At 38.6% G+C, this 115,092-nt stretch overlaps 7 protein-coding genes and 1 pseudogene across 8 annotated transcripts; 4 read left to right on the forward strand and 4 right to left on the reverse strand.

Moving 5' to 3' along the window:
• Positions 1-18,624: 18,624 nt before the first annotated feature.
• On the reverse strand, positions 18,625-22,771 carry LOC121989741 (uncharacterized membrane protein YjcL-like). The gene is made up of 6 exons (XM_042543958.1): positions 22,432-22,771; positions 22,106-22,332; positions 21,570-21,680; positions 20,601-20,756; positions 19,913-20,154; positions 18,625-19,257 (listed from the first exon to the last, which is right to left on the reverse strand). The coding sequence occupies exons 1-6, from the start codon at positions 22,728-22,730 to the stop codon at positions 18,934-18,936; spliced, it is 1,359 nt and encodes a 452-aa protein (XP_042399892.1). The 5' UTR covers positions 22,731-22,771; the 3' UTR covers positions 18,625-18,933.
• Positions 22,772-24,192: 1,421 nt separating this feature from the next.
• On the forward strand, positions 24,193-30,003 carry LOC121989743 (protein REVEILLE 6-like). Its single transcript, XM_042543959.1, has 7 exons — positions 24,193-24,604; positions 25,928-25,985; positions 27,271-27,394; positions 27,465-27,638; positions 27,704-27,823; positions 28,290-28,399; positions 29,540-30,003. Exons 1-7 carry the CDS (start codon positions 24,375-24,377, stop codon positions 29,657-29,659), a joined length of 936 nt encoding a protein of 311 aa, XP_042399893.1. The 5' UTR covers positions 24,193-24,374; the 3' UTR covers positions 29,660-30,003.
• A 14,564-nt stretch (positions 30,004-44,567) lies between these two features.
• LOC121991610 (protein LYK5-like) lies at positions 44,568-46,031 on the forward strand. Its single transcript, XM_042545595.1, has one exon. It carries the CDS (start codon positions 44,568-44,570, stop codon positions 46,029-46,031), a length of 1,464 nt encoding a protein of 487 aa, XP_042401529.1.
• Positions 46,032-46,107: 76 nt separating this feature from the next.
• On the reverse strand, positions 46,108-49,420 carry LOC121989744 (deoxyhypusine hydroxylase-B-like). Its single transcript, XM_042543960.1, has 7 exons — positions 49,176-49,420; positions 47,769-47,902; positions 47,447-47,682; positions 47,229-47,367; positions 46,707-46,833; positions 46,436-46,554; positions 46,108-46,339 (listed from the first exon to the last, which is right to left on the reverse strand). The coding sequence occupies exons 1-7, from the start codon at positions 49,330-49,332 to the stop codon at positions 46,307-46,309; spliced, it is 945 nt and encodes a 314-aa protein (XP_042399894.1). The 5' UTR covers positions 49,333-49,420; the 3' UTR covers positions 46,108-46,306.
• Positions 49,421-57,483: 8,063 nt separating this feature from the next.
• LOC121989745 lies at positions 57,484-70,405 on the reverse strand (annotated as a pseudogene).
• A 1,275-nt stretch (positions 70,406-71,680) lies between these two features.
• LOC121989747 lies at positions 71,681-74,109 on the forward strand. 2 transcript variants are annotated; one of them, XM_042543963.1, is made up of 3 exons: positions 71,681-71,825; positions 72,908-73,142; positions 73,370-74,109. In XM_042543963.1, exons 1-3 carry the CDS (start codon positions 71,810-71,812, stop codon positions 73,983-73,985), a joined length of 867 nt encoding a protein of 288 aa, XP_042399897.1. In that variant the 5' UTR covers positions 71,681-71,809; the 3' UTR covers positions 73,986-74,109. The 2 variants fall into 2 exon arrangements, with proteins under 2 accessions (XP_042399897.1, XP_042399898.1); XM_042543964.1 differs by having other exon boundaries at positions 71,696-71,825; positions 72,913-73,142.
• Positions 74,110-74,364: 255 nt separating this feature from the next.
• On the reverse strand, positions 74,365-76,365 carry LOC121989746 (pentatricopeptide repeat-containing protein At3g29230-like). Its single transcript, XM_042543962.1, has one exon. It carries the CDS (start codon positions 76,218-76,220, stop codon positions 74,523-74,525), a length of 1,698 nt encoding a protein of 565 aa, XP_042399896.1. The 5' UTR covers positions 76,221-76,365; the 3' UTR covers positions 74,365-74,522.
• A 13,876-nt stretch (positions 76,366-90,241) lies between these two features.
• LOC121989748 (pre-mRNA-splicing factor SLU7-like) lies at positions 90,242-95,250 on the forward strand. The gene is made up of 10 exons (XM_042543965.1): positions 90,242-90,391; positions 91,053-91,216; positions 91,307-91,419; positions 91,838-92,251; positions 92,483-92,618; positions 92,717-93,016; positions 93,294-93,510; positions 94,667-94,770; positions 94,851-94,919; positions 95,003-95,250. The coding sequence occupies exons 1-10, from the start codon at positions 90,376-90,378 to the stop codon at positions 95,078-95,080; spliced, it is 1,611 nt and encodes a 536-aa protein (XP_042399899.1). The 5' UTR covers positions 90,242-90,375; the 3' UTR covers positions 95,081-95,250.
• Positions 95,251-115,092: the final 19,842 nt, after the last annotated feature.

The following is a 115,092-nucleotide window of genomic DNA, read 5'->3' on the forward strand; positions in this document are numbered from 1 at the left end:
AATGCTTAATCTTAAGCATTAACTATAATGAAAGTTTATAACCTTCCATTGTTTCGTTATATATAAAAAACTAATACATGTTTTTAAAGAGCAGTTCCACCTCAAAACATGCTCCAATCTTCTACCATTGCACCAACAATTACTTGAAATTTTTAAACCTTTAAAATCCCAAAATTTAAAGTTTTGAGATTTAAAATTCAACTTTAAAACTAAACATTATCTTAAACTTCAAGTTAGTCTTTTTTAGCCATTCCATTCTTATTTTTATTAAAAAAAAATCATCCTTAAATGTTCATAAATGAATTTCTTAGGGCTAAGGATGATTAATACGACTAAATGTGGCTTAATGGACTGAAATCAAATCATTTCATCCAAAAGCAACTTTTCCAACCGATTGAAGTTGAGATTCAATCGATCAAAGCCATTTAATCGATCAACTGATCGATTCCACGAGTTTCTATTCATTGAAAAAGCACTTGAATCGATCAATTTATCGATCAAGTCAGGTCAATCGATCAACTGATTGATTCCGTGAGCCTCTACTCATGAAAACCCCAGTTCAATCGATAACTGATCGATTCAACATGCCCAATCAATTGGATTTATGATATTTTTGAAATTAACTTTCAACTGAATTTCAGAAATTCCTAAATAATTCTATGTTTATCAAAAATTCATGAAATCTTACGTAGACCAATGTGGTTCCTATTATTTATGTCACATACTATCATGGAAAAATAGTTTTCTAAGAAAATAATTCTTATTTTTAAAGATTGACACAAAACTTGAAACTATTAAAAACTTCAATGTCTTGCTCTAGTTCGTGTCTAACTATACAATGATGATTCTTATTAAAAGATAACGTTCACCAAGATTTTTCAAAAGTACTTTGAAATGATTTTCAAAACCAATTTTCAATTATATTACTTGGGCTAAATGCACATGACTTATATACTATCTTTCCAATGTTTGGATAACACATAATCTATGTGTCTTGATGAAATTAAAACTCAAAAAGATACACTAAATCAATATTTTGAATTTTGCTCATCCTCCTAGAATCTAACTTATATTTAATATGCACTAAAATATATACAAGTCAACTTATGATCTTTGTAAGATGTAGATATTGGATTTACCCTAATCTAAGGGATCATACATATTTATCTAAGCATTTAAATTGTAATCATCTACTTAGGATGTCATTTGATAATTAATGTCATTGTCCTTAATTACAACGATTTAAAATAATGCATGATGATTTATGACATATATCAAAGATGAATAATTTTTAAAAGAATATATATATATATATATATATATAACATGATATATGATATCTTCATTAAAAATATAAATGCATAATATAATATCATGGTATATGATGGGCAAACAAACATTACAATTTAGCATAAAGAAGATACCTAGATTTTTATCTAAGTTTTTCTATCCTTAAACCATTTGTTAAGCTAAAAATAATCCTAGATTGCCCTTTCTTTCTAAGAAAATGTCAAAACCTCAACTTGACATTTCTTTTGCTTCTATCCTTATTGTGCAAATTTAATTAAGCTCAAATCTTTAAATTTTTGCATGTTTCACTCTTCCAAAGAGTAACCATTTAAACTTGCATTTTCAAGGTGTAAGACTACTTTAAAAATATCCTAAAGTGTCAACTTCACTAAGATTGAGTTAACTATCCTTCTAGTTATAGTTGACACTCTCTAAACCCATCTAGGGTATAAAGAACACACTCTTAAGAATTCGAAATATATTGGTGCTCCTTGGGTGCTCTAGGTACTCACTAGGGATAACTTTTCTAGTTATCTTCCTAATGACCTTCCTAGGCTTCTTAGAAGCCTTAGTCACTTTTGACTCCTTTAGATCAACTCTAGGGGCAACTTCCCTTGTGACATTCTTAGTGACTTTCTTAAGGTTTTTAAAAGCCTTAGTCACATTGGTCTTTTCAAGGTTAACTCTCGGGATGACTTCCCTTGTAACCTTGACTTGACCTCTAGACCTAAGGTTAGTTTCATAACTATATGAGACTCTATGATAAGAAGAGATACCCTTCTTAGTTTGAGGTTTGTATCTCAAACCTCTCCTACCATTGGATGGTTCTTGCCTTCCTAACTCTAGGCTATGTAAATACTCTCCATTTTTTTTAGGATCTTTTCCAATTTATCAAGCCTTGACCTCAAGGCTTGGTTTTCTATCTTTAAATCCTTGAATGTCGATTTTTCTAGATTGCCTGTGGCATTTTTATCTTTGGACCTATATCTAAAATCTTTAGAATTCTTACCCAAGTCATTCTCTACTTTCCTATCCTTAGGAACTGTGGTTTTGGAAACGCTACATGTTTTTCTTTAATCCTATCATGCTTCTTATTTTCATGATAAATAGCATTAAAGTGATAAAAATTACTTCTAGCATGCTCTTTATCATGACTTAAAGGAATTGTTCAATAAATAATACCTTGGGCTTGTTCTTAAGAGCTCCCCCTTAAATTGAGTTTTCTTCTTGAGTCTTGGTCGATCTCCTCCTCCTTGGATATTGACTTCGATAATGTCCCTTTTGACCATACAAGAAGTACATAATGTGCTCCTTGCCCTTCTGTATCACGGGGTCGACCTTCCCTAGATTTTCCTTAACCTTTGGTGTCAATTGACCCTTCTTCTTGGTCAATTTTGGACACTTACTTTTTGTAGTGTCCTCTTTCCCTACAGTCAAAGCATATGATTTTTTATTAATACCTTCGTATGTAGGGATGCCATTTGATCCTCCATTAAAATTTTCTTGACTTGTGGAGGTGGCACCATCTTCTTCTGCATTTGACCTGGAAGTGGAAGCTTCTTCTTGCTCCGGTGTCAATGATGGCCCCCCTTAATCCTTTGTTGGGACACTTCAGAACTAGACGAGGGGGGTGTGAATAGCTCGCTCGTTTCGTCGATGATAATCTTTTACAATGGAATACTCGAAGCAATCTCCTCAAGTTAACACAAGGATTTACTTAGTATTCACTTCAAAGAAGAGATGACTAATCTAAGGATCTATACCAAGCACACTCTCCACTATCAAAAACACTTATTCTTGAAAATAATCTGGAAGTGGAGAAACCTCATACAACTCCCACAAGCGTACAACTCAAAACAAGAAGTAAATACACAAATATAAATGAAAAACCTTCTGGATTGATCTCTTATTGCTTGTTGATACCTCTTGTAAGCTTGGAAATGCAACAACACATTGGCCTTAAGTTCTAAAGAACTGGCGAAGAAGATGGAGTGAAGAGTTGCTTGCAACGGTCATGAAAAACCATTTTTCTAGGCTTACCATTGGCGCCTTAATCGATTAAGCTTTTCCCTTTAGCGCTTACGCCTCTGCAACCTACTCAGAATGGCTAGTTTTCTGAAGCTTAATCGACTACCCTAGTTGATTAAGTCTTCCTAATCGATTAGGAAGCTTTCTATTTCCCACAAAATGCTTCTTAAGCAATTGCCCTAATCGCTTAAGATGTGCCTAATCGATTGACTTGATCGATTAGGCATCTCTTTGTGTATTCGCGAAAGCTAGATTAAATGATTACCTTAATAGATTAAGTATGTAGTAATCGATTACCCTAATCGATTACGACCCCTTTTTGTTTTCTCATAGAGAGGTTCTTAAGCGATTAGAGTAATTGCTTAAGGCCTTCTGAATCGTTTACCCTAAGTAATTCAGTAACCCTAGCTCCTAAACTCGAGTCCTAAGGTTCTTTGTTCAATATCTGGTCAACCGTGACCTATTAGGACTCCTCATTACCTAGCATTTGGTCAATCATGACCTACTAGGACTTCATCACCAAGTATTCGGTCAATCCTTTGATTCACTTGGACTGTTCTCCTAGTACCAAGTGTCTGGTTAACCTAACCCACTTGGTCTTATCATCTCGTGCTAAGTGTCCAATCAACCTTGACCCACTTGAACTTCCAATCACCAGGTGTTCGATCAACCTTTGACCCACCTTATTTTCATCTGTCTGGTTTCACTCACCAGGGCTTTCTTAACTGCCTAGCTTCACTTACTTGAACTTTTCACTTGACTTCACTCATCAAAATTTTCCTAACTACCTAGTTTCACTCACTAGGATTTTTCACCTAGCTTTACTCATCAGGATTTTCCATCTGCTAGCTTTACTCACTAGGGTTTTCACTTGGCTTTACTCACTAGGATTTTCACTTGGCTTTACTCACCAAGATTTTTCACTTGCATGACTCCACTCACTAGGACTTTCCATCATCTAACTTCTCTCACTAAGATTTTTCACTGTCCAAGTTCACTCACCGGGACTTTTCATCATCTACCTTCACTCACTAGAATTTTTCCATTGTCCAAATTCACTCACAGGACTTTTTCATTATCTAGTTTCACTACTAAGATTTTTCCCAAACTGCATGACTTCACTCACCAGGACTTTCTACATCAAGTGTCAGGTCAACACTACCCTACTTGGATTTTCTTCTTCTGTCAACCTTCCCGTTGGTCTTTCCCTTGCCTAACTGCATGACCTCCAGTTAGGACTTTCCTAGTCAAGTATCCGATCATCCTTGACATACTTAACTTTCTTTCACATCAAACTCGTCAAACTTTGATCAGAGAGGAATTACACTAACAATCTCTTCAAATGAATAATTGTACCTGCAATCTCCATATATTATCAAATATCAAAATTCAAAATCAAGACTCGAGTTTGAGTCAACTCAAGTTTAAGTCAACTCAAGTTTAATCAAATTGGTCAACCTTGACCTAGAGAAATTGTACTAACTGTTGGAACCCCAAGGTGTTTTGATGTGATCAAACAAGCTAAGTTAGGTCCTGCGTTTGTTTAACCCTTGTATCTAAGTATGCAGGAGCTTAGGAACACAGGAAGTCGAGCGGAAGACGCGGCTAGCGAGAAGGACGGCACGGGAGAGAGCCGACGGGCTCGGTGCGTCCGAGGGACGAGGTGACCGCGGAAGAGTACACTGGTGGACGAGAAGAACGTGCACGACGTTCGAGAGACGAGAAACCAGGAAGGAAGGCTGCTCGAGGAGAAGGCTGGAACATGGGTTCGGGTGAGCCCTATTCCGGATGGCCGAGATCACCCAAGCTAGTGGAGCCGGAACAGAAGACCCGGACCGAGACGAGTTGAACCGAAGCGGAGCGACCGGACGGAAAAAGTCAACCAGAGTTGACTTTTGGGGTCCGGGGCGCCCGGACCGAAGTTTTTGACCAGATCGAGTCAAACTCGATCTGAACGTTGGGGGATAAAGTTTTATCCCCCCAGGGCACCCGGAACCCCTTCGGGGCGCCCCGACCAGTGCTATAAATATAGCACTGGTTTGCACAGATCATTTAACTCACTTGTAATCAATTCTTTCTGTGCTTTCAGTTGTGTTCTTTTCATTTGTGCTGTCAACGTTGTAAAGAGGCTTCTCCGCCCAGAGGAGATCATAGTGCGCTTACTTTCCTTGGATTAACAATCCTCTGATTGCAAATCAAGTAAATCTCTGGTGTATGATTTCTTTACTTAGTCTCTACTTTTTATTACAAGTGTTTATGATATAGTTGAAATCCGAGAAAGGTTCGAGTTTTATTTTGTAGGACAATTCACCCCTCCTCTCTTGCCGGCCTCCAAAGGGACCAACACTAACATCCTTGAGGTGGAGGCCTCTTCAATTTTTTCATCCTCGGATGTTGAGCATCCCTCAACCTTCGAATCCTCATGCACATCAAACAAAGGGTACAGCCTTTTGCCTTTGTCATTGCACTCTCTTGAAGACGAATCTTTTTCAATCTCATCTTCTTTGGATGTTGAACATCTCTCAACTTCCGAATCCTCTTCCTCTTGATCTAATAAATCTCCCTCTTTGGATTCTTTTTGATTTAGTACAGTAGAGGGATCTTCATGAACTTTTGTCAATTTTTTCCATAGCTCTTTGACATCTTATATTCTCTAATTTTGCATACAATAGAATTCGGCAATAAATTAACCAAGATTTTAGTTACCTTATCATTTGCCTCATATTTTTAGTTTGTTCTTTGCTCCAATTGCTTCTCTTGATGATTTTTCCTTTGCTATCCCTTGGAACATCAGAGTCTTCTCTTAGAGCAAATCATTACTCTATCTCTATCATTAAAAAATTTTCGATCTTTGATTTCCAAGAATCGAAGCTTGTTGACATGAATGGTGGAGGCACTTTAATATCACATCCGAGTTCATCTCAGAAATCCATCTTGAAGTTTGGCTCTTTTGATGATAGTCTTTAACTTGTTGAAATTGGGGTTTCAACTTCTTCTTCTTCTTCCTATAGCCCGTTGCCCTTTCCAATGATGAGTTCAATGAAGAACGACCTTGCTCTTATATCACTTGTTGGGACACTCCGTGAGCTAGAGGGGGCGTGAACAGCTTGTCTTGCTTCATTGATGATGATTTGTAGCAGAAAACAAAAAAAGAAGTTCCACCAATGATAATACTAAGATTTACTTGGTATCCACCTCAAGATGAGGTGACTAATCCAAGGATTCACACTTGAGCACACTCTCCACTATGAAAATAACTCCTTCTCGAAACAATTTGAAGGTGGATAAACCTCATACAAGCTCACATACAACAAGAAGAAAAGAAGAAGTTAATACAAATGAAATTTTACAAGATTTGAAACAATAAACCCTAGCTTGCTCTTTTCTTGTTTGGAAGCACCTCTTGATGTTTGGAAATGCAGCTGCATTTTACTCTAAGAACCTTCAAGAACCGGCTATGAGTGTTGGAGAAGGATCGGTGAAGAGTTATTGTGTTTGAATCTTGTCGTCGCTTGTATACTTCGCGATCTAGGAGTTCCAATCGATTGAGCTTACTCTCAATCAATTGCCATGTCAGATTCAGGCGATCCCAACCATTCAAAGCTCACAACCTACGCACCAATAATATCCCAATCGATCGGCTGATTGATTGGGGCAGTTGGATTAATCAACTGATCTATCTAAATGTCTTCTGTGCTCTCGCAGAAGTCCTCAGAATCGATTGACTAATTGATTCCGCCTTCCTTTCAACATCGTAAGAAAATTAGCTCCAATCGATCAATTGATCAATTATAGTAGCCCAATTGATTAATTGATCGATTGAGAATCCTTCTGTGCTGATGCGATTTCCTCTCAATCGATCATTTGATCAATTGAGCTCCTCATGTCAAAAAGCACTGCCCAATCGATCTACTGATCGATTGTGCTATGGCTTAATCGATCACCTGATTGATTGACCAACCCAAACTTGCTCAACTCAAGTCTAGAGTTCCCATGTCCAATATTTGGTCAACCGTAACCTAGTGGAACTCCTCATTGCCTAGCATCTAGCCAACCTTAATCTGCTGGGACTTTGTCACCAAGTGTCCGGTTAATCATTTAACCCACTTGGACTTTTCTCTCTTCATGCCAAGTGTCTGGTTAACCTTGACCCACTTGGACTAACCGTCTCATACCAAGTGTCCTGTCCTCAATTACTCACTTAGACTTCCAAACACCAGGTTTTTGATCAACCTTGACCCACTTGGATTTCCACATGTTTGGTTTCACTCACCAGGGCTTTTTACCACTTAGCTTCACTCACCAGGATTCCCCTCTACGTAGCTTCACTGACTAGGACTTTTACCTGACTTCACTCATCAGGACTTTTCCCACTGCCTAGCTTCACTCGCTAAGGCTTTTCATCTGACTTTACTCACTAGGACTTTTCTCACTGCCTAACTTCATTCGCTAGGGCTTTCCTGTTGGTACAACATCCCTCAGGTCAAGGTTGACCTGGTTGACCAAGCTTGAGTCTTGGTTTGAGTTTCAATGTTTGACAATACAAGGTTGATTGAAGAAGAGTCAAGTAGGTCAAGGATGACCGGATACTTGACTGAGAAGTCCTAACTAGGATGTTAGGCAGAAGGAAAATCCTGGTGAGTGAAGCCAGGTGAAAGACCTAGTGAGTGAAGCTAGGTGAAAGTCCTGGTGAGTGAAGCCAGGCAAAGGAAAATCCTGGTGAGTGAAGCCAGGTGAAAATCCTAGTGAGTGAAGCTAGGTGAAAGTCCTGGTGAGTGAAGCCAGGCAAAGGAAAATCCTGGTGAGTGAAGCCAGATGAAAATCCTAGTGAGTGAAGCTAGGTGAAAGACCTGGTGAGTGAAGCCAGGCAGAAGAGAAGTCCTAGTGAGTGAAGCTAGGCAGAAGGGAAGTCCTGGTGAGTGAAGCCAGACACGGGGAAATCCAGATGGGTCAAGGTTGACCAGACATCTGGTGAAAGTCCAAGTAGGTGAAAGATATTGACCGGATACTTGGCACGAGGAAGAAAAGTCCAAGTAGGTCAAAGGGATTGACCGGATGCTTGGCAAGAGGAGAAAAGTCCAAGTGGGTCAAAGGGATTGACCGGACACTTGGTGAGAGAGTCCTAGATGGTCAAGGGTGACCGGATGCTAGGTTTTATGTACCAACAAGTCATGGTTGACTGGATGTTGGTTTAGGGGGCTTTGGACTTGCTTTTGGGCAAAAACCAAGATCTGGATTGATCAGCAGATTGATCCAGCAGATCTGGATTGATCAGCGGATTGATCCAGCAGATCTGGATCGATCAGCCGATCGATTGGATCATGCCCAATCGATCAGTTGATCGATCGGGTGAGTCCCCGCGAACAGAACCTCTTTGGATCGATCCGTGGATCGATCCAGAGGTCCCAATCGATCAGTGGATCGATTGGGAGCTGCTGTTTATGCGCGATAAGCCCTGGATCGATCAGCCGATCGATCCAGGCTATTCCAGAGAGCACAGAGGCGCTCTGGATCGATCGGTTGATCGATCCAAAGCCTCCCCGATCGATTGGGAGCAATCCAATCGATCGGGATCCGACCGTTGACGTCATATTTAGCTGCAGGCGAGCGTTTCCTTCAGTAGAACTTCACCGATTCATCTCAGATCACCACAGTGCTCCTACAGCTTCTCCACAAAGTTCTGATCGCCAGTTCTGGAAGGTTCTTGGAGGTTTTCCAAGTCAAGAGGTGGATCTACAGCTGAAGAAGAAAGCTAGGGTTAGGGTTTCGTGTAAGCTTGTGCTGTATTTTGTTTCCCTTTCCTTTTCTTCTTGTAGTGTGAACTTGTAGGGCTTCTCCGCCTTTGGTAGTTACTATAAATGAGTGTTTCATAGTGGAGGGTGTGTGAGTGTGTGGATCCTTGGACTAGTCACCTCCTTTGGAGGTGGATACCAAGTAAATCTACTTGTTAGCGTTGTGTGTGTTGTTTCTTATATATTTCCGCTGCACATCTTTGAAGAAACAAGCAACGCCGACCACGAGCACGCGAATACTATTCACCCCCCCTCTAGCTACTTTTCGGTCCCAACAAGTGGTATCAGAGCGAGGTCGTTCTTCACCGGAATCATCGCCGGAAGGGACAAACAAAACAAGCAAAACTAGAGGGTGAAGAACTTGAAGAAATTCTACAAGTCGAAGACTTCATCAAAATGCTCAACTTCAAGATGCAATTCCAAGATGGACTTGGATTTGACACAAGGGTGGCTCCATCGTACACATCCACAAGCTTCGATTCTTGGAGATCAAGAATCGAAAATTTCTTGATGATGGAGATAGAGCAATGGTTTCTCTCATGGAAGGATTTGAAGCTCCAACAAACTCCAAGGGCAAGCCTCTCAAGAAAAGCAAATGGAGTCAAGAGCAAGTTCAAAGGAGCAAGGCAAACGATAAAGTGACCAAGCTTTTGGTCAACTTATTGCCAAGCAATATTTTGGCTCAAGTTGGAAAATTCAAGGATGCCAAGGAGCTTTGGAGTAAGTTGACATCAATTCATGAGATCCTTTCCACTGTACCGAATCAAGAGGAATCCAAAGAGGGTGACTCATTGGAGCAAGATCAAGAGGAGGACTCTGAAGTTGAGAGATACTCAACTTCCGAAGAAGAAGTTCAAGAAGAAGCTTCATCTTCGAGGGAATGCAATGAAGGGAACAAGAAGGGAGCATACTCCTTGTTCCATGTACAAGATGATGAAGTCTCCACCTCTAGGATTGAGGGGGAGCAATCTTTGGTAACACCGGATCAAGAAGAAGGAGAAGCTTCTATATCCGGGTCAAAAGAAGAAGAGGATGATGAAGCTTCCACCTCCACAAGTCAAGCAAAATCAAATGGAGGAGTATCATCTTCGGATCAAGAGGAAACTTCTACCTCCGGATCAAAAGGAGAAGATGCCACCCTTACAAACAAAGGTATAACAATTTCAATTAATAATAAAAACCATATTATATGCTTTGAATGTAGGGAAAAAGGGCATTACAAAAGTAAATGCCCTAAATTGGCCAAGAAGAAGGGTCAAGTGGCACAAAAGAGCAAGGAGAAGCCCAAGGAGACCATCCCCGGAACAAAGAAGAGCAAGGAGCACATTGTGTGCTTCTTGTGCAATCAAAAGGGGCATTATCGAAGTCAATGCCCTAAAGGGAAGAAGGTGGTCAATGCTCATGGAGGAAGCTCAAGTCAAGGGGGAGCCTCCAAGGTAAAAAGAAAGGTAACTTTCATTGAGCCTACCCCTTTAAATTATGGTAAAAAACATGATAGTTCTAACTTATATCATTTTAATGTTATTTACCATGAAAATATGAAGCATGATAGCGTTAAGGAAAAACATATAGTTTTTCATGCTAAAACCACTACACCTAGGGCTAGGAATGTAGGTAAAAGTCTAGACAAGAACTCTAAGGATTTTAGCTACAAGCCTAGAAACAAAAATGCTCATGGATTTAATGGAAAATCAAAAACTAAGGACTTAGTGATGGAAAATCAAGTCTTGAGGTCAAGACTTGACAAACTAGAAAAGACCCTAAAAAGGATAGAAAATATCCTTAAAGGGCAAAATGAGCAAAATCTAGGTTTAGGACAACAAGGGTCATCCAAGGGCTATAGAGGTTTGGGATACAAACCTAAAATCAAAAAGGATGTACCTACTTACCATAGGGTTCCATATAGCTATGGAACCAACCCTAAGTCTAGAAGTCAAGTCAAGGATACAAGGGAAGTCATCCCTAGAAGTATCTTTGCAACAACAAATGTGACTAAGACTTCTAATAAGTCTAAGAAAGTCACTAACAAGGTCACAAGGGAGGTTATCCCTAGAGTTGACCTAGAAAAAGTGACCAAGGCTTCTAAGAAGCCAAACAAGGTCACTAGGAAGGTATCTAGGGAAGTTATCCCTAGTGAATACCTAGAGCATCCAAGGAGAACCAATAGGTTTTGGGTTCCTAGGAGCATCTTCTCTACCCCATAGATGGGTTAGAGAGTGTCAACTCTAAGAAGAAGGGTAGTTAACCCAACTTTGAAGAAATTGACACTCAAGGAGCATTTTCAAGGTTATTATTAACCTTTGAAAATGAAGTGGATTTATGTTTACTCTTAGGAAGAGTAAAATGTGTCAAAATTTGATAAATTGGATAATATTTTAAGTGACACAAATTGGGAAAATCATAAGAACTACCAAGTTGGGATTTTGGTATGTTCTTAGGAAATTTAAGGCCAATCTAAGCCTTAATTTAAAGTGCTACCCTTGTGGAAGAACGAAATATGCCAACATTTGAGGAATAAGCTTAATTTCAATTGGCATAAGTTAATCAAGAGAACTAGAAATGTCAATTTAGGTTTTGGCACCTTCTTGAAACACTTTGGGCAATCTAGGGTTTAAGTTTTAGGATTAACTAAGGTTAAGAATACTTAGATAGATAATCTAGGTATATGTTATTTATGCTAAACCTTGCCATGATTGTTTGCCCATTATATGCCATGACATCATGATTATTGTTGCACTCATGCCTTATTGTGAAAACACAAAAATATCATGTCATGACATACATACATCATGTAGTTATAGGAATCTTTCTTTTGAAAATTATTTCATTTTGATGTATGCCATAACATTATCATGCATTATTTTTAATTCCTTAAAATTAAGGACAAATGACATTTATCAACAAGTACCAACAAGTGCTACCAACAAGTGGTACAAGTGTATCAACAAGTGACATCCTAGGTGGATGTCCAATATCTACAAAATGCCTAGATACATATGCATGATCCCTAGATTAGGGCAAAAACCAAACTTTACATCTCACAAAGACCTATAAGATGACTTGTATGTGTTTTGTGCACTTTAGATACAAGTGAGATGTTAGGATGATGAACAAAACTCAAGATGTTAATTTAGTGCATTCTTTTGAGTTTTGAGTTCATCAAAACACATAGTTATGTGTTTTCCCATCATTGGGAAAGCTAATGTACAAGTCATGTGCATTAAGCCCAAGGAACATGATGGGATATTGGTTTTAAAAATGTTTTAAAATAATTTTGGAAAACCTTGGTGAAGGCTATCTTTTGATAGTAATCACCATTGAATAGTTAGACACAAACTTGAAGAAAATACTAAAGTTTTTGCAAGTTCTCAAGTTTGTGTCAATCTTTGAAAATATGATGTATTTTCATAGAAAACTATTTTTCCATGATAAAGTATACCCTAAATAATGTCTACACAAATTTTCACGATTTTTGGAATTTTGTAGAATTTTCTATGGGTTTCTGAAGTTGACTGAAATGGAATTTCAGCAACTATCAGAACTCCAATCTATCAGTGGATTGATTGGAGTGTCTCAATCGATCAGCCGATCGATTGAGAATGCATTTCTCGCGAGCAGAAGCTCGCTGGATCGATCAGTCGATCGATCCAAGAAGACTAAATCGATCAGTGGATCGATTCAGAAGGGTTCAATCGATTGGAACCCAACTCCAATCGATCCAAGATGCTGATTTTGGCTGGGAAAGCTTATTTTCAGCATTTTGAACCTATTTTAGTCTAGGTAACTATTCCAAACTCATAAAAATACATTTGTATACATAAAAAGGGTGTTTTCATGTTGAAAACAAGGATGTATTGGTTAAGGAAGACTAAATAGAAGTTAAGGTTGAGGTTTGCTTAAAAGTTTGAACTTTTGAACCTCAAAACTTCTTAATTTGGGTTTCCTAAAGGTTTAGGGATTCCAAGTCATTGTTGGTGCAATGACAGAAGTTACCACCATGTCTTTAGAGGGAGGGACTCTTTAAAGACATGAAAATTATTTTTCATGAACCTTGGAAGGTGGTTAACCTTTTTTTCAGAATATGCTCAAGGTTGAGCGTTTGAACTTTAAAGGGGGGAGTGGATATCCTCATTGTTCAAGTGGTTTTAAGTGGATAATGCTCAAGGATGAGCATTTGCCTACATTGGGGGAGAATGTCGGGTTAAGGATACTAAAGGGTATGAGACCTTCATTATCGTGTTGATCACAACGAGTGAAGTTGTGAACAACGATGAGCAACTCTTCAAAGGGAGAGTTTTCAACAAGTAAATTTGTTGATGTGTGTCCAAAAATGGGGCATGGTTTGATGTGTGCCAATAGGGGGAGAATGAAAGGGAGTAAGTTAGGCCTTCATTACCTAGAGGGAGTTTGCTCTCTTAGAGGGAGAATGAAGGACTTAACTGATGTATTCATTACCTAGTGGCATGAAGAAGGTTTAGGCTATGGGATTAGCCTAACTTACATGTGGTATTGTAAGTGATAGTGTTGGTATTGTTAAACATCAAAAAGGGGGAGATTGTTGGTACAACATCCCTCAGGTCAAGGTTGACCTGGTTGACCAAGCTTGAGTCTTGGTTTGAGTTTCGATGTTTGACAATACAAGGTTGATTGAAGAAGAGTCAAGTAGGTCAAGGATGACCGGATACTTGACTGAGAAGTCCTAACTAGGATGTTAGACAGAAGGAAAATCCTGGTGAGTGAAGCCAGGTGAAAGACCTAGTGAGTGAAGCTAGGTGAAAGTCCTGGTGAGTGAAGCCAGGCAAAGGAAAATCCTGGTGAGTGAAGCCAGGTGAAAATCCTAGTGAGTGAAGCTAGGTGAAAGTCCTGGTGAGTGAAGCCAGGCAAAGGAAAATCCTGGTGAGTGAAGCCAGATGAAAATCCTAGTGAGTGAAGCTAGGTGAAAGACCTGGTGAGTGAAGCCAGGCAGAAGAGAAGTCCTAGTGAGTGAAGCTAGGCAGAAGGGAAGTCCTGGTGAGTGAAGCCAGACACGGGGAAATCCAGATGGGTCAAGGTTGACCAGACATCTGGTGAAAGTCCAAGTAGGTCAAAGGGATTGACCGGATACTTGGCACGAGGAAGAAAAGTCCAAGTAGGTCAAAGGGATTGACCGGATGCTTGGCAAGAGGAGAAAAGTCCAAGTGGGTCAAAGGGATTGACCGGACACTTGGTGAGAGAGTCCTAGATGGTCAAGGGTGACCGGATGCTAGGTTTTATGTACCAACAAGTCATGGTTGACTGGATGTTGGTTTAGGGGGCTTTGGACTTGCTTTTGGGCAAAAACCAAGATCTGGATTGATCAGCGGATTGATCCAGCAGATCTGGATCGATCAGCCGATCGATTGGATCATGCCCAATCGATCAGTTGATCGATCGGGTGAGTCCCCGCGAACAGAACCTCTTTGGATCGATCCGTGGATCGATCCAGAGGTCCCAATCGATCAGTGGATCGATTAGGAGCTGCTGTTTATGCGCGATAAGCCCTGGATCGATCAGCCGATCGATCCAGGCTATTCCAGAGAGCACAGAGGCGCTCTGGATCGATCGGTTGATCGATCCAAAGCCTCCCCGATCGATTGGGAGCAATCCAATCGATCGGGATCCGACCGTTGACGTCGTATTTAGCTGCAGGCGAGCGTTTCCTTCAGTAGAACTTCACCGATTCATCTCAGATCACCACAGTGCTCCTACAGCTTCTCCACAAAGTTCAGATCGCCAGTTCTTGAAGGTTCTTGGAGGTTTTCCAAGTCAAGAGGCGGATCTACAGCTGAAGAAGAAAGCTAGGGTTAGGGTTTCGTGTAAGTAGGGCTTCTCCGCCTTTGGTAGTTACCATAAATGAGTGTTTCATAGTGGAGGGTGTGTGAGTGTGTGGATCCTTGGACTAGTCACCTCCTTTGGAGGTGGATACCAAGTAAATCTACTTGTTAGCGTTGTGTGTGTTGTTTCTTGTATATTTCCGCTGCACATCTTTGAAGAAACAAGCAACGCCGACCACGAGCACGCGACGAGCTATTCACCCCCCCCTCTAGCTACTTTTCGGTCCCAACATTTCCAACTATTTGACTTCACTCACCAGGACTTTCTAATTGTCTGATTTCACTCACCAGGACTTTCCAATCTGCTTGCATTCACTCACGAAGACTTTCCACAACAAGTATCTAGTCAACATTGACCCACTTGGATTTTCTTCTTCTTCCAACCTTCCTATTGATCTTGTTATTATCTAACCTCCAGTTAGGACTTGCTAGTCAAGTATCCGGTCAACCTTGTCCTCTTGACTCTTCTGGTCAACTTTTGACCATCAATATCTATGGACAATTGCACGTGAAATTTTCATACATTGTGAAATATTAAAACTCAAATATCAAGACTCAAGTTTGAGCCAACTTAAGCTTAGTCAACCTGATCAACCTTGATCCAAGGAAATTACACCAACGCACTAAACCTAGGACGATTAGTCCCACCCTATAGAAATTTTCCATCAGCTGCTAGGATAAATCGAAAAGGAAAAATTTCTATAAATACGTTGTATCTAAGAATCAAACTATGAATGTCTGAGTGACAACTTAATGTCCTTCCGTTGCATCGTAGTCCCGGGGGCATGCATATCACCGGTACATAATACTCAGAGCCGGCCCTGGGCCAGGGCAACCAGGGCCCCTGCCCAGGGCCCAAAATTAGCAAGGGCCCATTTTTTTATATATATATATATATATATATATATATATATATATATATATATATATATATATATATATATATAAGTTTTTTTTTAAAAAAATCAACTATGTTTTTTTTCACTATAATCAGTTATGTTTTTTTAATCTAGAATTATGTACGTTTTTTTCCTCATTTCCTCGCCGATGCCCTAGCTCTCTCGCTGATTCCCCTCTTGATTCTCCTCTCCGAAGGCCCGAAGCCCTCCCTCGCCGCCTTCCCTCCCTCGCCGCGACAACTACGAACCCTCTCTCAAAGGTGCCCTACATCGGCAAGACGAGCACTCTTTGGCTCTCTCTTCCCCTATTAATTTTCCCTTAGCACATGAATCTGCCTGTACGCGCATGAATCTGTCTGTACTCTGTGCTTCCGAGTAGTTGCTTTCATCCGCCGTAGAAGACATCCTCTCGACTTCCCTCAGAGGTCTCTCTCATACTTGACTTTAGATTACTTCCCCCACTCATTCCCTTTCTTTCTCCTTCCCATGGGCCCTTCTTCATCAATATGAAATGGCCATAGTCCTGCGAATAGGTTGTGAAAACGAGTTCTTCCATAGCTCTCAATAGAATAATCAGTCTCCCGGTGTATGGGGGCCGGAATTGATGATGATCGGGCCTTAGCAAGTAGATTCAGAAAGGTCCTTCTGGCAAAGAGTGTCAACTACTCTCTCTCTCTTGGATTTTCAAGAAAGGTAATTTCCCTGGTTTACTAAGATTACATTACTTATCTTCTGGCTGGCTAAGACCTGGTTGTCACTCACCCATGTCCGTGTTTATGCAATGGAGGCAATAATGGCTTGCTAGGAGCTTGAACAATCACTACAGAGCCTTACAAGTCAACTTCATCGCCTTTGTTTTTTTTAAAGATTTGCCACTAACTTGTCTTAGCTTATTTAAGATGTTAAACTTTAGATTCTAAGAAAATATGTTCATAGTCACAAAAAAAAAATATTAGAACAAAGATCTCTAATTGTCATTCATGAAGGTAGATGTCTTTTCATAGGTTCTCATAGACATTTGTTTGTAGACTGCTTTGTTTTTAATAATATTGCAAAGCTTAATATCAATTTGTTCTACACTACTTCCTAATGATCTCATAAGCAGAGTTTTTTTTTTTATATTTCATCATAGGTTTAGAGTAGTTGACCCACTTAATTCCTACTTTATACCTCAGTTTTGTTTCCTTTTCCCTTGAGTAAATGGGAAGCAATGTCATAACTCAAGCCTCGATGAAAGGTTGACAATTGATTCAAATCTTAATACATAACAAAGAGAGTGTCTAACCCCTATCATTTGTATAAGCATTAATTTAACCACTAATTAATTATATAGTTAAATAAGTTGAATTAATTAAATTTTAAAAAATTATAAAATTTTAATTAATATAATTAAAGGTGATTAAAGATGTTTTGATATTATTTCTAATACAATTATTATAAAATCAGATAACTATTTTCAGGGGCAACCATAGACTCAAATGCTTAAGCTCAAGCCACTCATCTTTATTTATGAACCCTATTTAATATTTCATCTCTCTTGGTACCAATTGACACACTCGATTCAGATGAGAAAATAATTTTTAAACTCAACTATTAACTAAAAATTCTTGTACACAAGTTAACTTTAGTTCACTTGTCTAAGCTCACAAACTCTCTTTATTTCTTAATTCATCGCATTGAGACTAAATTAAGGTATCATAACATTATCTTGCATAGAGGTTTAGAAGAGAATAAGATTCATGTATAGATAATTGATACTAAAATAACTTATCTTGTTAATGAAAAATAAATTAGTATGTTATTTGACTTGTTGTTAACTGCTTAGCGCAACAATTCTAATGTGACTATTAATTATGTGCCTAGGCCTAATAAAATCATGTGTGATTTAGGGCCATAAATAAACCTTATTTTCTAATTTTGCACACCAATAAATCCTGCTTTATGATTTACAAGGGATATTGATTTGAAGTTGATAAGATTTAGGCTTTCTATTCACTGGAGCTTAGAGAACACGTTGAGGTGCTTTGGAGGATGTAGGATATTAGATTTGTTTTGGAGAGGAAGATTTGCTTCTTGAAGAATTTACTCTTGGTGTTGGGGGCACTCAAAGGTAAAAAGGTTAAGGATGAAGGGTAAGAGGGCTTTAATGTAAGGTGCAGACATCAACATATCTAACATTTATTATAGATTTCTTTTGGAATATTAAATTTTGATTCATGTGGTGAAGTAGGATGTAATATTAAATTTTGTATATATTTTATGATGTATGATGTAAAAGTTTTTTTAAAAAAAGAAGCAGTGCTCGTAAGAAAAAATTGGGGCATAATTTATAGTTTTGCTCAGGACCTTTAAACAACGAGGACCGGCTCTGATAATACTTCAAGTTATATGTAGTGAAAGAACTTTAAATGACTCAATATTGATGATGTTCTACCAAACTAATAAAAGGGCGGCAACAATTAGGGCAATGGTGCAACAATATGTCCTCTTTTTTAATTTCTTAGATATCTAAAAATCGAATCTCATTTTAAGAATTAACGGATGAATGAATTTTTCTTAATTAATGATTGACCTAAGAATAATAAACTAATGGACCATCTATTATAAATCGCTTTCCGATTTACTCTAATGGCCGAATGACCGATGGAAATTTTTAGTAAAATCAAATCGATCATCCCAAGAGTAGTCTCCAGATACATACGATGTCAACTAATAAAAAAAACAGGGTGGCAGCAAAAGTCATTTTAGAAGGGTACTTTGATATAACAAAGAACAATTTTTAATGAAGTTTTACAAAGAACAATTTAGGAAATGAAGCAGGAGAAATAACAGAGAGAAACCAACCAGACGAGGAAAGGAAACCGAAAGAATGCTGCATTTCGACTAGTTATGGCAGCATCGAATGCCAACTTGCCGAGTCGTTTTGATGCTCGTGTTTATCTGGAAATTCGACTAGTTATGGCAGCATCGAATGTCAACTTGTCGAGTCGTTTTGATGCTCGTGTTTATCTGGAAATTCAATGCTGAAGAATGGCTTAGCCTTTTGCCACTGTGGCATTCGATTTGGAAGTGCTACATCTTCTGGAGGACGTAGGCCCCAAACCCAATGCCAAGAAAGGTTGCTATTGCAATCCCAAAGATGCCTGCAAGGATCCCAGGAACAACTAAAGAGCTCCAACCCTTGGCGGTCGCCATACCACAGGCTGTAGTAGGACCTCCGACATTGGCATTTGAGGCTATCAGCAGCAACTTCTTCTCGAGGCCGAGCAATCGTCCGATTCCAAGAATTATGACAAGATGCACAGCTATTTGGATAGAAGCAAATGCAAAGATGCTAGGCGTTGTGTAAATCACATTCCAAATACTGCCATTGGCTCCGATAACAACAAAGAAGACCTATTACCAGAAAATGCAGTTTTAGCATTGCAATTTGACGATTAACGAAATTAAAAACTATTGAAAGTGTAATTTTGACTGCCAAGAAATAAATTATATTGTTACTTCACAGGAAACTAGGTTTGACTGAGTCTACATCTGGCTAACTTAAAAAAACTAGCTTGTCTACATGAATACAGCTAGGAGGGTAGAACTGACAAAAGCTTTATCAATTGTGTCTACAGATTGAATAATGCAACAGAAACAGAATACTATGACAAGTAATGAGAAACATTGGGCTGTTGACATTTTTCATTTTTAGCTCCTAGTTACATCACCATGACCTCAAAATAATTAGCTTCAGCTCATGATCGAAGAGATTGATAGTAATCTAGGAAATGCCGTTCTTTATGAATTTTTTTAAATCTAATTTTGAGATTATAAGAGTAATTCTGTTCATGCTATCCAGCCTACAGGTGAAACTACCATAATCATTGCATGCATAAGATATACAACGAAGAGGAACCATGAACATTGTTGCTTGTTGATATGTGAGTAAATCATCGAGTATTGCAGATCACAGGACAAATGATAAAGAGACCTATTATCATCTCCAAAAATCATGCAAATATTTAGCAAAGGCAGATTTATGTATGTTTGCAGACCAGAATTTTACCTGCATCAGAATCAGAGCCATTGCTTGACCTGCAGGAGATAGGCTACCCAGTTGTGATGGGAACAAGGTTGCCAAGGCCACAACTATTGCTGTTATGCAAGGTAGATTTCCTCCTTGAATGCCAAAATACTTTGTTATAGATGTAGCTGCTTTGCAGATTGCAAACGAAACAAACAATGCTGTAGCACTTTGCAAGACAGGTAGCTTATTTCCTTCTTTATTCTCAGAGTGGAGTTGAACATCTGCAAAGTTAAAAACTCTATTATTGACAAAACCAAATTTTGCTTCTCTTGACATCCTATAAACTTTGATTCTTGCAATTATTAATGATTTTATTTAACGACATACTCTGAACTAAAAATAATATACCGATAGTAGACATTTAAGTACCATGTAGTTACTTGCTTATTATCAGATGGTTCACGGAGGCCATAAGGAACAACCATTCATAGTTTGCAACTGATTTGTTCGTAGTATATTGCATTTCGCTAAAATGTTGTTCAATCACATGCAGCAACTAGAAACTAATTTTGTCAAGTGCCATTCTTTCCCATTCATATCTCAAAGAAATCAATTCTCTCAGTAAATATTAATGGTTTATTAAATAAACCTATTAATAATAGCCCTGTTTCGAAATTGTGGAGGGCAAAAGATAAAATATCATGAGAATGTGTGTAAAAGAACATACCATTAGTAGAGAAAGTAGCTTCAGCAGGTATTTTAGAGGCTAATGCAAAAAGAGATGTAAAATATACTGCACATATAACGTTGTCTGCAGCTAATCCTGCTGTTAAAACTGAAGGAGAAACACCAAAGTACTCTGAAACAGCAACATAATTGACAGCTGCAATCAAATTGAGACATTGGATTTAGTGAATCCCACATGTAATTTCACAAGCCAAATGAAAATGACAATTTTGAATTTGGTGACAAATACAAAAATGTTGTGGTTAAAAGTAAATAAAAATAAGAGTAAATTATCTAGTACTAACAGGCCCCTCACCCACTAACCATTCCACTGTTTTTGTGTAAGTATGATATGTACAAACTGTAAATGCTGACTCCCTAGCCCCAAACCATCAAAGATTATTAATCAAGGAACAAAATCAGGTAGGTAGATAGGTTACACTTGGTATATGATTGTGATGATGGAAATGATGTGTCTTAACAAACACCTTTCACAAGCTGTTTAATTGAATGAGCAAACATTATTTAAGTTAATGTACCTGTTTAATTTGGCATTTTAAGATTGTTTATCTAAACTTCATCTCATAGGAAATGATACAAAATATAGAAACTGAATCATAATGGACAATCAGGTTAATTGAAACAATGTAAAGAAGCTTGGTGCAACAAAGCTAATCAATTATTTGAACTACAAGATTGCTATCTAGTCTAAACACACTGAGTCATTTACTCCACTAGTTGTATGCTCGGACTGATGGAGTATGAATAACTGATAGATATTCTAAGTAGGTCAATTTATTCATCTCAGACCAAAGACACCTAATTTGCACCAAAATTCAAACAGTGTCCAGAAAGCTGTGCCACTTTTATCTTCCTAACGATGCCAAATGAGTATTGATCTTTACTTTGTTGAATACTTGAGCTGACAAAAAATGTATATGATAACCTTGCAATTGTTCCCAAATCATACCTCCACCAATATGTCTGCTCATCAAAGCGGCTGCAATCTTCCAACTATCTGGTCCAAGTGATCGCATGGGAACTAATAGATATGCTACTATGGTGCCAATTGTTGTGGCAACTGCATACAGCGATATGAATAGAATTAGAAACTTTAATCAGATGTGTAAGAAACAATTCGAAGACAATAAAGAAATAAGAAATTCAACAAACTATATAAACCCAATTAGCATACTAAATTCAGGGAATAAGTATGATAAGAAAGTGTATATATGCGTCTGAGAGAGTTAAGTAGAACACAATTATGGAGATGGCTAGTTGATCTAACCGATTACCTGTCTCTTCAAATGTTGTCATTTGAAATATGCTGATGTACTTTCATTCGACGAGTTGCTACAAGTGCACTAATCGAAAACATAGCATTTGTAATTTCTTATAGAAGATCTAAACAACAAGCTAAAGACGAAATGAGAATGAGACCAAACTAAGATCGATACCGAAACAAGTTTTAAAAAAAAAAAAAGTCATCAGGAAAACGCAACGTGCCAGATCCCACCAAGAAAGCCAGAAGGAGAGTTCCAGTCGACTTGAGCACGCGACGAAGGTCGGCGTTGAAGAGAAGCAGCGGCACAGCTACGGGGAGCAGGAACTCGAGCACCACACGGTAGGCGGGCGCATCTGGGGCGACAATCCCTGCGCTACTCGCCGCCAGGCCGACCAAAGTGCTCACCAGCGCGCCGCTCAGAGCGCTGCCAATCTTGGTCTTCTCCGACCTATCAATGTCCCCAAATAGGAATTCCAGTCAAACAAAAAAAAAACCCAGCAATTTTAGGTGTCAACTCTCTGGATCGAGGAAGGAATCGAGGAGGAACCAGATTCCGAAGGCCCCAGCGGCGAACAGAGCCGTCCAGTTCCCCCATTCATCGCTAGGAGATATGATGGGGGCGGAAAAGTTATGAACAGCGGCGATCGTCGGCCTACTGCGGAGGACGAAAGGTCGACCGCCATAACCGCGAGAAGATAGCAACGACGAGGAGGAGGAGGAGGAGGAGGATCGCCTCGGTGTGACGGAGGGATGAAGCCGGGAGAAGTGGATCTGGGAATGGGTTAGTGTAGTCGAAGGGAGAGAGGAAGACGAAGGGAGGAGAGAGAGGAAGACAGAAGACGCCATTGCCCACGATGCCAAGCGACAAACACAGTGGCCAAAACTTCGAGGAGGAGCTCACTTTAATAAGCAAGTGGGGCTTCGTTCGTGGGTTAGCCGCCTGATTCAGTTCCAACGACTCATGGACGTTGTAATGCGAGTGGGAGTGAGTGTCACTTTCTAGATACAAACTTTTTGAAAAAAATTAACAAATAAATTAATGTATAAAAATCAACTTTTTAAAAAATAATAATAATAAAATAACACTTAACTCATTTTTTATTTTTTATTTAAAATATAAATATTCTTATTTCAATATCATAAGTAGACCCATTTCACTTATCAAATAAATTTAGAGCATATTTTTTTCAAAAATATTCTTATGGAACAGATACAATATAATTATTATAATATATTAAAATAAATTTACATTAATATTTTTTAATGTAGTAATTTTAATTAATTGGAGCAAATTTGCTTTATATATTAAGTGTGCTTTTTTATGTTAAAAAATCAGTAAATTAGAGAAAAATCTCCAATCATAATGTTAACTTTACATGTAATTTTCATGTCCAAAAATTTTTTTTCCCACTCCCTGCATGTAAAGTATTACTTGTTTAACTCCCTCATGCAAATATTGATACCTAAATTGCCCCTCAGATTTTTTAGGTACACAAATTCTAAAATTGAGCATGAAAAGTCCAAAAATGAGTATAATTATTCTTAAAGTCAGTACTTTATATTAAAAATCGAGTATATTTTCTATCAAAATTATCCCTTTTATTTTTTAGGTATAAAAAGTCTAAAAATAAGTATAATTCATGTTAAATTCAGTATTTTACACTATAATGTAGTACTATATACTATGATCGAGTATATTTTCTATCGAAATTAACCCTCATATTTTTCGGTACAAATAGTCTAAAAATGAGTATAATTCCTATTAAATTCAGCACATTAAACTAAAATCGAGTATATTTTGAGGTGAAAAAAGAATCTTACTCAATTTGATAGAAAATATACTAGATTTTAAGTTAACATACTCAATTTAAGAGGATTTATACTGATTTTTAGATTTTTTGTACCTAAAAATATCATGGGCAATTAGATAAAGATGTTTGACTGGGGAGTGAAAACAAAGATTTTCATGGATGGGGACTGCATGTAAAGATTTGTTTATCAATATGGACTGTATGTAAAATTACCCCTAAAAATTACTTTTAAAATAAAATATGTTTTTTCTAAAAAAATAATTATAATTCGAATTTATTTATTTTACAACGTGTGTTATTGTGTAAACATAAATAAACTCATAAGACACACAGAAGGCGCAGCACCGCATGGTACTGAGTGTCGAGTTTGTATGCGTCCGTCCGCAGCAGGTCCACTTTTCTGTTGAAAAAACACACACGCATAATTCATTAATTCATTTTTTCTTTCGCATTGTGCCTCTTAACTCTCGCCACGTGCCGATGCTGAATTCCAACCATCGAATTCTTGGACCAGCCAAAACCCCCCTTAAATTTGTGGCCGCGCACCGCCACGGCGCCACATCCACAGCTCGAACCGACTCCGCCTACGACCACGGCCACCGCCGCCGCCGCCGCCGCCGCCGCCGCCGCCGCCAACCACACCACGATACCAAAGTCCACGCCTTCTCCCTTCCCGTTTATGGTGTCTGCTCACACAGGCGCAGCCGAAGGCGGCAGGAGAGAAGTAGCGTCGCCATCGGTCTTCTTCCCACCCGACCTACCTGGGCCCGCACCCATGGCCCTCCCCGGGATCTCCCCCTCGGTCGAGGACGACCCCAGCAAGAAGATACGCAAGCCCTACATAATCACCAAGTCCCGAGAGAGCTGGACTGAGCAGGAGCACGACAAATTCCTTGAAGCCCTCCAGCTGTAAGAAAACTCCATGCTTTCGATTGGATTGTCTCTTGGTCTTACCCTTTCTTGTGGTTTTGGGACGGAAAGGATGATGATTTTCTTGTGATTGGGGCTAAATTTTATGGCTTGATTTGTATTTCTGCAAATCGGATCTGGTGCTTCTCAAGGATGTGCCTACCCTAACAGAAATTGGTATCTTCTGATTGTTTATGGAAGTTTTGGAATCCTTGCAGGAAACAAAGAGTCTGGTTAGATCTTAGGTTATGTCTGCTGTTTCTTTCTATGAATCTGACTTTTCTCTAGTCTTTACGTCTGTCTTATGTCTAATGGTGCTTTATGTGGCGGTTATGTCAAACTATGGTGTGTCTTCATTCGATCTTTTAAATTTCCAGATTATTTGTTCGAACGATCTTCTCCAATACTTAATTAAGGTTAACATCTGAACCATCGTCTATGCGGCTAGAAAGCTCTCCCCTTTCATTGTTTTTATGTCAAAACTTTCAATTTATTAAAGTTGAGTCTTAGTGGCGTTTGGGTTTGGAATAATTAGAGTACTATATCTGTCCAAAGTGACAATATTAATTGTTACTAATCTCTACTTCCGAACATCTTAATGGTACCCTTTTACTTGTTCTAGTTTTGAATTCCTTCCCATAGCAGACTGAAGTGTATCCGAGCGTAAGAAAGGAGTACTTTGATAATTGATATATAAAGTAATGAATCGATATATAGTAACAGATTCCGTGTAGATGTTTAGCTGATATATAAGCTAGAAGATGCTTCTTCAATAAATTTTTTGATGATACTGGTAAACTAATGTAACCTGGTCAAGGAGAAGTTTTGTCTGTAGACATGTGAACTTCTGTTGATGATGAGCTGTAACGTGCTACCATACTAGGGAATAGTTGACCATATATTGGTAAGCAATATAATAAAAATTATATTACTGATGTCAAACTCAATGTCTCTGACCAAATTGGAATCATTCTGATTTTCTAGTGCGGTCCATGAGCTAGGTTCATGAAAAATAGTTACCAATCATAATTCTGAAATAATAGCTATTGCGGCTTTACAAGTATCATTTAGTGAGCATCAACCATGCCCAAATGGTTCCCTTGTACAAATGTATTAGTTGTTGCTCTTTTGTTAGTGGCGATAATTCTCATCTGACATGACCTCTTGTCTAAAGTATGCATGTCGTGGCCTTAAATATTTCCTAGCATGTTTAATGCATAGGAGCAGCATGTCATTTGGTTAGTTTAAAACTATTTGCGTATGAAATTGTGATGTATTGCAATATACTTTAGTACTCATTAATGTTAATCTTTTGGATTGCAGTTTTGATCGCGACTGGAAGAAGATAGAAGCCTTTGTTGGCACCAAGACAGTTATCCAGGTAATCTGGAGACATCTCATTAATAAGTTCATGCACATGGCAAGAAAAGACAACGAAGAGTAAAATAGATGCACAACTTATCTTACTTCTCTGTCCTATAGACTTCTTTCTATTTGCTTACCATGTATCATATGTCATTGAAGAACTAATTTTCATTATATTAAAAGGATCAAATTTTAGGATTTGGTTTGTTGGTTGTGCAATTGATTTCTCTTATTTACTCCTTACCTCAAGGCCTCCATTCTCCCTTCTCTTTGCATTTTACCAACACTAGTTTATTCCGCATGAGCCATTGAGTAGCGCCTAATTATTAGTTTATCCCTTCTCTTTGTTTTTTACCAACTCTAGTTTATTCTGCAGCAATTGTCTCAATTGAACTTTCAAGTGCTTAAGGAGCACTTGCTACGTGTTTTCAGTGGGGCTAATAAAACAATCTTCATTTTCCTTTTGGGATTTGGAAAACTATTGCACACAACACAAAAATGAAAAAGGCCTCGATTGGTTGCAAGCTTTCCTATATTTTCATCCATTATGAACTCCAGATCAAAAGGAGAGCTTTAGGCTGTCAGATAAACTGTATTCTTGGTACACAATTTCTATTTTCCAAGACGGTTTACTGGCAACATTCCAGCAAGATAGTTGTCCTTCCAAGATTAGCGGTTCTTTCATTCTTAGCAATTGGCCTGGACATCATCTGTCATTACACCAATGGTGTATTCATATTGTTATAGAAACTTTTCTCATGTATCCTTTATCGGCCTTGCTATCTTTGCTTTATCATGCATACTTCTGTTACAGTATGTTAAGAAGCAGCCATTATTAAGAAATCACAGGGCTTGACTGCTTACTTCTAACTTTGGATTTTTTTTCGTTGGGTGAGAGTTCCTAGAGTCTTGCTTTTTTAACTCTAATCTACATTTTTCTCTGGTGTTTGAGTTTGATGCAAAAAAAATAAATTTTTTTTTATTGTTATGAAGGTGGCTACTCAGCTTGAGAAGAGCTTGTTAAGGTTCTTCAATATGAAAAATAAATAAGCTTGAAAACATTTTTAGTTCGATACGATAAACAAATGCTTGAATACTTGTGAGCTCAGCTCACTAATATATATGAACAAAGCTCATGAATTATTTCATGAATGCACATGTAAATTCCATTTATTGATTTTAGTGCTAGGTAAGTCTATAGACAATATTGTCTTTTGTCAAAGCTTAGTTGAAGTTCAATAAGATTTTTAATATATAAAGTTGAAAACAAAATTTTGAGATTGGAAAGGGTTTTATTGCAGATAAGGAGCCATGCACAAAAGTACTTTCTGAAGGTTCAGAAGAGTGGTACAAGTGAACATGTTCCTCCACCTCGACCCAAGCGGAAAGCAGCTCATCCATATCCACAGAAAGCCCCTAAAAATGGTCAGACTTGTTCATTTGAGTTCTCAGATTTCATCCTGTAATCCAACTCACATATTTTCTGAAACTGCAGCTCAACAGATACCTCTTGGAACTACTCCTCTGCAACTTTCCTGTTTGCTTGAACCTGGTTATGCTCATGCAATGGATACATCTTCCACGCCTAGAAAATTTACCACCAGCATTCCATTGCTTTCTAAGGCTCAAAGTTCCCCCCTTCCTGTTAATGCATCTCATTCCTCAACAGGTTTGATACTCTACCTTTAGTAGTTTGACCTTTCTTTTTCCAATGATTAAGTTGTTGCTTTGCAGATGATATAGGACCTGCTGGAGTAACAGCTGCAAATAATTGTTCTAGTAGCACAATCAGCCCTACAGCCAGGCCAAATTCTGAATCAGCCGATCAAGACAATCATGCCACAGCTCTGCATGGTGAGCTCTTATTTCTTCCACAATGCATTATCTAGGCTACTAACTTATCCAATTAACAAAGAAAAGAGTATCTATTTTCTGTCCCATCACATCAGCTGCAAGGGTTTTTTGATGTAAACAGAAAATAGAGAGAATTTAAGGAGGCTTGAGAAATACCATTTATCCTTTTATGGAGGTGAATTGTCTATGTGAAATCACACTAACTACAACAAGATTAATAAGCCATGAGTTCCAATTATTTGGGTTAGGTTCATGGTGTTGTTGGTGTTGATGTTGATGCTCAAGTGGTTCCTAGCATAAGTTTTATGTTGGGTCTAACACAATCCTCTCCACCTTTTTTTATACTATCTTGGCACAAGCGTTGCATGGTGAGCTCTTATTTGGTAATGTTATTGTTAATTTTATGCATGCCAACTTTTCCCTTTCTCTTGATTGCTTTCTCATCTTAATTTAATGTTTGATGCAGTTATGCCAGATTTCGCTCAGGTATACTACTTTCTTGGAAGTGTCTTTGATCCTAGCAGTACTGGTCATTTGGAAAAACTGAAGGAGATGGATCCAATTGATGTTGAAACAGTATGCAATCTTCCAGAACTAACCTTATGACACTTCCTGTTTATCTTGTAGAAAGCTTAGTGATTAATTTCGCTAACAAGGAAAAAAATTATTACTCTTATCTAATCTGCAATGATTATCATTTTATATATCTTGTTTAGTCTTGATTACATAACCATTATTTTATTAGAATACAGTTACTGCAGAATCATCTTTGATTTGATTCTCATTATCCACTGTGATTTTATGCTTCTATAAAGTGATCATCAATTACTTTAGAACATCCAAAAAGATATGTAGACGCAATCAAAATAAGGTGAAATAACCTTTCGTAGAGTTTAGTTCGTCTATGGCAACACCATAATCTGCTTGATAGTTTCTTGCTGAAAAATAGAACTTCCAAGTGGCAACTTCCATCGTTAGGGATACTATCACCATCAATTATTGAATCATGTTTGTTCCAACATTCTCCCTCCATTAAGTTCTTTGTAACATTATACTGCTACAATTTGCAACCTTATATCACTTGCATTATTTTCTATTAAATTGATAATGTTATCTTTAGACTGGTACCTTCTACCTCTTACATTTTCCAAGATGGTAGGTTCAATAAGTCTAACTAAAAAATTTATTGATTACTTTTGAACATATCCATACTACCTCTGCCTTACACCTAATTGCTCTTAGAAATGATATTTTGAATCATATACACCTCAAAATACCATAAGTATGCTATTGCCTAATCTTCTAATGATTCATAGGAGCAAACAAGCTCCATTATTTCAGGCCGTCAGTACTTTCAACTTTTTCTCTCTTTAGCTTTGATGTTGATTTTGCACAATCTGAAAACAAACCAAGCAATTTCCTGTTGTTTTCCATAATTAACTTTGGTTTGAAAGTGGATCTAGTACGATTGCTAGTCCGTGTATAATAGATCAACTCGTACATCCTTTCCATTACGATCTTGGACATTGTTGTCAAATTCCTTTCCATTATACTACTCAAGTATGCTCTAAAATTTATCTGCAGGCATGCTTACTGAGAATATCTTTGGCATGTAATTTTCCCCCACTATACTTAAACGACATGCAATTTATCGGCTCGTCTTGTGCTTCTTACTTTAGCTGCAAATAAATAACAGTGCCTACCATCAATGTGCAGGTGTTGCTATTGATGAGGAACCTGGCCATCAATTTGAATGATGAATGCCTACACATCCCTGGGTTAAAGGTTAATGATGAATGCCTCCAATTGGAATTTGAGGATTGTTCAAGGTCTTGAAGGTCAGAACTGCCATTATATCGAGCCAAACATGAGGTTGTATCACCTTCAATGATAGCTTCATGGAAGTCAAAGTTTGGCATCCAATTTACTCATATTATGTTGGATCTTGTACAGAAGGTAATAATAATGCCAATTATGTGGAATAGCTCCCATTTTTTTTTTTCTTCTTTTTGGTTTGTGTATATAACAGTTTTGAAATGCTTGTGAAGTTATGATGTTTGATTGGGTTGTGAACTCTGCTCATGGATCATGTATTTAATTATGCTCCTGGCTTTGTGTGAGTCTGTGACTCAGCAACATTATTTATGGGTAAGAATAGAAAATTGTTTATTATTATGGTTTCATGCTTTGTGATTATCCCTCTTATTTTATTCTCTTTCAGATATTCATAATCATTTATGAATATTCGTATTAGTTCTAACTCAGAATATTGGATATAAAAAAGTGTTTTTTAAAGAAAATTTGACAAATTACTGAAACAGGAAAGTTTTTGAAATACTCAAATTATGTATTCTAGTTTTAAAATTACAAAATTATGTGTCTATTTTTTTCCGACTGTGACAATCTTAACTTTAATCGATGGCTTTCTAGCAATCTATTAATTTTTTTTTAAAAAAAAATCTATGATTAAAAATTTAGTGTTGGTATCGAATCGATATTTAAAAATATGAATTTAATCACAAAAATAAAACAAATATACCGGACTTGTTTTATATCATTTTGAGTTCCTAGGTCTATAATAAGATTTTAAAAGGAATAGACAAATATATAGAACTTAATTTCATATAATTTTAAATTTTTTAGGTCCATTAGTCAATTTTAACCTAATCATTGTTACGCTATCATTTGATAGCCACATCTAGGGATATAAACGAGTTGAATAGTATTAAACTTGAGTCCGATTTATTTAAGTTATATTCGGGTTTGAGCTTAGCTCGAGTTCGAATTGAACTTTTATCACAAGACTCAAGCTCAGCTCGTTTTAGAATTACCAAGCTCACAAATAGTTTGAGTTCGGTTTATTATTAGCTCGATTATCGTAGTTAACGAGCCTAACTCGTTAAGTTAGCTCGGACTCATTTTAGAGTTTGTTTTTTGCCTCGTTTTAGATTTCGTTTTATAGGTTTGTTAAGTAATTTTAAAAACTCATTTGAATAAATATTCAACAAACCTAACCACTAAAATAATATAAACTCAATATATCTGATCCTGTCCGAATCAGAAGTCAAAGGACGCTGGGGACGTGGTGCTCCCTACTGGATCCTCGAATGCTCCGGCGAACCTGCAACAAAACCGAGCCGGGAGGGGTGTCCCGGCGACGGCCCTCCGACGCTCAAGTCAGGCGAGGATTAACGAAGAGGTGGCTTCAGAGATTCAGACCAGCGTACCTCCGGTGAAGAAATGGAGACCTTATATAGACCTCTCGAAGGAGCCTGGGCGCGCCAATCAAAGCAATCACCTGCTTTCGACCATGCCCAGGTATGTGTTTGTCAGAAGGGCATCCATAAGGCCATACCGCTACTGTATCAACCTCTCCATGACGTGACGGCGAGATCCTCCATCGTGCAATCTTGTGTACGGCATAATCATCGGACATGCCTTTGCTGACATCCCATATCCCGAGCCGAACGAATAGGCCGCTCGGCTAACCTTTGTATCCTCGCCCTTATCCTGGCCGAACGGACCACCCGCTCGGCCCTTCGGTCCCAGCCGGGCAGACACCCGCTCGGCCCTTCAGTCCTCCCGCCTTGGCGTCGGAAACCCAAGCCCATGGCTGGGTTATCTCTGGCTCCGCTCGGACCTGCTCAACTGCTCGACGCGGCCACTACCCGCTTAGTCAACCCTCCATCCGTCCTCAGGCTGGGACCCTTCAGGAAGTGGGTCCCCCATTCTTACCGCCGGATCACTTGCCTTCCCTTCAAGTCTAGTCGAAGGAGGCAGTGAGTCCGACTGACTGGACTATGTGTCCGAGCGGGCGGTCGTCGCCTTACCGTCGCTTATAATATCCCTTGAGCCGTTCGGCCCTTATGTCAAATTCAGCCGCTCGGCTCTTCGTTTTGGATGTCTTGGCGCTCAACATGGATGTTTGCTTGTCTAAATCTTCTCGAAAATCACGCAAATCCTTTTCATTAAGTCGAAGCATGCGCGGTATGGGCGCATTAATTGCGCCTGGTGACAGAGCGCCACGTGGCTCTTCTCGCGTGGCGGTGATGATCCGTACAATGGGACGCCGATTATTTTGAAATGGACGGTTAGATGATGACCTCGTCTCTCGTGACCTGCATCCGACGGACGAGGCCGACCAGCCTCGTTCGCATAAAGCCTTCGTCTTCGCCTTTACGCTGCATTTTCTGTTTCATTGCGCGTCCTCCATCGAAGGTGCCCGCGGCTGCATCATTCCGGCTATCCTAGTTCTTGCCTCTTGGTGGTTTTCGGCTTTCTGGTGATCCTCTCCGTTCATCTTCCCTCAGTAAGCTTCTCCCTTCCTTTCGTTCGGCCTTTCCCTTTCGCGTGGAACTCCTTTCGTTCCCTTGCTTGCGAACTCTTATCTGTCCTCTGTTTCCGAGTTTCTTTCGGCTTCCTTCTTTCTTTTTCTTGGTACTTTAGTCATGGCGAGCACTTCCGTACCCGCTGTTGATGTTCATGGTCCCTGGTATATGACCATGGAGAGTCGGTTTGATGAAGAGGGCACTCGGCGTCTTGTTCGGACGTACGGGATCCCGGACGACCATGAAATAGTTGTAGCCGACCCGACCGACCGGCCCCATAACCCGCCGATCGGTACCATTTGTTTTTTTTGGGACCAATTCCAGGGCGGCCTTAGATTTCCCACCCATCCTTTTGTTTTGGAAGTTTGTAATTATTTTCGCATCCCGCTCGGCTAACTTGTGCCGAATTCCTTTAGGCTGCTGAGCGGGGTGGTCGTCCTCTTTAGGCTGCACAGTATCCCACTCGACCCCCAAATATTCCACTACTTCTTCTACCCCAAACAATCTGAGTTGGGTACTTTTATTTTCCAAAGTAGAATAGGCTTCAAATTTTTTGAGAATATGCCGACCTCCAACAAGCACTGCTTCTTCTATATACGACTTCCCGAGCGGCCAGCATTCAGAACCAAATGGCAGACCGATGTGCCGACTCACCCGGAGCTCGGCAAATTCAGAAGCAATCCAGCCTACCTTCATGCGGCAAACTGGTTGTCCGGTCAGCGGTACAAAATCGACCAGTTGCTTCTCAAGGGGGTGTTGTACATTTTTGGATTATCTCCCGTTCGGGCCAATCTCCCCTACCGCATGGGTAAGGATTCTTTACTCCCTTCGCCTTTTTTATCTAATTGATTTTAATTTTTTCCACTGCAGCTGAAGTCATGTGGCGCTCCAAGGCTACCGATCATCTGAAATTGAAGGCAGTGGAAATTGAGGCGGCTACCAAAAAATAACTCGCCGAGCGGGGTCTCATCCCCAGCCGCCCGGCAGATGCAGGAGAGGGGGGGGGCGCAGTCCGCCCCTGAAACAGAAGTTGCCCCATCCGCTTCAACGGAGGTTGAGGCGGATCCTGTTTCCTCTGCTCCAGCCGAGCTGGGAGTCCCCCAGGCCGCGGAAACGTCGAAGAGGCTCCAGCCTTCCGCCGACCCAAGAGGGCGAACCACAGGCGTCGATCGAGATCGCTTCTCCAGATCGCACGCCGTCGCAGATCAGGACCCCCGTGGCCTCGCCCACCGCACAGCCCTCTGGCTCTCCTCCACGGACTCGTCGTCGCTTACGACGGTTGGGCGAAACTTTAACCATAGGGGAGTCCTCAGGCCAGGCAACTGCGGCTGAAGAAGTGCCGGCCGGCCACCCGACCATCAAGACTACCCTTCGATTCCCATCGGAGGAATATTTATTGTCTGCCGATCGGCCATCGAGCCCCGTTCATGAAATAACCTTGACGGGTCCGCTCGCCAAACTTTTCGAGGACGCCCAGATTCGGGTGGCCCTCATGACGCCAAGCAGCTCGGCGATAATCATATGCAGCAAGCCACTCAGGTAGGTTCGTTTTTCTTCTTGTGACATGCTACTGTTCAGTTCCTGATTTTGTTATTTCTCTTACAACATTGGGCAGAGAAAATCGCCACTAGCCATCGGCTGGCCGAGCTGGAGGACCTCATGGAAAAACTCCAAGTCTCGGGGGGTCCATCGGCCGAGCGGGAGAAACAAGCCCGTGAGGCCGAACAGAAGAAGGCCGCTGACCTGGCTACAGAGGTGGCTCGACTTGAAGGCCTGGTGAAGAAGCGCGACGAAGACATGAAGCGCACCAGTAGCCGGAAGAAGCGGGCGATCGTTGATATGGACAAAATGAAAGTTGAAGTCCGAGCCCTAGATCAGCGATCTAAGGAGCTGGAAGCCCAACTAACTGCCGAACGGGATGGGCGCTCAGCTGAACGCATGAAAGCGGAGGTGGATCAGAAAGTCCTCCACGATTCACTGATTGCCTCCCGGGCGGCGCTCAGAAACTACAAGGAAGGGGAGCTGAGTCGTCTGGCTGCTGCACGTCAAGATTACCTCCGCTCGGAGAGGTTCGGCACGAAATTCGGCGGCAGCATCTCTTCGACCTTTGCCGAGGCCGTTAAGGTCACTGTGGCCTACTTGAAGAAGGGTGACCACCTTCCTGCGGGAATGCACATTCCCTCCTCCGATCTGGCGGCCATGATAGACGACATTTCGAACGGCTTCTTCAACTTCGAAGACCCTGAGTGAGGAGTGTTCCTTGTCTGTACCTTGTTTTTACGTTTCCTAAGCCCAGCGCAACTTTTTGTACTTGCCGTTCGGCATGCTTTCCTTTTAATGTAATTATGTCTTTGCTTGTGTCTTCCTATCCATAATATTCTTCTGTTTGCTTAACGTTTATGCTTAGAGTTAGTCATGCTCTTAAGCGTTCTCCGTCACGCGGCCGGTCAGCTTAACCCATTAAACAAAGTCCGAGCAGGAGGGCCTACTCGCTCTACTCGTATCTAGCCAGTGTGAACTCAACAAACGCCAAGTATCGAAGGACCAACGCCCGAGCGGGCCTAAATGTTTTAATACTTGTGGTTTCCGCGGTTTCTTATTCTCTGATATTCGTTCGTCCGCCCGGGGTATTTATAGTCGCCGGACCGACTCTCGATTTTTAACGACGGAGCTCGTCGGTCTTCTGCTCGGGGATTTATAGACGCCGGCTCGTCTATACGGTTTAACACCTGGGCTAGACGGTCTTCCGCTTGGATATTTATAGCCGGTCGGCGTGGCTCTCGATCTTTAACGACGGAGCTCGTCGGTCTTCCGCTCGGACGTTTATAGACGCCGGCTCGTCTCTCGATCTTAAACGTCGGAGCTCGACGGCGCGGATATTTATAGCCGGTCGGCGCGGCTCTCGATCTTTAACGACGGAGCTCGTCGGCGCGGATATTTATAGCCGGTCGGCGCGGCTCTCGATCTTTAACGACGGAGCTCGTCGGCGCGGATATTTATAGCCGGTCGGCGCGGCTCTCGATCTTTAACGACGGAGCTCGTCGGCGCGGATATTTATAGCCGGTCGGCGCGGCTCTCGATCTTTAACGACGGAGCTCGTCGGTCTTCCGCTCGGGCGTTTATAGACGCCGGCTCGTCTCTCGATCTTTAACGTCGGAGCTCGACGGCGCGGATATTTATAGCCGGTCGGCGCGGCTCTCGATCTTTAACGACGGAGCTCGTCGGCGCGGATATTTTTAACCGGTCGGCGCGGCTCTCGATCTTTAACGACAGAGCTCGTCGGTCTTCCGCTCGGATATTTATAGCCGATCGGCGCGGCTCTCGATCTTTAACGACGGAGCTCGTCGGCGCGGATATTTATAGCCGGTCGGCGCGGCTCTCGATCTTTAACGACGGAGCTCGTCGGTCTTCCGCTCGGACGTTTATAGACGCCGGCTCGTCTCTCGATCTTTAACGTCGGAGCTCGACGGCGCGGATATTTATAGCCGGTCGGCGCGGCTCTCGATCTTTAACGACGGAGCTCGTCGGCGCGGATATTTATAGCCGGTCGGCGCGGCTCTCGATCTTTAACGACGGAGCTCGTCGGTCTTCCGCTCGGACGTTTATAGACGCCGGCTCGTCTCTCGATCTTTAACGTCGGAGCTCGATGGCGCGGATATTTATAGCCGGTCGGCTCTCGATCTTTAACGACGGAGCTCGTCGGCGCGGATATTTATAGCCGGTCGGCGCGGCTCTCGATCTTTAATGACGGAGCTCGTCGGTCTTCCGCTCGGACGTTTATAGACGCCGGCTCGTTTCTCGATCTTTAACGTCGGAGCTCGACGGCGCGGATATTTATAGCCGGTCGGCGCGGCTCTCGATCTTTAATGACGGAGCTCGTCGGCGCGGATATTTATAGCCGGTCGGCGCGGCTCTCGATCTTTAACGACGGAGCTCGTCGGTCTTCCGCTCGGACGTTTATAGACGCCGGCTCGTCTCCCGGTTTCCCGGCCGGAGGGTTTATAGACGCCGGACCGTCTCCCGGTTTCCCGGCCGGAGGGTTTATAGACGCCGGACCGTCTCCCGGTTTCCCGGCCGGAGGGTTTATAGACGCCGGACCGTCTCCCGGTTTCCCGGCCGGAGGGTTTATAGACGCCGGACCGTCTCCCGGTTTCCCGGCCGGAGGGTTTATAGACGCCGGACCGTCTCCCGATCTTTAACTGAGCTTGCATATATAAACCTCCCGGCCGAGCGGCTCGGGGGCCTTCGGATAACCAGCCGTTCGGCTATGAACACAGAATGCCTTGGGAATAATTTGTTTCCTGCGACAAAAGGAGTACAGCTATTTTGAATTTACACAAAATAGAGCAACAGCGCACCTCTCACCCAGCTCTATATTGCTGAAGGTGATTTGCACTCTAGGGTCGGTCCAGTATCCGACCTTCCGCATCCTTGAGGTAATAAGCGCCCGAACGGAGCTTCTCAACCACTTCAAAGGGTCCTGCCCAGGGAGCTTCCAACTTGCCGACATCTCCGACCGGCTTAACTTTCTTCCAAACTAGGTCGCCTACTTGAAAGGCTCTGGGGATCACGCGCCGGTTGTAGTTCTGTTTCATACGTTGCCAGTACGCCATCAGCCGTACGGACGCTTTAGCTCTTTCCTCTTCGACCAAGTCTAGCTCCATGGTCCTCCGTTCGGCGTTATCTTCATCATAGTTTTGCACCCGAACGGACTCCACCCCAACTTCAATCGGGATGACTGCTTCGCCTCCATATACCAAGTGAAATGGAGTGACGCCCGTTCCCTCTTTTGGTGTCGTGCGGAGAGCCCATAGGACGCCGGTAGCTCGTCTACCCAGCTGCCTCCTTCATGGTCGAGCCGAGTCCGTAAAATTCTGAGAATCTCTCGGTTGGTTACCTCAGCTTGACCGTTACTTTGGGGGTATGCCACTGATGTGAAGTGCTGCTCGATGCCATAACTTTCGCACCACTCCCCAAGCAACTTCCCCGTGAATTGACGTCCGTTGTCGGAGACGAGTCATCTTGGGATGCCAAAGCGGCAGATGATATTTTGCCATATGAACTTTTTAACCATCTGCTCGGATATCTTTGCAAGTGGCTCAGCTTCTACCCTCCTGCTAAAACATATTTCGGGCGGTCTGCCTGCGCCGCCCGGCCTGCTGAAGCCGAGGTTGTTTGCTGTTGCGCTCGCTCAGCTTGTGCTTTCTCCTTTTGCTGCGCCACTATCTTGGCTGCCCTCGCCTCGACTATAGCGTCCAACTCTTCTTGTGAGAGTGCCACGGTATGTGGTCTTCCAGCCTCGTCCATTGCTTCTGCTCGGATGCAGGTGCGTTCCCACAGACGGCGCCAAATTGATCCTGTCCGAATCAGAAGTCAAAGGACGCTGGGGACGTGGCGCTCCCTACTGGATCCTCGAATGCTCCGGCGAACCTGCAACAAAACCGAGCCGGGAGGGGTGTCCCGGCGACGGCCCTCCGACGCTCAAGTCAGGCGAGGATTAACGAAGAGGTGGCTTCAGAGATTCAGACCAGCGTACCTCCGGTGAAGAAATGGAGACCTTATATAGACCTCTCGAAGGAGCCTGGGCGCGCCAATCAAAGCAATCACCTGCTTTCGACCATGCCCAGGTATGGGTTTGTCAGAAGGGCATCCATAAGGTCATACCGCTACTGTATCAACCTCTCCATGACGTGACGGCGATATTCTCCATCGTGCAATCTTGTGTACGGCATAATCATCAGACATGCCTTTGCTGACATCCCATATCCCGAGCCGAACGAATAGGCCGCTCAGCTAACCTTTGTATCCTCGCCCTTATCCTGGCCGAACGGACCACCCGCTCGGCCCTTCGGTCCCAGCCGGGCAGACACCCGCTCGGCCCTTCAGTCCTCCCGCCTTGGCGTCGGAAACCCAAGCCCATGGCTGGGTTATCTCTGGCTCCGCTCAGACCTGCTCAACTGCTCGACACGGCCACTACCCGCTTAGTCAACCCTCCATCCGTCCTCAGGCTAGGACCCTTCAGGAAGTGGGTCCCCCATTCTTACCGCCGGATCAATATCATTGAACATCCCAAACTACTAAATTAAACTTTCAAACTCAACACATTATTGAACATATTCGCGAGCTCTTTAATCGTGCCGAGCTCGAATTCGAGTTCACGAGCCTATAAACGAATATGTTCTTGAGCCCTTTAAACGAGTCGAGCTCGACCTTGAGCTCGAGTTTGCGAGCCTATAAATGAACATGTTCACGAGTTTACGAGCCGAATGTCCTTAAGCTCAAGCTCGGCTTGATAAAACTATCAAACTCGAGCTCGGCTTAATGAAATAAATGAATGAAATCGAATGAATTTTTTTATCAAATCGAGCTCTAAATAACTCACGAATGATTGGATGCATTTACCTCCCTGGAAGGCCTCTCTCATACCTGCAACAAGTCAACGTATTAATCCATTGGAACAGTCAGAAAAATTACGGAATTTCTAAAACGCACACGCAAGTAAGACATTAGATTTAAAGAACAACTTAAAAAAAAATTAATAATATATTAGATTTCAAAGAGCATATTAATTTTTAAAGATCAAACACTATAGTATTAATTTTCAAATCAATTACAATACGATTAAAATCATCATGATTATAGTGGTTGAAATTAACACCACTATAATATTTATTTTTAAAAATCAATATCATTTTAATATTTTATTTTAAAAATCAACATAAAATATGATAGTATTTAATCATGTTTGAAACTAGAGGAGATAATACATTAGGCAGGAATGATATTATTGACATGGAGAAAACTTTGTACGGGAAAAAAAAGATGATAAGCTAGAGTAGAAAAGGGCTTCAAGTGTCTCCTTCCTTTCTGTGCACATAGAAAAGCAAGTCCATAGAACATTAAGGTAAAAATCAGGGAAGGGGTTCCTGACATAAGTCCCTCCGATGCTCAAATAAGTAGACGAACAAGCAAAAAGTGGAGAAAAATTACATTAAAATTGAGTGAGAGTAGTAAGGAGTTATATTATATAATAATATGTAAAGCGTATCTCCAGCAGGGAGAAACCCTTTTATATCACCAGTCATAACTCCGTAATAATGAGGTGACATGAAATATTCGATGTCAGAAGATGGTGGATAATGGAAGGTATATAGTCTGGAATTTGTATAATTATCCTCCGAGGAATTTTCTGCTATACGTATATGAACAATCTCGTGTAACGTTTGCAATAATGATAGAAATTATATAGTCATCTTCATAAGAAAGTTCTATTGCATACATGTGTTATAACCAAAAAATATTCTTTGACGGATAGATGTTCTTCTAACAATCTGTTGCGATTCCTTGACAATGTTATCTTCTGGAATATAACTAGGTCAGATACTTGGACGAACGGGGTATCCCGGTCGTCTCTATGTCCGACCGGCTTTGTAATGAGAATTACTTTATGCATTTTGCCTTTTGAAGGAGGAGTTGAATCTCATAAGTCCGACTGGCTATAAGTCTGATTAGCAATGCACTCGTAGACTTATGTTGAAGATCTGACAATGAAGAGCCAAGTATCGCAAGTCTAATCAGCTCTAGGATTGACCGACCATATGATGGGAGACTGACTATTGGATAATAAGGTGCTCGGACTCATAGGTACGACCGACCTTGTGACAGTCTGATTTATGCTGAACGTTGTACTGCATTATAGGACGACATTTGTAAGCTGAAAGTAATATTGCAGAAGTGGAGAATTGAGCCCCATATGCTCAATTGACTTCAGTGTCGTTCAGGTTTAGTCTCTATGCTTTGACGCTGAATGGAGAGATAGGTCTGTTAAGCCCGCCCAACTTCAGGGATGTTCGACCGTCTATTTGGCCATATATTGAGAGTGAATACTTAACTTAGATAAGTCTGGTTGGCCTTTGGGCTGTCCGAATATAAAATAGAGTTACTTTGTGCAGGTTATAATTTCGATAGGACTGTGTGTTAGTCGATTTTTTACAAGTGGAGCACTGGATCCTTCAAGCATGACCAACCCTTAGATCGGTCGTCCTTATACCAAAGGCCTTAGCACCAAGTGAGGAGCTAAGTCCTGATGAAGGTGACGCCTTGATTACCACCTCACGTTGACTTTGACTGTCACCTCACTTTGACTTTGACTTCCACATCACTTCTGCATCTGCTCGTGACATTCCATATCAGTAGTGATCCCATCTGAAAGTTAGAGGTAGAGTACTTGGTTGGTGGTTATGATGCTGATTGAGCAAAGACCTTTGGGTTGAATCAAGGACTCTTGGTTGGTGCGCTAAACTCCCTTGACACACTCAAATGAGCCAACATAATGTCAACGCCCAAAAACCAAGGAAGGGGTCCTTGGTGAAGACCCTTTGACACTCAAGTCAGTATATCGCCTGAACGTGAAGTAGAATAGTAGGATTGAATAACAGATGCGTGAGTAGTACAATGTATGAAGTATGCGTACTTTGCCATCCGAAAGGACCCCTCGTTTATATATCACCCCTATAACCTCCGTAATCATGAGATGACAAAGAATGTCGGATATCAGAAGTTGTTAAGCAACAGAGTATATGTATTCTGGAAGGAGCATAGCCTAGTCCAAGGAATATTCCGTTGCATTTGTGTTATCAATGAGGCGATTGAAGATAGATGTTGTCATAATAGGTCGGTTGAGGGGAAGCATAAAGGATTCTTTGGCCGAACTAACGGATCTTGGTAAATCTAAGTTTAGTTTTACCATATTATTCTATATTACTATTGGCTAATATAGTATTATAGGAAAAGTCTTAGTGGATCAGGGATCAGACAATGAGTAGGTAAGTTGAGGTAAACAACTGGAGGAGCAACGGTAAGGTCGTGTTATGGAAAGGAACAAACTCTAGGTCGCTAATTCAACTAAAGAAACCGAGAAAGTTTTCAAGTTGAAATCAATTGCTACTTATGCATGTTTCTACTCATGCATTATATACTATTACTGTCATAACTTTATTTTGCAGGAAATATATGTCTAATCTGTGTTGCAAGATCATATGACCTCTTGAACTTCAAAGGATCATAATTTTTAACTCAGAACTCAGAATCAGGCTCTGTCAACAGCCATGCGCCCACAATTCAAAGATCTTCATTTGAAAAAGGGTTTGGTCGACTGAACAGGAGGTTTAGTCGACCGATCATGATATTTTATCAGTCGATTGAACGGATGCTCAGTCAACCGAACGGAGGTTCGGTAGATCGAACGGATGTTCAGTCGACCGAATAGGCAAATAATGGAGAAACATATTAGGATCACAAACATGGTATCATAGTATGATTGGTTGATCGAAACTGCGGATTGGTCTATCGAACCTAAAATGGAAATGATAGAAATTCAGATCGAATCTTCATTGGAATGGAAATTCAAGGGATCGGTTGATCGATCAAGTTGATCAGTTGACCAAACCATAAATTCTCATAAACGTGCAAAGATCAAATCTCGGCATAGAAGGAAAGCAAGGTATTCAGTTGACCAATAGGAGGATCAATCGACCGAATAACTTTTCGATCGACCCAACGAGACTTATAAAAGGGGTACTCGAGGTCCGAGCCGAAGTAACTCTGCCATTTGTTCTCAATCGGTTCTTTATTCGTACTCCTGCTATTCTACTCTCTATCTTCACAAGCAAGCTGCTCCATCAAGAAGTGCCGACGAGCTTCGCTTCTTACTCTTTGTTAGTATATTTTATTAACTTGTATTGCTTTAATTTCAAGAAGATAGCAGTGTGTTACTATCTTCTAGTTGCATTATACGAATTGATTCTTTCTGAAGATTTCGCAAAGAAAAGTTATAGTGAATTGCCCAACGGTACGATCAAGAATCACGGGTCTTGAAGTAAGAGTCAACAGACTCCGAACCAAGTAACCACCTAAATATTCTGTATTGTTTTTTCGCTACTACTTTGATAATCACTTTATGAATCGATACGAAAAAAAAATTTAAAGAAGCGATATTCACCCCCTCCTCCCTCTATCGTTCCCTTTCGATCCTTCGTTTAGGACCGCTCAAATATATGTTGTGATTATGGAGATTTGAGAGAAATCTCCCATGTCTTTAGGACCGCTTGAATATATATTGTGACTCTGAATATCTGAGTGAAATCCTGCCCTGTTTTTAAGACCGTTAGAATATATGTTGTGACTCTGGAGATCTGAGTAAAATCTCACCCAGTCTGTAAGACCGCTCAAATATATACTGTAACTCTGGAGATCTGAATGAAATTCCGCTCTGTTTTAAGACTGCTCGAATATATATTGTGACTTTAGATGGAACCATAAAAAAGGGTCCCTTGAGCTCGAACGGCTTTAGGACCGTCCTGCCATATACAAGGTTGTTCATCTTTTGAAGAAGGGTAAACTAAGTCCCAATCAACCAAACTAACCTATCGGTTAAACATCTTCTCAACTGGAGACTGATTCTTACTCACTGAAATAATATCTAGAGTTATTTAGATCCAGTCGAATTATTGAGACTTACCCAACTACATCTAAGATTGGGATGCTCATTCCTCAGGTAAGAGTACTAACCCTTAGACCAACCGTCCTTGAATTGAAGGCTTTAATACTAAATGAAAGATTAAGCTCGACCCTTTAACGTCACCTTTTCTTAACTTACTACATCAAGTAGTGTTCTTTCCTCATCTTGACTTCACCTCATCAAGTAGTGTTTTTAAAACTTCACCTCATCTTGACTTCACTTTCTACATCGGTTTGAGATTTTCATTTAATACCCCGTATCAAGTAGTGTTCTTTGAAATAATCCAAAGGACGTTGTGCTCTATATAATAATTGGTAAAATAAAAAATAAATATATATTTTGAATATTTGGAAATTAAATTCATTTTTTAGAATTCCACACCATAAGTGCGCCCTAGCCACATCAATTGATGAAAATTGTACGACCATTGAGAGTGTGTGCAATTTTATTTCCGGTTATTTAATTAATTGCAGTTTTATGTGGATTACTAACTCTTAATTATTTCTTTAATTCCATCCATGGCAATTCCGGGCGGCGGTGGCCAGAAGCCGAAGCGCTCGTCGTGGAACGCCTGGAGCCCGAAGTCCTCGAAGTCGACGTATAAACAGTCAGCTGCGACCCCTGGCGTCGAGTCGCCGGAGATGCTTGTTTGGGAGGACTCATCGGCGGTGGTGCTGGTGGAAGTGGGAAGGTTGAGGCGGGCGCAGTCGCCGTAGAGGGAGCGGGCGGCGTCGAGGGCTATGGCGAAGGTGCCGAGCCAGAGGCGGGTGCCGCAGTTGGACTGGCGGACGCCGCGGAAGGCGCACGCCTGGTTATCCGGCCCGCCCTTCCCCTTCATGCACCCCTTCCGCGACGGCGCGACCGCCGGAGCGGGAACCGCTTCTTCGCCAGCCGCAGCCCCTGCTGCTCCATCTCCGCCGTCGCCATCACATCGGCGACGCGGTGGCGCGGATTCAATCCGATGATAAAAAGAAGAGGAGGCCTGCGCAGCGGACACGTGGTTAGCGGCGAATGGCGACGGCCAGATGAGGTAAGCAGTGACGTCAAGGATATTTAGGATTGGTGCGGCCTCCATTTTAGCATTCCCAGTCTGCACTACATATTATAAATATTTTTTTTTTAAAGAAAAAACTAAATTATGAGGTTGGAATGCAAAAATGGGAGAGACGTCCCATCCCATTCGATGGGAATCATGAAAGGGCTGTCTATTTTTTATCCGGTATATTATTTGATATCGCATCAGTTAATTATATGAATAGAATAAATATATAGGGTAGCAATTATACAATCCTAATTATTAACTGATTAATATTATTGAATAATTTAAATTTAAATCGTAACCGCTACAATTTAATCATTCTTATAATGTGAATCTTAGATCAATCGGTCTGAGTTGTAATATTAGGTTAGTAAATTTAATCTTTATATATATAATATTTTTTTGTTGAATGATGATAATTAAATTATAAGAAAAATTATTATTATAGAAAATGTTTTATCCTTTAACAGATGTCTTTTGATAAAAATATAAAAGGAATATACCTTTATAATGAAGTCTAGATGTCCAAATATTTTTATCCAACTAGACTTTTTCTAATTATTTCATCAAACAACACGCAACTTAATAAGTGTGGGCTCATTTACAATTTTATTTTATTTTTATTTTATAATAAAACGTGATAATAATTTGAATCTAATTAAAGACGAAATCACCTAATCCGGCTCGTCGGGCCGAACTAGAGCACATTCGGATCCGTTCACACAAGTCACGAGTCAAACCGCGAGCTAGAGAAACGTCGACGCACACGATTTGCGTGCTTTGGCTTTTCCGACTTCCGAGTAGAATCGGTACCCACGCGTCAGTTCCATCTCCATCCAATAGAATGACGGATAGTAAATGGGTTTTTTTAGTATTTTATACACGGAACGCAACCCGAGTCCCCAGGTTATTCTTACCACATTGATCTCTCTTCGCCGGCGGCGTCACCGCCGTCGTCTCCTCTGCGTCCCCGCCGCTGTCCCGATCCTATGTTTACGATCTATGTGCGGGTCTCGGGCTTCCATGGAGGCATTGGAACCCGGATCCAGGCGTAGATCGCGAGCCTCCGCCACCGCCTCCTCCAGTGCCCCACCCTCTTCCTCCTATGGCGCCACTTCCTCTAATGGGACTCCTACGGATCCTGGAAGCCGACCGAGATTCCGTCGGCCCCCTACCTCAGGCACCTCCTCCTCTTCCAACACTTTTACATCCTCCTCTTCCTCCGCCCTCAGCCTCGCTTCCGTTCGCTCGTCCCTGCCGGAGGCCCCCGCCCTCTACCCTTTCTCGGAGCTCTGCGCCGCCACAAATAACTTCCTCGCCAAGCGCCTCCCTGGCGCCTCTTCCTCCACCTGGCGCTGCAGCCTCCGCGGCCGGGACGTTGTCGTCGTCCAGAAATCCCTCCGCCGCCAACGCGAGGACATCGCCGTCCGCCTCGCCGCCCTGGGTAGATCTCACCACAGCAGCCTCGCTCGCCTTCTCGGCGCATCCTCCGCGGACGACTACGTCTATCTCGTCTACGAGTACGTCTCCGGCGCTAGGCTCGCCGACTGCCTTCGCAACTCGCGGAACCCTGGCTTCACCCCGCTCGCCTCCTGGATCTCACGCGTCCAGGTCGCGGACGACGTCGCCCAAGGTCTCGAGTACATCCACCACCACTCCTCCGCGGCCGCCGGAGTCCACAATCGAATTACTAGCTCCGCCATCATCGTCACCGAACCCGGTTTCCGAGCCAAGATCTGTCATTTCGGCGCCGCAGATCTCGTGGGCGAGGTCTCCGAACAAGTTGCGGAAAAAGTGAGCGAAATTACCCCAATTCCCTCGCCGTCATCGACGAGGAAAGGACCGGGCGAGCGGCAGAGGCACATCGAAGGCACACGGGGGTACATCGCGCCGGAGGTAATCTCCGGCGCGCCAATCTCCCCTAGGTCCGACGTGTTCGCCTTTGGAGTAGTGCTCCTGGAGCTGCTTTCCGGCGACGAGCCGCTCAAGTACCGGTACGACAAGCAGCAGAAGGAGTTCGACGTGGTCTCCCTCATCGACACGGCGCGGAAGGCGATGGGCTCAGAGAATAAAGAGGAAGAAGAGGATCGGCGTGGGCGGGTTCGGCGGTGGGTGGATCGGCGGCTGCGGGACTCTTTTCCAGTGGAGGCGGCGGAGAAGCTGATCCGTGTGGCGCTACGGTGCGTGGAGGCGGAACCAGCGGCGCGGCCGGAGATGACATGGGTGGCCGGGAAGGTATCGAAGGCCTTCATCGAATCGAACGCGTGGGCAGGCAAGCTTAGGGTTCCGACGGACTTTTCGGTATCGATGGCTCCGCGTTAAGCGTAGGCAAGCACCGGCCCAGTTATTTTCCTCATTTTTTTAATTAACTATATTTTCCTTGAATAATTTTCATACGTAGGCAAAAATTCTGATTGACTGCAATCTGATAGAAAAACAAACACGTCGAAAAAGATACAAATCAAATGTATCGACTTCGAAAACAACAAAAACACTGTAAAAATAAATCCAGTTTCTAATTTGATAGCAGAGATTGCCGATTTAAACGACACTTAAGTATTGCATTGTGACTACTCGTCATACATGAAGGCCTGGCTTTACTGGACTACTGGCTTCTGCATAAAGAGATACTGCACAAGGAGGAAAAAGTTCAGGTTTTCCAGTTTTATATTTTCCACAAAATACATTAAAAAAAACCATGATTTTAAGTTCATATTGGACGTTACCTCAAACGACATGCCAGATCTTTCGAACTCGAGCATACTCAAAGCAACTTCACAGCTCTGGGAAACTATTGGATCTGAGTCCAGTGTGAATTCCTTCAGTAGGGCAACACATTCACTGTCTGAAGCAAGAAGAGAAGAAAACAGGGGCACCAAATGAGGAGAGTTCTAGGGCCAAGGATTTGATATTAAAGAAACTGACAATTTAAACATCTCCGGGAAATTAAGATGGTGATGAATGAAGACGTATAAATGGATTTCAAGAGCAAAATACCTGCAATCGAACCGAGGGCCTCAGCAGCTTCATGTCTAACCATTGGGTGCTCATTCACATTTTTCAGAACATCAGATAGTGTGGAGGAAGCAATTTTATTCTGCAATTGACCTAAGACGTATGCAACCTGCATAACAAAACAAAGAGAAACCACTGGTTTATCATCTAAATTTTCTTAAAGGCAGTACACTAAATGACATTACACAAATCATTCTTTCATGAGTTGGCATCTAAAACAAGCATCTACCATTATAAAACACACAGATAATGAATCAGTATTACAAAATACCAAGAAAAATAACACGATCAATTTAAATTCATATCTTCATGTATCTCTTAGTGTCTGATAAACAAGCCAAAAGGCGCTGTCAATACTCAGCACCAATTATTTCGGGTTAGCCAACCAAAACACCTCACCCTTCGAAAGAAAAATTGCATTTCTTGTTGATGCAGAAATATTTCAAGATGCAAATTAACATACATATTTGTAGGAAAATATCAATATGGAGAACGTAGGCATACCTCATGACGTAGCAAGGCACTTCCTGCATTTAATGATGAAACAATAGCATGGATCGCAGAATCTCCACCATCATTTCTCAGAGCAAATAGCGCAGCATACCTTTCATATATCCCCTTGTCTTCGCTCAACAGAACTTCCCTTCAACGAGAACAAAATAGCAATTAACCAGATGAAGTTCAATTAAGACTACCAGAATATCGAACCAATGATATTGCACCTCAATTGGTCAATTGAAGAGATAAGGGAAGTAGGCAATGCTGGATCAACTGACAGAAAAGGAGAAATTTTTGTAGATGATGCTTTGTCATCATTGTTGATGTTCACTTGTTCCTTAATTCGTCTGATAGCTAACTCGCATGTCTCCTGCACCTCCAGGGCAGGGTCATTTATCCAACTGTCTTCCAAAATTGGTATTATGCTGTTCAATCCAATTGCTCCAAGAGCTTCAGCTGCCTAAGTGTTAATGAGCTAAGAGTAAAATAAAGAGATGCAAGAAAAAAAATGCTTGGCAATGCTGATATTTAAAGAAAAATGTTAACCTCATGACGAACAATTGGATGTAAAGAATGATCTTTCAGAACTTCCACGAGAGCAGGAATTGATTCAACATCCTGCATCTGACCTAGAGCAAATGCTGCCTCATGTGCAAGCAAATTTGAAGAATCTCTTGTAGCTGAAATGAGTATGAAAAAGATGGTTAGCCAAAATCAATTACCTGCCATTGCATTCAAGCAACAACCTTCAAGAATCACTGCAAAACTGAGTTTAAAAGTACAGACACATTGCTCCAAGCATCCTTTTTTATGAAAACTAAATCATCAATCACTAAAATAAAGGAAGAACCTACCAAGGAAAACATCTCCCTCTACCATCATTAGAGGCCAAGTCCAAACAATAAACGATACTTTTGCTACTCTAGCATGCATGCATTCCTAAATGATGGAATTAAAATATCAAATAAGGAAAAAGGAATCCTCACTCCCAACTTTGATACCAGAAAAATAGTGACCAAATTAGAAACCTTCAAATGATGACCAATAGAGGGAAAAAAATTGCCACATAACAATAAATGCACTCCTACTTTGTGTTTTCAAGATTCGAAAAAAATGATTTTCTTCCAAGTCATGATTGGAATGCTAAATCTTTTGAAATGCACTAGCAATGTTTATTGCAGCATAGATGAGTTTATTAAGATGAATGTGCTAGGCTGCTAAAAATAAAATCCGAAATATTCCTGTCTCAAGCAGCAGGCATGTAGCACCACTAGAAGAAAAAAATGAGAGAAAAATATGTTACGATTGAATTAATATTCAAAGATGACCAATAAATTGCATATAGTCGGGGATAAAATCAAGTAACAAAACTAAAAGGTTATAAAATTATGTTATAAGATTCTGAGGTACTAATTACACCACACAATCATGCATAATTCAGACAAAGGATTGGACAAAAAAAAAAAGAGGAAGAATAACTCTAGAAACTGGTTCCAATGGTTCTCATACACAGAAATGAAGTGCACTTAACAGCACGACGAATTTTTTTAACTAAAAACATCTTCTAACATAAACTCAACAGCTAGTATTGCCCTCAGTCAATTTATTCCCTCAGATACCTAAACCACTGCTAACTCCACCGCAGGTCGGCAATCGCTTCCATATTTTATATCATTTGATTTTTTAACTCACCAACTCAGGATTCAACAAATTGAAACAATCTACTTCCTGCAAGATCTTAGCAGCAACTGAAACGTAATATAATCACCAGAGTGAAGCAGCACCGATTCGATTGATTCGACCGAAAAAGAATAACTCCAACGCAATTAAAGTGCGAGAGTGCAATAAAATTCTAACCAATCAATCACCTGACCCGATGCATATAAAAAAGAACCAAAACTAAGCAGGTAATAAAATAAAAATCGAGAACTACAGATGATGATTGGAATGTACCGCGAATTAGAGCCTCGCGAGGTCCAGCGCCGCGGAGATTACGAAGGGAGAAGAGAGCCCTGAAGCGCTCAGAGATGGGTTGGTTGCCATCGAGAAGCCGGTCGCAGAGGAACCGCTCCATCTCCGGGGAGGACTCGAAGGCGCCCTCGCAGCCCATCGCCTCGCCGCGCCTTCGCAGAAAGAGGGAAAGAGAGAACAACGGAACAAACCCTCGCTGAGAAAAAGCAACCCGCGAGTCGCGTCGCAGCAACGCTCAGAGATGCGGATTCAGCGCTTTAAGATTCGAGAAAGTCTGCATCATGATTCGTAAATAGTCATGTGAACGGTTGACATCTCCATCCGCATTCACCCGTACAGCTAACATGATGCTTTAATTAAAAAACGTGCGGAAAAAAGATCTGTAAATTGTGAAAAAAAACCCACCGCTTAAACTTTTTCCCCGTCCCATATCAGAAAATACTTATTCATTAAAGATAATATAAATTATCCTTATTTTATACATATATAAAAAATTTGAGAGATAGTATAATTTTTTAAAAAAAATTAACATATTTAAATTAGAATATAGTCATGATTTTTTTTCTTCTTGACAAATTCATTAATAATGATATTAATTGATTGGCTTAAGTTGAATCGATCAATTGATACAATTAATTTAATCATAATTGTGCATAGATAAATTTTATAATATTAATTTAAAAAAATCAGAATGATTATTTTTTTTTCCTCAATGGATACCATCGACCTCATCTGATTTAGATTAGGCCCATATTCGATTTAATTTTTCAAAGATCAAAATTATATGTTAATTGATTCTTCTAATAATATTTAATATTTACGGAGAAATTGACATAAGCAATGAAGAGTACCCTTGACTCCTTATAATTTTAAAAATTCACTAGATCTAAAATGGATTAAATCAGACTTGTCTAGATCTATCAGTAGATTTCAATAAAAATCTAATAACGGATTTAGACATGTTCGATTTAATTCATTTTAAGTCTTATAGATTTCTAAGATGATAAAGAGTTCAATAATATTATACTATTTTGATTTTTTTTAAAAGTGTTAAAATATTATTAAAAAGAATAATAAGATCATGATTTATAAAAAATAGATCTTATATTGGGATTAATCTGAATTAGACCAGACTAGTTGTAATACAGATTCACAACAAGTGAGGATTGAAAAAAATAATAATAATCTTAGTTAGCTTCATTTTATGAAAATTTTTCATTAGCCATCAACCAGCGAGGATTGAGAAGAATAGAAGGGAGTATAGAAAAAAAATCAGATTTGACCGGATAAAATGGAAAAAAGATACGCGTTTTAGACGTTTTCAAAGTTTGAGACCTCAATTCCAAGCCCCCTTCTAGCAATTGCCGTTAATTGTACCCGATACGCGATCGGAATAAGGTAGGTTTGTTGCCTTCTATTCTTATTTACGGTTAATTAATCACTATATATGCCTTTGAATCAAGGAATCGACGCCGGTTTTGTGTTTTTACCTGTTGCTGAATCGCTATCGAAGGTTATTCTACTTTCGCTTGCATTTTTCATTTAAATATCGTCAGATTTGGGCGTGTTTGTGCGATCTTGCTTCTTTTCTCTATCATATTTAATCGTATTTAAATATTCGTTCTATTATCGAAAAAAATCGATAAGATTCTCTGATCTATCTGTTTTACTAGTCTTAGTTTTCCCCATCGAATTACACATTCACTTAATCTGGTGGCCGAATTCTTTGGGTCCATTTGCAGACTGATCTGAAACATGATTGAAATATCGAATTGGGCAGAGCAGGACTGAAGAAAACCAGAGGAGAAAAGATTTCCATCTCGTCAGAAATTAGTATTATAATTTATTATATTTACATCCCCATCAATAGAAAGTTAAAAAAAGTTTTTTTTTTCATTGAATTCGGTGTAGAAGTGGTGGAGAGCAGATTATCGATGATATAGCGTGAAAGTTGATCTGACTGGATAATTCTGGAAATCACCTGTGACAGTAGTAAAAGAAAGAGTAAATTCGTCAGTAAACAGATCTAGAAGGGGGTTAGTGGCAAAACAATGGCGCATTTTTTTTAAAAAAAAATTATTATTATTATAATTAAAAATAAACAGTGGCGCAAAACAGAAAAGATAGAAAAAGGCTCGAGTATGTGTGCACAAATGCATCCATCGGTGGAGAAAGATCTTTTTTAAATTCCCTCATAATTTAATGAGACATTATTTTATTGTCAGCTAACTTTTCATGTTATCATGTTTACACTATATACTATAGTCACATCGGAGGATATATTACGTATTTGTACACGGATATGATTTTCTGACTCTCTGATAAATTCATGTGTTATATTAATGATGAGATGGGCTCACGGGTTAGGAGGCTTTATTGGAAGATGGATCATTCACAGAGAGAGCCCACTCTTTTACTAGGCCTAAATGAGCTATGACGATATCCCTAGAGGAGAGGGAGTAGAGTTCCATGCGGGTTTGACAAAGCTGAGAGTAGGGCCTTTAGAAAATTTGTTCGATCGGCGAAACTGATTAGGAGAAGACGAAGAGCAAAACCCCATGAGGGTTTGGCAGAACCGGGAGTGGGGCTCGTAGAGACTTTGTCGTATTGACGGAACTGATTTGGAAAAGACATGGAACAGAACCCCGTGCGGGTCCGATAAAGCCGAGAGTGTGGCTAGTAGAGAACATGTCGGATCGACGGAATAGATTGGTAGAATGAGGGTCTGCTAGGTCAGCTACTTGGCTTTTTGATCTATCTTGAACTTTGACTGACACCTATACTGGCCTATTGACCCCTAGACCCCATTGGATGACTATGTTCGATTCACGGTGGCAAAAGGCGATTGACTCATTCTAACGCCTCAGCTAGCCTGTCCCTAAACCAACATGGAAGAAGTAAATCACGGATGGCTGCTAGCCTTGAACAGTTGAATAGTATATGAGGAGGATAGACATCTTGCTACTAGTCAATATTTGACCCCAGAACCTCATAATGATAATACCAATATGTACTGGCTAACTATCCGTCCTGAGGGGATGACTATTTTCTATTCACCGTATCACGCATGGTTGCTAATCTCAATCTGGACTAATTGAGTTGGATTAGAATCAACTTTGTTCAGAAGCCTAGAATATGAGGGAGATTAATGGAGAAAAGGTAGAGAAAGCTTAACGGGTAGAGTTTGCTAAAATTAAGATGAAATTATTTGAAATTTGATTATATCTGTTTTTTTTTTAAAAGAAAAGATTGGCTGATCTAATGGACTTTCCTTACAATTGAAGAAGCTTGTATCTGTTGATTGCTCAGCTTTATTCCTGCTCGCCGATTGATCTAGATCATTGCACATACTAAGCACTAACAACTGAAGCAGTGCCCCTTGGACCTGGTTTTGTATTGAGGTTAAATGTTTGTTACTGATACAATTTTTTAGTCGAGTTGAATCAGGAATAAATTATAAGCTTAAGTTCAAGAAAAGATAGCATTTTGTCTTTCTCTTAGTTGAGGGATTGATGATGATATTGTACAGATATTAATTTAGAATATTTGTATCATCAAGATTATGTTGGAAGCCTGTTCATTTTTTATGGCATTGAAGAAGGTGGCTTCCGAGCTTCACAATACTCAACTCATGAAATTTTGAAGCACGAGGAGGATTTAGCTATGGAAGAACTGCAAGACGGTCAACATTTTGAAGAGGAGACGTGCAAGATGGTAGATTTTACAGCAACCACTGTCGTTCGTTCATGCAAACAACTTGAGAATGGAAAAATATGGAGATAGGGAGATTCCTCCTTCATATTGTTTTTGTGCATCTCATTTCTATAGCGTTACAAAGAGCATGTGTGAGCACGCATAGAAACCCATACTAGGTTGTTTTAGAATATTATTGATACAGTAAATAAGGCATGCCCCTGAAGTCGGGGACAAAGTAAAGAAAGTTGATTGATGGGACAGTCAAAGTCAAAGAGGGGTCAATATTGGGGAGTAGCACGGTCACCTGTTTCGATTGAGTGGTCTAGCCAATCGGATTCTGAGTCCTTTAGGGTTGATGAAACCTTGAGTTATTTCAGTGTCATTCAGAGCTAAGTCTTCTAGGTCACTCGGGGCCAGGCTAACACGGGTACATATCTCGGCCTAGTGGTCTGGTCGATCGGACCCTACGGTTCGATCGGACATGTTAAGCACATGACTCGGACGGGCTCTTTGACCGAGCAGAGAGACCAAGCGAAGACTGAGCCCTTGAGAGTGTCATCATTCTTTAACCGACTCAACCTTGTATGCAATGAGGTTTAATCAGGCGATAGAGGCGACTAAGTTGGCTTACAATTAGAATATATTAATGACCTAATATTCCTTTTTGATGTTTTGTATAACGATTGTCAGAGAGTCAAGGAATATTCCCTATGCAATCTTTAAGATGGAAGCTTCCACCCTACAAAGCGAAGAGGTGGTGAGTTTATTTTTGGAAAGGTGTTAGAGTGTTAGAATGGTTCGTCCTTATTTGTAAATGTATTGATATTCGTATAAAAAAACTAATATTATATAAGGGGTCTCCTCCTAAAGGCGCATATACGCTACACAACCTTATGCACTCAGATCTTATTGTTCATTTCTATTGTTCACTACATTCTTTTTCCTCTCGGTCACTTGACTGACTTGAGCATCGAAGTGTCTATGTCAGGGACTCCTCCCTCACCCAGTTGCTAACGTTTTCTTCCCTCTACCTTCTTTTTTGACACGCAGGGTCGCTCAACGCCCTTTGCTTCCAACTCAAAAGTCTTCTCATGATCAACAGCAAAGCCATCTACTAGTGCATCATCTTTCTCAATTTTAGACATGATCAAATTATGATTCTGTGACTGCTCCTGCGTAAATTGTGATATTCAATAAATTATAGATTTTAGAATATCTTCTGATACGACGTGTTGTGGCTGACCTCAAAGGTAGTGTAAGGTCAATAATCAATATGATATGTCAGTTAGGGTGTGCTTGGTTCAAGTTATCATGTAATTATATGATTACCAAGTAATCACATAACCAAGGTTATGGAGAATAAAACATAACCAAATGTTGTTTGGTTCAACCTAGGTAATGCAACAAAAACTTGTTTGTTTGAAGATTTTAACGAATAACTTAATTTAATATTTTACTATATTACCCTTAGTTACAAAACCAACCATATATATCTTTTAAACTCTACGTTTTTTTATAATTTTTTCTTTTTCACGTTTTTCTTTATTTCTATGTTTTTCTTTATTTTTTTAATTTTTTTTTCATTTTTTATTTGTTTAAATATTTTAAAGTTTTTTTAAAATTTTTTTTACATTTTTTTAAATTTTTTACATTTTTTATAATTTTTTTTACGTTTTTTATTTTTTTTTATGTTTTCTTTTATTTTTTCCCCTTTTTTATTATTTTTAAATTTTTTACATTTTTTCCTATTTTTTTAATGTTTTTTACATTTTTTTTATTTTTTTAAAGTTTTTTATTTTATTTTTTATAATTTTTATTTTTATTTTTATTTTTATTTACATTTTTTTATCACATTTTTCTCTTATTCGAGGATATTTTGGGTAAAAAAATTTCGTTAATCCCGAAATCAAGAAAAATCTTACTCAGGAATCATCGGGCATGAAACATTACTCAGGAATCATCGATTACCTAAACCAAATAGGGTTTTCATTGATGATCTTGGATGGATAACCAAGGTTATCAAGGATAACACCCAACTAAACGCACCCTTAAAGTCAATGGAAGATGACAGTCAAAGTTAGGGTGCGCATAGCTGAACGAACCACCTCTAACGGGCCTATGGGGCTCAGCTCTCCACTTCTCATGAGCAAGACTCCAAGCATAAAGTCGGGCAGCCCCAGATCCGGTCGAACATACAGGGCTCAACTCTCCACTTCTCATGGGAAAGACTCCCAACATAAACCCTGGCGGTCCTAGAGCTAGCCGGGCATACAGGACTCATCTCCCCACTTATTATGGGCAAGACTCCTAGCATAAACCCGGGTGATCCTAGAGCCGGTCGGGCATACGGGACTTAGCTCCCCACTTTTTTGTGTAAGTCTCTCAGCATACATTCGGTCGGATCCAGACCCAGTCGGACATTCGAGACTTAGCTCCCCACTCACATAGGCAAGTCTCTCAACATACAGTTAGTCGGAGATATAGCCGGTCAAACATACGGGGTTCAGCTCCTCACTCTTCTATAAAAGTCTCGCAGCATACATCTAGTCAGACCCAGAGCTGGTCAGACCTTTAGGACTTAGCTTCCTACTCATGTGCAAGTCTCTCGGCATATATCCGCCTGGCCCTAGAACTGGTCATACTTCCAAACTCAGTTCTTCATTTTTCCTAAGTGCGGCTCTTAGTTACATCCGCCTAGTCCCAGATCCAATCGGATCTCTTCTAGGAGAGTATTATCAGGGGATCGTACCAACTTGTCAAAGAATAATAACTATTCATCATAGAATATTCCCTTATTCTAGCATATACACGCAATGGAACCTTCCTTGGCCTAGAGGAAGATTGTTGTACATACTCCATCATCCGATATATTTTGACACCTGACATTCTGTTATACCTCATTATTGTGGAGGTTATGAGAGTCAGTATAAAATGACGTTCTCTCTGTTAGTCAGGTACCCTTACATACACATACTCACACTTAGATACATACACACGCATCCATCTACTATTCTACTGTTCATCTTTTTCTCCATTTTCATCAAGCTACTATTCTAACTTGAACGTCAGAGTGTCTGCAATATGGACCCCCTCCCTGGTTCTCGCTCTAACATTCCCGTTGATTCTGTCTATGATGTGCGTAGGCCTGTAGCTTCCAACTCAAAGTTTTTCCTTTGTCAACACTCCTGCTACCTCACCTGTCGTCCATCTACACAGCTTCAAGACGGGATAATCTTCTATTATAGAGCATGCTCAATTTCGAAAGTCTTGAGTTTTAGCAAGATGAACTTGGCCATCTTGTTCCCCCTTCACATCCTCCTCCAAGTAATCAACCATGCGGTTGATGGTCAGCAATTGGCAGATGAACTAAAAGAGAGCAGCATCAAGAGCAACGAAAGTTGGACCTCCGAAAAGGCCTGTCTTAGCAGTAGGGTACTACTACCCCAAATCACGGTGAACAGAGCGAGAACGATGATGGCCTTCTGTTATTGTCACCCACAGCAACATTCCAAACCCCAAAATTGAAACAGACCTATAACAAATGCAATTACATTATCATAACGTTTCTTTCACAAAGACTTGCATGTGCAATAACAACTTGCTCTGCGACAATGAAGAACACGCACAAGATAGTGCTTTGGAATAGAGACTGCCATGTCCCCTAATATCACTTTGATTCGATCTGCCGACATTAGAATCTTTCTTCTAAAAATTTAATAATTCACATTTATTTAAAAATAATAATAAAATAAATGTCTTTTAATAACCGGGATATCTATCTCTTCGCACCAGATGACACCCAACACTTCAAATCAACTAATTTAATTCTATAAAAAATTTGTACTAATCATCAAAATAAATTAAAAAACAATATATTGAAAACAACTAGAGTTCCACTTCCTGCTGAAAGAACTTAATTCACACCGGCTAGAATCAATCTGTGCTTCCTAGCTATTGGAATCTTTCTTTGTAAACACTTAATATGTTTAAATTTTTTGACTACCTATTCATTATTCTTGATGATGGAAAATAAACCTGATGCGCCAATCATTATTTTAAGCATCACTATTCTAAAGATTAATAACCACTCATAATTTATCTTCGCTATGTTAATCCTTGGACGGATTGACGGAGACTCATCACTACTCCAAGCACCAATCATTATTCCAAAGATTAATAACCACTCATAATTTACCTTCTCTATGTAAATCCTTGGACAGATTGACGGAGACGCTGAGATAAATATAATCACCTTTTACCACCTTGATGATAGAAATAAAAGATGAACAACAAATATATCAATCTGATCTTGATCATTCTAAACAATATAAAGACATTCAATGGACGAAACTCTGGCCAATTTTGAGATCCTTAAAAAAAAAACTAATATACACCATCTCATCCTACGTTATAAGAAGTAATTTTCACAACTGAAACTGCTATTCTAAGCAACATGCCCCTGGAATCTGCTATTCTAAGCAACATGCCCTAGTAAATCATGACGTATGGACAAAATGCACACTATAACAACGAATTCTAACAGTACGGAGATCAGTCTACAACATCTTTACGATCAAGCCAAACAAAATTGACATGGCAATGAAAAATAATGGTTAATCATATTCTGGATACAATTTTTGTTTTGTCCCAACGGCATCTCTTGGTCTACAACATCATCACTATCACCGCCACTTCAAATGCAAGAGTTAAAATGGAGAGAGATTGGAATCGAAGCAGCAGTACAGAGAGTGCGGGTATGGGTGTGGGGTGGATGACTGACTAAACACCAGATTTCAAAGGTTTACATATATTTGAAGAACGCCATACTAATTTTTTGCTTCGGCTAAGTTATCTACACTAAGACTCACATATGACTCGGCCGCCTTTTGCCAGTATCTGTCCTTGTTCGCCTCACAGGATTTGCCCATTGTACATCAGCCACAGCGGGGGATGATCCATTTCCTCCATCTGTTTGTTTCCTTTCATGATGTGCTCGACTCAGTGGAGATATCACCTTTTGAGTTGGTTGTGTATCACTCTGAGCTTGAGCTTGAGCTTTGGTGGTGCTCCTTGCCATACTGGATGCATGAACTGATAATCCCTGATTATTAACCATCGACGAAGGCAACCAACCTTGATTAGACGGTGAATTGGGAGTATTTATCTGCTTTGAACCGGTCTTGTCCCTGTCATTCCTCCTTTTCTTGCAGATAACCAAGTCCCCTGGATGTGTCAAAAGCTGTGAACAGTCTGGCACCTGCTGCCTCGCGCCTCCACCAGTTGGCCTTGATTCTTTGTGGGATTTGGAAGAGTTTGACCTGGTCCTCCTTTCGTCGTGAAGAGGAGTTGATCCGGTGGGGAAGGTCTTGCTGAAGGCAGATGCTGATTCTGATTTGTTGGTTAGTGTTTGTCGCTTAATCTCAGTGGTAGAAGCAGGCCTTGGGGAAAGAGGTGAAAATCCAGGGCTGGAGAAGATCACTGCATTCTTTGCTTCACTGAAATCCGCATCCGGAAATGCTATCTTCATGATGTCGAAAAATAGGTCTTGAAGTTTTCGTGCCTCGAACCTCACCTGCGTGAGCAACAATTTAGCGATCATAACACCAAACTTCTTCAGTGAGAAAACAAAAGAAACCATATCCCCGTGAAACCTCAAGAATCTTCACATAAAACATCTTGCCTAAATTTATAGTAAAATAGTGGAAAAGAAGACAGTTTATAGTAATTTTTTGTTTGTTTTCCAGAAGATCAAGCATATTCTATGTAAAACGAACAAATATAATTCTATAAAGATGTTAAAAAGTTGATGAGAATATATTTTTAACAAGTCATATATAAACAAAATTTCTTAGACAAACACAGACAGATGTAAGCTCTAGAAAAATCAACGAGGGAGAAAAATTGTAATGTTCCACGAAAGACAAATTCTCACTACGTCAAGAAAAGTAAAAAATTAAAAAAATTAAAAACCTCATACCTCATAAGAATATTCACAATGTTTCACTATATTTTTCAGCATCAATTGCAAATCTGCTATGAAATCCATCACGCCATTATATTCTAAGTTGTCCACACGCTGTTCGATGGTTTGCAAGTTTATGACACCATTGCTTGAGGAACCAGGAAGAAAGTTTAATTTTTCATTTCTCCACCAGTCTGACAAGAAAGGTACTATTTGACTTCCATCTTTTTCTATCCTTCTTTGGAGTTTGCTAATAACATTCTTGCACTGAGATAAATTTAAAAAAAGCTCATGGATTAGCTGAAGTTTTAGCCTTGCTCAACATGGTAAAGAAAACAAAGCTGGCATAGATGGGCATAACCAACAAAATTTGTAAACATAAACTAGGCAAACTTTAGCGCGTCAAGGAATGTAAGGACTACAAAAAAAACCTACAAAATATCTAGAAACACGGCATATAACACCCAACTTGATGAAACAGCCTGCTCTGGAAATTGGAATTCAGGCTATAATGTTCAAAATATCCAGTGGCAAGTTGACCACCAAAATGCACCAATTAGAGATGAGCTAAAAATAACAAAACTTGACACATTGCAAGGACATAAATGTGCTAGTTGACCAAGACAAGCTAAGATTATCTATTTTGGTGACCAAGAAAGGATACCAACAAATGACCCTAAAAAAATACTTATTCGGTAAGGATTACCAAAGAATGTGAAGGACATGCAGGATGTTGCTTCATCTCAACGTGAATACTAATCATTGTTCATTCATTTTCCCACATCAAATGACTTGTTTAGTCATTGGTGGTAAACATATTAGGTATATCAGCAGGTTCGCTCTCTTCCCCAATGCTACTCTAGGATAAAATGTAATCTTGAAGGAATACTACCCACCCAGCATGTAGACCTCTTTAGCAATTGGATGAATCTTAATGCCTTGTGATCAAAATGCAAAATAGACTCATTTGATAGTAAGTAGTGACACTAACTTCTCAGCCAGAATAATTGCATATAACACTTAGTTGCTAATTGAATGGTGTCAAGTGCCCCCATCCCTAGAAATGATGCCTCACAAGTAACAAGACCATGGAGAATTTGTTTGCTGATAGAGTTCAGTTATGCTTAGTCATTAATTATCCTAATTTTCTAGAGATATGGAAGTGCCTTGGCACAAATAACGAGCACAAGAAGGAGCAACTAGGATTAAGATTGTGAAAAAGGAGTATTTTTCAAAACTCGCATTTAACTTTATGATTTTAAGGAATTTGAGGACAAGACGTACTTACTTCATAGTATATATTACGATTCCATGACAGCAGGCTATCAATAAATTCAGTGTAAAGGGTCATAGAACTTGATTCATTGCCAGTATAAAGGCGATAGGAATATTTGAAAATCCAAAGATCATAAAAAAACATTCATACAACTCATTTTGTAGTTTATATGCAATCTTTGATTGATCATCAATACTCATTCAAATTTAGTAATATTCTCTACACAAGTCAATTTGGAAAATTTCATATTTTGATAGTGATCTTGTTGATAACACCATTATTAGCGCTCTATACAAGGCTACATCACTTATAACACTCAGACATCATAAATCACATAATTCACTAGATTTTGTTTTTGTCTCCCTTTACTCACATCTTCAAATCTAATTGATTCAGGCGATCAAATTTGTTGGCCTTCTTTGAACATATCTATAGCATCTCAACTTTCTTCCATTTTATTATGTATCAGAGCCATACCTAATCACTCAAGGGTTCATTATTTTTTTTATTAATCTTCACTAGTAATCCCGACAATTTAGTATAGCTTAATTTTCATGCACCGAACTAATTTCTTTTGCAAGATAGTGAACCACAGGGGCATGAGAATGTGAAGCTGATAAACAAAGTCATCTTTATAATGAGAAAAGCAGAATGTAATGGTGATGATACACATAAAAGTCACATACTTAATATAGATATATTCGAACACACATTCAACAAAACATGCTCAAGTCTTAAGCATAAAGTGATCATTGCAAACCCATTTGCAATGATAACAGGACAACAGCAACCAAGCAAAGGAAATGTATAGATGATTATCAAACGGAAGCATTAACACGAGCAGGGACATAACAAAGCTACGTGCCTATGCATACCTTTCTCTGTGTGCTGTCTGACATTTTTGTGGTCACAAGGTTTGGGGCATTGGAGCTGATGGTCCTGCTATTCCAGCTTTCCATGGAGTGCTCATAACCATCCTCTGCAGATGTAGACAACCTAGCAGACTTTTGCACAATGGGAGACGAAATCACTCTTGATGGTAAGTTGCGCCTCCGCTTCACTGATGGACTGATCCTATTCAGCCCTCCGGTACTAGGTTCTACAACTACCTCAGATTCTTCACCTCTAGACTGTGTAAGTTTTTCATGATTAACAAGCGCAGGTGACCAAGAAGCATGCTGGAAAGTGGCTTTAGGACTGTTGAATTTATCTTCGATTTTCTCCAAATTAAATCTTGGACGAAGACGGATGCTGCGTTTACGTTTTATTTGCTTTGCTTTCGGTTGAACAACCTGTCCATCCTCTAGGTAATGCTCATGAACCAAACTATCTGACTGATGAAGATCCATGGTGGAATCCCCTGACACTGCAATTTCCCCTTCCTCTAGCTCATCTGGCTAGAGGAATTCAGAGGTAAACAACCAAAATAAATAAAAAATTAAAAAAGGCATATAGACAAATAATAAAACAACTTTGAGCAGGGCAATTTCAATAACTCACTGTCTTTCTTGAAGAAGGGCCTGGCTTGGCATCTAAAGCAGAAATTGATCCAAATTTTTGTGAAGGTGTTGAAGGTGTCACAGGTTGCAGTAATTTATGACTACTGGAAGAAGATCCTGTTGAACCAGCTTCATCAAAAGCATGAAAGTTTCTGACCCTTTCAATTGCTAGTGAGAATTCATCACCGTCATTATCACAGACCAGGCCATCCTCTGCTTGATCCTTGTCACCAGTCAGCACGTCACCACCACCATATAACTCTTCATCTTCAAGTTCACCCATGTCTCCCTCTACTTCATAAGCATTTCTCTCCTCCGATTCAGCATCAGAGTTGTTATTTTCTTCATCTGATGATTCCCTGTATGTAAGATGTTTTTTCATAGCTGAACCCCTTGGGCGACCTCGTCTTCTCTCTGTCTTACTGGGGGATGAAGCAGAATGCAAGCCATTTGGTTCCAGCTCAATTGTGCTGGATAAAATGTTCTTCGATGGTTTCTTAGATATACTAGCAACAACAGCATTTAGTTCTCTAGAACTAACACGAAGCCATTTTGGTACTTCGTTGTATCTAACCATATCACCTGTCCAATCAAACTCCTCATCAATTTGATCGAACAATTCAAGTTCTTCTTCACTACGAGCAATCATTTGATTTACCTCCTGAAGAGAAGGAACATCATGCACAGTTTCTTGGAATCTCTCCTCATCATGCAGAAGTGTCTCCAAAGTCACTCGTCTTTCTTCATGTGTTGTTCTTTGATCAAATCGGCCAGCATTTATGACCTCATCAGCCATATCTTTCTTGTACTGTTGAATATTATTACGTATAAGGCTTTCAATTGATCCCATATACCTATCTTTACCAGCAAGATCATCCTCTGAATCCTCTGCATCACCATCTCTCATTTCATCCTCTTTTTGGTAGCTTGATACTTTATCAACAACAGCTTCCAAGTATATGACTTTCACGTCTCTTGTCTGACCAATACGATGAGCTCGAGCAACCGCCTGCTCTTCATTTTGCGGATTGGGATCAGGATCATATATCACAACAGTATCTGCAGTCTGGAGATTAAGGCCTCTTCCAGCAGCACGGATACTAAGCAAGAAGATAAAAGAATCTGAGTTAGGGCTGTTGAAATCCACTATTGCTGATTCCCGTTCTTCTAGTGTAGTTGTACCATCTATTCGTCGGTATACAAGTCGTCTCCATTGCAAATACTCTTCTAAAATATCAAGTAATTTTGTCATTGTACTGAAAAGAAGAACACGATGGCCTGCTCTCTCAAGTTTTATGAGAATTCTATCAAGAATCCAAAGTTTCCCACATGATCTAACAATAAACTCTTTAGAGCAGTCACTGAAATAAGGATAGTTAAGTAAAGGATGATTGCAAACTTTCCTCAGCTCCATGCACCTATTATTAAGATTTCTATATGTTTTGACCTGGTACATTGGATTCTTTTGAACCTTCAGCATTTCCTCTTCAGGATCAATCCTAAGAGTACCAGTAGATCTTATCCAATCATATATAGCACCTTGAAAAGCTGACATTCTACATCTTAGAACAATTGGCACCTGCAATAATGCATTTATAAGAAAATACAACAAAGCTTGCAGAAATTTGCCCTTAAGTTCACAACACTTGCCTTGGGAGGAAGTGAACCTTCAACATCCTCAACGCGCCTTCTTAGCATGAAAGGTTCAAGAATTTGATGCAGACGGTGGATGATGATTACCTTCTTTTCAGTCTCAAGCCAGTCATCTTCCTCTGGATTATGTGAAGGACCATCCTTCTGAAAAGGCTTTGAAAACCAATCGTGAAATGCCTTGTGATTATCAAATATTTCAGGAAGAAGAACATTTAAGAGGGACCATAGCTCTTTCAGATCATTCTGTTAAGTAACAACAACATATATCAATCAACTAACATTGAACACGATGCCTATATAATCTACAAGTAGAATTTCAAAATAGTAGTCAATTGGTTTATAATGCATTAGCACCACCGTATATTGCAAAATTCAAATAGAGTAGCCAGCATATGGATAAAGCACATCTCAGACTTCTCTTTAGTAATTGATTAGTAACAATCCTTTACCTATGCAAATGGTAAGAAATATGTTTGGAGATTTTAGATTAATATATTAAATGTACTGACAAATTATAATTTATAAACGAGAAACTGAACTCTTCAGTATATTAAACTAAAACACAGTAGCAAACTTTTTTTTTCTTACAGTTACAGATTCACTATTGAAGAATAATAATCATTTTTCGTCCTCATAAATCTCTTATGTGCTGAATACATGGACTCAAGATTAGTTTTGTTCGCATCAGATTGATCTATAACTTCCATATCAAGGAAGTCTTACCAAAAGAAATGATTTTATCAACATTTCTTTCAACTTTCTATGACATTTTCATACTTAGAAATCTTCACTTACCTATTTTGTTGACTTCATATCAGAAACAAGCATAAAAGACATTTAAGTATGAAAAGGAGTTTAAATAAAAATTGCCCTAGTTGTAGTTTTCTGTTTTCCTAGATCTCATGCCTGCCATTCAACATGAAAGACAAAGTCTATGCTGGATTGGGCTGCCTGACCTATTTGGATTCTACCATCACTTCCCATCACTACAACTACATGTTCATAAGTCTTAAATATTGGAGTCAGCAATCTTATCTTGCCGTCTAAACAAATACCTCAATGACTAATAGGTCAAATTTTTTTAAAAAAATCTAGCAGATAATCCACATATCCACCATGTAATATATAAATAAAATGCAGATTTTCATCTCAAGTTCTAATAATTTTCTTTCTAAGAAAAAAACCACCATAATGTGACTTGCAAATCATTACAAACAACAAGTTGTGTACAAAAAATTGGTACTTGTTATCTAGTAATTATAATACGACATTAACAAATAAAGAGGCACATAGTAACACTCTTATGACTACTATGTCAGGTGAGAATAGCATAGCAGGATCTCATAGAGATCATTCAACAGCAGACCTGCAATGGGGTGCCAGTAAGCAACAACCTTCTTTGGCAGCGATATCTATCCAGATCCCGTGCCAAAACAGATTCCCTGTCCTTCATCCTCTGGGCTTCATCAATAATTATGTATTTCCAATCAATCTTTGATAACTTAGAGCGATCATACATAACAAACTCATAAGTTGTCACAAGTACATTAAACTTAACAGCGCATACTTCCTGCAAAAACATGTCTAAAATTAGGGTTTCCTTAGTAAAGACTTTGGAAGCATATTCTAGTAATGGGATTACCTACGACTCTATATTATACAAACTAACCAGAATCTGAAGAACATTGTAGTTCATCTATAAATGTAAAGTATAAGGACTTTCTTGCACTAATACAGAGGATATACATCTGACCTGTGAGAAAAGCCTTGCCCGCTCATCCTTTCCACCAACATAAAATATACAAGATAACGAAGGTAACCAGTTCAGTAGCTCACTCTGAAGGGTAAATATAAAAGTAGTGTCAAAGAATAGCTTCCTAAAATATAAAAATGACAAGCCAATAACTTGAGGGGAAACAAAATATACCTTCCAGTTAACCAAAACAGCATTAGGAACTATAATTAGGTGTGGACCATAATTTCCTTTAAACTCCATTAAGTAAGCTATCAATGACATAACCTGTTAAAATGACAACAATAAAACTTCACGGCCATTCATATTAGCTTTTTATGTCAACAGGAAATAGATGCAAACATTCTGCAGTATGCCAAATGCATTGGCTGGATCACATGCAAACCAAGAACATAAAGCAATTGCAAATGTGGCATCTGGGAAGGATGAGTGAGCAACTCTCAAGTTCCAAAAAATAACATTGAGGGTTGTCTAACAACTTTTTCCATCACAGCATGAGCCAAATTATAGTACCTACAAGGCATGATGATTAAAAAGAAAGTAGTCAATAAGAAAATAGAATGCTATAGATGCCAGTAAACAAGAAAAGGTGCTATTGTTCAACTTATATCAGATGGTTACTTGTGTTGAAGTATGTTGCAGAAAAATAGAAAGAAATTATCTCAGAACCTAACCACCAATAAAAACTTCTTCCAATGCATGAATCATTACACACACAAAGGAAATGGCACACATGCACACCTGGTGCAGAGAGAGAAAACTTACTTGTTGACTGAAGAACTGTCTTTTGGAGCATTCATTTCAGAGAATCTATGCCTGATCATTATCTCTTCACCTGCACATGCTGCTGCAGCCTTGACCTCTTCTTCTGAAAGTCCCTATTAAATACATGAAGAGAAGGCAAATACAGTAAAATTATATTTTCTAAAGGATGATGATGAGAAAATAAATCAGACAAAAAAAAAAACCTAGAAAGCAAAGCTACCTGGATACGTGCAGCAGCTGCTGCTGCATTTGCTGCCTCTTGGACCTCTTGATGACTTTTGGCATCTGCAATTTTACCTCCAAGTTTGTGAAGGTACTCTTCGGTCTGGGATAAAAAGGACGAAAGCACTTCGTAACGTTGAGCTGCATCACCAGGAACATTACTTTGCTGCTCCAGTAGCATTTGACGATATCGATCAACATCGTTATTCTTCAGTGCCTCCATTCTTTTATTTCTGCCATCATCTTTCCTCTTTGAGAACTCCTTCAACATCTTTTCGTGGTATTTAGCAATTCCTCTATTTCTTGTAGTCCTTGCATCACGGATGGCCCAATGAGTCTCCAGAAGCCTTTTACGCCACTGGAAGATAGATTTTAGTTGCTTGTCTCTTGAGGCTTTTTGGATCTGTTGAACTTGCCTTAAGAGTTCAATGCGCTGTCTTTCACACTGCTTGACAAATTTTCGATAGGGCCTGTCTGACATAGCCATTATCTCTTGCTGTTGCTGATCAAGTTCATCCCGTAAACGAGCTTGACGATCTAAAAGTTTAAGCTTTTTTTCTTCAATTTGCAGCCTCATAACAAGGTCAGGCTGTATCCTTTTCCTTTCCAAATTCACACCAAGTAACCCATTAATTTTCCTTAAATTTTCTGTTCTTTTCTTGCCAAAGATGACCTTACCTTCCTCTAGTAGCAAATCTTTCACATCATAAGCTAATGTCATATTGTTGGAGGTCAGAGTTGTTGAACCCAAAAGATCATGTTTCCTTGTAAATGATGGAAAGTCAAAAAGCGGACCATGATAGTTTCTCGTAACACCAGCCCTTGGAACTGGTGTAGAATTAGAGGCAGGTTTCTTCTCTTGTCCAGTGCTGGCTGATGCATCTTCGACGGATACTGCCTTACCCTTCTCATTGCAGTTGTCACCTTTAGTATGTACGTTATGATTTCCCTTTCCAGTCTCCTGTTCAGCAATGATAGGAGATCTGCTTTCCTCAATCTTAGCAGAAAATGCAGATTGCAAAGGTTCCGTAGCTGAACATACTACATCTGGCATTTGGCAAGCCATAACAGCTTTTTCCTCCCTAGTACCAGGCTCTTCTTTTGGTAGATTTTGGTCTTTACTTAAAAAAGCTGGCTGAAGACCCTCATCCAACTGCATATGCATTCCCTCCATGGCATTAGTTCTTTCCTGGAGACCTGATCCTGATTGAACATGAGACTGTTGTGGCAAAGAATCAGCGGGTAGTCCAGCAATTGCTCGAAGAACTTCAGGGGGAAGATTCCGTTCGCCACGCTGACAGTAAAACACAAAATTCATTTTATTTGTTGTCCAGATGATTACTTACTGTAGACAACTTCAGTTGATAAATAAACAGAGGATAAAAAAAATCAATGCTTTAGATAGACTGGTGGAGGTTATCCCAATTCTTTTGCGTACCTTCAACCGCCTAAAAGCTAAGATTTGAGCTTTAAGGACAAAAAGTTGTTGTTTTGTAAATCCAAACTGTTGGTTTGGCACCTGAACAGATCCACTCTGAGATGGAAATTGATTCCCACCAACAGCATCATTGGAACGAATTTCAGGTTGTGTCATGGGTCGGTTTAGCTGCTGCAAAGATCTAAGTTGCTGCATTTGCTGTGAGTTGTTCCCAGTATGAACATTCTTAGAATAACACTGTTCCATAATCATGCTACTGGATGAATTTGGTGGATGAATGATTTGACCACCATCAATTGTTATTAGTTGAGATTTGTCTAGTCTCTCATTCTCACTCTCCCTATTATGAGCCTGAGCTTGTGTCTGCAAGTCATTGGACTTCCCTGTGATGGTTTCCCCTCCACTAGTCATTATATCAGATGAAACCGGCTGTGGGCAAGTAGAGGGACCAGCTTGGTTGGAGTAATCACTTATACTGTTAACATATACAGAACCTTCATTTTCAATGGGTGAAGAAATAACTGATTGCTTCACCGATGGCAAACACAGTTGCTGCCCAGTTGTGCAAGTCTCACTTTGTTTCTGGATTGCAGCTAGTCTGCTGGACTGCCAATGGGGCAGAACTTGTGCGAGCAGATTTAAATTGGCAGGAACTGTTAAATCAATATTATGCTCCTTAGCGCACAACTGCATAGCTTGCATCTGGGCCATTGTGAATTGATTGTTTGCATTACTTTGTGTGGTTGTTATTGACTGCCGTGATTGAGATGGTCTTACCATGTTTGTTGGCACCAACTGTCCAGCTGCTATTTGAGAAGGTTTTGGATCATTTCTCTGACCAGAAACAATATTCCCTAGCTCCAACTGCCTCTCAGTATGTGCAAAATGATCGCCTGTCTGATTAAGTATAGATGATTGTGAATGGTTAGCTGTCTGAATAGATGCACGCTCTTGAGCTATCAAATTATTTGCAAACATGCCTTGACTCCCAGGACTGGCTGTACTCATTTTTCCCTGTTGATTCATAAACCAATTCCCAGAAGGCCTGTGCTGGGAATTTTGCAAAGCATATTGGAGAAATGCTTGATGAACTGGGTTCTGGACATGGTGCTGCTCTATACGCTGCACTTGTTTCTGATGCTCTTGTTGCTGGAATGCCTGCATGAGAAACTAAATGACATAATAAAGCATTCAATGCTATTTAGAATTGCATTACTCTAGAATGCAAAGTTATCACATGAGGAAGCCAGTTGCAAAATGAACAGAAGAAATAGTTTGTGTTAAAACAGGATGTCACGAAGAATATTGCTGCTTCCTCATCAAAGACAATTCATACATATATACACTAAATGTGGATTGTGAGAATTCTAATTAAATGCATCAGGAGGCAAGTAACAAACAGTAACAGAAGACAACGAGTGCCCCAAGCGAATAAAAAAAAATACAACCAGAGAAGTGAATGAAAAGGCATTTGTGAGATCCAGAGGAGAAAATCAGGTATCGACAAGGGCCACTATAACTGCGCAGCAAAGTAAACTCATCTAGAGTTAATAAAGAAAAGGTATGTTACCCAAAGAAAACTTGAGAATGGTTCCCATTTATTCACATGGAACCGAGAAGATAACAAATTTTCAGACCTAAAGGCTGAAGACGAATTTAACATAAAAGGGGGAAAACTCATCTAATATTAACAACTTCAGTTATAGAACAGCCAAAAAGCTCATGTGCATGAACATACATAGGCCTGGAAATAAAAATACTTCTAGGCAAAATCATCACGAGTGGAGAAAGCCCAATCGTTAAGGATCAAACAGAAGTAAATCGTGAATTCCTTCGAAGGGATTAGAAGGAAGCAAAAGTGTAGAAATGCAAAGGACGATACTTGAAAACAGTGAAACATCAACGATAAATCAGGAAGCGTATTAAGAATGACTTTGTCAAACAAGAGCGCCATTTGGATAAGAAAATAACAAGTTCTGTTGACAAAAATCATTGGAAGGAGAAAAGAAATACCCATTGAATTTCCAGTTGTGGTGAACCAGGTCCTTACGGTCGTAAATAGCTGACGACCACCGAGTATCGTTTGGTTCAAAAAAGACTATTTCAAGAAGCTAGGAGAAAATTAATCACAGAATCCAAAAAAATCAAGACGCATAACACATAACTAGACGAATCTACGCCACCAAATCCAAATGAGAAATCATACGAGGTTTCCACTCTACAAATTTAAGAACAAGCCTGCCCCACTTTCCCCCAAATATGGAAACAACATCAACAACCGTCTTTTTCTCATTCCACACATCAACCGCCAACAGTCCCCCGTGAGAGCACGAAGACCAATAAAAAAAAAAGCGCGACTTGCGACTACTCACCTGCCTCTGTGCGAGCTGCTGTTGCTGCAACAGCAGCAACTGCTGTTGCTGCTGGATTGCTTCCCTGCCCAGATGGCCGGGGACTGAGGTCGCATGTGACGACGAGGAAGAGGGAGATGCAGCGTCGGACGGATGCGGCTGGGAATGCGACGCACCCGCCTGGTTCCGCCCGCTCCCGGACTGCATACCGGGGCCACCTCCAATGGCGCGATCACCGAAAGCTCCAAACCCTAAAAACCCGCAGATCAGACCGCTCCCACGGGATCGACGCTCAGAGCCGCTCAGATCGCTCGAGACCCTCGCTGAAGCCGCACGGTAGCCACCCGCAGCAACGGTGGCAGCGGCCTTAAGGTCGCCCGACGCTGTTATCTACCGATCCTGGCCCTATATCACGGCTCCTCGAGTGAGCACCGAAGAGAGGAAGCAAAATTCTTGACCGGAACACTACGATCTAGCCGGATTCCGGCAATTTCGCTCGAAATCAGCCACCCCACTCGATGGCGTGCTCCGATCACGCCCTAATCCACCGAACTCGCCATTTTTCTCCCCTTTTTTTTATTATTTCTCTCTCTTTTTCTATTTACTAATAATAGTTGTGGTGGTTCGAGGTTAACTTGACGCTGGGGCTGGGTTTAAACTAACCATGGCTATAGACACCATTAAACTGACCACAATATCCTCAACCTTTGTTAAAATTACGAATTGCTTCCTTTGCGCGTTATAATTATTATTTGAAAAAGTAATCATATATATTAATGAGAAAGAATTAAATGATTGGATGACAAAAACAATGATTAGCAGATAGACACTGGCAATGATGGAAGAGTGAGATATTTTAGTAGTTAATCAGACATTAAGGTTTTTAGTTACACTATAATATTGGTTTTTTTTTTCATGGGATGATAAATCTAAAATATTAGCCGGTTTTTTTTTTTTTTTTTTTTTTTTTGATGATCTTGAAATTTTTTAATTTATCTTATAGTCAATGAAAAATTTAGTCCATCATCTATACTTATATTATTAAAAACACATGAAAAGACATATCTATGATTGGGATAATGAGATAATAATAATAAAATTTGTTTTAAACTAATTTAGTTAGTGAAAACGCAATATAGCCTAATTAAAACCTGCTTGTTCTTTAAATTTAGAGAATATTACTTAATATATTTAGCAATATATGTCTATTATATGTAGCATGGAATTACTATTAGCTTGCATATTGGTGACTACTTCAAGGCTTCAACTAAACCCATAATAAAATAATTTCCCTATTTATATATTAATAACAAGGATAGGAGTAATTTAAAATCTTTAATAATGGAATGTGTTTATTTTTCCTGTTCTATGAAGTGATCTAATAATAAATTTTGTTAGTGGTGTTCTTTATATATTTGTGAAATTAAATTGAATCAAATCATATTTATTTATTTTATTTATATAAGATAGAAGTTTTAGGGGGTAAATTGATATTTGTTTAAATGCATTTAGAAGCTTATGGTCATAGTAAAGTATTGTTATAGTATGATTTTACGATCATGAATTCGAATAGTAAATTGGTATTTTTAATTAGTAAAGAAAATGAAAATCATTAAAATTTGGGAGTAAATTGACATTTTCCTCGCATAAATTTATTATATCTTTTAAATCGTACACCATAAGTTATTATTTTAAAAAGTATCTACAAATTTATTTAAAAAGTAAAATTTATACAAAATTAATTATTTTTAATGTAATAGATTTATCAAAATTATTAAGTGTGCTAGGCAATCGGGATATAATATTTTGCATTTTTTTGGCTTTTAAAAAATTATATATAAAATCATGATTAAACCTATTTAATCCATTACCCGATTAAATAGCTCCGGAGAAACAGATAACCTCGACCCATTCCTTTCGCCGCCCGCCGTCGTAGTGCAAGGCGCCTCCGTTTCCGCCAGATTTCGCTTGACCTTGCTTCTCCAGATCTGTTCCTTCAACATGGCGTCCTCTTCAGGTAAAGATCTGGATCAACTGTTGGTTCTAATTCGAATGATTTTGACCATTATCTTTACCGAGAAAGCTGGATCACAACTGTTGCTTTACTTTCATAGTTCCATTAGAAAATATTGAATCCTTTAGTTGTTTCGATATAATATTTTTTTTCGCCGATAATTTTTGTCTCGCATACAGAATCTTGGTTAGATGAAGTAGATGGATAGTAGGAACCAATGAATTAGGGTTCCTGCTCACTGTTGTGCATGCTCACTCTTTTGTGATCTTCACAAGAAGAAATTATTGTTTGGTTGCGATTGAACTTATTGGGGAGGTTATTATATGCCACGATGAATTTTAGTTATTCCTGTAGGATTTCTGGTGTGTTAAAGAAGTTATTTTCTTTAATTGACCGTGTTGCATTTTTTTTCTTTTCAAATTTAGTAACGTCACTTTGCTTTCATAGATAGTTAGCATTGCATATTATGATTCATGAACTTTAGGAATATCACCTAAGGTTACCATGCTTGCCATTGTTGCGCTCGTTCTTTGTTACTAAAGGATCACCCAAAGGTCAAATAATACAGTTACAAATTTACTTCTATTAAAGTTGTAAGTTTGTTAGGTTTTATTAGAATAAGTCTCTCAATTTACAAAGAATAGATTGTCTTTTGAAACTATAAAAGCAGGTCAAAATCCCATGAGTGGACGGTCTTGGATCAAATGAAACTATTAACATGGCAAGCCTTTGTTGCTATACACTTCTATGGTATCAGAGCCTTTGAATTTGATTCCTTATGTTGCTGTATTTTCGAGATTTTCTCAGTTATTTTGTGTGAATCAATAGGTTAATCCTTTGTTGCTATAATGCTTCTGTTACATCACTTCTAATTCCTGCTTAATGTAGGTCGACTTAGATTTCATTTACTAGCTTTCTAGGTCCTCTGTTTCTATTTTGTTTCATATGAACATTCGTTCCAATCTTCTATACTGTTTCATTTCTTTGGTTAGTTATTATATACTTAAAGGATGCCTATGAAACAGTTATACTTCTATAATTTGTTTGCAAATCATTAAATTGTTAAATTGACTGACAATCTGTAGTTAAGGGCGCCAACCATCACATGCGTCAAGGTACAACACTTCGTGAGGAAAAAGCTGGCATAACTCAAGTAGACATGAGTTGCATTTTGAAAACACAACATCTCCAGCGCCTGGCAGCATGGGCTAGTCAAGAGGCCAGAATAAGTCCCCTTGCCGCCCTTTTGGGACAGAAATTGGCTTCTGAAGCTGAGGCTTCAAGCATCCCTTTAGACTCCTCGATTTTTCTTTGTGAGAGGTAGATCTCTTTCCCTTTAATTTTGAAAAGATGTTATGTTGCTGCCACATAACGTTTGAGACACTGATGGCTGGGACTTGAGGGGTGTTAAAAGTGTGGTCATATTGATTAATTACCAATTAATAACTAAAATTCCACGGATGTCTGAAATTCTCTTGTTTCACAGGTTTACTATCTTTTAACATAGTTGATTTTTTTTATAAGTGTTTTCATTTATGAATTTGCAGATGCGAAACCGTGTTGCAACCTGGAACTAATTGCACTATAAGGATAGTAAAAGTTGCCAACAAAAAACGAAGACGTAGTGAGAAATCACGACGACCTTGTCAGAACAAAGTTACCTATACATGTCATTTTTGTTCTCATCAGAACCAAACATGGGGCACAGCCAAAGGCCAAGTTCATGCTCTGGTAGCTTCACGACAGGTTCAAACTCCAAAACCAGATTCTTGCAACTCCATAAGTCACTCGAAAGACAAATATAGCAAGGGCATTATGATCTCCAAGGAGCTTCAGCATGATGCTGGAAGGCAAAATCCGTCCAATCCAGAGGCCCAATCCGAGCCAAAATCCAGCACTCCTGAAAGGAAGGTAGCTGAATCCCAGTGCTCGGTTACTCCATCAATCAAACTGGCTAGCAAATCTAGCAAAAAGAGCAACAGCGGCTGCTCTAGACCTGACAAGGTCAGAAGCAATTCAGCAGGTGATGATGCTTCAGGAAAAATGATTGGAACAGGTTCGAGAAAGCAGCAGAGAAGAAGATCCATGAGCTTGCGGAAGATGGTTGAGAATGATTTTAAAGAAAAAAATGTTACTAATTTGGCTATTCCATTTCATTTGTAGACACGGTTGTAGAAGCTGTTGTTCTGTATCCATGGCATATCTACTAGACAGTTTTTTTTTCCAAGGAGAATAGCTTGTTATTGTATTGGTTGGATGAGTAAATAATTACTGTGGGGTTTAATCTATCGCCTCTTCTTTTTGTCTGCAACTTCTTGAATTTTATATGATTTGTTTAAAAAAAAAGTGAAAATAGTGCTGTAATTTACCTTTTATATAGTTATATTTGATAGAGAAAATATTGTTTTGTACAAAACAACACTTCTTGCAAATAAAGATTAACATCAGGCAAACAAAAGGTAGACTCTAATAGAGTATTGGCTTGCTTCATATAAAACTTATTGGTTGTACATACAACCATTGAGCAGAGCATTGGCAGCAGTGAAGAAGAATCATTATTATATTAATCAAGATGATCACTACAATTTCCTGTCCAATCTCCTCTTCCATGCTACTGCTCTTGAACAAGCATTTGAATTGGCGTTATTAGGAGAAGTTGCAGGCAGTAGACTGTCTCTAAGAAGAGGGTTAGAGCATTCATCACAATTCACTGGCCACAAGAACACTGCTACATCCAGTAGCCTTTTGTATACTCTGCTCCTCCATCTTTTTTCTTGCCTTGGACGCCTCATCGTACTGGCTCGAAGTTGCATACATGTTAGATAGAAGGACATACACCCCGCCCTCCTCTGTTCCGAGCTCTTCCACCTTCTCGATGGTTTCTTCTGCTATTTTGATGTCATTCCTGGCCCTGCAGCCACCGAGGAGAGCTCCCCACACACCAATGTCTGGCTCATAAGGCATATTCTTGATCATTGTTTGTGCTTCTTCTAGCTGACCATTTCGGCAGAGCATGTCAATCAGACAGCCATAGTGCTCGATTCTCGGTTTGATTCCGAAGCCTTTCTCCATACAACTAAAAATTCGGCGACCTTCTTGCACCAGTCCTCCATGGCTGCATGCGAATAGGACACTCATGAAGGTTAAGTCATTGAGCTGAAGTCCGTCCTTGATCATTTTCTCAAAGAGCTTCAATGAATCAGCTATTCTTCCATGTGCTGCAAATGCTTTAATCATCACATTCCAGCAAAACACATCCTTTTCGATCATGTTAAGGAAAACTCTGAATGCCGAATCGATGTCGCTACACTTGGAATACATCTCTATGAGTGAAGTCCCAACTATGGCCTCTAACTGAAGCCCATCTCCTATCAAATTTAAGTGTATCCATTTTCCTGTCCTCAAATCTCCAAGTTGAGCACAAGCAGATAGAGCTGTGGAGAATGTGAATCTATCTGGAGCCACGCCTTGCGAGTGCATCCGAAAGAAGAGATCACAGGCCTGTCGGAAATCCCCATGGTGCATGTAACCCGAAAGCATGCTGTTCCAAGAAACCACATTTCTCTCAGGCATTTCATCAAACAGCTTCCTTGCTGCTCTAAGATCACCAGCATTACAGAAAGCTGTAAGCATCATCGTCCAAGATACAACATCCCTTATTGGCATTCTTCTAAAAAAGATCAATGTCATCTTCAAATCGGCAGCCTTCACATGGCCTGAAAGCATCGAGTTCCACGATACAACATCTCGTTCAGGCATTTCATCAAACAGTTTCCTCGCAGAATCTAAATCTCCTAAACTGATGTATTCCGATATCATCTTGTTCCATAATCCTAGAGTTTTCACAGCCAGACCATCAAAGATCCTTTGAACATCAACCAGTGAGCCTACAGCAAGGCAAGACCTTTCGACTTCGATATAGAAGTTCAACAGTGGGAAGGCTACGGAGGCAAATGTATCGAATCCGCCCTTGATGATCTGACAGTGCGCTTTCTTACCGTAACCAAAGTCCCCAAGGTGCGTGCAAGAGTCAACGACGTACGGGTAAGTGAAGCCGTTAGGCTTCAACTCTCTCTGAAGCATTTCCTCGAACAAGTGAAGGGCGGCCTCGTAGGGGCCATTGTACGCGTACCCGCGGATCATGGCGTTGTAGAGGAGCACCTTGGGTGGGGCGCCGTGCCAGAGGGAGGAGATGACGGGGAAGAGCCGCGCGGCGTAGCCCATGCGGCCCAACTCGGTGGCGCGGCGGAGGAGGAAGGAGGTGAGGGTGGGGAATCGCAACAGGGAGGAGGTGATGAGTAGGCCCTGGATTTGGTCGAGATGGCGGAAGCTGCAGCAGCGGTCAAGGAGGTGGCGGAACTGAAGGTGGGACGCTAAGGAGGAGACATCGGCGCACATGTTGACCACGCGCGTCTTGGTGCCTCAGCGGTGGAGAAGCGCCGCCGATAACGTCGTCGAGGACCGGCGAGCCGGTTTGTGGGTTCCAACAACTCTTGTTTTTTTTTTTAAATTTATTTTTAAGCAAGCACGGTATCCGACTAATCATTGCATACTCATTTAAAATGACAAAAAAAAAATATCTTGTAACGCATCGTAATTAAAAATTAGAAACTTCAACGATGCCCTGAACCACAGTTTTATAGCTAGCTCGTAATATAATAATTTTGTACAGAGTCATCCATTTAAATTAGGTCTATTAGATTAATCCGTCTTATTAAATAATTTAAGTGAGATAAATTAATATTTTATTAATCAATCATCTGACCGACTTAAACAGGTTAATCCAAGAGAGCTATGGGTTTAGGTAGGTCAACCCGTGGTGGGCTCGGGTTGGCCCGTGGACATGCACAATTATATAATTAAAAAAATTAAAAAGTACAAATTATGATTAAAGTCTAAAGAGTAAAGGTTTCAAAGTACAACCTTCTCAAATTCTCTCTCTGTACCCATCGTTTCCCGTGTGAGTTGTTACAGTCCCTTCGGGGCGGTTTAGTGGCTAGCGCATGAGGTGTTGCTATCATGAGATCCTAGGGTTCGAATCTAGGTAAATGTCCCCCTTATGTGCTAATCACTATTCTAAGGCTAGTAACCGTTCGTGATTTACCTCCTCTATGTTGGCCCTGGGACAGATTGGAAAGGGCGAGCGTATTCTCCTTTTGTCACCGTGTGAGTTGTGACAATGTTCATGACTTCTTCCTTCATGAGAATCGTGGCTCGTGAGGGAGGGGTAGAGGGCGATTCACATTCCTCATCTTGTAAACCCTAACAGTATTCCCATTTTGCTACCCCATCCCAACCATCCACCCTCACCGCCTCAAAGTTTGCCACCTCCAAAGTCTGAATGCCGCTTTTGAAATCTGAAGTCCGAAGTTCAAATTGCCTATAGAGAAACTCTCCCAAAGAGATCGACACTCTAGCAGCCAATAGGCGACAGTTCAACGACAATCTTTGCACGACTTTCTCCATTCTCCAAACTCTTGTTTGAGGTGAAATGTTTTCCTCCTTTCTTTCTTTCTATTTCCCTTCATTTTTTCAATTTTTCTACGTAATTGTGTCTTGTGGTTTGCATAGTTGTTGGACTTTTTGCCTTGTTTGCTCTTTTGCTGGGAAAGTTTGATAAATTAACGTTTTTTCTTTTCTTGTAATGTTTTCAGTCTGATATATCTTATTATCTTTAAATAGTTAAGAATCTGTTTGTGAAGTAGCAAGGATTTCAACTTTGTTGATCAGCATTTAATAATCCCCATTTTGTTGATTCCAATAAAAATATTATTCGTTAAACCCCCGCTCCACTATAGTCTGAACTGCCAAAAATTATTTTTCGTTAATTACTAATTATCTTGTTTGCTATTATTGTTGTATTTGATTCAAATTGTTGTTGCTAATATAAAAAATAAGCATATATGATTGTACTAATTTTTTTTTGTATTTGATTGATTTTGCATGAAACTATAATTTATTATTTATTTTTCTTATTTCATTATATAATTTGAAATGGACTCTGCTTCTCAAAATCAAACAACTCTTTTAGAGGTTGATGAATTGAAAAGTACTAAGCAAGATGATGAGTCGATTAAAAAATCTAGAGGAACTTATGATATTTGAATGTATTTTAAGAAAATGAATGAGATTGATATAGGTGAATGTAATGGGTGTAAAAAATAATATAAATGTGGGGGTAAACATTATGAAATTTCTACACTATGACGTCATCTTAAAATTTGTGACAAGTTAAAGTTTCATAATGTAGGACAAATGATTCTTGATCTCTTAGACATGATTTCACGCGAGTTACTAGCTTGTGCAATCATTAGACATGATTTACCATTTTCATTTGTTGAGTACAATGGTATTAGAGATTGGATAAAGTACATAAATTCTGATATTGCTTGCATTTCTGGAAATACTCTTGTTTTTGATATTAATCGGATCTATTTGAGGGAGAAAGATAAACATAAGTATGTTTTGACTACTATTCGGAATAGAGTTTATTTGACATCAGATTTATGGATGGCATGCATTAGTGAGTGTTATATTTGCTTGACTGCCCATTTTATTGATGATGATTGGAAATTAAATAGTAAAATACTAAATTTTTCTCATATGCCTCCTCCACACTCAAGAGTTGACTTAGCTGCAAAATTATTTGAATTTTTGAAGAAATGGGAGATTGAGAAAAAGATTTTTCCTTTGACATTGGATAATCCATTCAGTAATGACAACATGCAAGTTCATTTGAAAGAACAATTGTCTTTATATGATAGCTTATTGTGTGATGGTGAATTTTTTCATGTTCGTTGTTCTGCTCATATATTGAATTTGATTGTGCAAGAAAGTTTGAAAGTTGCTACTATAGCTTTGAATAAAATTAGAAAGTCAGTCAAGTACGTTAAAGGTTCAGAGCATAGTTTGCAAAATCGCGATCCGGATCGTAGGATCGTACGATCCTACGATTCGGAAACCCAAAATCGATCCAGGATCGTGCAGAATCGTTTTTGCAGTAGGATCGTAGCAGGATCGGTAGGATCGGTAGGATCGGAGCAGAATCGGTAGAATCGGAGCATGATCGGAGCAGAATCAGAGCAGGATCGGTGGAAGCTTTGAGAGGTCATAACTTTTGACTCGGATTGAACCACGGGGCCTATAATATATCAAATTAAAGCTCGTTCAGAGATCTTTAATAAATTTCAAAGTTTATCCTTAACCATTATCTTTTTTTCATCTTATTAGAGTTTTAAATTATTTAAATATATGTTTAATTATTTTTGAATTAGTTTTTTATCAATAATATTCTGTCATTTATTTTTCTCAAAATAATAAGGGGGCGTTTGGTTCTTTGTTAGGAATAGGAATCGGAATGAGAATCATTGTATAGTGGAATGGAAATGAGTATGAGCATGGATATCACTCTTAAAAGCAATGTTTGGTTAGTTGCATATTTTCTATCGGAATAAATCAAAATTTCCTTTTTTACCCTTAAAGAAAAATAAGAGAAAAAATTAGATGTGAGAGAAAGATAAATGTGAGAGAAAAATATGATGAAAGAGAATGATGAGAGAGAAAGGATGATGAGAGAGAAAGTGCGATGTGAAAGAATGAAGAGAGAGAAAGTGTGATGAGAGAAAATGAGAAAAGAGAGTGTGATAGGAGAGAGCATGATGAGAGAAGATGAGAGAGAAAATATGATGTGAGAGAAAGTACGATGGGAGAGGATGAAGAGAGAGAAAATGTAATGAGAAAAAAATGAGGAGAGAGAGTGTAATGAGAGAGATTGAGGAGAGAGAAAATATGGTGAGAGATAAAGTGTGATGAAAAAAAGAGAACATTGAGTGTGATGGGAGAGATTGAGGAGAGAGAAAGTATGATGAGGGAGAAAGTGTGTTGAGGAAAAAAAAGAGGGAGGGTGACAAGAGAGATTGAGGAGAGAGAAAGTATGATGAGAGCGAAAGTGTAATGAGAAAAAAAAGAGAAAAGGGAGTGTGATGGGAGAGATTGAGGAGAGAGAAAGTATGATGAGAGAGAATGTATGATGAGAAAAAAAGAAGGAAGAGAGTACGATGGAAGAGATTGAAGAGAGATAAAGTATGATGAGAGAGAAAGTGTAATGAGAAAAAAAAGAAAGAGAGTGTGATAGGAGAGAGAAAGTGTGTGATAAAATGATGAGAGAGAAAATATGATGAGAGAGAACAAGGAGAGAGAAGTGATATGAAAGAAAAAATAAATAAATATATTTTGATATTTGATATTAAGGGAGAAAATTTTAGTTTTAGCTCAAGGGTATTTTTGGAATAAGGGAATATTTTGATTGATGAAAATAGGGTAATGGCTCATTGAAGGGGAGGTACATGGGAATGAGTTATTACCCAATTTCAAGGATTCATTCCCTTATTTGCATTCCTATTCCTATAATCCAAACATTAACAATGACAATCAATGATTCCCATTCCCCACTCCTATTCCCCTAAACCAAACACCCCCTAAGTTTTTGGATGTCTATTGTCTAGTATTGTGTGACATCAACCAGTCTTTAGAAGATTATTTCCGGCATTCATATTTGAATCAAAGGATTCAATAGCTTCTATTATATACGTTAGATGCTTTGTTGACATTTAAATTGAATTATCTTATAAATCAAGGAAATATTTTTGACATTGTATGTGTTATTATTATTGTGTTAATAGATATTTTATATTCTTTCATTTTATGATATGAAAATATAAATATTATTACTATGCGAGAATGATAGTTGAATTACAAGTTAATTTAAATTTGTACATGTAGTAATGTAATTTGATGTGTTGAGTATAAATAATTGCATATATATACAAAATTAGTTATTTATTTATATGTAAATGAGTTTTTTAGGTATTTTTTCTAATTATTAATCATATATGATAAAATTTTAAGAGTTTTTGGTAGGATCGTACGATTCTACGATCCGATCCTGACCGATCCGATCTTGACCCTAAATCGATCCTGCGTAGGATCGCGATTCTACAAACTATGGTTCAGAGACTAGGATGAAAAAGTTTGAAGAATGTATACGAGCAGTTGGTAACATTAATACTCGTAATATAGCAAGCTCGTAATATAGCAATTTTGTATAGAGCCATCAATTTAGGTTAGATTTGTTTAATTAGCCCGCTCTGTAAAATAATTTAAGCGAGATAAATTAATATTTTATCAATCCATCATCTGGAGGGCTTAAACGGGATAACCCAAGCGGGTTGTGGGTTCAGGTTGGCCAACTCGTGTCAAGCTCGGGTTGACCCGTAGTCCTGTACAATTATATAATTAAAAAAAAATAAAAAGTACAAATTGTGATTAAAGTCGAAAGACTAAAGGTTTCAAGTTTCAACCTTTTCAAATTCTCTCTCTGTGTCCCATCGTCTCCTGTGTGAGTTGTAACAATCCTTTCGGGACGGTCTAGTGGCAAGCGCATGAGGTGTTGTCAACATGAGGTCCTGAGATTCAAATCTCAGCAAAGTCGAGGTAAATACTTCTCTTATGTGCTAGTCACTATTCCAAAGGCTAGTAGCCGTCCGTGATTTACCTCCTCTGTGTTAGCCCTGGAGCGGGTTAGCGGGGGGCACTGGGGGCGAGCGTATTCACCTTTTGCTACCGTGTGAGCTAGTTAGCAGGCTAAGGTCTCATTCGTTAACGGAATTAACCAGACAAATCGCTCCACCAACTAAGAACGGCCATGCACCACCACCCATAGAGTGAACGGTCAAGACGATCTCAGTCGTCAGTCGCCTTTGGTCTAGAGAGAGAAACTCTCCCTTCTCTCTAAAGTTTCTAGAGAGAAGTTAATTGGAGGTTGGTGAATCACCGGAGTCATTCTCTGGCGAGTGTGAGTGTCCTTAATCCATTCCCCTCCGGCCAAATTTTGCCAAGGAAGGAAAGTCCCTCACGAAATATCTTCTCATTAATTATCAATAATCTTCTCATTAATTGGCCAACTGTTAGTTTATTTGATTTGTTGACTTTGCAAATTCGGATGGTGCACCTTTCCTAGTTTCAACGGCAACACAAATCAAATTATTTGGTGGACTTAATTAGGGAAGCTATTTCATTCAAGTGTGTTGAGGTGTCAATCCTACACAATGGGAAAAAAGAAAAAGGGGCTCAATATTCTCCCTTGAGTCAAGCCCGTGGATTACAATTGGCTTCATATGAAGAGCAAAGGTTCAGCCACATTGAAGCAGTCAACTTGGCAGCGAATGATTTTCATGAAGTGGACAAGGAGCGTGAGGTGGACTCTCTAATTGATGAGGTGGACCAATCTATGAAGGATGTTTTTGCTGATCATGCTTCCAATACCAAAAGCAATGCTGAGATGGATGAACAAGGAAGCAAGGTGAAGGAGGTTGCTGATGAGACCACCAATGTGCAAAACGGTGCTGAGGTGGATGAACAAGGAAGCAATGTGAAGGAGGTTGCTGGTGTGACCACCAACGTGAAGGAGGTTGCGCCAGCGGAGGGAGTGATGCTGAATTCAGTACCGACGGCCAGAGATAGTGATTCTCAGAAGGATGGGTTGCCAGAGGTTGTTCTGCCTACCCAACCAGCACATGAGGCGCAAAAGAAGAAGACTTGGGCAATTTCATTCAGAAACAATCGGAAGTCAACATCTGGCGTGTCTCTGGAGCAATATGAAGCTAAAGGCGAGAGGCTAGCTATTGATTTTGATGATATTGATGACATTGAAGACTCCCTGGGCTTTTGTCTAGTCGGTTGTTTCATGGGACAACATCCAGAGAGAAATGGAGTTTATACGGTAGCCAACCAGTGGAGGGTTCACTATAAATTCTTTATGCATAAAAGTGGATGGGTGGTCTACCATTTTGATATAAAAGAGGATCACGATGGGGTCTTGCAGGGAGGGGTCTTAGGGGTCTTACTTTGCTTACTTTGCTTTTGGAGTTCCCATCTTTTTGAAGCTTATGCCAAGGTGTTTTCTCTTCCATGAGGATGGTCGGCTTGTTCCTGTTTGGATACAAATCCATGGTTTACTATCGGATTGTTGGTCACAGAAGGTCTTGAGCATGATTGGTTTGGAGGTAGGGAAGCCTTTATACACGGATAGCTTCACACGATCAAGGGAGCGGCTGGAGTACGCTCATCTTTTGGTGGAGGTTCCGATCATTGGGGATAGAATTTATGAGGTTCCTATCACATTACCTATCGGAGTGCAGCTTGATCTCATAATCGTCTATGAAATGATGCCTGAATACTGTGAAACTTGTAAGAAGATTGGTCACCGAAAAGAAGACTGTGGCGGTCCGTCTCGTGCAGGGAGGGCAAGATCTAAATCAGCAGGTCACTGGGGGAGAAGGAGATCAAAACCGAGATCCAGAATTCGGGCACGACTGCCAAGACAACAATCGCAAAATATGGAGGATCCAGTGGCACAGAATGATTTAGCAATTGTGGTGGTGACTAGTCCTCAGCCTGTGGCAGTTATACATCCCTTAGATCGTGATGAGTTAGATGCACAAAATACACAACATGAGGAGGCGGCAAATGCTGAGGAGTTGTCTACTATACCGGAGGTTTCATGTAGCAAGGAGGCCTCTTCTTCTTCAATGGATCATCGGTCTCAAACAGATACTGGTGGTGCAAATCGATCCTCGGCGCCATCCTCTTCGACACCATCATCTTCGGCAACATCATCCACGGCTACATTCCTAACATTGGGATCGACTTCTTTAGCATCGTCTCAAGTTGATTCTGTGAGACATAAAGGGAAGAGCAAGGAAGCGACTAGAAGTACAGTGCCCCTACAAAGTGGACGACAACTACGGGTCCGAGCAGCCCGAGCAGATGGTGTCAAATGAAGGTAGCGGCATGGAACATTAGGGGCTTCCACAAGCCCCTAAAACATGGGGGAGTGCAGCACCTCCTCAGGCATAAAGACATCCAAGTACTTGCTCTATTGGAGACGAAGCTGAAAGAGGAATCTCTAGCTCCAATAATGCAACGACGTTTCATAGGTATGGGTTGTGCGCATAATTTTAATATGTCTAACAATGGTCGTATTTTGCTTCTTTGGGATTTACAAAAGGTAGACATGGAGGTTCTTAAGACAACGGATCAAATCATTCACTGTCGAATCAACTGCAACATATCGAGAAGGAGTTTCTTGGTGACGATAGTTTATGGACTGCATTCGATTGCCACTCGGATACCACTTTCGGAGACACTAGAGGAACTTGGTGCTGCGATTTTTGAACCTTGGATGGTAATGGGGGATTTCAATTCTATATTATCTATACAAGACAAAAAAGGAGGCTCACAGGTTACCAACCATGAAATGCAGGATTTCCAGTACTTTGTGTAAGCGTGTGAACTGGTGGACCTTCGCTCTATTGGATGTCGGCTTACCTGGACAAATGGTATGGTCTCCTCCAAATTGGATAGAGTTTTGGTTAATTCCTTCTGGTTGATGGCAGAATTTGATGCGTATGCGGAATTTACGGCACCGAGATGCCTCTCGGATCACTCTTGTGGTATAATGCACACATTGGCGAAAGACCGGCCTTTCAAATTCCTAAATATGTGGACTCTTCATGAGGATTTTCAATCGATGGTGAGAGACTCTTGGACGACCCCCGCCGTAGGACATGCTCAATTTGTACTCAAGCTAAAGTTGACACGGTTAAAGAGTCGATTGCGAGAATTGAACAAAGGAAAATTTGGGCATATCTCGGAGAAGGCAAGAAGAGCAAATGCAGAATTAGATACGATGCAAAGAGATATATTAGATGGAGGGGCTGCCCCTACGGAGTATATACATGTTTGGCGAAGAGCTACACTTCTTGTGGAGGCTGAAAAGCATTTCTACCAACAAAGGGCAAAGAATACATACTTAAAGAGCACTGACAAATACACTAAATTTTTTCATGATGTGGTGAAGAGAAACAACAAGAGGAATGCTATTATTACACTCACCAAAAGGGATGAGGAGCAAACATCCAGCATTGGTGAGGTGGCGGAGGAATTTGTAAGCTTCTTTCATGACTTGCTTTACAAAATTGAAACTTGCAGCCCTATGGACAGCAGTAATATCCCTGGAAGGAAGCTAACTGGATTTCAATCAGATGAGTTGATAAGGACGGTGGGTGAGGAAGAGATCAAAGAAGCCCTGCATGACATTGGGTGTGACAAGGCACCGGGTCCGGATGGCTATGGGGCGAAATTTTTCACTTCATCGTGGGACATTGTAGGCTCGAATTTTGTGGCAGCAGTTCAAGAGTTCTTTCAAGAAGGAAAATTACTTAAACAATGGAATCATACACTGACCACATTGGTGCCGAAGGAGGATCATGCCCTGGGGGTGTCGGATTATCGGCCTATCTCATGCTAATATCCAAGATCCTGGCGAGTCGATTAGCTTCGATTTTGGGCTTCTTGTTGGATCCGACTCAAGTGGCATTTGTGCAAGGAAGATCGATAGGAGACAATATTAATTTGACCCAAGAACTCCTACGGAAGTATGCTTGGAAAAGAATATCACCAAGATGTATGATCAAGGTTGATTTGAGGAAGGCATTTGACACGGTGGATTGGGATTTTCTTATGGCGGCACTCGTTGGTTTTAGTTTTCCCCAACGGTATTATGGATGGATTCGAGAATGTGTAACTACGACCTCTTATTCAATTTCCCTAAATGGTGGCATCTATGGATACTTTAGCGGACGACGCGGTTTGAGGCAAGATGATCCTTTATCTCCTCTCTTATTCGGTTTATGTATAGAAGTTCTCTCAAGAAGACTGCAGGTCGCTTGTTCGTCGCCCTCATTTCTCCATCATCCTATGTGCAAAGAGGTTGACATCACTCATTTAGCTTATGCCGACGATTTGATGCTGTTTGCTCGGGCGGATGAAACCTCCATCAAGGTGCTAGCGGGCTGTTTGGAACAATTTGGTTGTGAGGCAGGGCTCAAGGCCAATCCATTGAAATCTCACATATATATGGTTGGAGTTGAGGTGGGGGTGAAGAGTCGACTTCTACAGATAACTGGATTCCAAGAAGGTACTTTTCCATTTCGGTAGTTGGGTATTCCACTAGCGGCGGAGAAGTTACGGATTGCCAACTATGACCCCCTGCTTGAGGTTATTACAAAGAAGATAAATTCTTGGCCAAAACATACATTATCATATGCGGGGCGGCTTGAATTGGTGCAATCGGTGCTACAAGGTATAGAATGTTATTAACTTTCTTTACTTCCTATACCTGAAGGAATTATTGAAAAAATTAAAGCAATATGCCGAATGTTTGTATGGTCTACTAAGTTCCCTCCAATTGCATGAGACACTTTTAGACTTTCTAAGCATGATGGTGGATATGACATCCGAGATCTAAGCGCATGGAATGAAGCTCTATTAAGTAAAACCCTTTGGGCAATCCAATCAAAGATGGAGTCGCTTTGGGTAAGATGAGTTCATCATCACTATATTAAAGGGGTTGATTTTTGGCATTGGAAGACAAAGGCTTAGGACTCGCCACTTATCAAGAGACTTGTGCAAATTAGGGACAAGATTCAAGTCGCCATGAATGGAAGTGGGGCAGCAAATATGAAGTTGATTGAGTGGTTTGCAGCGAGGAAAAAAGGGGTAGCAAATGCCTATGACTTCTTTAGACCGAGAGGTGCTTCAGTGACTTGGGGATCCTTGATTTGGAGGTTAGAAATTTTACCAAAGCATCGATTCATTGTTTGGCTACTTGTACATGGCAAGTTACGAACTACGGATAGGATGCTCTATGAATCAAACAAAGAGTGTATGCTTTGTCGACAACAAGATGAATCAATTGGCCATTTATTCTTTGAATGCCCCATAACGTGTGAGCTGTGGAGGAAGGTCAAGCCTTGGTTGGAGTTTCAACATGATTTCAAATCAGTAGGGGAGTTACTACAAGTTTTTAGACAACATTATAAAGGAGGCAGCCACAAAATGAAGCTCGATACCTTGGTATTTCCAGTATGATTTATACTCTATGGGAAGCCCGCAATAAATGCAGATATGAGGGGATAGCTCCTGATGTTGAGAGGATATTTCGTAAAATTCAAATCCATGTCCATTGGTTCATCGATCTATCCTCGGCCTAGCACTTATCCGTTCGTGTTGTCCTGATGAATTATCGTCCATGGGCTTTTGTTGCTGTTCGAAATTTTGAAGCTACCATACTGTTCGTGGATTTGAAGATGCCCGTTGTTTTGAAGCTCCTATTGTTGTCCGTGGCTTTTGAAATCTCAAGATTTGTATGGGGTACATGCAAGTGGATTGTTGGGGCTCAAGCAATGATGTGGCGATGAGGTTAAGCATGAGGTGGCGTTGGAATTTATTCATGTTGGGGCTCAAGCATGAGGTGCCGTTGGAATTATTCATGTTGGAGGCATGTGCTATTGATAGGTGGCATGTGATCATTGGTGAGATTATCTTTTATTGCATGATTTTATTTTTTTGTATGGGAGGTATGGGGGAGAATGGTGCATAGATCCATCGTAATTGATCTATCTAGTCCGTAGCAAACGGTTCGCGGTAAAAACAGTACCAAATTCGTTGATGGCTAGGGCTTTGCCAAAAAGCCCAAGAGGGTGAATAGATCCACCACAATGATCTATCTAGTCCGCAGCAAATGACTCGCGGTAAGGACAACACTAAATCCGTTAATGGCTGGGGTTTTGCCAAAAAGCCCGGGAGGGTGCATAGGTCTACCACAAAAGGCCTATATAGTCTGCAGCAAACGGCTTATGGTAAAGACATGGTAAATCTGTTGATAGTTGACCACTTGCTAAAAGTGGGGCGACGTTCTAAGGCGGGATGATAATCTTGGTGATTTAGGCTCTAATTTTGAGGCTTTGCTTGTTGTTGAGGCTTTTGGTGGTTCATTTGCTGTTCTAAGGTGAGATGATAATCTTGGTGATCCAGGCTCTGATTTTGAGGCTCTGCTTGTTGTTGAGGCTTTTGGTGGTTCATTTGCTGCCCATTGTCTTGCTGACTGAGTTCTCAAAGTTGTTGTTCGAGTTGGCTTGCATCTATGATTTGGCTACTATCTATGGTTGCTTTGGACTATGGCTCACATCTGTGCAAGGCTGAGTGAGAATGGTAAATTCACGTGTTTTGATTGGGTAATTTTTGTTGATGTCATATGTGGGTTATGCAAAAATCCATTGCAGGCTTAAGAATGTGTGAATCATGTGTGAGCTGTGGTTGATTACAAACAAGTGCAGGCTTAAGAATGTGTGAATCATGTGTGGGCTATGGTTGATTACAAACAAGTGCGAATGCATCACATTGAGTGGGATGTGCTCAAGTGGTGTTGTGAGTGGGTTGTTTGGTGAGTTTGACTCTACTTTTGAGGATCAAACTCATGATGGTTGTATGACTTGTTATGCGGTTTGAGAGTTTCTCCCTCTCAAACCACTTTTTATACATATGTACCTTTTTTCCGTGAGTTGTGACAGTGTCCATGACTTCTTCCTTCGTGAGAATCATGGCTCGTGAGAGAGGGGCAGAGGGTGATTCACATTCCTCATCTTGTAAACCCTAACCCTATTCCCATTTTGCTACCCCATCCCAACCATCCACCCCTCACCACCTCAAAGTCTGTCACCTCCAAAGTCTGAACGTCGCTTCTGAAGTCTAAAGTCCGAAATTCAAATCGCCTGTAGAGAAACTCTCCCAAAGAGATCGACACTCTAGTAGCCAGTAAGCGATAGTCCAACGACAATCTTTGCACGACTTTCTCTATTCTCCAAACTCATGTTTGAGGTGAAATGTTTTCCTCCTTTCTTTCTTTCTTTCTATTTCCCTTCATTTTTCAATTTTTCTACGTAATTGTGCCTTGTGGTTTGCATAGTTGTTAGACTTTTTGCCTTGTTTGCTATTTTGCTTAGAAAGTTTGATAAATTAACGTTTTTTTATTTTCTTGTGATGGTCTCTGTCTGATATATCTTATTCTCTTTAAATAGTTAAGAATCTATTTGTGAAGTAGCAAGGATTTTAACTTTGTTGATTAGGATTTAGTAATCCCTATTTTGTTGATTCCAATAAAAATATTATTCGTCAAACCCCCGCTCCATCGCAGTCTGAACTACCAAAAATTAATCTTCGTTAATTACTAATTGCTTTGTTTGCTATTATTGTTGTATTTGATTCAAATTGTTGTTCCTAACATAAAAAATAAGCATATGTTATTGTATTATTTTTTTTTATTTGATTGATTTTGCATGAAACTGTAATTTATTATTTATTTTTCTTTTTTTATTACCGAATTTGAAATGGACTCTACTTCTCACAATCAAATAACTCTTTTAGAGGTTGATGAATTAAAAAGTACTAAACAAGTTGATGAGTCGATTTAAAAGTCTAGGGAAACTTATGATATTTGGATGTATTTTAAGAAAATAAATGAGATTGATAAAGTTAAATGTAATGGGTGTAAAAAATAATATAAATGTGGGGCTAAACATTATGGTATTTTTACATGATGACATCATCTTAAAATTTGTGACAAGTTAAAGTTTCATGATGTAAGACAAATTATCCTTGATCAAGATGGAAAATGAGATCCAAGAAAATAGATCAAAAAATCTTTAATAATGACATGTGTTAATTTTTGTCTATTTTTTGAAGTGATCAAATAATAAATTCATCAGATCGTCTGGAGCACAATCCTTGATTCACTCTTGGACCAGAAGTCATTCATAGATGAAATTTTATGGATCCCGCCTATATAATAGGTGGGGTCTATAAAATTTCACCTATTAATAATGTAGTTTATTCTTTAGATCGTATTTTACGTTTCAGAAGATCCGTGTCTTAATAAATTAGGTTAGCTGTTCTTTTTATATGTTTGTGAAATTAAATTGAATCAAATCATAGTTAATTTTTTTTATATAATATTAGATAGAAGTTTAGGGGGTTAATTGACATTTATTTATATGCATTTAGTAGTTTAGGCAACAATAAAATTGTTATAGTATGATTTTATGATTATGAATTCGAATAGTAGAGATAATTTTTTATAATACAAGTAAGATCGAATATAATTCTTTTTTAAAATTTTGCATTGGCAAGAGTTGCAGAAGATTATCCTTTTTATTAGAAAGTTTAGAGGGTAAATTGGTATTTTTAATTAGTAAAGAAAATAAAAATCATTAAAATTTGGGAGTAAATTGACATTTTCCTCGCATAAATTGATAATATCGTTTAAATCGTATACCATAAGTTATTATTTTAAAAAGAATATACAAATTTATTTAAAATGTAAAATTTATACAAAATTAATTATTTTTAATGCATTAATAAAAGTGTTGTGCTAGGCAATCGGGATATAATATTTTGTATTTTTTTTTGGCTTTAAAAAAATTATATATAAAATCATGGTTAAACCTATTTAACCCATTACCCGATTAAATAGATCCGGAGGAACAGATAACCTCAACCCATTCCTTTCGCCTCCCTCTTTCGCCGCCGTCGTAGTGCAAGGCGCCTCCGTTTCCGCCAGATTTCGCTTGGCCTTGCTTCTCGATATCTGTTCAACATGGCGTCCTCGTCAGGTAAAGATCTGGATCACCTGTCGGTTCTAATTCGAATGATTTTGACCATTATCTGTACCGAGAAAGCTAACCCTAGAAGATTAGATGAGGATGCTATCTGTTCTTCTTGATCTGTTTGCGTCAATCCATCGAGCTTATAGGGAATTCCTCGATACAGTTTGTTGCTTTACTTCCATAGTTCCATTAGAAAATATTGAATCCTTTAGCTGTTTCGATATAATATTTTTTTTCGCCCTTTTTTTATCAGATAATTTTTGGTTAGATAAAGTAGATGGATAGTCGGAACCAATGAATTAGGCTCGCTGTTGTGCATGCTCACTCTTTTGTAATCTTAACAAGAAGAAATTATTGTTTGGTTGCGATTGAACTTATTGGGGAGGTTATTATATGCCACGATGAATTTTAGTTATTCCTGTAGGATTTCTGGTGTGCTGAAGAAGTTATTTTCTTTAATTGATCGTGTTGCATTTTTTTCTTTTCAAATTTAGTAACGTCTCTTTGCTTTCATAGATAGTTAGCATTGCATATTATGATTCATGAACTTTAGGAATATCGCCTAAGGTCACCATGCTTGCCACTGTTGAGCTCCTTAAAAATGTTCTGTGTTGCTAATCATTTCTTCTCTTTGTGAGTTTTTTAACAATTTGTTTCTTGGTTATAGTATCTTTTAAATCACGAGAAGATCATCGGAAGCAACTTGAATTAGAAGAAGCACGTAAGGCTGGACTTGCTCCAGCTGAGGTGGATGAAGATGGAAAAGAAATTAATCCTCATATTCCTCAATATATGTCTTCTGCACCTTGGTATCTCAATGCGGAGAGACCAGTATGTTTCTTTTGACTAGTTATATTATGTTTATTTATGTTGATACACCTGAATCAATTTGTAATGACTTTCTATTACTGCATCCAATAGAGTCTCAAGCATCAACGGAAGTGGAAGTCTGATCCAAATTATACCAAATCATGGTATGATAGAGGTGCAAAAATATATCAAGCAGATCGGTATAGGAAGGGTGCTTGTCAAAAGTAAGATGAACTTTTTTTTTCCTGAACATTTTTCAACCTTTGATAAGATCATAATGTGTAAAATTTCTCTTTTATACATCAGAAGAGAACTTCCTTGTTGCTAATCCATTTCTGTTCATATTTACAAATCTTGACATTTGCATTTGGGTTCTGCATGAAGTTTTCTTTTTTTGCGCACTACAACAATAGTTCTCGCTAACATAATTCTTGCCAGGCTTTACATGCCACATACTGACATGAAGTAGCATTCTTTCCCCTACATACCATGCTTGATTATGTGCCCTATTAAATTATTATTTACAGTTAAACCATTAGTAACTAATGTTTGTTTATTCACCTAGAAAGCATCTATGATTTTACTGATTGATACATTATCCTAGACTTGTATCTCAACTATTTTGTATTTCTTATTTTGTAGCTGTGGAGCAATGACTCATGACAAAAAGTCTTGTATGGAAAGACCTCGGAAGGTTGGAGCTAAGTGGACAAACATGCATATAGCTCCAGATGAGAAGGTGGAGAGTTTTGAACTGGATTATGATGGTAAACGTGACCGTTGGAATGGTTATGATGCCTCCACTTATTCTCGTGTTATTGAGCAATATGACGCTCGGGAGGAAGCCAGGAGAAAATTTCTGAAGGAACAACAATTGAAAAAATTGGAGGAGAAGAATGGCCAGCAAAATGATGAGGATGCTGCTAGTGATGATGCTGAGGATGAAGATGATCTAAAGGTTGATGAGGCTAAGGTTGACGAGAGCAAACAAATGGACTTTGCCAAAGTAGAAAAACGTGTTCGTACCACTGGTGGTGGAAGCACTGGGACTGTAAGGTAATTTTATGGGTTTTCTGACCTCCTCCGGATTGTAAATTTTTTATCATATGGAGTTGTGACCAAATCTTGTTTCTGGCCTACTCAAACTGTACTGAAATATAAAATGCTGAATTGGTTTCATGTATCGTTTCTTTTGATCATCATATGCTTTTTCTCATTATTCAGTCAAAAACAAAGTTCTTTGTTTTTTTGCTTATATGAATAGATTTTATGTTCTTTTCCTTATAGGAATCTGCGTATTAGAGAGGATACCGCTAAATACCTCCTGAATTTGGATGTCAATTCTTCTTACTATGATCCAAAGACTCGTTCAATGCGTGAGGACCCTTTACCAGATAGTGATCCAAATGAGAAGTTTTATTTAGTATGTGCTCAAAGACTTTGATCATATTCTATTTCTGTAAGACTAACATGTTGTCACTATGTTTTCATTATCTGAATGTTTCTTCTATTTTCCTGTAGGGTGACAACCATAACAGGATGAACGGTCAAGCATTGGATTTCAAGCAACTGAACATACATGCTTGGGAAGCATTTGAGAAAGGGCAAGATATCCACATGCAAGCTGCCCCATCTCAGGCTGAATTATTGTTCAAAAATTATAAGATTATTAAGGACAAACTGAAACACAAAACTAAGGATTCTATCATGGAGAAATATGGAAATGCTGCTTCTGAGGAAGAACTGCCACGGGAACTTCTTCTTGGGCAGAGTGAAAGAGAGATTGAATATGATCGAGCTGGTCGGATAATTAAGGGACAGGTGAGTTTATTGCAGTGAACCTTTCTATGCAATATAAGGATGCTAATAAACCTGCATTTTTTTTATAAGCTCCAGTTTAGGATTTTTTTTAATGATATCTGCATTCCCATCAGTGCTCTCGTGGAATTCATGATGGTACTTTTTTCTTCGTTTTCTTCTCCTCTACTTCGTAATTTGATTACATAGCATGGATTTTGTGTGATGATGCTCATGTGCTTGTATTTGTGTGCCAGTTTTACCTTGGCTAATGTAAATTGTTCATGATGATATATTTCAGGAGGCCGCACTTCCAAAGAGCAAGTATGAAGAAGATGTCTTCATTAACAACCACACGACAGTTTGGGGTTCCTGGTGGAAGGATTTTCAATGGGGTTACAAGTGTTGCAAGCAGACGATACGTAACAGCTATTGCACAGGTTTAGCTGGAATTGAGGCTGCTGAAGCTGCAACTGAACTCATGAAGACAAATATGGCTCGCAAAGAGGCCACACAAGGTATTTTAAAATATTTTTTAGTTACATAATAAGAACAGTCATAAGCAGGAACATTTTTGGTTAAATGGAAGTCTTATTACTCTCATGCATGGTAGATATACTTTTCTCAAGTTCCTCTTCTCTCAATTTGGTCTTTCATTTGACCATTTATTGGAACTACACCTGTTACTCACAATTCTCGGATATTAGTATTGTTTATCCCTTCTGTTAAATCCATACATTAACTCCACACCTGATATGGGACTCGCCTTACAACTTGATTTTATATCTCATAATTTGGATTTTATCTATTACATTACAGCATGCAGGGTGATAAATAAAGATACTCATCTCATCTGTGTATTTGTAAGAATTTTACGCAAACTTGTAGATTGAGTTTTCCTACATATGACCTGGTTCGTCTAGGATTGCATTTATGCGACAGACATTTTTTTGCCATTAATCTGTAGCAAGCAACCAGAAAAAGTTTTGGTTTCAGTTAGTGATAATAGAGATCACCTCTCTTCTGATATTGTTTTGTTTCTGGGGTAGTGAAGAGAGAACCGTTAGTTGAGTCACTACCGACTGTTCTTGCTGATCAGTTTACTTAACAGAAAGTCATGGTATACTATGGCATCTGAAACATTTCTTAATAAAACTTTTCATATACAAAACTCAAATCTGCCTTTCCATCTCCTTGATATAGTTCTTCAGACTGAAGTTTTATTGAGTTTGTTGCTATATATCTCTTCGGTATATCTTAGGCAGCAATCTTGGAGATTTCTGTGTCTTGCAAATAATATGACTTAAAAAAGCTTTATTAAGTTAATGGATTATGTTAGACTATGGAAGAATTTGATTAAGTTAGACTATGAATGATTTCTGTGTTTTTCCCAATTGTTTCGTTTATTTTAAATTCCAATTGCAATTATATATTTGATTAGTTGGACTATGGAACAATTCGAACAGAATGTTTATTGTTGATGCTTTAACATCACAACACAAAATTATCTGATGACATTCCAATTAAAATAATTATATCTGATTTCTTTGTTTTAATTATCTGATCACTATAAACTCAATCTGTTTGCTCTCATTACTCGATAGCATCAAAATAGAGCAGTAAATTTCCTGGCAAAATTCTTGACTGCTGCTATTTCTATTTTGTTCCTCCCAGATAAAACGCCGGAGCCGGAACAAAAGCAACTTGCAACATGGGGAACTGATGTCCCTGATGAGCTGGTTCTCGACAAAAAATTGCTCGACGAAGCCCTGAAAAAGGTAAGAATCTTCCCTTCTTTTTTCGTCCAATGATGATTTCTTATGAGAAAGATACTGAAGAATGGTCCCCTTTCCAACAGGAGGAGGGAAGGAAAAAAGAGGAGAGGGATGAAAGGAAGAGAAAATATAACGTCAAATGGAACGATGAGGTATCTGAACTGACCTGACTAGATTGTTATCTGGTCCATTTTCGATTGTTTTGGTTGGGGTTCTAAAATTATTCTCTCTACAGGTTACTGCAGAAGACATGGAGGCTTTCCGTATGAAGAGGATCCATCACGAGGATCCAATGAAAGATTTTCTCCACTAACAATTTACAACCTCAGTTTCCAGTGTTTTAATGCTTCATGTATATACGTGTAGTGTATCACTTGAGAAGTGTTGAATTCCTCAATGTTTTCCATCTGTGTGACAGTTTTTTTTTTTCCCTTTTGTAAACAATTTCCAAGTGCTTATGGGACTACTATTATCTTTGTCTCATGTTTGTTGATGGAAATCTTTTACACCTTTTTACCGAACGGAAACTTTTCCAAATATTCAAATAACGTATCAATTTTCAAAATTATCCGATCATCCGATATCCATTTTATGGATTCGTATTTATATCTATAGCAATCGATATGGGTTTTTTTTATTAAATATGTAATTTTTTTAAAGATCAATTTATGTTTAAAAAATTAATTCTTAATATAGTATGTTAAATTGATATTTGAACACATGTATATAATTATGTAAGTTAGATGAGCACATAAGATTTAATTTTACATTAATCCGAACTAGTTCTATCTATCAATTAAAATTAATTAATAGAGCTAGAGTGTTTGAAATGATATAGAACTAAGTTTTATGTGCTTGTCTAGTTTTTTTTTATTATATCAATGCTCTCAAATATCAATTTGACATTATATATTAAGCTAATTGATTTTTTTTAACATGAATATGTTCAAAAATCTATACATAGAACATGATTTCATGTCATTATGTACTCTCTAGGTTCATCTACAATTTTGCCCGAAATTGGTCAAAACTTGGTGATGTACTTAACGAACTCAGAATAACATAGAACCAGGTTTCATATATTTGTCTAGTTCTTCTAATCATATCGATCCATGCTCTCGAACATCAATTTTACATACTATAGTGAGAGAAATGATTTTTTGAACACGAATATATCCGAAAAATCTAATTTGTATTAACAAAATCATTACACTCAATATATTCAGTGAAAATTGATATTTGAGGGCATGTTTATAATCAGGAGAATTAGACGAACACATAGAACGTGATTCTATATCATTTCAAGCTCTCTATAACAATCAACCAATTTTGGGAAAAATTGGTAGATTGACCTAAAGAATTCGAAATTAAGGATGATAATGAGTCGGATTTGAGTTGAATTCCATCCCTATACCCATAGTTTGTAGAATCGCGATCCTACGCAGGATCGATTTAGGATCAGGATCGGATCGTAGAATCGTACGATCCTACCAAAAACCCTTAAAATTTTATCATACATGATTAATAATTAGAAAAAATACCTAAAAAACTCATTTACATATAAATAAATAACTAATTTTGTATATATATATGTAATTATTTACACTCAACACATCAAATTACATTACTACATGTACAAATTTAAATTAACTTGTAATTCAACTATCATTCTCGCATAGTAATAATATTTATATTTTCATATCATAAAATGAAATAATATAAAATATCTATTAACACAATAATAATAACACATACAATGTCAAAAATATTTCCTTGATTTATAAGATAATTCAATTTAAATGTCAACAAAGCATCTAACGTATATAACAGAAGCTATTGAATCCTTTGATTCAAATATGAATGCCGGAAATAATCTTCTAAAAACTGGTTGATGCCACACAATATTAGACAATAGACATCCAAAAACTTATTATTTTGAGAAAAATAAATGACAGAATATTATTGATAAAAAACTAACTCAAAAATAATTAAACATATATTTAAATAATTTAAAACTCTAATAAGATGAAAAAAAAGATAATGGTTAAGGATAAACTTTGAAATTTATTAAAGATCTCTGAACGAGCTTTAATTTGATATATTATAGGCCCCGTGGTTCAATCCGAGTCAAAAGTTATGACCTCTCAAAGCTTCCACCGATTCTGCTCCGATCCTACCGATCCTGCTACGATCCTACTGCAAAAACGATTCTGCACGATCCTGGATCGATTTTGGGTTTCCGGATCGTAGGATCGTACGATCCTACGATCCGGATCGCGATTTTGCAAACTATGCCTATACCTATCGGGTATTAGATATTCATTCTCATACCCATACTCATTAAAAATATCTTCTATACTAATAATTATTCTTCTTTTTATTCAACTATCATCATTCAACAAAAGTATATTAGTATTCACATCGTATTAAAAAAATTATATATAATTAAAAAAAATAGATTAAACATCTATATAACCCACTTTTAACATAAAAAAAATAATTAGTGAGTTTTTAAAAAGGAAAGTTTTCTTTAATATATATGTATATATATTATTTAATTGAGTATTTGGGTCGGATATCGAATATCGATAGTCCCTTCATACTCTCATCAATTCGCGTCGAATATCGGATCCTCCATCGGATTCGAAGAAAATTATCATTCCTGCTCATAATGACATAAAATCAGGTTCCATGTGTTCCTCTAGTTCTCTTGATTATATTCATGCTCTTAAATATCAATTTGACCTAATATATTGAGTGTAATAATTTTTTAACATAAATTATATTTTTCAGATACATTCATATTCAAAAAATCACTACTCTCAATATATCATGCCAAATTGATATTTAAGGGCATATATATAATCAGGAGAACAAGACGAACACATAGAACCTGATTACATGTCATTCCGAGCTCTCTAGGTGAACCTGAAAAGAACCTCGACCCAATGCTTAGGAAAATATAAACCTTGGTATAGAAGATGGTATACGCCACAACCTTGGGATGGAGACTGATAACTCTTCGAACGCCACAAGAAAATGCCTTGATAAGTTTTAGTTTAATGAAGAACCAACAAGTGAGAGCCTCACCATGCTTTAGATTGAAAAAAATATGTCAAAGATATATATGTGGCCGTCACCCCTTTATTTATAGCTATAAGTGTTGGAGTGTATACTGAAAGGCTAAGCTTTGTAAACATTCATTATGAATAAAGAATCACATTTGGTCAAATTGTCTACATTTGTTTGTAGTTGTTCATATAATTTATATTGTAGATAACATAGTATGTGGTGTCACATGCAGAAGATGATGTTATCAGTACCTTATAAATTATAAACAGTAGCTCACGACTAAAATGGAAAGGAACAAACCATTAGAAGGTCGTAGTGTAATTAGGTATTAGTTTATCTTGACTATATAATTACACTAGTACACTCAGAGTGTATTGAGTAGGACCATTAGAGGTCGTTTCTTTTATACTGACTTTGTAAAGGAACAAAGACCTCAGTTATTATGGAAGTGTGTGCTCTTAATCCTAATATAATAACAAGCACATATATTTGATATTTATTTCTTTAATTTATCAATGGGTGAGATTTAGTTTGATGAATCAATAAACCCGATAAGTTGGGAAATGGTATCACTTATAGTGTGTGTTGTTGATTATAGAAGGAAACTGTGTCCTAGAGATACTAGGTTGATAATGTCCTCAAGAGGAGCTCATAAAGATTGTCATGTTAAACCCTGCAGGTGGACTTAGTCCGACATGATAATAAGGTTGAGTGGTACTACTCTTGGACTTAGATATTAATTAAATGAGTTGTCAGTAACTCACTTAATTAGTGGACATTCGATATCTTAAACACAGGGAGACTAACACACTCATAATAAGAAGGAGCCCAAAAATGTAATTTGGGATTGGTGCGGTAGTTCAATGATAGTTCTCTAGTGGAATGAATTATCATTGATAAAATTAAGTTGTGTGTTCGGGGCGAACACGGGATGCTTAATTTTATCGGGAGACCAAAACCAATTCCTCCTCTCGGTCCCTATCGTAGCCTCTTATTTATAGAGTTCTATACCCACCTATACCCACCTTCTATACCCACCCAATAGGGGCCGGCCTAGGTATAATATTGGGTGGCCGGCCCTAGCTTGAACCCAAGCTAGTAGGGCCGGCCAAAATAAATTAAAAAGAATTTCAATTTTAATTTTTATTATGTGGAAGAAATAATTTATTAAAGAGGATTTAAATTAAATTATCTCTCTTGTAAAATTTACAAAAGATTAAAGAAAGAGATTAGATCTCTTTCCTTATTTGTAGATTGGTGAGATATTTTATTTTCTCTTTAAAAATTATTCACATGTTGTAAAATTAAAATTATGGAAATTTCTTTTTATTAATCATGAAGAGATTTTTTGAAGAGAAATTTTATTTTTAAAATTTCCGGAAACAAATAAGGAAAGTTTTAATTGTTGATTGAAACTTGTCCAATTTGCTTCCCATTGATGTGGCCGGCCATCATTGATTAATTGGGGAAATATTATTTTATTTTTCTCAATTAAATCATGTCAAGGGAATTAAGGAAATTTTATTGTAATTAAATTTCCTAATTTGCCTAGGCTAAGGAATATAAAAGAAGGGGTGAGGGTGCTTTCACAAGACACAACATCTATTATTTCTCTCCCTCTTTTGTTCCTTGGTGTGGCCGGCCATCCTCTCCCTCTCTTCCTCTTGTGGTGGCCGAACCCTTCTCTTCTATTGGAGCTCTTGTGGTGGCCGGATACTACTCGGAGAAGAAGAAGAAGAAGGAGAGAAAGCTAGCATCTCTTGGAGCTTGGTTAGTGTTTTGATTTTCTTCCTTGGTGAAGCTTCCTCTTTGTTGGCCGAACCTAGCTAGGAGGAGAAGAAGGTGATTGGTGGTTTCTCGTCTCGGAAGATCGTTGCCCACACAATGTCCGAGGTTAGAAGAGGAATACGGTAGAAGATCAAGAGGTTTTTCTACAAGGTATAACTAGTAATTTTTCTTTCCGCATCATGCTAGTTATTTATGGAAATAATATCAAATACAAGAGGCTTACGTTCTAGAATTTCGAATATGTTTTTCGAAGTTGTGTTCTTTTGTTTTTTCTTTTCCTTGTGATTTGATTGTTCTCTTTGGTTAACCTAAAGTTATTTTAGGAAATTAAATATTATCTTTCTATAAAAGGTTTTGTCTAGTCGGTGGTGGTTGCTCCCATATCCAAGAAGGCCATGTGCCTCGCCACGTCAGTACTGGGAACCAATTATGGAAAATAATATTTAATGGAATTAATAACTTAAGGAGACTTGGGTCGAACGTGTTAAGTTCCGCAGGAGATCCAAGTCAAAACCTAAAAGAACAAATAGATTAAGTTTTGGATCAAACGTGTTAAGTTCCACAGGCGATCCAAAATTTAATTTAAAAGAACACATGGTAGCTAGGAAAAGGTTCAGACCTTTGTACAAAATTTTTGTACAGTGGAACCTATAGGTTTTCCGAGTAGCAACCAACAATAAGGTGGCCAAAAAATCCTAAGGGTGCGTTTGGTTCAAGTTATCATGTATAACCTTGGTTATGTGATTACTAGGTAATTACATAACCAAGGTTATGGGGAATAAAACATAACCAAATGTTGTTTGGTTCAACCTAGGTAATGCAATAAAAACTTGTTTGTTTGAAGGTTTTAATGAATAACCTACTTTAATAATTTACTATATTATCCTCATTTATAAAACCAACTATACACAATAATAATAATAATAATAATAATAATAATAATAATAATAATAATAATAATAATATATACATATATTACCCTCATTTGACCAACTATACATATATTACCCTCATTTGACCAATGGAGAACCAACATCTTTATTCTTCAAAAACTTGGTCTTACTCTTTGATGCAAATTTATCATCTCTTTTGTTCCAACTAGATTTCCAAGTGGATGAATTTTGATCATGCTTGATTGAACCACCCTTCCTTTTGAGTTGCCTTTCAACTTTTATGGACATATGCACCATATCTTCCAGCTCCACATAATGTTGCAACTCCACTACATTTGCAATTTCTAAATTCAAACCTTGTAAAAATCTTGCCATGGTTGCTTCTCGGTCCTCCTCCACATTGGCTCGAATCATGGCAATCTCCATCTCATTGTGATATTCCTCCACAATTTTGGATCCTTGGGTTAGACTTTGTAGTCGTTGGTAAAAATCTCGATAGTAATGTGATGATACGAACCTCTTTCTCATAATAGATTTCATCTCTTCCCAAGTGCCAACGGGTCTCTCGTTGTTTCTTCTCCTGCTTAGAATAATTTGATCCCACCAAATAATAGCATAATCAATAAATTCAATAACAACTAGTTTTACCTTCTTCTCTTCCGAGTAGTTGTGACAATCAAACATTAATTCAACTTTCTTTTCCCACTCCAAATATACGTCTGGATCGCTTTTGCCTTGAAATGAAAGAATCTTCATCTTGATATTTCCCAAGTTTCTATCAACATAATCATTCATTCTTTCTTTTCTACCACCAATTCTAGCATGACCAGATCTGCACTAGAAACTCTATCATCAATGTCCTCAGATACGCCATCATCATCATAATCATTGTTGTCATCATGGTTATATTGCCTTGAATTTCATGTAGGAACTCTACCAACTTGGCTATTTTGCAATCTCGAAATTACAGTATCTTGTCTCTCTAATCTGTCGAGGATTTGATTGAATCTGATTTCCATGCGTTCCAAGTGTTGTCTCAAGGCTCGTTGTTCAATTGTTTCTCTAGGTCTTGCTTTCTCTCCACTTGTTGCCATTAATGCAATATGTTGACACGCAATCACTCAACTCACTAATGTTAGCTCTTTAAAGAAATTAGAATTGTGGCAATTTCCCTATAAGCGTTTGTTGACTAATTTAAACTTCCAAGGGTATTAGGATAAAGATAGGAATTGATATACAAGTTGTAGAATTGAAAACTGATATTAAGGACTGAAAAAAATTTGCCAAAATTAAATCTTGGCAGAGCTTAAAAGGAAAATACGGAATTGGAAATTGCAAATATACTAGGCAAGACTTTAAAGGAGATGCGGAGTATACTAGGCAAAACTTTAAAGAAAATACAGAATTGGAAAACGCAAGTATACTAAGCAAAACTTTAAAGGAGATGCGAGTATACTAGACAATACTTTAAAGAAAATACGGAATTGGAAAACGCAAGTATACTAGACAAGATTTTAAAGAAGATGCGGAGTATACTAGGTAAAACTTTAAATAAAAATACGAAATTAGAAAACGCAAGTATACTAGGCAAGACTTTAAATGAGATGCGGAGTATACTAGGCAAGACTTTAAGAAAATATGGAATTGGAAAATACAAGTATACTAGGCAAGACTTTAAAAGAAATGTAGAATTGGAAAATGCAAGTATAGAAATAACAAATCTCTATACCCACCTTCTCTTTTTTTTTTCTTTTTTTTTTTTTTAAAATTTTTGGCCCTTTTTTTTTTTGCAAAATATGTTTTTTTTATTTCGGCCTTTTTTTTGCTGAATATATATATTTTTTAATTTCGGCCTCTTTTTATGTTTTTTTTTTCTGAAATATTTTTTTTTAAATTTTGACCTTTTTTATAGCAACAAGACTAAAAACTCACTAAGATTGAGATATAATAATAAGTAGATAAACAGGCCTATGCCTAGGGCCCCAATAAAATTGGGGCCATTAGTATTAAAAAAAATTAAATATACTTAATAATTAAAATTTTATTATGCACAACTGAAAAACCCGTTACATTTCAAATGTGCCTCTTCGATTTCCACGCATCAAACTCAGTTATCAATTCCAATGAAACTTTAATTAATGATATATTAATTTAATTAGTATATTCATATACATATCTATCCAAAGCTATCAGCCTTCCACATTCGAATTTCATTTTCTTTTCTTCCCATTCTTCTTCTCATATTTTCATTGATTTTCTCAAATTTCATTCTTTGTATTTTTCTCCCTCATCGCCTCGTTGGTGATTCTCTCAATCTCAGAAGACGTTCTTTGCCTTCCTCGATCATCCGGTAATATTTTTTCTGATCTTTTCTTCTTTATCGAAATATTCTTTATTGTCTTGTATAAATAATAAATTATAGATGAAATGAATCCAAATATCATTGGAAAATAGATCATTAGCAAAATCAATTGTATGAAATTTTTTCTCCATATTTTATTTTTCGATGCAAGGAAATTACTAACATTACAAACCTGATTGATGCAATTAAAAAAATCATAAAATATAATTCATAGATTTTTAATACTTTTTAACTACAATAATTTGATTTATTATATACTTGTTAAATACAGTTTAGTATATACTATTTAAATTGATCAATGCAAATTAAATTTAATAATTTTTATTTTCTTATTATATTTGTGCAGGTAATAGTCAAAGTTTGAAATATCATCAAATTAAAACTACACTGCGTAAATCATGTTTTATTGTTAATTTAATTCTAAGTAATTTTATTTTGATAAAATAGTAGGGACTTATATTTTCTTTGTTATTATTATTTTAATATAAATATGCCTGTAAAAAAAAAAATGATTCTGAATATATGAAACGTATGAAAAAAATAGAAAAATTTATCCAATCTCAAAAAGGTGCACTTGATAGATTTATTATTAATAATCAAAATCAAAACTCAGAAAATAATATAATTGAAAATTTAAATGAAAAATTAATTGAATTTTCACCAGAAAATAATACTTTAGGACAAAAAGAAATCTATATAAAAAATGATAATCCCAGTTAGCCTCATTGACTATCTCTGGGGTGACCGGCCCGGTCCCACGGAAGTTTCCCACCTGCCATCAGGGTAAATCGGAAAGCGCACGCGGCGGCCAGCCCAGAAGCCCAGCATCCTTTGATTACGCCCCTCATTTAGAGGAAAAATTCCTGTAAATACGACGTAGCTGGGGTTCGAACCGCGGGTACCTGGGAGACAACCTGGATATCTTACCGCGGCACCATGGCCCCGGGGACCAAAAAGAAATCTATCAAGAACTTTCTAATGATCACAAATCGAATTCATCAAATATTAATATTAACGAAAAAAATAATTATAATTCAAAAGAAAAAAAAAGATGACTTAATAGATCATGAAGATAATTTTTTAAATAATATTGATGAAACTATTATTCAAACTATATATGATGAAAAAATATAAATACCAATTTAATAGATTTATTAGTTGAAAAAGGTAGAGAAATCAATATTTCATTTCCAAATGATGAAAATTCTAGACATTTTTCTATAATTCGTTACATTCGAAAATTTCCAAATGGAGAAAAACACGATAGAAAATGGTTAATATATTCAAAAGAATTAGATAAAGTATTTTATTTTTATTGTAAATTATTTAGTCAAAAATCAATTACAATTCAATTAGCAAATGAAGGGTGTTGAGATTGGAAAAATCTTAGTGTCAAACTTAAAAGTCACGAAACAAGAAGTGAACATATTATAAATATGAATATTTGGTTTGATATTGAAATGAGATTGGTTACAAATAAAACCATTGATCAAAATTTACAAGAAAAAATAAACAAGGAAAAAGAACATTGGAATAATGTATTAATAAGAATTATTGCTATAGTTAAAAATCTTGAAAAAAATAATTTGACATTTCGTGGTACAAATGAGAAAATTTATCAAGATAATAATGAAAAATTTTTAGGTTTAATTGAAATGATTGCAGAATTTGATCCTATAATGCAAGAACACCTTAAATATATTAAAAATGATAAAATTCATAATCATTATCTTGGTCATAATATACAAAATGAGTTAATAAATATATTAGGAAAAGAAGTAAACAATATTATAATTAAAAAAATAAAAGAAACAAAATACTTTTCAGTTATACTTGATTGTACTCCTGATGTAAGTCATCAAGAATAAATGTCTCTTATATTAAGATGTGTAGATATTTTAACAAGTCCAATCAAAATAGAAGAATATTTTATAGAATTTTTAAAAGTAGATGATACATCAGGAAAAGGTCTTTTTGATATGCTTATTAATATAATAAAGAAAATCGAACTAGATGTAAATGACATAAGAGGACAAGGATATGATAATGGGGCTAATATGAAAGGTAAACAACAAGGCGTACAAAAGAGATTGTTAGATATAAATTCTAGAGCTTTTTATACACCATGTGATTGTCATAGTCTTAATTTAGTACTATGTGATATGACTAATTTTTATCCTAGTACTATAACATTTTTTGGTGTGATACAACATATTTACTCATTATTTTCTTCTTTTACAAAAAGATGGAAAATTTTACAAGACCATGTTTCTAATTTAACTCTTAAACCATTATCACAAACACGTTGGGAAAGTCATCTTGAAAGTGTTAAAGCAATAAAATATCAAGCTCCACAGATAAGAGAAGCTTTATATAAACTTGTAGAAACTAGTGATGATCCTAAAACAAAAAGTGAAGCAAATTCTTTAGCAACATATGAGTTTGAAAATTTTGAATTTTTATTAGGTATGGTTATTTGGTATGATATATTATTTGCAGTTAATACTATTAGTAAATCTTTACAATATAAAGATATGATCGTTGCTATTGCATTAGATCAGTTAAAAAGTCTTGTTTCTTTTTTTTTAATAATTATAGAGAAAATGGATTCATATTTGCTGTGATTTCTGCTAAAGAGATTGCAAATGAAATGAATATAGAACCAAAATTTCGTGAAAAACGTGTAATTAGAATAAATAAACAATTCGATGAGAATAAAATTAACGAGGTGAAACTTTCACCTGAAGAATCTTTTAAAATTAATTACTTTAATTATATTATTGACCATGCTATTTCTTCACTTCAAAGTATATTTGAACAATTTAAAATATATAAAGATTATTTTAATTTTTTATATGACATAGAAAAGTTAAAATTGCTTGATGATAATTTTTTAAAAATAAAATGTTTAAACCTTGAAAATTTTTTAACACATAACATGTTATATGATATTGATGGTTTAGATTTATTTTTAGAATTAAAAGTTTAAAAAAAATTAATAAATCCAGAATTAAAAACCGCACTTGAGGTATTGAACCTTATAAAAAAATTAAATTCTTTTCCTAATGCATGGATAACTTATAGAATATTAACTATACATGTTAGTGTAGCTTCAACCGAAAGAAGTTTTTCAAAATTAAAATTAATAAAATCTTATTTATGTTCAACAATGCCTCAAGAAACATTAAATAATCTAGCAATTTTATCAATTGAAACAAATTTATTATCAAAATTTGAATATAAAAATTTAATTAATAATTTTGTATCTCAAAAAGCTAGAAAACTAAATTTTATATAAAAATTTATTTTTAAATTAATATTTATTTTTTTTAAAAAAAATTAAACCCGCCATTGTTGGTCCCAAGTCCGAATGAAAATGGGCGACGGAAAATTTTATTTTTTTAAAAAAAATTATTAAGGACTTAAATTTTTTGGCCTAAGGCCTCATGGAAACCTTGAGACGACCCTGACTAAATCGATAAGATTGATGAAAAGAACATCGACCCAATGCTTAGGAAAACATGAACCTTGGTATAGAAGATGGTAGACGCTACAACCTTGGGATGGAGGTTGATACGTCTTCGAACGCCACAAGGAAATGCCTTGCTAAGTTCTAATTCAATGAAGAACCAACAAGTGAAAGCCTCACCGTGCTTTAGATTGAAAAAAATATGTCAAAGATACATGTGTGGTCATCACCCCCTTTATTTATAGCTATAAGATGACCAAAAAATCCTAAAAGGCCAAAAGAAAGTCCATTTAGTAAAGGTCTATGTAGACTACTTAGCTATTTTAAGTTTATGACTTTATTACAACCCAAATAAAAGTAGAAATTGAGTCTAAATTGAGCCTACACATCTCTACTAAATAGACATGAGACTTAAGTGCTAATTAAGCTCATCTAAGGCTTGAATTAGGTTGACTATGTCGAATGACTTGCTCTTGGTCAAACCTTCTTCAATGGTAGCTTTGGCCTTCACATCTTCAATTAGTATATTAAGTGCTTCCTTCATCTTTCTAGTCTTAGCCCTTGTAATTGACCCTCCATTGATGCATAATGGATCATCATTAATATCTAGAGTGAGTTGACCATGATTCATATCGTTAGCTTATTGCTCTCTTTCTTTGACTCCATCAACTCAGGTCATCTTTCACAAGGAATGTAGTCAATGATGACAAATCTTAGGAATGATTTATTGGGAATAGGGGTTTGGTTTGAGATCCCTAAACTAATAACAATTGAAATAGACGTAAATTATTCTAATCTAAATTGCAAGGAAATTAGAAGCAAGTAACAATTAATGAAACCTAAGGCATTTGAAGAAATCTAACACCAAAAGGAGTTTTGCTACACATGCAATTAAATCTTGAAATTGAAAGAAATAAAGCATCCAAACTATCCTAACTACTGAACTACTGTAGACAACCCAAAATAACAACTAACTCATCATGAACATGTAACAAACAAACAAACACCTAACCAATCAAGAAACAATCATTCGAATTACCCATGGAATTTGTTCAATAAAGTAAATATAAGGAAATTGACAACCAAAGTAAACTCATAGCCCGAGCTAGGCAACCCTAACTCATTCTGATCTAAATCTGTGATGAAGAACTCAGAAGGAAATCTAATCGGAGAAGAACAAGCGACTGTGAAAATGAACAGAGGAAACTGATCAAGATGTCACCAGCGATGGATGATCGAAGCTCAAAGGAGTGGCGCTAGTTGAAGGTAGGAGATGCTCACGAAATCAACTAGGGTTTCCCTTAGTCTTGTATCAATATGGATCGGATATGTGGTGAAGAAGAGGAATAGAGATGGCGATGCTAAATGAAGACCGTAGACGATGAAGGAAATAAATCCCTTAAACCTTGATCCTTGACAGTGACCAATCGATTGAGAAGGAAAATCCCGTAACTCATCCGGTGGTGAAGGAAAGAGGATGGCAGTGAAACTTCAGCGATGATCGAAGAAAAAACCTGGTGGCTTGTGGGCAGTTGATGGATGGTGGTGAACGCACGATCGCTAGAGGAAGAAAAGTCTCTTGACCTTATGTTGATCAATGTTAGTGGATCACATTGACGGAGGAAGGGAAGGAGTTGGCCAATGGAGTGGAGTGGAGGTGGTCGACGATCGGAGGAGGAAGTCGTGCCCCTCTGTTTTTGACAAAGCTCCTGTTCAAATTTGACGATCGCACTACTGTAGCTTCTCAATTTAAATCAGATCTGGAGCTGATCGGATGATTGTAAATAATTTAGATCTTGATCAATGATGGAAAGTAGCTTTAAATATGATCCAAAGGCACTGATCTTTATCAAAGGTCCTAATACACTTTTCATTAAGTTGGATGAGCCAGATCATGCTAAATGGCTCAAATATCCTCATGTCTTAGATGGACAGTCTAGATTTCTCCAGAGCTTGATCTCTTCATTTAAGTTCAGATTTGAACTCAATCTGGGTTGATCAAACTCGAGTTCTTGCCCTTTGATGCCTACAAAGATCATATTAGAATATTAGCATCAAATATCGTAAAAATAAGATAATTTGCAATTAAGTCCAAGAATAAATGTAATTCATAAAATATGATGTAAATATGAGTTTAACCTATGAGAAGATCATAAAAGCATGCATTTATGAATCAAAATATTGTAGTAAAATTAATGGTTATCAGCGACCTATCAAAAGTTAAATAATTTCTAAATCTATAACTTTGATTCATGGTTAAACTCGAGAAAACTAAGTTTAAGGGTCGTTGGTGTAAGGAACTAGGGCGCTTCAGTTCCTTACAATCTTACATGAGAGGATCCATGTAAAAGGAAACCATATACTAAGTCTTACATGAGAGGATTATACCTTTGATGCATGCCCTTCGCAATCCCGATAGTAACCTTTCTTTGGATGCAGATCTCAGTGCGATCAAGTGTCCGCGCATCTACGGTATCCACACGAACATGTTCTGTTCGTCTCATGAACTCTCGATCTGGAGAAGAATCAACTTTGTGGTACTAGCCACACAAGGTAATTCGGCCATGAGGAAGGATCGGCCAAGAGGAAGAAGAGGAGGAAGGAGAAGAAGACAAAAAATAAACTTTCTTACAATCAATGGCCAAAATTCCTCCTTTTGTACTACCATGGAAAATCAAAAGTCCATTTGGCTCTTGATCTCCCTTTTGCTTTTTGATCTTCTTCATGAATTGACTCTTAGTCATCTTTCATGAAGAGTCTTTTGGTCAAGTTAAAATTGACCTTTCATCTTCCCTTTTGGTCAAGTCAAAATTGACCTTTCCTCTTCCTTAGTGAATTCAAGTTCACCCAATGAGTCTAACTCATTGAACCTTATCAATCTCAATTGACTCCATGGACATCAATCCAAATTGACTCCATGAATCTAATTCAAATTAAACTCAATCCAATAATTGGATCTGTAGGACCGTTGCGGCCGGCTAGAAGGGGGGGTTGAATAGCCCTGTAAAAAAACAAAAACACCCTTCTCGAACTTTCAACGAAACACTTGCATAAAATAAATTGAACAGAGACTAAAGAAAGGAAGAGGTAAAAGGATTTACTTGGTTATAACCAATGAAGTTGTTAATCCAAGGAATGTCGCATTAGTATCTCCTTCGGGCGGAGAAGCCTCTTACAGCAGTGAAAGCGCAAAACAAAGAAGCTAATCTAAAACTGAAGCGTACAAGCGTTGGAAATGAATTGCTCTGAGTTGTTGAAAAGTTTCTGGACCAAGACTATATTTATAGCCTTGGTCGGGGCGCCCTGAGGGTTCCGGGCACCCTGGGGAGGATAAATTTTATCCCCCAACGTTCATATCGAGTCAAAGCTCGATCCTGGGAAAAAGTCAACTCCGGGCGCCCCGGTACGTTCCGGGCGCCCCAGACCCAAAAGTCAACTCTAGTTGACTTTTTCGGTCCGGGTCTTCTGCTCCAGCTCTGGTCGCCTCAGTCCGGGTCTTCAACTCCGGATCTGCTCGCTTGGGTGATCTCGGCCATCCGGAAAAGGGCTCACCCGAACCCAACTTCTGGTCTTCTCGAGTGGGCTTCCGCTCCGGCTTCTCGTCCCTCGGAATCGTCGCGTGTTTCCTTCTCATCCGCCGGCATACTCATCCGCAGTCTTTGTCCCTCGGATGCATCGCATGCTGTCCTTCTCGCTAGCTGCGTCTCTTGCTCCTCGAGCAGTCTTCCGCTCCGGCTTTCGTCCCTTGGAACCACCGCACGCTTCCTTCTCGTCCGCCGGTGTACTCTTCCGCAGCGCCTCATCCCTCGGACGCACCGCGTGCCGTCCTTCTCACTAGCTGCGTCTTCCACTCGACTACTTGTGCTCCTAAGCTCCTGCACACTTAGACACAAGGTTAGAAATACACAGGATCTAACTTAACTTGTTGATCACACCAAAATAACCTTGGAGTTCCAACAATCTCCCCCTTTTTGGTGTGAGCAACCCAAGTTAAGGTAGGGTAAAAATAGACATAAAATTAACCTGAACTAAATGTGTAATTAAGTGCAAAAATAATAAAACAAGTTAAATTTTGGTCTACCTCCCCATAGACTTATACTTTTCCTTCTCCCCCTTTGATCACATAAAAAATGGGGTTCTAAGAAAAAAATCTAAGGGTAAAAACTTAGAAAATTTTGAGATCCTTAAAAATTTTGCAATAATTTTCACATAAACAATCTCTGAAAAAAAAAAATTAAGTAAAATTTTAAGAAAATTTTCTAAGTGAAATTATAAGAAAAAAAAATTCTAACTTAGACAGCTTTGCAAAAACATTTTTTTTTTTTTGAAAATTTTTCTAAAAACTTTAAGCAAAAATTTTCAATTTCAGAACAACTTTTAACTTAGGCAAAAATATCTTCTGAAAATTTTTCTAAGTATAAAAGAGAATTTTTCTAAGTTAAAAAATTTTATTTTTAAAATTTTTTTTTAAGTCTTTGCAAAAATTATAAAAAGATCCTAACTTAAGATTTTTCTAAGTAAAATTTTCTAACTAAAAATTTCATGTAAAAGTATTTTTCTAAGTATAAAACTATTTTGAAAAAAATGTTTGAAAAACTTTAAAAGTATTAATTAATTCTAATTTTAATGCTTTGACAGAAAGTTAATTAAACATTTATTTCAATATTTTGGCTTCCAGGTCGTGACGAGGCACTAGACCTTCTTGGTTATTGGAGCAACAACCACTTCCTTATACAAAGTCTCATAAAGAATTTCAATGTTTAATTTTCTCGCTGAAAAACTCTAAGAGTCTAATCAATAGTTTAATTCAAACAGGACTTAGGAACCCAATATATGTTCCAACTTACTGAATTGATTAAAAATTTCTTAGGGACATATTTTCTAGAGATATTTCTAATTTGTCCCTGGTGATATCTATAATACCAATTCAAATTTTTAAATTTTCTAAAATTAGATGAGCATGCATGGTTTTTCAAATTATCTATTTGAATTTTAAGATCTTTATTTTCTGATTTCAATTTCTCATTTTCTAATTTTGATTTGTCTAATTCTTCTAAGGGACAGGACTTAGTTAGAATTACTTTTAAATTTTTATTTTCATTTTCTAATTTGCAGCAATCTTTTGTTAAAAGTTTAACGAACTTAAACATTTTTTCGGGAGGAAGAGATCGTACTTGACTTACCTTGTCGATCTCGTTGTCCGTTTCTCCCCCTGAACTGCTGCTTTCTTCCGACGTGGCTTCCCCTTCATCGATGCTCTTGATGCTCATTTCGGAAGAGCTTGACTCGCAGTCGTCGTCTTGATGACTTTCCATTAGAGCAAGTCTGGAGAATGCCTCGACTTCCGACTCCGACGACGTATCGTCCCACGTCGCCTTTAGGGTCTTTCGCTTTTGGATAGGCTTCTTACCCTTCTCCTTGTCCTTGTTCTTCAGCTTGGGTCAGTTGTCCTTGACGTGCCCTTCTTCATCGCAGTGGTAGCAACGAATCGTCCTCTTCTTTTTCCCTTGTGGATGGTTAGTAGATCTAGATTTACAAAGTTTCTTGAATCTTCTTACCATCATTACCATTTCCTCATCGTCGAGAGAAGATTCTGACTCAGGTTCGTCTCTCGAAGCTTTGAGGGCGACATTGTTCTTGGGCTCCTTCATTCCTACACATCTTGACTCATGCACTTCAAATGTTGAAAAGAATTCTTCTAATGAATTTTTTTCTAAATCTTTCGAAATGTAAAAGACATCTACTAGTGATGCCCATTTTGTATTTCTAGGAAAAGAATTCAGTGCGTACCTGAGCGAATCTCGGTTACTTACATTTTCTCTGAGATTTGAAAGTCCGGTAATGATTTCTTTTATTCTCGAGTGCAGATGCGCGACTGTCTCGTCTTCCCTAAGTCGCATGCTGGTGAGCTGATTGCGAAGCAGATCTCGTCTAGCGAGCTTGGCTTCGGAAGTTCCTTCGTGCAGCTCGAGGAACTTCTCCCAAAGTTCCTTCGCGGAGTTGTAGTTGCCGATTCGATTGACTTCTTGTGGAAGAAGAACGCTTAACAGATGATATTCTGCTTTGCCGTTCGCCACGTATTCAACCTGCTCCTTTTTTGTCCATTGACATTTTTCCTTACCCTTTGGGGCTTCAAATCCAAATTCCATTGTTAAAACTAATTCAAAATCTGTTGTAAAAAAAATACATGCATCAGATTTTTCTAGGTAGCGAAATCCCCTTCGTATTTCGGTGGGTGGATGCTTGGTCTGGCCATTATCTTTGCTTCGATTGGCGATTAGTCCTCATGAAGCGCCTTAGCTCTGATACCACTTGTAGGACCGTTGCGGCCGGCTAGAAGGGGGGGGTTGAATAGCCCTGTAAAAAAACTAAAAACACCCTTCTCGAACTTTCAACGAAACACTTGCATAAAATAAATTGAACAGAGACTAAAGAAAGGAAGAGGCAAAAGGATTTACTTGGTTACAACCAAGGAGGTTGTTAATCCAAGGAATGTCGCACTAGTATCTCCTTCGGGCGGAGAAGCCTCTTACAGCAGTGAAAGCGCAAAACAAAGAAGCTAATCTAAAACTGAAGCGTACAAGTGTTGGAAATGAATTGCTCTGAGTTGTTGAAAAACTTCTGGACCAAAGCTATATTTATAGTCTTAGTCGGGGCGTCCTGAGGATTCCGGGCGCCCTGGAGGGATAAATTTTATCCCCCAACGTTCAGATCGAGTCAAAGTTCGATCCTGGGAAAAAGTCAACTCCGGGAGCCCCAGACCCAAAAGTCAACTCTGGTCGACTTTTTCAATCCGGGTCCTCTGCTTCGGCTCTGGTCGCCTCGACCCAGGTCTTCAACTCCGGATCCGCTAGCTTGGGTGATCTCGGCCATCCGAAAAAGGGCTCACCCGAACCCAACTTCCGGTCTTCTCGAGTGGGCTTCCGCTCCGGCTTCTCGTCCCTCGGAATCGCCGCGTGTTTCCTTCTCGTCCGCCGGCGTACTCATTCGCAGTCTTCGTCCTTCGGACGCACCGTGTGCCGTCCTTCTCGCTAGCTGCGTCTCTTGCTCCTTGAGCAATTTTTTGCTCCGGCTTTCGTCCCTCGGAACCACCACACGCTTCCTTCTCGTCCTTCGGTGTACTCTTCCGCAGCGCCTCGTCCCTCGGACGCACCGTGTGTCATCCTTCTCGCTAGCTGCGTCTTCCACTCGACTACTTGTGCTCCTAAGCTCCTGCACACTTTGACACAAGGTTAGAAACACACAGGACCAAACTTAATTTGTTGATCACATCAAAACAATCTTGGGATTCTAACATGATCCAACTGAGTCGAACTTAATGAGTCTAATTCGGGTTAAACTTCTTTTTATTTCCTCTTAATAGGTTGGATTATTATATTAGATTAACCATTAACTCAATAACATAATAAGTCTAATCATCTTATAATTGGATCTTGGGGCTATTACTAACAGTTGGAGGAGCCCAACAAATTTGCAAATCTAGATAGCTTGGGGGATATATAAAAGGGTGAAGGAAACTTGTATTTGGATCATCTTGGACAAGGGAGCTCCAACCCCTTCCTGGGGAAAGGTGTTCCCCTTCTAGGGGAAACCCTAGAGCCACCATCCAAGGGTTGTCGCGACGATCCATCCACCTCCGAAGCAAGGAACCATTCCTAATATACCAACAATTTTCTCCCTAAGCATCTCTTCCTCTCTATCCTCTATTTTGGATTGTAAAAATATTTCTCCCAGTGTTTTTGGTTTGTAATTCCTTTGCTATGAGGTAATTCTTTTGATTCTAGGGTTAGGGATTAACCTTTTGATATGTAAATACTATTTTGTTAAATCTATTAAGTTTGAATATTTCTTATTTAATGACATGTGTCTTTGTGGTTTGGGCATACTATGTACACACAATCTTAATGTCAAAAGCACAAGATACGTATCTCATGAGGTGTAGGGATAAACCGAAAGGAGAATCTAATCCTCCAACCAATAGAAACTTGAGATGTCGAGAGTTGCTTACGAAAGTAGATTGGTATGCCATGAGGAGCAATAAATTATCATAGATTTTAATGGATTAGTTTCAATTCATAATCATGCAGTAAGAGAAGGCAACTCGGTGGTTGTTGGATCATGTGACAGAGATCTCCTTAAGAAAGCAATCTCTCAGCTCTGTCACTCTGAAAGTAGACGATGAATTGATATAGATAAGTCGGTGTAGTCTAAAAACTTCACATCATATACTATAGGATAGTTTGCCTACATAAATAATCATTGAGGATAAGAAACTAAACATAGATTATGTATTTACAATCATTATGGTGAAATTGAAACCCTAAGATCCTTTCCCCAACTCAGATTTCCCATGTCCAAAACTCTCTCAACTCTCTCTCTCTCTCTCTCTCTCTCTCTCTCTCTCTCTCGTTCTCAAACTCTTGCAACATGCAATTTCTAAATAACCTACTTTGCAATTCTGACTAATACTTGATTCACAGTCCTCGCAGGATCGATATCTTTTATTACTTGACGACATAGCCTTCACTTGTAGTTACACAATAAATTTTTAACATCATTGTCGGGGACTATATTAATCGATATTAATTGGTTAGCAATTTGGTTAATCTACATTTCTTCTTTTCTTTTCTCTATTTTTATGCGTTCTCTGCATGATTGATAGATAGTTGAGCTTATGACCAAAATAAACACTTTTGGGAGGCAACTCAAATTTCTTTCTATCATTTTACTTGAATGCTAAC

The sequence above is a fragment of the Zingiber officinale genome, chromosome 6B (assembly GCF_018446385.1).
Source record: "Zingiber officinale cultivar Zhangliang chromosome 6B, Zo_v1.1, whole genome shotgun sequence".
NCBI classification, from domain to species: Eukaryota; Viridiplantae; Streptophyta; class Magnoliopsida; order Zingiberales; family Zingiberaceae; genus Zingiber; species Zingiber officinale.

What these genes read in the sequence shown, in the direction of transcription:
- LOC121989741 (XM_042543958.1), bottom strand. Translation starts at nt 22,730, where the DNA reads ATGGCGTCTTCTGTCTTCCTCTCTCTCCTCCCTTCGTCTTCCTCTCTC. An exon ending in GGCTTTCTTGGTGGGATCTG is followed by an intron (nt 21,681 to 22,105) that starts GCACGTTGCGTT and finishes CGCTGTATGCAG; the next exon opens with TTGCCACAACAATTGGCACC. An exon ending in TGGCTCTGATTCTGATGCAG is followed by an intron (nt 19,258 to 19,912) that starts GTAAAATTCTGG and finishes TTCTGGTAATAG; the next exon opens with GTCTTCTTTGTTGTTATCGG.
- LOC121991610 (XM_042545595.1), top strand. Translation starts at nt 44,568, where the DNA reads ATGGGTTTTTTTAGTATTTTATACACGGAACGCAACCCGAGTCCCCAG.
- LOC121989747 (XM_042543963.1), top strand. An exon ending in TCGATTTTTCTTTGTGAGAG is followed by an intron (nt 73,143 to 73,369) that starts GTAGATCTCTTT and finishes ATGAATTTGCAG; the next exon opens with ATGCGAAACCGTGTTGCAAC.
- LOC121989744 (XM_042543960.1), bottom strand. Translation starts at nt 49,332, where the DNA reads ATGGGCTGCGAGGGCGCCTTCGAGTCCTCCCCGGAGATGGAGCGGTTC. An exon ending in TCTTCAATTGACCAATTGAG is followed by an intron (nt 47,368 to 47,446) that starts GTGCAATATCAT and finishes TTCTCGTTGAAG; the next exon opens with GGAAGTTCTGTTGAGCGAAG. An exon ending in GGCCCTCGGTTCGATTGCAG is followed by an intron (nt 46,555 to 46,706) that starts GTATTTTGCTCT and finishes TTCTTGCTTCAG; the next exon opens with ACAGTGAATGTGTTGCCCTA.
- LOC121989746 (XM_042543962.1), bottom strand. Translation starts at nt 76,220, where the DNA reads ATGTGCGCCGATGTCTCCTCCTTAGCGTCCCACCTTCAGTTCCGCCAC.
- LOC121989748 (XM_042543965.1), top strand. An exon ending in CAAATGAGAAGTTTTATTTA is followed by an intron (nt 92,619 to 92,716) that starts GTATGTGCTCAA and finishes ATTTTCCTGTAG; the next exon opens with GGTGACAACCATAACAGGAT. An exon ending in TCGCAAAGAGGCCACACAAG is followed by an intron (nt 93,511 to 94,666) that starts GTATTTTAAAAT and finishes TGTTCCTCCCAG; the next exon opens with ATAAAACGCCGGAGCCGGAA.
- LOC121989743 (XM_042543959.1), top strand. Translation starts at nt 24,375, where the DNA reads ATGGTGTCTGCTCACACAGGCGCAGCCGAAGGCGGCAGGAGAGAAGTA. An exon ending in ACAGAAAGCCCCTAAAAATG is followed by an intron (nt 27,395 to 27,464) that starts GTCAGACTTGTT and finishes CTGAAACTGCAG; the next exon opens with CTCAACAGATACCTCTTGGA. An exon ending in TCATGCCACAGCTCTGCATG is followed by an intron (nt 27,824 to 28,289) that starts GTGAGCTCTTAT and finishes TGTTTGATGCAG; the next exon opens with TTATGCCAGATTTCGCTCAG.